The 144,179-nt window shown below is 43.4% G+C and overlaps 1 protein-coding gene across 1 annotated transcript; it reads right to left on the bottom strand.

Annotated features, from left to right (window-relative positions):
* Positions 1-40,177: 40,177 nt before the first annotated feature.
* On the bottom strand, positions 40,178-141,258 carry LOC138300262 (perilipin-2-like). Its single transcript, XM_069239426.1, has 9 exons — positions 141,135-141,258; positions 140,500-140,541; positions 140,220-140,415; positions 123,646-123,728; positions 122,986-123,271; positions 122,598-122,776; positions 100,946-101,080; positions 100,313-100,603; positions 40,178-40,788 (listed from the first exon to the last, which is right to left on the bottom strand). Exons 1-9 carry the CDS (start codon positions 141,246-141,248, stop codon positions 40,657-40,659), a joined length of 1,458 nt encoding a protein of 485 aa, XP_069095527.1. The 5' UTR covers positions 141,249-141,258; the 3' UTR covers positions 40,178-40,656.
* Positions 141,259-144,179: the final 2,921 nt, after the last annotated feature.

Raw genomic sequence — 144,179 nt, 5'->3', positions numbered from 1 at the left:
ATTAGAGGCCCCAAGGGCATTATTTTGGACTTACTTCGGAAAATTAGGATGTTTGTGGCATTATATGTACATAAAGCCAACTGCCACAAGATAACCCAGCACTCATATTGACTTCTATTTTTTTTTTAATGAAGTTCAGTGTACCTTGACATGATGGTAGTAGGTGCTGGCTTTAAAGTGTATGTGGTTGTAGGTCAACTTTTTGACTATAGCTTGATCTGAATGTGCTGTGTAGTGAACAGATGGTAAGCCAGCAGGGTGGCTTGGAGTCTTTTTCTGTGAATGATGGTGCCAGGATCAGTGTTAAAAGTGGACTGTTTCTTCACATATCCTGCCCAGGATGATCTGCAGGGTGTTTGGTTATACTGTGGAGGAATGCACAAGGAGAGAAACAATCTTTGTGGTCATACATGGCTCACATATCAGTCATTTGGTAAGGCTCAAAACTTTAGCATGTAAAACACAAAAGTGACAATGATTGTCCTCCTTTTGATTATCCTATATGCAAGCCAATGAAACCTAGCATATGGGATAACCTTGTTAGGAAGAGATGCTAACCAGCCCAGTCATCTGGAAGCACAGTTGGTCTGTAGCTCCTTACTCTGCCCATGTTCGAATCTGCGCTGGTAAACTTTCAGGAATGAGAAGGTCAACGTACAGTGTACACAAAGAGGTGTACCAGGGCCAGATGCCTGTTTTGTGGGTGTGTCGCCCTTAAGAGAGAACAAACAGGTCACTTCCTCTCTAGACAACAGACAACAGGAGAGGCAAAACGGGCATCAAGCAAGGTTCAGTTTTTTGGATACTTACTTTCCGTTTTTTGGATACTTACTTTCCGTTTTGAGGAAGCTATGAATGAACCTCATAAGGTAATGCTGCCACATACCTGAGAAGGAATACAATTTACAAACATTCTTTTAAAGGCCACCTAAAACCTTTAAATGAATGCCTACCTTGCTAGCTTCTGGGCTGCTTAAATTTCTGAACAGCTATGAAAGTCATATTATTGTGAAGTTAAGGCTAATCATAGGTCTCAGAAGAACAAGTTACTTACCTTCGGTAACAAGGTATCTGGTAGAGACTATCTAGCTGCAGATTCCTTACCTTAGAGTTCCCTGGCGTCAGCTTAAAATCCTGAGTTTTTTCTGAGCAGTACCCTACGCGGGCGTCGTCGTTTGGATCCGCGTGCGTCATCAGCGCCGTTGGAGCCGTCTATGACATCCCGGTTGTCTATATAGACGCCGTCTCGGCGCGCGCACGTCAGTTCTTTTCCACAACTTCCCACGCCAGGAGCGCAGTCATGGAAGAACCAACCATTATATATTTTACCTCTTTGACTGTTTAAAGTAAAAATTCTTTCATGCCTTTAAGAAAGGCAAAAATGCCAAGATCAAAAATATACATATATATACATATCCAAATAAGAAAAATATCCGCAGAGCAGGGAGGCTTGGGCAGGTGTAAGGTACCTGCAGCTAGATAGAGTCTCTACCAGATACCTCATTACTGAAGGTAAGTAACTTGTTCATCTGATAGAGACTTCTAGCTGCAGCTTCCTTACCTTAGATACCCAAGCTATAACCCATGGCGGTGGGTCTGAAGGAAATTTTTATACCAGGAAGTCCTGCAAGACAGAACGGGCAAAATGCCCCTCTCTTCTCACCTGGCTATCCAGGAAGTAGTGTTTTGCAAACGTGTGCAAAGAAGCCCACGTTGCAGCCTGACAGATGTCCACCACCGGTATGCCACGTGCTAATGCAGTGGTAGCAGCTTTCCCCCTAGTAGAATGAGCTCTCAAGCCCTTGGGAGGCTGCTTCTTTGCCAAAGCATAGCATATTTTTATACAGAGAACGACCCAGCGCGAAATGGATCGTTTCTGCACTGCCCGACCCTTCTTTGCACCAATGTACCCCACAAAGAGTTGGTCGTTCACCCGGAACTCTTTATTGCGGTCAAGATAGAACGATAACGCTCTTTTTGGGTCCAGTCGATGGAGACGCTCCTCTTCCTTAGCGGGATGTGGTGGTGCAAAGAAGGTGGGCAGGGTGATATTTTGACCCAGATGGAAAGGGGTCACCACCTTGGGGAGGAAAGAGGCACGAGTTCTGAGAACCACTTTTTCAGGAAAGATTGTGAGACGGCGGTTTTGATGACAAAGCCTGTAGCTCACTAACTCTTCTGGCAGATGTAATTGCCACCAAAAAGGCTTTCTTAATAGTGAGCAGCCGAAGAGGACAATTATGCAAGGGCTCAAAGGGAGCACACATAAGGAAGTTAAGAACCAAATTAAGATCCCACTGGGGCATAACGAAAGGCACAGGCGGGAATAGATGTACAAGCCCTTTCAAAAACCTCTGTACTATAGGTGATTTAAACAGAGATGGTTGATCGGGCAACTGAAGAAAAGCTGATAAGGCTGCAAGATAGCCCTTGAGAGTCCCCAAGGAGGAACCCTGCTGGGCGAGAGACAAAATAAACAAAAGGATGTTAGACAGAGAAGAAGAAAGGATCAATAGACCTCTCTGAACAATATGAAACAAAAAGTTTCCAACGGCAGGCGTAGATCGACTTAGTAGAGGGACATCTGGCTGCCAAAATGACATCACAGACCTCGGGAGGGAGGTCATAAACCATCAACTGTCACCGCTCAATCTCCACGCATGAAGGCGCAGAGTTGACAGGTTCGGGTGGAGAACATTCCCCTGCTGCTGCGACAGAAGATCCTCCCGAAGAGGCAGCCTGATTGGAGGACCGATGCTCATTTTGAGAAGCTCTGGATACCAAACTCTCTGTGCCCAATCCGCAGCCAGTAGGATTACTTGGGCCCGGTCGTTCTTGATTTTCTTGAGAACTCTGGGCAGAAGTGGTATAGGCGGAAAGGCGTACAGGAGGCCTGAACTCCACTCGCGACAAAAAGCGTTGCCTAGCGATAGCCCCCTTGGAAACTCCATTGCGCAAAACTGCTGACATTGCACGTTCTCTGCGGGGCGAACAGATCTAACCAAGGCTCTCCCCACTGCGGAAAGAGTCCATGCGCCACCTCCGGATGGAGACACCGTTTGTGATCCTCTAAGCTTTTCAGCTGAGTTTGTCTGCGCTGGCGTTCAGAGTACCTGCCAGGTGTTGAACCACCAGGGTCATGCCCTGCTGTTTCAGCCATGTCCAGAGACATAAAGCCTCTTGACAAAGGGTCCACGACCCCACACCACCCTGCTTGTTGCAGTACCACATTGCGGTAGTGTTGTCCGTGAACACCTGCCCCACCTACCCTTTCACAACAGGAAGAAATGCTTTTAATGCTAGCCAGATCGCCCAAAGCTCCAACAAGTTGATGTGGAGCCCGGATTCCGCCGGAGATCAGTGACCTCTGATCTCCACCTCCCCAAGATGGCCACCCCATCCAAGAAGTGATGCATCAGTCACTACCGTTAGATCTGGTTGGGGAAGGGAGAGAGGTCTGCCCTTGACCCACTCACAGTTCACTAACCACCACTGCAGATCTTGTGCAGTCCCCTCCGAGATCTGAACCACGTCAGTAAGATTTACCTGATGCTGTGCCCATTGGAACTCCAGGTCCCACTGCAGAACCCTCATGCGCCATCTGGCATGCTTGACCAACAGGATGCAGGAAGCCATGAGTCCCAGCAGCCTCAGAGTCTGTCTCACCGAGATCCAGCATAGAGGCCGAAACATTGGAATCATAACCTGAATATCCTGGACCTGCTGTTCGGGAGGATAAGCCCGATACAGCACTGTGTCCAGAACATCTCCGATGAAAGTGAGCTTCTGAGAGGGAGTCAGATGTGACTTCGGCACATTTATAGTGAACCCCAGTGAATGCAAGAGGTCTGCCGTCGTCTGGAGGTGGGTGACGAGAGCCTGAGGCGTAGGAGCCTTCAACAGCCAATCGTCTAGGTAGGGGGAAGACTTAAATCCCTGACCTGCGCAAATGAGCTGCCACCACCGCCATCACCTTTGTGAACACCCGAGGGGCACTGGTGAGACCAAAAGGAAGCACGGTAAACTGAAAGTGCTCCTGGCCCACCTTGAACCGCAGGTAACGCCTGTGGGCTGGCAGGATAGGAATATGGAAATATGCATCCTGCAAATCCAACGCTACCATCCAGTCTCCTTGGTCTAGGGCATACAAAACCTGAGCAAGAGTGAGCATTTTGAATTTCTCCTTCTTGAGGAAGAGATTGACGTCCCTTAAATCCAAGACAGGGCGAAGGCCTTTGTTCTTTTTGGGAATCAGAAAGTAGCGAGAATAACAACCACTGTCTACTTCTGATATCGAGACTCTTTCTATGGCTCACTTGGCCAAGAGAGCTGTGTCAGGATACTTCAATTCGATTTCCTCAGAAGCAGAAGATAACTCCTCAGTCCCGACCCGAGCTACTCACAACGAATATTATTCCTTCGTGCTGAGTACCCCGGAGGGGGAAAGGGGAATGGGATGGTAGAGAGACTGCCACAGAGATGATGAACGCCAGTACTCAGTCTGGCTCTTCACATCTAAGAATGGATACAGCACCTGCAAGAGTCACAGTCGCAATTACTAGGGACATACAACATCAGTTTTTCACTTTCTACTCTCAACACTTAATTCTCTTTAATTCTATTATTTCTTCACTCACCCTGAGTTCTCTGTAGCCTTGCTTCTCGCTATAAATGATAGCTCTTCTTAAAAAATGCTTATTACTGATTCTGGAAGAACTTCTCAACCTTTGTTAGAGATTGGTTTTATGTTGCTATATATATATATATATATATATATATATATATATATATAGTTGGTGATAATGCGTTCTTCAAATCAGCTGATGTTATTTAATTTCTCCTGTCTTATTGTGACTTCTGTCAATACTTGTATATGTAAATGCTTGTTTATTAAAGTTCGTTTCTCCTTTCTTACTTCGACATTTGTTGATAACTTGTATTTGTAAATGCTTGTTTATTACAGTTAGTTTCTCCTTCCTTACTTCGACATCTGTTGATAACTTGTAGTTGTAAATGCTTGTTTATTTAAGTTCGTTTCTCCTTTAAACTCTATTTTGGTTTATTACCATTGAATTTGTAAATGCTTATTTGTTAACAGTTCGTTTCTCCTTTAAACTTGGCCTTTGTTTATAACCTTGACATTTGTAGATACTTGCTCTTTTAAAGTTCGTTTTTTCTTTGACTTTAATATCTTAAACAAGAACCTTGTAAACATAAGGTTAATTCATACATTAACTCTGTAGCCTTGCCGACTTCCACAGGAACGGTCTACTATCAAACTCTTCGAATAAACCTTGACAATATTTATCTGTTTTCTGTAATCTAATCTTCAAATGTAATTTTACCTCACAGGAGTTTCTGTTCTGAAGCGCGCTCTCTCTCTCCACACAGCTGATTCCTGTCAGACCTCAGTTGAAGTGCAAGGCTTCCAGCTGGAGAGCTTGTAACCTAGCAACCAACCGATTGCAAGACTAGAACTGTAACTAACCTTCAGGACTCACAGCGACCATCTTGGATCTTCTCTTCTTGATTCTTCCTTTGAAATAAGCGCAAGATTACTCTGCAAACCTTCTTCCAGTTTGGGCTTTGCTGTCTCCACTGAGGATATCTCTTTGCTTTTCTCATGCACTTCTTTGATTTGACTTGGCAAGTTTGTGTGGTCATGACAGTACTCCCCCTCAAGGAACAGTTCTCCAATTTAGGTTTGCTTGGGTAGGTTCTATGAAAGTTTCTCACTAATCTTGAAGCATGTACATACTCGTGCGGCTCCCAGGATCGTTCCTCTGGACCATAACCTTTCCAATCAATTAGATAATAAAGCTGGCTATTACGGATTTTGGAATCTAAGATTTGATTGACCTCATACTCTTCTGCAGAGCTAATCTGGATAGGAATTGGAGGGGAGTTTTGACGTAAATTTGGAGGACTGTTCTTTAACAAGGAGACATGGAAAACAGGATGTATCTTTAGATGAGCTGGCAACTGCAATTTAACTGCCACTGGATTGATCATCTTGTCAACTTTGAATGGGCCTATAAATCGTGGCTGAAATTTGCAATTTCCTTTGAGACGTAAATGACGAGTGGATAACCAAACTTTGTCTCCTTTCGAATAAATGGGACTCTCTCGTCTTTTTCTATCAGCCTGAGTCTTATATGAGTCTTTTGCTTGAATTATGTTTTTTCTAGCCCTAACTAACGTGGTCTGCAAATCCCTCACCATCTCTTCTACTGCAGGCACTGAATCATCTTCTTTACCCAACATTACATTAGGATGTCTACCATGGTTCAGATAAAAGGGGGTGAACCCAGTGGTGGAATGAACAGCATTATTGTAAGCAAATTCAGCTGCCCACATCAACTCGGGCCATTCCTTCTCTTTATCGAATAAATTGAGTCTTAAATACTGTTCTAACTCTTGATTCACTCTCTCTGTTTGCCCATCGGTTTCAGGATGGTAACTGGTAGAGTAACGAGAATCAATTCCTAATCTTTTACTAAAGGCCTTCCAAAAGCGAGAAACAAATTGGGACCCCCTGTCTGAAACTAGAATTTTTGCGATACCACGGGCGTGTACTATGTGTTGTGTAAACAACTGTGCAACCTGTGGGGCTCGAGGGATTTCTTTCAAAGGAATGAAATGCGCCATTTTAGTGAAAGCATCTACAAAAACTAGGATAGTGTTAAAACCTTGGCTACTAGGGAGGGTCCACTATAAGATCCATAGTAACAGTATGCCAGGCATGGGGTGCAGTGGGCAAAGGTCTTAACAGACCTTGTGAAGCTGTTCTATTTGATTTCCCTCTTTGACATTTGTCACAAGTTGACACATAGGGGGTTATTCTAACTTTGGAGGAGTGTTAATCCGTCCCAAAAGTGACGGTAAAGTGACGGATATACCACCAGCCGTATTACGAGTTCCATAGGATATAATGGACTCGTAATACGGCTGGTGGTAAATCCGTCACTTTTCCGTCACTTTTGGGACGGATTAACACCTCCTCCAAAGTTAGAATAACCCCCATATTGTCTTATCTGAGTTTTCATTTTTGGCCACCAAAATTCTCGTTGTATTAGATTTTGAGTCTTTTGAATTCCTTTGTGTCCAGCCAATTGATCGTCATGATAAGCCTGAAGAATTTTTTCTTGCAGCTCCACAGTCGGAACATACAGTGCACCTTTAAAGTATGGCAAACCTTTTTTGATTTCTCTTCCTTGGCCTTCTTTGGACCACTTCAGCATTCCTTCAAATGGTAAGTTTTCTTGAATTTCTTTGGTTAAATTTTCATACAATATGGCAGATATGAACTTCTCTTGTGGAATAATCAATTCTTTTTCTGAAGGCTCTTTAACTGCACCGGTATCAATTCGAGATAGAGCATCTGCCTTCCCATTTACTTTTCCTGGTCTGAAAGTGATAACAAAATCAAAGTCTGCAAAATATAGGGACCAACGCAGTTGTCTAGCTGTTAGAGTTCGAGCGGATTTTAAAAACTGTAAATTTCGGTGGTCCGTGTAAACGGTCACTTTATGCTTAGCTCCCAAAATGTAATGCCTCCACTCACGAAAAGTTTATTTGACTGCCAAAAGCTCCTTATCTGCAATTGAATAATTTATCTCTGGTGGTGTTAATTTTCGAGAGAAATAGGCCACTGGATGTAATTGACCTGTATCTTTATGAAGATGGGAAAGGATACCTCCTATGGCAACATCTGAAGCATCTGCCTCCACATAATATGGCTCATCTGGATTGGGGTGGAGCAAGATTGGAACTGAGACAAAGGAATTCTTCAAAAAATTAAAAGCATTTTCAGCTTCTTTTGTCCACTCAAACTTCACTCCTTTCTTCAACAATCGAGTAATGGGTGTAACTGTTTGAGAAAAATTGGATATGAATCTTCGATAAAAATTAGCGAACCCCAAGAAACTCTGGATCTCTTTGACATTGCAAGGAGAAGGCCAATGTTGCACTGTCTTTATCTTGGCAGGATCCATACTAACTCCTTCTGGTGACAAAATGAATCCTAAGAACTCAACTCGTTCCACATGAAATGCACACTTCTCCAATTTTACATAGAGATGGTTTTCTTGCAACCTTGTGAGGATGGATCGAACATGGGAAATGTGCTCCTGTAGATTGTCGGAAAAGATTAAAATGTCATCTATATAAACCACGGCAATCCGGTCAAGGAATTCTCGTAATATATCATTAACGAAATGCTGGAAGGCAGCGGAGCATTGCATAACCCATAAGGCATCACTTGATATTCAAATAATCCGTATCGAGTCCGAAAAGTGGTTTTCCATTCATCCCCTGAAGCCACTCGAATCAAATGATATGCTCCTCGCAGGTCCAATTTGGTGTAGATTCTAGTATTCTTTACTTGATCTAATAAAACTGACACTAAAGGCAGTGGGTATCGATTCTTGATGGTAACCTGATTGAGGGCTCGATAATCAATGCAAGTTCGAAGACTCCCATCCTTCTTTGGTATGAAAAATAGTGGGGATGACACTGGAGATTCAGAAGGACGAATAAAACCATTAGCAAGATATTGATCCAAATACTCCTTTAAATGTTGATTCTCTGCTTCGGTCAATACGTATATTCTGCTACATGGCAATATCGCACCTGGCTCCAGTTCAATTTTGCAGTCGTAGGGTCGATGTGGTGGCAATTTCTCAGCCTCCTTTTCATCAAAAACGGCGACTAAATCCTCATATTCTTTTGGGATTTCTGCTGTCTTTAGTGCACAGGTCATTGAAGAGTGTGATGATAAACAGGCCGCTTGGGACTTGGTGGACACTTCCACTCCATCATGAAAGCAATTCTCTTTGCAGTAAGAGGAATTCATCTTGATCGTTCTTTTGCTCCAATCAATTTGTGGATTATGTTCTGTAAGCCAGGGCAGACCCAAAATGAGTTGAAATTGTGGAGCATCTATCAAATTAAAGATTATCTGCTCCTGATGTCCACCAAAACCTTGCATCTGAATTGGTTCGGTCTCATGGGAAATGGGTCCTGAAGAAAGATTGGTTCCATCCACAGCTCTTACTACTTCCAAAGTAGATTTCTTGATAAATCGAATACCCATTTTACGAGCGTATTTGATATCACAGAAGTTGCCCGTAGCTCCAGAGTCTATCATAACTGAGATCCCTTGAATTTCCTTCTCAAGGGTCTTAACTGATACTGTTTGTACCAAATGTGGCGCTGCGGTTTGTAAGGTATTCGCCACTCGTTGATCTAAAGGAGTTGTCTTGGATTCTGCTTTCATCAGGGCAACTCCCTCTACTGATGAAGCTGGCCTTTTCCCGACTGAAGAGCTTTGGGTTTCTTGGGACAGTTTTTAACAAAATGCCCAGATGCACCGCAATATAAACATAGGTGATTCACTCGTCTTTTCTCTTTTTCTTCCTTAGATAAAGGACCTCGGATGGAACCAATTTGCATTGGTTCTTCTATCTTTATCCCTTCTCCGGCTCTCGTATGATCATTTCTTACACGGTCAATTCTCAGGGGAAATGGTCGATACTCTCTTCTCTTTTCTGCTCTTCGTTCAGTTAACCGGTGGTCAATCTGTAACACAAGATCAATTAACTCAGAAATTTCGGTGGGTCTATTTGGAACTTGTGCTAAGGCATCTTTCAATTCATCTCTCAGTCCACGATAAAATATGGCGGCTCTTTTTGACTCCGGCCAGGCAGTCTCTACAATGAGTTTATTGAAATGAGCCAGATAGGCTACTAGATCTTTATTACCTTGCCTGATTTCCAGTAGTTCATTGTCTTTGGCTTGAGCTGCAGTTCACCGATCAAATATGCTTAAGAACTCTTCCTTGAAATTTTGGAAATTATATAAAACAGGATCATTTCTGGAAATTATTGGCATGGACCATGCGGCCACATCTCCTGTCAGATAAGACAATATAAATGCCACTTTGGACTGGTCTTCGGAAAAAATGACTGGTCTACATAAAAAATGCAATGAGCATTGGGTCAGAAAAATCTGCGCCTTATTTGGATCCCCGATCCCCACCGAAGCGCTCGGGTTGAGCCAAAGGAATAATAGGGGAAACCGCATGAATTACTTGAGTGGATATACCTGCAGACTGTGAAGGGCTAGGGATTTGTGAAAACACAGATTCATTTGATTTAGCGGTGTTCCCTAACTCATTTATTCGCTGTTTTATTTGGACTGTTTCTTCTATGGTGTTATTTAATTGTTTCTGTAACCCTTCCAAAACAGTGGCTAATGCTTTTATATCAATTCCTTCTGCCATTCTGCTCAGGAGGAAATCTGTTTTTTCCCTAAAATTAGGGTGATGGCACTTCAATCTGTCAGGATACTTCAATTCGATTTCCTCAGAAGCAGAAGATAACTCCTCAGTCCCGACCCGAGCTACTCACAACGAATAATAATCCTTCGTGCTGAGTACCCCGTAGGGGGAAAGGGGAATGGGATGGTAGAGAGACTGCCACAGAGATGATGAACGCCAGTACTCAGTCTGCCTCTTCACATCTAAGATTGGATACAGCACCTGCAAGAGTCACAGTCGCAATTACTAGGGACATACAACATCAGTTTTTCACTTTCTACTCTCAACACTTAATTCTCTTTAATTCTATTATTTCTTCACTAACCCCGAGTTCTCTGTAGCCTTGCTTCTCTCTATAAATGATAGCTCTTCTTAAAAAATGCTTATTACTGATTCTGGAAGAACTTCTCAACCTTTGTTAGAGATTGGTTTTATGTTGCTATATATATATATATAGTTGGTGATAATGCGTTCTTCAAATCAGCTGATGTTATTTAATTTCTCCTGTCTTATTGTGACTTCTGTCAATACTTGTATTTGTAAATGCTTGTTTATTACAGTTAGTTTCTCCTTCCTTACTTCGACATCTGTCGATAACTTGTAGTTGTAAATGCTTGTTTAAGTTTGTTTCTCCTTTAAACTCTATTTTGGTTTATTACCATTGAATTTGTAAATGCTTATTTGTTCGTTTCTCCTTTAAACTTGGCCTTTGTTTATAACCTTGACATTTGTAGATACTTGCTCTTTTAAAGTTCGTTTTTTCTTTGACTTTAATATCTTAAACAAGAACCTTGTAAACATAAGGTTAATTCATACATTAACTCTGTAGCCTTGCCGACTTCCACGGGAACGGTCTACTATCAAACTCTTCGAATAAACCTTGACAATATTTATCTGTTTTCTGTAATATAATCTTCAAATGTAATTTTACCTCACAGGAGTTTCTGTTCTGAAGCGCGCTCTCTCTCCACACAGCTGATTCCTGTCAGACCTCAGTTGAAGTGCAAGGCTTCCAGCTGGAGAGCTCGTAACCTAGCAACCAACCGATTGCAAGACTAGAACTAACTAACCTTCAGGACTCACAGCGGCCATCTTGGATCTTCTCGATTCTTCCTTTGAAATAAGCGCAAGATTACTCTGCAAACCTTCTTCCAGTTTGGGCTTTGCTGTCTCCACTGAGGATATCTCTTTGCTTTTCTCATGCACTTCTTTGATTTGACTTGGCAAGTTTGTGTGGTCATGACAAGCTGTAACTTCCTCGTGGAGCAAAGCTAGATGGTCCTCCATCAGCCATTCCTTTGTCGGAGGAATAGAAGGAGGGAAAGACTGGAAGGGAACGGAGTAGCCCTTCCGTATGATCTGCAGGACCCACTTGTCCGTGGTGATGGAAAGCCAGTGAGGGAGGTGAAAACGAATCCTCCCTCCAACTGGACGGACATGATCCCGCAGAACCACACTAGGAGGGCTTGGGCGCAGTGGAGGGGGGCTGTCTGGCGGCCGACCTCTGGCCAGACCCTCTGGGTCTGATGGTACCACGTCCTCTTCCAGGATGCTGTGAAGCCTGAAGACGGTGGCTGAACTGTGGCTGGCGTGGTACCACACCCCTTCCGAAGCCTCGAAAGGGGTGAAAGACAGACTGCTGTCGTGCTGGCGCTGAAAGGCCCAAGAATCTGGCTGTGGCTCGAGAATCCTTGAACCTCTCAAGCTTGGAGTCTGCCAAAAAGGCGTGAGCCATTAAAGGGCATGTCCATCAAGCTGGACTGGACATCCCCTGAAAAACCAGTGAAACGCAGCCAGGCGTGGCGACGTAGGGCCACTGACTCTGAAATTGCTCTGCCCAGCGAGTCGGTTGTGTCCAAACCACACCAGATCGTAAACTTGGCTGCATCTCTCCCATCCTTGACAACCTGGGTGAGAGTGTCCCATACGCCCTCCGGGACCTGGGGCAGCACCTGTGTCACCGTATCCCATAAAGTATTGGATTAACAGCCCAATAGGCAAGAGGTGTTTACGGACCTCAATGCCAGGTTGGTGGAAGAAAACATCTTTTTCCCAAGCCGATCCAGCCTCTTGGATTCCCTATCCGGGGGAGCGGAAGGGAAGGCACCACAGGAATTAGAGGCTAGGACAACCAAGCTCTCAGGAGTGGGGTGTTGTGTCAGGAAACTAGGGTTGCTGGGAGCGGGTCTATGGCGGCGGCCGACCATCCTATTCACAGGTGCCCCTGTGCTGGGGCTGGGTTTGGACCACGTACCCAGAAGGACGTCTGTAAGAGCCTCATTGAAGGGCAACAACGGCTCCGAATTTGACACCCCGGCTGAAGCACTTCTGTCAGGATATTTGTCCTGACTGGCACCGTAGGCAAATCTAGGTCCAAGACCTCAGCTGCCGTACGCACCACCATAACGAAAGAAGCATCCTCCTCAGTAGCCACATTAGGAGCAGAGAGCATACCAGTATCTGGAGACGTGTCCAGTCCACTGGCCTCCCCTAGATCCTCATACCAGTCCTTTTGTAATCTCGATTCTAAAGGGTCCTCTGACCCCTCCCATTCCTCTCCTGCGTCTGGCTGTCCTAAATAATGCTCAGACAATGATCTGGGCCGAATTGGCTCCGTCCAAGTCGACGTGGTACGACGTCGCTCCGGCTACGGATCATCCGGAATAAGGATGGGGCTGCCACCGGTGGGCGCCGGTGGCGGAATCGTCGACGTCGGACCCAGCGCCGAAGGAGGCCGACTGTGAGAGACCGGCGCAGGTCCGGATCCGGTATCGGATCCTGGGGTCCCCAACGACGCCAAGGCCGAAGCTGCTGGCGTCGAATCTGAAGGGCCCCTGCTGACCCCGCGGGGCCCAAAGACCCACCCGAGGGTGCAGCCCGCTCAAAAACGAGACGCATGGCCTCGTAAAATTATTTTATTTGAGTGTGGGTTGATCCGGTCCCCGGAAAAGGGGGAAGACGCGGAGTCGACCCTGGCGACGGCTCCGCATAACCGCACTCGGAACGTCGACGTTCCCTAGACGCCTCGTCGGCCGACGGGCGTGGCGAAGACAAAGTCCGCTTGGACTTCTTCTTGTGCCTCTTACCTTCGGATGACCTCGAATGCGAGGAAGAGGACTTGGGGCTCCGGGAGCGGTGCCTCGACCTCCTCCTACTGCGGGGCCGTGACCTCCGCGGAGTCGCGTCGACCAAAGACGAATGTCGGGCCGCAAGAAGCTTAAGGGATCTCTCCCTCAAGGCCTTCGGCGCCATGGCCCGACAGTCGGAGCATGAGGTGGAATCGTGGTCCTTCTCCAAGCACCAAAGACAAACTCGGTGCGGATCCGTCACGACATGGTGCGTTGACACGCACCACACGGCTTGAATCCTGTCTTTCTCGAAGACATGACTTCAAACAGTCAAAAAAGCGTCAACAAACAGTCGAAACAGGGTAGCTCTTTCCAAAACTGCGCTTAACCGGCTCAGAAGGAAAAGAACTGACGTACGTGCGCCGAGACGGCGTCTATATAGACAACCGTGAAGTCATAGACGGCTCCAATGACGCTGACGCACGCGGAGCTGGTCGACGTACGTGGATCTGAACGACGACGGCATGCGCGCAGGGTACTGCTCAGAAAAAACTCGAGATTCTAAGCTGACGCCAGGGAATTCTAAGGTAAGGAAGCTGCAGCTAGAAGTCTCTATCAGATTCACTCATTTATTTCATGTTGTTTATTCCCAATTGTCATTTTGGATAGGTCATAACATAATTTTCTCTGATCTGGTCAGAGTCAACTGATGTGGTCTTACTGCGAAGAAATCACTGATTCTGAGATCATGAAAGGTCATTGTGGGTGATGTAACAGTACGGTAATTGGATTTCTTTTAAAAGGCTAAAAGAGAGAATATACCTTATTTGTTCATTGAATTTTGGCAAGCATGGACATACCTAAACTTCTCTAACATATACCCAGGCCCACTGGAATTTTGCAGCAGGTGAACACATTATGTGGCACACTGAGTAAATTATGCAAAAAGAAAATGCTAATTATGTGCTGTAATGGAGCACATTTTGTGATATTACTACTTCATAATTTTGGCATGTTTGGGCAAAGGTTGCACCGCATTAACACCAATTTAACAAATACATTTAGGAATAAGCAACTGAAAAGTGACCAGTCAACCTTTGCATAGGGCCTTCCATTGTGTGTCAACAGGTATTACTACAATTTTACTAACTCCTAATTTGTTTGAGCTAATTTTTTTTAAATCAACAGATTATGCGGCAGATGATGGATTATGCAGTAAATCCATAATTACATGGCAGCATTGCACAATTTCAGTGGCCCTGCATATACTCTATATAGCACTGTACCCAAACCACATATTCATTATTTAATATCCTTCAACTCCACATGCACTGGCAACGGAGCAGTCATTTCATGGGAAGCTTTGATTCATTATTCATCAGCGCACAGCCTAAAGGGAAATAAACAATAAGTGTAGCTGGGACCATGCTGAGAAAAGGAGATGCTGAGTCAAAGCCAAGAATGCCCACCCTCCCCGCCTCCATGCAGCAGATTATAATTAATCCTATAGTAGACACAAAATGAGGGGATAAGAAGTGTCATAAGTAAGAACTAAGGACAGGGTCCTCAATCCAATCTAGGATATGCGGTTTGAAACCCACGCTTTTGCCCACACTTCAACAGGATAAACTATCCTACAGACCACTCCTCATTCCCCACACTGCAAACATGTAGGCAAGAAATGTATACATATGGGTCAGCTTTGCACCGAGTGCCCGGTAAGCACCATTAGGAACTTCTCTGCTTTGCTGTGTAGGCAAGAACAGAGGGAGCCCTTTCAAAAGGCAGAGGCAGGTTGGGCAAGAAAACTAACCACTAGCACTAGAAACAAGTCTATATATATTTTTTTTTTTACTTTTATATATCACTAAACAAACCCATTATTGGTACCTCATTATGGGTTTATTCCCACGCATGTGAACCCAAGTTATAAGCCTCTTTTCAATTAATGACTGAGGGAAAATCTTGAAAGATCCAATGCATGCCCTGCTTGCTATACACAGCAGTTTGCAAAGAATCCAATAATCAAGGGCATTTTATCGGGGCTGTAACTTGTGACATACAGTTTAGATCCTCGCAAACGTGTGAGTATAGATAGAAACCCTTTTCAAAAGGTGTGGCCTTTGTAATTAACTTGGTTTAAAGCATGTGATCAACAATCCTGTGCTTCACAAAGTGGGTCCCTTGATCAGTATTTTGGTGCCTATCTATTTTCTGTTATTGCATCCAGACAACCATCCCGACGCAAATCCGGATCTCTGCTTAAAACACACCAGACCTACTGGCTTTGCTCATATTTGTTAGATGTATGAAATACATGAGTGACAATGATTTTGTGTTGAATACTTAGATCCTGAGAACTGTTTCAAATCGGAAAATACGAGACTGAGTTAAACATTAATAGGGTCAGTAGAAGAGGTAGTGGTATTTGGAGTGCCTCTCTCTCCTTCACACCACTGCTCTGCAGTCTCTCGATCTGCTAGAAAGTAACAATATGTTTCTACCCACATCTTTCTGAAATGCTGCACCTGCTTAGCACACATTAGCTTTGCTTTCAGCACCAGCTTTTCGGTCTCTCCTTCTGCACGCATTTCCTTTGACCGTCTCTCCCCCCCCCCCACCCCCCACCACCAACCCAGTCACCTGTAACCAGTTTATTTTCCTTTCCTGGGGCACTAATAATTCGAAAGGTAGATCCCTTTTTCACACACTCCCACAAATCCAGTTGGGACATGTGTAAGCATACTCTCTTCAGAGGCCAGGGACTGGATGTGCTTGTAATATCAACACCTTTACAACTCACTGACAGGCACGGTGAACAAAAACAGCTTTCAGAAGCGGCTCCAGAGCTTTCAATGGTGCCATATTATAAACACCCACCTACATCCTGAACTCGCCAGACCCCTTGAGGCGACCCAGTACCCAGTATGCACTATAGGAGGAATATGTTGCATTAAAAAAATACAATTCAGAAATACATCTGGAATAGTAATTAATCTTAGGGAGTGCAAGATTAAGTAAAACTAGTGAAATGTTAACAGGAACTGCATTGCTGACGTATTACATTAAAGGTGTTTATAATCATTGTGGAGAAATAGATTTGTCTACAGTAAACGTAAGGTATGGACTAAAAGGACTGATGGGCAACTTTTCAAAGATGGTTTTACCTGCCCCACTTAAAGCGTTCAACAACCCACCTGCTAAAAGACCCTCAACGTTGTGATCAGAGGGTGGCTCTGACAAGACAGATTACTTTGAGGTGAGGGAGGTTTCACCCCATACACTCCTACTTAAACACAAAAGGGTATGGTAGCATTCAAGACACACCAATACTTCTTCCCCTACTTACAGATACAAGTCTAAGCCCTATTTGTACATCAAGGTAATCCTGTTGGGTTAGGTAAGAAGGACATTCCTTTTGGGAGAGGAAGCCGCACACACTATTGTGTAACTTATTATCCTCCACAACCTCTCCCCTCCCTGGTAGGATCAAGCCACCAGGGTGGACTGGGCCTCCTGGTGGGCTAAAAGGAAGGAGGGAGCTCTTACAGAAAGCTCGACTGGACAAGTAATGGGATCCAGATGAACTAAAAATACCTTGGGTTACCCAGGCTTGTGACCTTAAATACTGAGACCCCAGGTATATCTAAAAACCTTACTGGGATGGTCAGTGAGAGTAAAGACTCAAACCATCTCCCTCAGCATGTTTCTGTCCCTATGGTTAGCATAACCAGTCTTGGGCATTCGTCAGGGCCAAGGATCCCTAATGGGTTGGCCAATAGCAAATAACCCCAAAATGGCCTCATGACGAAGTAAGTCCTTGGGAGAGGGGCCCATCCTAAGTGGGTGCAAGCACAACCTTCAACACTTACCAGGCAGGCTGTGCTTTGTTACACACTGCTTGTCTGCATCAGCCAATGTATTCCAGTTGCGGTAACTATGTGGCTTTGTAATTACTTTCCATATGGACATGCACTTATATCTTGAATCATTGAATTTCGCAACCCTGCACACATGATCCAACTGTTTTGGGCTTAACTTACAACAGATTAACAATGGTAATATCTTTGTCACCTGGCAAAGCAAGTCGCCCTTTGACCTCTGCTGCTACCAATGATTTAAGGGCAGTAGGGGCAGCTCCCTGAGACCATACCACCATCGTTTTTGCAACAGCACATACATGTTACAAAATTTTGATTCCCTTACCACTCGATGTGACGTCATCATGTGTAATAATACCAGTAAGATTTAACTGGGTTCATCGTGATGATAAATTTGCTATCAAGACACTTATACCAATAAGCGATTTTCCATCGGATTTCCTTTCTGACATGCTTACAATAGTGTGAATTAGGAATTTACCTTCATCAGAAGCAGGAGCAGAGTGGAATATTGGCCTATTTTCGAATCGCATTTCGCAAATGATCAGTTATATGCCTTTTTGATTCTCATTTCTCATATAGTGTACGACCACAGAGGACATTGTCCCCCTCCGACCAGGGAGATGGTATGCCCTAATTAGTAGGGTAAGGAATACATCCCTAGGGCTAATGAGCAGTATTTAATATGCAAGTGTGCTCACCTTCTGCATACACTAGTGCTCACTTATATCTTTGTATATGTAGAGTGGTGTGATATGTAGTGTCACATGTGTTTTCACATGGAGACGTGTCGCATGTTTGCGCTAGGAGTGCTTTCCTCATTTTTTCAAATTTATATTATTTCTCTCCTATCTGTAATGTGCTCATGTTTTTATGTGCAACGCACTTGGATCCAGGTAGGACTCACCTGGGTGCTTGGTTTCACCAAGTTATTTTGCTATTGGGCATAGGGGCAAAAACATATAGGCCTAGGTAACTGATTTGAGTCATTACTCTCACTAAGCATCCCAGTAAGGTTTTCAGATATACCTGGGGTCCCAATATTAAAGGTAAAAGGCCTGGGTACCCCAAGGTATTTCTAGTTTATCTAAATCTAGTTACTTGTCCAGTCAAGCTTTATGTAAGAACTCCCTCCTTCCTTTTAACCCACAAGGAGGTCGAGTCCGCCCTGGTGACATGGTCCTAGCAGGGTGGGGAGAGGTTGCCTAGGATGAACCATGACACGAATAGTGTACGAGTCTTCCTCTCCAAAAAGGAATGGCCTTCTCATGTGACCCGACAGGATTCCTGTGATGTCCAAATAGGGCTCAGAATTATATCTCTAAGTAGGGGAAGCAGCCTTGATGTCTCATATGCTACTGCACCCTTTTGTGTTCAAGTATTTAATCTAGGGATGACGTACGGTGGTGCTTTACCTCAACCTCTTCAATGTGTGCTTTACAGTCGTTAGTACACCCCATTCACTTCCCATGACTATACACCCCTCGAGCTATTGACAGTTTATTTGCTCCAGAAGGCCCCACTGTCACTTATATTTATGGACTACGTCTTTTTTGTTCCTCCAGTGGTTCACAATTCCAATGAAATATTTCCTGGTAGGCCATCTGCAGGTCCAGTCTTCTCTATAAAAAACAGACATTTACTTGTGCTGGTTGCAACATAGGAGCTGGAAGTACGGCTGCTCAGCACCCCCAAGATAGCCACAATGGAGTTCAGAAGGTGAATGGGTAATAACAATGCCTTTTAATTCTATTTTTTAGCTTGCCGCATTTGCTGTGCATTCAAAGACAGAGGCCAAATATCAGGCACTGTATTCGGACTAATTGCTGCGTATCACATTCTTTTAACATGGGCACTGGTGTTTACTTTTCTTTCTCTGACTGCGAAGTGAAAGGTTTTTGTAAAGTGAACTATGTGACAATAATGCAGGGATACTGTAAGTGGAAGGAAAGGCTGTAAGATGTTTGTTTTTTCTAACACAACAACATTTTAAATATCTGTAAACGAACTGTACAACTATTTCAAAACAGACCAGCAGTTTGGAAAGCACAAAAGAAGCATTTTTTGAAATTCTAGTGAATGGAAACACATTTTAATATGATCTCAAATGCAGATACTTTACTTGCTATGCAAATGATAAAATATTTGCTTACATTCAAATCCACGTCTTATATTTTGTGCACTATATAGTTTTATCAGTAAAACTGTACATCATTGTGAATGCCATTTCAAAAGAAAAACTGTAAATGGTAGTGCACGACCACACCGTTCTTTAGTAATATATTTGCAGCAATGTACTCCAAAATGAACTACTGGCTACACACCATACCTTTACAACGCGCCTGCTGAATATACATGACTCATTTGCTTTGCTTGCTGTTTGTGGAACTCTTAGATTTTTCACAATTCCTATGACTTCAGTGATGTAACTTTGATGATAGCACCCCCACACCAACAATTGTTCCAGTGGGTAAGAATCGAGTGGTAACTTCACCACACACAGACTAGTTGTACTTACAGAATGAGCACGCGTCAGACACCCACCTCTTCATCCTTTCTTATTACAAGAAAGGGAACATCAATATTGGTACAACTAGGTGATCTTATTACAACAAAGGGAAAAATAATTTTGGTATAGTTATGCAATCTGTGTATCTCTACCATAGTAAACTGCAAATAAATGGAAAGCACTATACAGGTACAAATAAAGAGTATCAAGGCTATCGAAATATATTTGGGTTTTGGGCACTTGCATAAACTAGAAATTAGCGTACAGTCCCATAATTGCTCACCACCACAGCTCTCAAATCACTGTCATTGGGAATCAGAGGCATGTGCTAATTTTTATATATATATAAAAAATAAAAAAAACACAAAAAAAACCTGACGTTTCCTGTTGGAGTCCAACCAAAGTATGCTACCAGTCTCGTGTATTTCAAAGGAAAGTATAAATTGCACTGACGATTGGGTGTCCGGTCCATATTACGACTTTACCATTTGAAGAGATATTGCACATATGTTTGTGTGTGTAATCTGTCAGAGGAAGAAATGTATGTGCGCAAGCTCACATACACAATGCTATTGAGATTCGGAATCACTCCCGGAAAATTCACTTGCAGTTTAAAAAATAAAATCCTCTTTGAAGCCAGGCAAAAATGTTAACTTTTTATAAGGCATGCGAAACAACTAAAGCCAACTGCCTTGAAAGAAGGAGGTGTATGAGAAGGCATGGCAGGATCCATTGGAGCGCAGCAGTAACACTGGGTTCTGCTGGAGTCACAATGGAGACGTTCCATAGAGGATGTCAGGGGGCGAAGGGTGCCTAAGGGCCGCACTACAACCGGGGGCACTTGAAAGCATGGTACATCCAAGCACTGGGACGTCATGCAACAGAGGAAGAGAAGGTCACCATAATTAAAGTGTACTCATTGACGGCTGGGTAGTATTTGGGGGGCAAAAGAGGCCACTATCTGCTACAGTGCATGGAGACTTCAAACTAGCATGCATGAAAGAATAAGGGTACCAAAGGGAGATATAGAAACAGGGGGTGTTGTTGCACGGGGGTTTCAAAAGGATTTCAGATCTGAAGGGCACAGTAGGAGAACATGGGCATTGAATACCTTTTATCCAAGACTTCTGTCTTTCTTTTTACCTGGTCCCACACTAGTCTACTGTTTTTATACTCCGAGGGCATACCAAAAACATAAGAGCATCAGAGATTGGGCCTAAGTGGGGAATCATACTTTGATATCCCCCCCTAGAAGAGGGTTCCAGAGATCGGCACATGAGGAAGGGCATAAAAAGTTGGAATATTGTGGGTGGAGGCTAAAAGATCGCACCATATGGAGATGGTACCACATTTTGAGCCCTAGAAGACACTAACCAGCGTTGACCAAAGGAGAATAGATGTGTGAGTGAGTGTCTAAGTGCACATGTCCGTGTGTGTGTGTGGGGGGGGGGGGGGGGGGGGGGGGAGGGTGTTTTTTGGGGGGCAACCGTTATCATACCTTGACCACCATAAGAGAGCATACTGGCTTAGTAATGCATCAACTGTAGAGATCGGTGTTTGACCCAAAGGTCACAGTTCGAATCCTGGTGGGTCAACTCAACCTTTCAACATTATTATTGCGCAGTAAAGCTGATTAATGTTTTATTTGAAGATATCCCAGGATTTGTCCTTTTCCCAAACTGGACAATGGAAGAACTGGAATATTTCATGAGTGCTAGTTTGGAATCTGATTACTTAATACATTCATGCAAAATGTTTTAATGCTGCACTTGACCCATTTTTTTTTCAGCAGGACAATTCTTTATCCCCTTTGAGGAACAAGGGGCTCGCTTGCTGCAAAAGGAATTCGGACAATGCCCATGCGTGGTGCATCAGTGGGAGATGTGGGCAGTCCCTGCAGGGAAAAAGGGCGATGTAGTGTCACACAGTGCAGCAGATAAAACACACGGATACCTCTCCCACTCCGACCGGAACCCCAGGCACCGGGCTAGGCCTATTGATTTAACCAAACCACGTCACAAAGGACCATACACACTACACCCCCAAAAAAACTTCCCAATTAATAGCATCATCCAGTGCCGATCATGTGCAGAAACTGCATTCCTCCTGACATAGAGAACACAACCATACCTCATAACAGTTACCACCACCATATTTTTTGATTCTTTTACTGAATATAGTCTTGATAGTTCTTAGACAGGGCAGGATCAGCTCTGAAATTGTATAGAGGATGATATCCCCTTGGCACAGTGGATAAAGACCTCTCCACTGGGAGCAGGAGTAGCCTCCCCAGCCAGCTGGCTTGGGTACAGAGAGGTCAACCCCTCACTGGATTCTGTGAATGACCCTAGGGACAGGGAACCCACAACACTCAGGATTAACGCCGCTGGTCGGGACACCACACCTCATTCCAATTCCCCACATTCTACCAGCATGGGACACCAATTTAACATGCCCCCAAAAGTGTTTGAAAAAGGGTGCACTTGTGATATCTTCATCACAACTCTGGACGATCACCACAGTGCATTATATTCAGACCTTTCTGCAGGGTGAAGGTTTGAACATGAGTTGGATGTTGGTCTTTTACCAACACCAGGTCTCCCACCTGCAGATCACTTACTTTCTACCATCAACGCTGGCTGACTGACATTTTAGTCTTTTCTTCTCTGCAGTATGGACTCATCACTCGGGGTGGCCAGAACCCAACCGGGGTGTTGCGGAATGATATCGACCACTACTCGGCCTATTCAGAGCTCGTTTGGAGACTGACCAGTTTTCACATGGTGTGTCTGTTGGTACTCACTAATGAATAGATCACCCATTGTATGTTCGTTTTCCTGGGTTATCCCGATTAAACTGGACAGGGTCCACACAATTCTTTCCTCCTTACGGTTAGCCTCTGGTTAACAAGCATATTCCAGGGCTGGATATTTAGTGACTTGAGGTATTTTAACCGCCTCTTGTTCTTGAAATGGGACTCCATTTTGTTTGCCCTTATTTATCATACCATGCCAGGCATTGACATTTTTTTTTCTAATTTAGGGATTAACTCACTATCCAAAGTGGTAGGCACAATATCGACTTATGGACATTTTGAGTAGTTGCCTATCAGTATTAGCATGTACTGGCAGTCCAGAGTCTGCACTCATTCTAACAAGCGATTTAGGGATACCTTCTGGGTTGATGGGTGCAGGTGGATCAGGACTCCCTGCAGCTTGGCACATCTAAATGGTGGTGACCATGCACTCCACCATCTCACCCAACTGGGGAAACCATACTTTGTTTCTAATCCTGCTTAGTTTTCAATATTCCTAGGTATCCCATATGGGTAAGTTTGACTACCTGCATTGCTATGCCCCGTGGAATTACCAATATGACTCCCCTTCCCACCACCCCCTCAAAAAATAAATAAATAAATTCTGACATCCTTCTGTTAAGGCCGCCAACTCATGTTGAACGTGGAGGAGACATGCAAATCTTTGTTGAGCTTCTGGTGTTCATCTGGATGCATGAACTATCAAGGCATTCCATTTTCCCCTTTGTGCGGCTTCCAGATCCAGCTGTAGGGAGTCATTTGCCTCTGCAGTACTTTTGATCTCTTCCAATTATATGGGCAGAGCCTAAAGACTCTGCTAAGAGTCTGGAGATGTCGAGACATTTATGTAAATACCTTCTTTGTACTAAACAAAAACCTAGTATGAGTTGCACACTGCAGAATCATTTAGCAGAGTAGTTGTTGGCTTTTCAAGAAACTTCTTAAACTCTGCCAATCACTGGGCACTGACGGCTCTACCATGAATTGTACATATTCTTCTATTTCTCAAGCATTCACTTCTTCCCACGTGGCTGACCAAGGGATGAAGTGATAAGTAATGGGCAGGGTTTTGGGACCCTTGTTTGTATTCCACAGACTCAGAGCACTTATGAACTGCAGGATCCACTTCTCAATGTTGAATTGGGGCTTAGAGGCCAACACCGGAAAAAGAGGAATAAGCGGCTTGTGGCGAGTATGAACTGAGAAGGAGAGACCGTAGAAGTACAGAAAGTATCTACACCACCAATAGATGGCGAGCACCTATGTTTCCATCTACAAATGCCTTTGTTCAGTGGGGAAGAGACATGGACTGACATTCGCTGAGGACCACTCCCTGGAGGCTTGTTTTTGTGATAAGACCACCACAAACCACATGGGTCTGTCATCGACTTGCAGCACCGATTCTTTCATCATGGTTAAGTAGGCTAGGTGGCCTCGGCGGACAACACATCTTGGTGTTTTAATGATCATGCATGCTCTTCTTCTCATGCTTAGTGGTTGATACTTTTGTGAATTCCCAAAGAGAGGCAACAAGGGATGTCACATTCTTGATTTAAAACCCAGAGTAGTTATTGATGCCCAGGAAACTTCTTACAACAGTTGAAGACAAGGGGCCTGTGCCTATTATGTCTTTTACCTCGGCAGGGTCATGCACCAACCATCTGCAGAAAAACGGCGGCCAAAAAAACTGATGACGAGGGTCACCAAAAACCCATGTCTCCCGATGGAGTGTGAGGTTGCAGTCTTGGAGTACTTTCCATGGGGAACCATGGCTTTCCTTGAGAGACGGGGCATACGCCACACTGTTGTCACCCAAATTGAACCCCTCATCAGGACTTTGTTTGGTGTCCTAATAGACCTCTGTCTCTCTTGCTATCTAAAAGTTCAATCTCTTGTAATAGCGGAGATCTAAGTGACTGGAGAAAGTTGTAGTGTAAATGTACCTGGACCACGGGTCAAACAAGACAATGATAAACCAGAGCCTGCAGTACTCCGTCATCTTACTGATCTATGCATCTCTCTCATATGATAGCCAACTTTGTGTGGTGCATGCCTAACAGAGCTTCAATTTCCGTGGTTGCTTAGGCTCACGAGTCACAATGAATGGAGACATCCAAGGAGTGGGATGCGCACTGTTTCGATTTCTGCCTCTTCCAACTTCCGCAGCTTCTCTTCCACTTTGGCCAGAGATTCAACGCCACCTGGTGGTGTCGCAATAGCATGTGTTGTACTAACAGCTCGATGTGTAGCTTTACCATTTTCCTTTCATGTGTAATGTCTAACACCTGTCAACTTAAGGAGAAAAAAATCCTTTTGCTTTACAGAGCTCTCACCCACCAGGGGTACCCCTTGGTGGCATGCTTCAACAGAGTTTCTTCCTGTTCCGTTGTTAAACAGGGCATGCTACAACCTGGAAGAAGCACAGAAGCACTTTGTTGGGAAAAGAATAGGGTAGTGAGTTGGGGTAGGGTTACTCTTTTAAAAATACCTGCCTGGTAGCCCTAACATTTGAATCTGGATGCTACGCAGTATGACTGAAAATGGGAGAAGTGAGGAAGTCCAAGTGCTCTACTAGGAACACCTCATGCAGAAGCATTTATGAATACCTCAGCAATTACAGCCAGTTTACACAACTTTGGTGACTAATTTAAATCCTTGAATCAGGCCATTATTGTTATATTTTGCATTTTTTACCTAGATAGTGTTTTTCCCAATCTAAGATGGTCAAACCAATTACATGCATGCACTCTTAGGGTCAACATGTTTCTGCCACTTATGTTCCTAAATGGTTGCGACTTTCATCATGACCAATTAAACTGCCACATTCCGGATCTATTCCATAATGTGCATAACTGGTGAATTTACCATACACACATCAAGCACCCCCAAACCACCTACTCGGTGTCTGTAAATAGGTATAATTGAAGGCACTTAATAGTGCTCCATGGTTACAGGGAAGAGAAGCATGCCTGTTGTCACACAGAATCCAAGGCCCCCCCCTGCCCTGCTTTCAAAAAATACCTCCAGCTGGCACCCAGATTAAAATGTTTTAGCTACCAGGCAACTATTTTTAAAGAGTAACCGTACAAACACTCACTACCCTATTCCTTTTCCAGCCGGGTGTTCAAGTGCATCTAAAAGGTTGTAGCACACTCCATTCCGTAACTGAACAGGAAGGAACTCAATGAATAAGCATGCCACCAAGTGTTCTTTAAAGTAAAAGGATTCTTTTCACCTTAGGCCGCCCAGATGGTTTTTAGATTGATCTAACCGAGTTGGGCTCTACAGTTTGTTTAAAGTTAGGGTTAGCCCATGCTCCTCAGCACCTCTTCACCGACCCTAATTAGTTCATGGATAATGTCTGTATTGAACATTCCCGTCAGCAGGGGTTCAGAGTTCCAGCACAGCATTCCTGCATCTTCTGCCACACAACTGGATTCATGAGTTGCAAGAGGACTGCATCCTCGGCCAGGCCATCTTGCCCCACATAGCACGAGTGGGCTTGTAAGAGCCTATGTTAGGGATTATGGGATTCTCTCCTGCATGCTGGCTTACTAGCAACGCAACATGCAGGAGCATTTATGAATACCTCAGCAATTACAGCCAGTGTGAAAGTATAATTGTTTACACAACTTTGGTGAATAATTTAAATCCTTGAAGCAGGCCTTTATTGTTATATTTTGAATCTTTTTACCTGGATATTTATTTTCCCCAATCTAAGATGGTCAAACCAATTCCTAGATTGAGGCTTCCTGCTTAGCACTATATACAGGAAGAGCATTTTGAGTCCAGTTGCACCACAATTGTCTGATTGCTCACTCATTGTACTCCATGGATTCTCTACCATTTCCAGTTCCTGCTTGTGATTTGCTCTTCACCTAGCTGCTGGGCCTTGTCAGCGGAAAGGTTTTTTGGTTTCCAGTTTTTTCCCTTCCTGCTGAATGTTATTTTCTGTCACAATATTAGATTCCCACTCACAATCTAGCAGTTTCTGGAGATAGGGAGATAGTACGCAGTTCCTACACATGAAGATATATGACCCGCCACAAAGAAGCCCTGCTCTTCACACCCATGTGCCTAACATGCTCACTACAGTCTCATACATTTCTTGGACCATTGTGATGATGCTGGAGTCCTGGGCTGCTGTGCGTTGTAGGCATGTCATTTGAGGGGCCTTGTGGTTTTTGGCGTTCAATGGTTCACTGTGCTCACGCGGGCTAAAGGGTGGGGAGGCAGGTGAATCACACCCCCCAGGTTTGCAGCAAAATGGTTGCCATGGCTCGGCTTCTCATACGCCAACCAGCAGGTTGTAGTCATCTATGTGGTAACAGTAAGTGTTCAGTCCGAGCTGGAGGTACACTTAGAGCCAAGCCCTCGGTGGTGGTTCCTTCTGCTTTATATAAAGACAGGTATGTGGAACGACACTGTGCCCTGTGACCCGCATGTAACAGGTGGGTCAGAGGACACACACGCAGCTAAATTAAATTGACAGCATGCCCAGGGCCTAATGTTCTTCAGTTCATCTCCGGGGTGAGCAGACTGCTGATCTGCATGGCAGCTCACTGCAGCTGCGTTATCCATAAGGCAACATGTATGGTGTCAGAGGGTCTGTCAAGAAGCATAGGCAATCACCCATTCTTGTCACCATCATATGATGTTGCACCATGCACGGCTGATCAACCACAGACACCTCCCGTGGACTGTACACTCCGACTGAACCCCGGGCCAGCCTTATTTAAGTAAACCATGTCACACAGGATCATACCAGTTCCCTTCTCAATGGCAGGGGTGCCTGTTCAAATAAACACAACGTCCAATACTACACTACAGTTTGGGTGTTTTTTTTTGTTGCACATATTAAACACAGACATGGGAGCACAGTTGTGAAGTGGGATAATGAAGTGTGCACTAAGCATAGGTGGCAGATAATTGCAGTTAAAACATTGTTTCTGCTTTGTTATCTATATGCGTGGCATAGAATGAGAGAGTTTCAGAGTGGCAGTGCTCCTTGCACATAATGAGAAGGGATGTGTGTAGGTCCCAGTGCTTGAAGGCTCTTTCAGATTACCTGACTGATGCAAACAAGGTGACAAAAAGGTGTCAGAAGACATTGCAAATAAGTTGGCATACCACTGTGGGCAAAATGCCACTTCCAACTCTCTTCCGCCCACTCAACGAGCCGAAGCATAGGTTGTAAACAATCATGCAAAGCACAATGATGGCAGCCAACGAAGTGATGATTAAATCAAGCACCGTTTACTCTTGAATTATGCAAGCGAGGATGTAATGAACCTTTCATCATGCTGCCAAACACTCGGGTGGAGCACAGCTAACATCCAGCACTGAATATATTAAATGCACTCTTTGCCCATCTGAATGGTAGCTCTAATCTAGAGGACTAAATGCAAATTAAAATGCATCTGAGAAGTAGATGTTGTTGGCTCCAATTAAAAACTTGGCACTTCGGCAGTAGAATAGTTGTGTAGCCACATTAATGTAAACCTTGCCATATGAAATGATTAATTTGGTGTCGGTCTGGGTCCCATTTCATTGTTCATCGTTCCTGGGGTTGTTATAAACAGAACCACTCGAATTATGCCGCAGGGCAATTATGCAACAAAAGTCAAAATATGAGGCATAATGTGAAACATTTTGTGGCAGTATACACTATTTTGGCATTTTTACAATGTTAACCTCTCAGCAAAGGTTTCAACTCGCCATCAATGACACTTAAATAAAGCAATTGGCAACTAAAAGGTGGCCGGTCACAGTGTGACAAAGGGCCTGCCAGCACACAGTAACATGTATGGGCATGGGCATGGGCATTTTTAGTTTAGTAACTTTTGACCCATTTGAACTAGAAACCAAATTTCCCATGCAGGAATTTTTAACGGGCGAGGCAGTGGGGAATGAGATGGGGATATGGGAGTCGATGTTGGAGGGGGTGTGCTTTCCCCTCATGTTGTGTACTCATACAAAATTCAGGCCATATAAGATGCTGCTTGGGGGAGCTTCTTGCTGTAATGGTGAAAGATTTTAGTCATGTCCGGAACAACCCTAAGTAATTTTCATTGTAGTAGATTTCATATTCTGATGGCACCTTTGCAAGACTAATGGGCATTTTGATTACTTAATGTGGAAGGGTAAGCCATATGATTTAGGGTAAGCCATCTGATTTAGGAATCGAAGACCGGAAAATCCAAATCATTGTTGGATGTCTGCAATGTACAGGAAAGAGCAAAAGGACCAAATGAACAAGTTACTTACCTTCGGTATCGCTTTTTCTGGTGGATACACTAGCAACTTGTGGATTCCTCACCTTATGAACTCTCCCAATGCGCCAGCATTCAATGGAAAAGTTTCTTCCCAGCTCTTCACGTTGACTAGGACGTCACAATTTCACGGCTCCACAGGTGACTCAGTCTGACGTCACTGTGGCAATAAGAGGTCCTCGCCGGCATGCTGACGTCAGTTTCACCCTTTTTTCCATGCCTTTGAGGCGAAACAGGTGAAAAACAACCTCACGATAGCACATATATACATACATATAGCCATACTGAAGTAATAAGTACATTTATTTATATAAAAATTAATTAAAACATATATACATTTATAACAAATAAGTCTTGGTATGACCAGACAGGCAACGGGGAGGTGAGTGGGGCTATGAGGAATCCACAGATAGCTAGTGTATCCACCCCAAAAAAGCGTTAACGAAGGTAAGTAACTTGTTCTTCTGATGGATACAACTCCCTGTGGATTCCTCACCTTATGAATAGAGTCCCAAACAGTACCGCACTCGAAGGTGGGTGCCTCACTAGTCACACCAAGAAATCCCGCAACACAGAATGTGCAAAGTGGCCGCCCCTCCTGACTTCTGAATCCAAACAACAATGCTCAGTGAAAGTATGGAGGGAAGCCCAAATTGCTGCTTCGCAAATGTCTACCACAGGAACACCTCTAGCCAAACCTGAAGTGGCAGACTTAGCCCTGGTAGAATGAGCTCTAATACCCTCAGGAGGAACTTTCTTAACCCCTTCGCTGCCAGGCCTTTTCCCCCTCCTGTGCCAGGCCTTTTTTTGCCTATTTGGGGCAGTTCGCGCTTAGGCCCTCATAACTTTTTGTCCACATAAGCTAACACCAAGGCAAATTTGCGTCCTTTTTTCCCAACATCCTAGGGATTCTAGAGGTACCCAGACTTTGTGGGTTCCCCTGAAGGAGGCCAAGAAATTAGCCAAAATACTGTGAAAATTTCGTTTTGTTTTAAAAATGGGAAAAAGGGGCTGCAGAAGAAGGCTTGTGGTTTTTCCCCTGAAAATGGCATCAACAAAGGGTTTGCGGTGCTAAACTCAGCAGCTTCCCAGCTTTCAGGAACAGGCAGACTTGAATCAGAAAACCCAATTTTTCAACACAATTTTGGCTTTTTACTGGGACATACCCCATTTTTGCAATTTTTTGTGCTTTCAGCCTCCTTCCAGTCAGTGACAGAAATGGGCATGACACCAATGCTGGATCCCAGACACCTAAACATTTCTGAAAAGTAGACAAAATTCTGAATTCAGCAAGGGGTCATTTGTGTAGATCCTACAAGGGTTTCCTACAGAAAATAACAACTGAAAAAGAAAAATATTGAAATTGAGGTGAAAACAAAATACATTTTTTTCTACGTTTTACTCTGTAACTTTTCCCTGCAATGTCAGATTATCGAAAGCAATATACCGTTACGTCTACTGAACTCCTCTGGTTGCGGGGATATATAGGGCTTGTAGGTTCATCAAGAACCCGAGGTACCCAGAGCCAATATATGAGCTGCACCCTGCAGTGCGTTTTCATTCTATACCGGGTATACAGCAATTCATTTGCTGAAATATAAAGAGTAAAAAATAGCTATCAAGAAAACCTTTGTATTTCCAAAAAGGGCACAAGATAAGGTGTTGAGGAGCAGTGGTTATTTGCACATCTCTGAATTCCGGGGTGACCATACTAGCATGTGAATTACAGGGCATCTCTCAAATAGATGTCTTTTTTACACACTCTCCTATATTTGGAAGGAAAAAATGTAGAGAACGACAAGGGGCAATAACACTTGTTTTGCTAATCTATGTTCCCCCAAGTCTCCCGATAAAAATGATACCTCACTTGTGTGGGTAGGCCTAGAGCCCGCGACAGGAAACGCCCCAAAACGCAACGTGGACACATCCAATTTTTTTGAAAGAAAACAGAGGTGTTTTTTGCAAAGTGCCTACCTGTAGATTTTGGCCTCTAGCTCAGCTGGCACCTAGGGAAACCTACCATACCTGTGCATTTCTGAAAACTAGAGACCTAGGGGAATCCAAGATGGGGTGACTTGTGGGGCTCTGACCAGGTTCTGTTACCCAGAATCCTTTGCAAACCTCAAAATGTGGCTAAAAAAACACATGTTCCTCACATTTTGGTGACAGAAAGTTCTGGAATCTGAGAGGAGCCACAAATTTCCTTCCACCCAGCGTTCCCCTAAGTCTCTCGATAAAAATGGTACCTTGCCTACGGGGTCGCTCCGCCTGCGTGACATTGGCGCCAAAAAACAAATCCCCGGTGCTTAGTGGTTTCTGCCCCCTTGGGGGCAGAAATGGTCTAAATACAATTTGCCTCCCAGGGGAGCGATCCTTGCCTAATGGGTCGCTCCCCACCTCTAAAAAAACAAAAAAACACACAAAAAAAAAACACACAAAAAAAATTGCCCTGCCGCCTAAAGGTTTCTGCCCCCTCTGGGGGCAGATCGGCCTAATAATAGGCCGATCTGCCCCAGGGGGTGCAGAAATGGCCTAAAATAATCCCCCCCCCCCCCGGGAGCAACCCTTGCCCAAGGGGTCGCTCCCTTATGTAAATTTCTGGGGGAAAAAAAATCCCTGGTGTCTAGTGGGGTTTCAAAAGCCGGATTGCAAGCAATCTGGCTTTTGAAACCCTGGGAGGGATGCTTTGCATTTCTCTTTCAATCGCGCTGGAAGCAGAGCTTCCTGCGCGATGGGGGGAGGCCCCTGTGACAAATTAGCGCGCGCTGACGTCACGGGGGGGGTGCATTGGGGGGTGCTAGCGCTCCCACAAGTTCCCGTGTGCCTTGGACAAGGCACACGGGAACTGTAGCCTTGGACTAATGAATAACGGATCTTAATCCAAAGAATGACCCGCCTGGATATGGTTCTTTTATGGACAGCTCTGCCTTTCATCTTGCCCACATATCCAACGAAAAGTTGGTCATCCAAACAAAAGTCCTTTGTTCTATCAACATAGAAACTGAGAGCCCTTCTCCGGTCTATGCGATGGAGTCTTTCTTCCTCTTTTGAAGGGTGAGGAGGATAGAAGGATGAAAGAACGATAGACTGCCCCATATGGAAGGGAGTGATACCTTAGGAAGGAAAGCCACCCTGGTTCTCAGCACCACTCTGTCAGCATAGAATGACAAAGGGAGATTTGACACTAAGAGCCTGAAGCTCACTCACACGTCTAGCGGACGTAATAGCAACAAGGAAAACTGTCTTTAGGACCAGCAACCTTAAAGAACAAGAATGCATAGGTTCAAACAATGAACCCATTAAAAAAAAAAAAATCAAAACCAGATTTAAATCCCACTGAGGCATGAGAAACGGAGTGGGAGGAAATTTGTTAGATAGGCCGTTCAAGAACCTAACTAAAGGTGATTTGAACAAGGAAGGTTGATCCGGAAGGCAAACAAAGGCTGACAGCGCCAACAAATAGCCCTTGACAGTCGCAACTGCACAACCCTCCTGTGCTAAAGTAAAGGCAAACTACAGAACATCAGACAAATGGGCTTTCAAGGGATCAATTTGTTTCTCTCCACACCAAGCCACAAATTTTGCCCATCTGCCGGCATAAACAGTCTTAGTAGAGTGTCGCCTGGCCGATAAAATAACATCCACCACTTCTGGCAGGAGAGAAAACCCGCCAGATGGTTTGCTACTAAGCACATCTGATGGTCCTGTGCCCAGGAACAGAGCCGCAGAGCCTCTCTGCAGAGAAGGTACGACTTTACTCCTCCCTGCTTGTTGATGTACCACATCGCAGTAGTGTTGTCCGTCAAGACTTGAACTGACTGACCACAAAGGGACGGGAGGAAGGCCTTGACAGCCAGACGTATTGCCCACAATTCTAACAGATTACTGTAAAACCCAGACTGAACAACAACTGTGTTGTCATTTGGAGGTGCAGCATAAGCTCTGGAGACTTTGCTTTGATCAGCCAGTCGTCTAGGTAAGGGAATACCGATACTCCCTTCCTTCTGAGATCCACTGCAACCACCGCCATCATCTTCATAAAGACTCGATGCACGGAAGTAAGACCAAAAGGAAGGACCGCAAACTGGTAGTGTTGCGATCCCACCACAAACCTGAGATACTTCTTGTGTGACTTGAGAATGGGGATATGAAAGTAAGCATCCTGCAAGTCTACCAACACCATATAATCCTCTTTGTTCAATGCCAAAAGTACCTGCGCTAGAGTCAGCAACATGAATTTCTCCTGTTTGAGGAACCAATTCAAAACCCTCATATCTAGGATAGGTCTCAATCGACCATCCTTCTTGGGAATCAGGAAATAGCTTGAATAGCATCCCTGACCGCTTTCCTGCTATGGAACAAACTCCACTGCGCCTTTTGATAAAAGGACCTGAACCTCCTGCTGAAGCAACAGGAGATGATCCCCTGAACAAAACAAAGGACGGGGAGGGATGGAAGGGGGGAAACTCCTGAAAGGGAAGGGCATACCCTTTCCCCACAATATTTAGTACCCAGGAGTCTGATGTGACTAACTCCCACTCGTGGAGAAAATGAAACAACCTTCCTACTACGGGAGAAGCAGGACTTAAAATGGATGGAAAACAAGGGCTGCTTTCCTGGTTGTGCTCCCCCAGAGGAAGAGGCAGGGTGCTGCTGGGTGGCTCCTCACGTTCCAACCCTCTCTCGTCCTCTAAAGGACCTATATGAAAGGTTGGCAGACTGTTGAGTTGTGGATTGAGGCCTCCCACGATAAGCGGCTCCACAGCCAAACCCTCTAAACCTCCAAAAGGAACTGAAAGGAGTAGATGCAGAAGCCTGCAGTTCCAAAGATTTGCAGTGGCCCTACTAACTTTAAAGCACTCTAAGGCAGAGTTCTCTTTGGCCCCAAACAACATTTCTCCATCGAAAGCAAGATTTAATTAAGTTGCCGTGACATCTTTTGAAAACCCAGGATACCTCAGCTACGCATGTCTCCTGGTGGCAACTGAAGTACCCATTGCCCTGGCCACTGAGTCTGTAGTATCCAGGCCAGACTGGAGGATCTGTTTGGCCGCAGCTTGGGCATCCAACAGGAGTTCATGGAACTGTCCCTGCATATCCTGCGGCAAATTAGGTACTAAAGCTCTAGCCGTGTCCATCAGGGCGTGCACGTATTTACCCAACACACAGGTAGCATTAACTGACTTCAAAGCCATACTGCAGGATGAAAAAGTCTTCTTAGCTATCTGCTCCATCCTCTTGGACTCCCTGTCCGATGAAGTAACAGGAAAGGAGCCTGGTGCAGAACGAGCCGAACAAGAAGCCTGGACCACCAAGCTCTCCGGAGTCAGATGTTGTGACAAAAATCCCTGATCTCCCAGAGCAACCCTGTATCTTCTTGCAACAGTGCTGGACACAGCTGGTGATGTAACAGGCTATCTCCAAGATAGGTTCCGTAAGAGCATCATTGATTGGGAGTAAGGGTTCAGCTTAAGTAGAAGAAGGATGTAAGACTTCAGTCAAAATGTTAGTTTTAACCTCGGCAGCTGGCAATGGAAGGTCCAAAAATTCTGCAGCTTTCTTGATAACAGAGTGGAAGGAAGCCGCCTCTTCTGTAAACTCCCCTGGGGATGAAAGATACCACTCAGGGGAAGTGTCCAGCTCACTAGCTGAGTCTAGGCCCTGAAATTCTCCCAGGTCTCAGCAATCTCTCCTTCCTCCAACAACTGCCTCTGGTACTCTTGCTCTTCCAAGAGCCTCAACGCTCTCCTCCGCGACCTCAACCTGGCCTCCAACCTCGGCGTCGACATGGAGTTAGCCGACATCGACAACGCCGGCTTCAAAACCGATGGGAGCGGACTGGGAGAAGAAGGAGATGCACTTCGTCCTGACCGGGAACCATCTGGCGCCGGAGCGGACTCCATCGACGCTGTCGGCATATGAGGCCCTGTCATCGCCGTCGCATGTCTAAGCAGCAATGTCATCTGCGCCCGAGGCCTATGAGGCGATGTCATCGACGCCAGAGGCCTACAAGGCTAAGTCATCAGTGCCAAACCGGCATCCTCGGCCTGATAAAAAGGCACGAAAGGAGTAGACTTCTATGGAGCCAGAGAGCCCAAGGAGAATGCAAAAGGACTCGTGGGACCAGCCGGTGCACCAGCAGGGGCCATAGCCTTATTGAATATAGTGAACATGGCATTCAGAAATGCCAACGGATCCGCTCCGAGAGTCGGGAAGGCAGGAAACTCGGATCTTCATGCAGTGCCTGGCCGGATCCGGAACCTGTGGCACAGACTCGAGCCCCAGGTGAAAAGTGAGGACCCATTGGAGACTCAATCACTTTAATGAGCGATGACGACGAAGCCTGAGGACTTTGAGGCTGGGGAGTTACAGTGGGACTAACTTCCCATGTCGTATGACGCTGTCTGGATGGAGACAGAGATCGACCTCTAGAAGAACGACGTTGAGTCTAGTGTCAGCACCTCTACTTATGAGACTTGTGGGATGACGAGTCTCTAGTCTTAGACCTCCGATGACTTCTGTGTCCTTTCTTCGCCTTAGCTAAAAAGAGTTTAGCCTCCCTTTCCTTTAGCGCCTTCGGATTCATCCTTTGGCAGGACACGCACTCTCCTACATCGTTGTCCGAACTTAGACACCATAAGCAATCCTCATGAGTGTCTGTGACAGACATATGACCCCCCACACTCCTGACAAGATTTAAACCCTGACTTTTTAGGAGGAGACATTGTAACAGAGTATGTAGGAAAGTACCATCTTGCCTGGCATGTTACACCCCATATTTCACTGTATATATGTTGTTTTATTCTATGTGTCACTGGGACCCTGCCAGGCAGGGCCCCAGTGCTGATAAGTATGTGTTCCCTGTGTGATGCCTGTCTCACTGAGGCTCTGCTAACCAGAACCTCAGTGGTTATGCTCTCTCTGCTTTCCAAATTTGTCACTAACAGGCTAGTGACTAAATTTACCAATTCACATTGGCATACTGGTACACCCATATAACTCCCTTGTATATGGTACTGAGGTACCCAGGGTATTGGGGTTCCAGGAGATCCCTATGGGCTGCAGCATTTCTTTTGCCACCCATAGGGAGCTCTGACAATTCTTACACAGGCCTGCCACTGCAGCCTGAGTGAAATAACGTCTATGTTATTTCACAGCCATTTACCACTGCACATAAGTAACTTAGAAGTCACCTATATGTCTAACCTTCACCTGGTGAAGGTTGGGTGCAAAGTTACTCAGTGTGTGGGCACCTTGGCACTAACCAAGGTGCCCCCACATCGTTGAGGGCAAATTCCCCAGACTTTGTGAGTTCGGGGACACCATTACACGCGTGTACTATACATAGGTCACTACCTATGTACAGCGTCACAATGGTAACTCCGAACATGGCCATGTAACATGTCTAAGATCATGGAATTGTCACCCCAATACCATTCTGGTATTGGGGGGACAATTCCATGATCCCCCGGGTCTCTAGCACAGAACCCGGGTACTGCCAAACTGCCTTTCCGGGGTGTCCACTGCAGCTGCTGCCAACCCCTCAGACAGATTTCTGCCCTCCTGGGGTCCAGGCAGCCCTGGCTCAGGAAGGCGGAACAAAGGATTTCCTCAGAGAGGGTGTTACACCCTCTCCCCTTGGAAATAGGTGTGAAGGGCTGGGGAGGAGTAGCCTCCCCCAGCCTCTGGAAATGCTTTGATGGGCACACATGGTGCCCATCTCTGCATAAGCCAGTCTACACCGGTTCAGGGATCCCCCAGCCCTGCTCTGGCGCGAAACTGGACAAAGGAAAGGGGAGTGACCACTCCCCTGGCCAGTACCTCCCAGGGGTGGTGCCCAGAGCTCCTCCAGTGTGTCCCAGACCTCTGCCATCTTGGAAACAGATGTGTGCAGGGCACACTGGACTGCTCTGAGAACGATGGATTAAACCCAGATCTATGACTGGGGGTGAGTGTTGGCAATGTTCAGCATTCCGTCCATCACTTGTTGTTTTTGCTGAGTGGCCAGAGCCAGCAGGTGACGTCAGAGGCTCCTTCTGATAGGCGCTTACCTCTCTTGGTAGCCAATCCTCCTTCCTTGGTAGCCAAACCTTCTCTGTCTATTTAGCGTCTCTCCTTTGGGGAATTCTTTAGATAACGAATGCAAGAGCTCACCAGAGTTCCTCTGCATCTCTCTCTTCACCTTCTACCAAAGGATCGACCGCTGACTGCTCCAGGACGCCTGTAAAACCGAAACAAAGTAGCAAGACTACTACCAGCAACATTGTAGTGCCTAATCCTGCCGGCTTTCTCAACTGTTTCCAGGTGGTGCATGCTCTGGGGGTAGCCTCCCTTCACCCTGCACCAGAAGCTCTGAAGAAATCTCCTGTGGGTCGACGGAATCTTCCCCCAGCTAACGTAGGCACCAAAAGACTGCATCACTGGTCCTCTGGGTCCCCCCTCATTCTGATGAGCGTGGTCCCTGGAACACAGCAACTCTGTCCAAGTGACTCCCACAGTCCAGTGACTCTTCAGTCCAGGTTTGGTGGAGGTAAGTCCTTGCCTCCCCACGTTAGACTGCAAAGCGGTGTACCTCGTGATTTGCAGCTGCTCCGGCTCCTGTGCACTCTTCCAGGATTTCCTTCATGCACAGCCAAGCTAGGGTCCCCAGCACTCCGTCCTGCTGTGCACAACCTTCTGAGTTGTCCTCCGGTGTCGTGGGACTCCCTTTTGTGACTTTGCGTGGACACCGGTTCACTTTACTTCCAAGTGCCTGTTGGGGTACTTCTGCGGGTGCTGCCTGCTTCTGTGAGGGCTCTCTGAGTTGCTGAGCACCCCCTCTGTCACCTCCTCCAAGTGGCAACATCCTGGTCCCTCCTGGGCCCCTGCAGCACCCAAAAACCTCTACCGCGGATAGCAAGGCTTGTTTGCGGTCTTTCTGCGTGGGAACACCTCTGCAAGCTTCATCGCGACGTGGGACATCCGTCTTCCAAAGGAGAAGTTCCTAGTCCTCTTCTTTCTTGCAGAACTCCAAGCTTCTTCCAACCTGTGACAACTTCCTTGCACCTTCAGCTGGCATTTCCTGGGCTCCTGCCCCCTCTCAAAACTGTCGCGACTATTGGACTTGGTCCCTTTGTCTTACAGGTACTCAGGTCAGGAAATCCGTTGTCAGTGCACTGCTGGTGTGTGTTCTTCCTGCAGAATCCCCCTATCACGACTTATGTGATCTCTGGGGGTAGTACGTGCACTTTACTCCTACTTTTCAGGGTCTTGGGGTGGGGTATTTTTCTAACCCTCACTGTTTTCTTACAGTCCCAGCAACCCTCTACAGGCTCACATAGGTCTGGGGTCCATTTGTGGTTCGCATTCCACTTTTGGAGTATATGGTTTGTGTTGCCCCTATACCTATGTGTTCCTATTGCAACCTATTGTGATTCTACACTGTTTGCATTACTTTTCTTGCTATTACTTAGCAAATTTTGGTTTGTGTACATTTAACTTGTGTATGTATATTACCTTCTTACTGAGGATACTCGCTGAGATACTTTTGGCATATTGTCATAAAAATAAAGTACCTTTATTTTTAGTAACTCTGTGTATTGTGTTTTCTTATGATATTGTGCATATGATATAAGTGGTATAGTAGGAGCTTTACATGTCTCCTAGTTCAGTCTAAGCTGCTTTGCCATAGCTACCTTCTATCAGCCTAAGCTGCTAGAAACACCTCTTCTACACTAATAAGGGATAACTGGACCTGGCACAAGGTGTAAGTACCTCTGGTACCCACTACAAGCCAGGCCAGCCTCCTACAGAGTACAATAAGACCATTGAAACAGTAGCTTCTCGAAAGCAAAGAGAAAACCGTTCGCTTTGAAGTCATGGAAAAAAAGGAACTGACGTCATCATGGCGGCGAGGACCTCTTATTGCCAGGGTGACGTCTGACAGAGTCGCGTGTGGAGCAGTGCAATTGTGACGTCGATGTGGAGAGCTGGGAAGAAAATTTTCCATTGAATGCTGGTGCATTGGAAGAATTCATAAGGTAAGGAATCCACAGGCAGTTGTATCAATCAGAAACAACCTTGATTAAAGGCTGTCCTTGTGTTTATTTGGAACTTAAGCCTTGTCCTTTCTCCGTTTGAAATTTATTCTATATGTATGTATGCAATTTCTTTAACATCCGTAGCAGGTTTTTTGAGACCCCTGATATTTGAGTTTCAGCCACTGCCTAAATTGCAAGCAGAAATTGACACGAGATTTGACAATTGCAATTTGCACAATTACTTATTTTTCAATTTGCACAATTATTTTCAATTAGATGCTGGAGTGATAAGCAATTATCTATTGTGGAGTGGTCCTCTAGCCCGGTATGGCCTCGAGGGATCTTAACAGTCTTCTCTGCCAAGGCTTGGGCTCTCCTAGCAAGTTTTTTGAAGAAAAAAAAAATCCAGTGGTGTTTGTTGGTTATTAGCATACATTTTATGGGTGTGGCCTTAGCCCCTCGTGTATATTTGAAGGCACCATAATCCTCCCCTTTCTAGGAATCAGATATTGTGCTGCTTTCGAAACAGACTTCATAATTATATGCATGCACTTTGGCTCACAATACAGTGCACGCAATTTGAGATACTATCAGCACATTTAGCGCAAGTCTTTAGTAGTCCTTTGATTTAAGCAGGTGGGGGAAAACCAATCAACCAGTACTGTGCTATAAATTGCCCCTGTTGCATTAAACTCATCATACAGAGAACATACATTTTATGATCAATCTATAGATTTGGTTTATTATTCAATCCACCTTCTCACTGCAACAGGTGGTGCCGAAACCCGTCACCCTCTAACACGCACACTGGCAACATATTTCCAAAGATTTTACTGCTGCCCAGCACAAAACCTTTCACAGAAGAGATGGTCTTGCCCGTCTCATTTTTTTAATGAGCGCCTTACTCCCATGCCAACAACTCCATCTAACTGCACCCTGTGTCTGGTTGATGTCCCAAATATATTAGTCATGCTACCCATTGGATCAGGCAACACATTTTTCATACGAGGTGTTAAGCCCACTTTTATGTGAAGAGTTGGGGAGAGGTAGAGCTTTTTGAGCACCAGTTTAAAAATGTTAAATTAATGTTTCATATTTGATCAACAGACATTAGCGGAGCTAAAACTCCCTTTGTCTATGAAGACGGGCGAGGGTAACAAAAAATAGTAATAAAGCTTACTCCGGATACTGACTACCCCAAGCAGAAGAGTCCAGTACCTATAGGATGTACCAAACAATTAAAATGTACAAATACTGATCCACACTATACACTACAATACGAAACAGCAAAAGAATGCATATTGTAAATTTTAAACTTTATTGAGAGGTTTCACATGAGAGAATTTAAGCACAGTGAAGACTTATGCCACTGTAAGGAAAATAATTTGTAATTTAATGAAACTGGAAGTATCAAAGGAGAAAATTAAAGTATAAATGACTGTTGTCGTCCCATTGACAAGCAAAACAATTAAGACCTCCTTAACGTTTTGAAAAGCCCAAGCAATGTCAATTATACTTACAAATAAATCACTGTAAATGACAAAGTACACACGAGATAAGAACAGGATAATATTGCATTTAAGTTATCCTCAAAAGTAATTAGATGAAAGGTGCAATCTAGCTTTCTTAGAAAATAGCACTTTCATATCAATGGCCTAGGCATTTTCTTTTGCTCCAAATTTATACATCAAATTACCTTCCAGGAAAGCAAAAAATGCAATTCAACATGGCAAACTGCTGGCAACTCCTTATAAAAGATTTGCTTGAAAAATATTTATTCAGCCCTCAGTAATGTGTTTACGTGACCATTAGTGTGAAGAAAGCCTTGCTGGTACTCTTCATCAAAGTCCCAAATATCCTGGCTGTCGGATTCTGAAGCCAGATCTGTGATGGTGAAGTCTGGCACCTGTAGATGCAGAATAGAACATTTTATCTAATTGCATGCCTAAAAATCTAGAGACAGAAATACATTAAATATTTCAAACCCTCTAAAAACATCCCAAACCAAGTACTACTTCTTACGTTCACAGTAAAAACTAGAATGTCTGAGCTTAACGCCAGAAGGAGGTACTGGGCAAGATAAAATCCTGAAATATTTTTTGTTTATTGTTACCCACAAATACCCAATTATCAAATGACAATAGGAAAGGTTAACAGAGCACACAAGCACCAATAATCTGCACAGAATATTTAACATTGGAAATGTAACAGCTGTACACTACCAAAAAAGTTCTGCACTGGTTCCTAGCTTGTCGTGATATATAAAGATGATTCAAAGCCAATACCGGATAAAAGCCCTTTTACAGTTTCAACCACATATAACTACACCATCTTCCTGTGACCATGACGGAGTTCTAATGGAGAATTAGAATGTTCACCTCGCTCCTAGAAGGTGAATGCACTGAAGACATGTTTGGGAAAAGACAGCTTTAGAATCATTCAGTTGCATCTGAAAAAAAGGCTGAATATGTACATGGAAAGTTTGCCAGTCTGTCCTGCTACAAGCTGTGCTATACACAAATTCCCCAAAACATTCTTTGCCATTTGTTTGCTACAATGCATTACAATGGGACAAAAATGTCAGAGCTTTACCATCAAAATGTCCAAAAAGTATGCTTCTTACACCCTTGCACCTAAATAGTCTCGTGTAAAATAATACAGCTAACCAGTTATTCTGTGAGTATCACTCCAAACTTTAAGCGTGTAATTTACAAAATAATTATTATCCAAGGTAGAAGGCACTCACACGGAGTTATTTACCTGGATGGAGCAGGGCTGTTGGCTTCACGTCAGGCTCCGAAGCCACCCCAGACAAGAACTACTGAGTGTGCATCACCTCCTCCTTCAATTACCTCCCACTAGCCCCAGATAAGTACTCCAAATTGTAGCACAATATTTACCAGCCTAGAATGGAGTTTGCCTGGGTAGGTTGTAACAAACTTATTATTCAGTCTGGTGTCTCCAAGATCCGTAATTCCATGGACCATTAAGCACAAATGAAAGGCGACTAGACTAGGCTGAAACTGGAGGTTGGCGAAAAACTAGTCCCAGCTATGAGACAACATATTAATTTTTACTGCGGGCCTTAAAAATTTATATTTTTATAACCACATTTTATTATTTTTAAGAAGGTAAGCAACATCCACTGGAGGCAAGATGTTGGTACATAATAATGATAGCTCCGCAGTATAATCCCAAAATTGAACAGGCATATCAAACAAATTTACTTCAATTGGGTAACCCATAATGAGTCCACCATTTTCCCCATATGTTATCATATTTGTGGGGGCAGACCCGTGCTTCATAAATTGTATTCTCCTGATGGGCACACCAGTCTACTTCTCTGCGCCAGATTGACAATGAAGGGAGCGTAGGTTGCTACCAGTGATGGGCAATGTCTCTTTTAGCCACTAGACAAAACATTTCTTTAAAAATCCTTTCAGCTTGTGGCTCTCCCAGCTTCTCCAGAAGGCCCAGTAAGGTCACCCATGAACTCAGATCAACCAGATGACCTAGTATTGTTGAGCTTTCACTACCCACTCTCTCCCAAAATGACTGCAACTCTGGGCACTCCCAGGCAATATGGAAGAAGTCTGCATCTAGGCAACATCATGCACACATGGTTTGGGCAGCATGGTCTGTCAAATCTGGTATGGGGAAATGTGCATGGCATAGATATAGTTGATTTGGATAAGTCTCAACCGTGATGAAATTGCCAATTCTCTCGGGGCTAAACACGCTTCCCTCCAAACTTCATCGTCCAGTCCACACACCCATTTTAGCCATATTTGTTGGAGGAGTGCAAACCCATCTGATGAATTAATCATCAATGATCAACAGACATGGCTCCCTTGTCCAAGCACCCAAGGAGAAGCTTAGCTTCCAACAGACTATACTCATGGATTTCGGCTGCTACCGGGAGATGTTCTCACAGGGCATGGCGTAACTGGAGGAAAAAAAAAAAAAAAAAAAAAAAAAAAAAAAAGAAGGTTTAAGGGATACAGCATATTGGTCACGCACGAATTACTTAATTCCTATGCGATCCCAGTGGGGGAATCCTTGGAGGCTCAACACCTGCAAGAGCCGGATGCCCTGCCAGAGAGGGGTCATGTCTGTCAAACGCTGCTCCCATCCGATCAAACGTAAAGCTGCCCTTCAGCAGCACATAGCCACTAGAGTGCAGGAGGGCGCTGCCAACAGCAGCCGATCTCCATATAGCATGTACAAAAGCCTTTCAAACCCTAGATGTAGTTCTAATCAATAAGCAGGGTCGCCCCATCCTCCTGCAAACCACTCTTTAAAGGGGACCAGATGTGTGGCAAGGTAGTAGCCATAGATGTCAGTCATACCAAGCCCTCCATCAAATGGTAATTTCGGTGCGGTTGGGAAACCCACACAAGGGTGCTCTCCCGATCAAACAAAGGCTGTTATTTTTGAGGTCAATGAACAGAACCCTGCCCGGGGAATCAGATATTGGAAGTTTGCTAAAATATATAGATAACAGGGGGAGGAACAGCATTTTAAAGACTGCAATTCATCCTAGTGGACTTAAGGGCAGACAACTCCACCTGCGGAAGTCCCTGTCCAGAGCTTCGGCGAGAGACTGGAAGTTAAGGGACCAAGCCACTTCCAGAAGGTACAAAATATGGATCCCCAGGCATGTGAAGAAGGTCCGACAAACGGGTATATCAGGCCACCAGTGATGCAACGCGGCCTCCCCTTCCACCACCACCAGGAGAGACTTACGGGCATGAACTTGCAGGCCAGATGGCATCTCTTAAAGGTAAAGGAGTTCACGGCATCCAGGGCCCGAGGTCTGTGGGTCACTGAGGAGAAGTAGCACATCTGAGAAGAGGACACAGAGTCTGGAAAGGACCACAAGACCAAGTCAAACACTTTTTGGAAGTCGATCAGTAAGAGGCAGATCGTAGTTCAGGCAATGTGATAGGGAGAGTGAGACTTGTACCCTATGGATGCAGTGTTGAGTGCTTCTACCAGGCATAAAGCCACAATGGTGGCCAGACAACACATCTCCAAAGACGGCCAATAAGTAGAGCACGAGGAAGGTGTGATACCATTTAAAGTATTCGACAGGGAAGCCGTCGAGGCTTGGGGTCTTGCCAGTTGGAGACCACTTCATCGATCGTTGAAGGCAGATCTAACTCGTGTACCACAAAGGGCGGAAGGTAGGGTAAGGGTAATCTTGAAGGAGCAGATTATCGACCTCGCTTCGCCTCTTCCAGGGAAACTTGTAGCAGTTTGGACTGCGTAGCCATCAGCAGGCGATCTAGTTCTCTTGAGTCGGAATCATCTATTCAGCTCTAAAAGGCATGTACTTGAGTTTCCAAGTCTGCTATTTGCAACTACTGTGTTAGTTCCTTCTGGCGTACACAGCCCTTGAGGAGACCCGATAGGGTAGGCTTACTTGGCGCCCAGTGTTGCAGCTGAGGGCACCAAGTTTCTGCTGATATAGAAGGTGGTTTGTATTTGCTCTTCCACAAATTTGGCGCATTCTGGGTCCAGTAGATGCCACACACTAAACCTCCACATTGGACGAAGGGTGCCCAGTTAGGTACCCCACTCGAAAAGGAGGGGAGCGAGACCCACTATGCCTCCGTGCAGGATTTGGACAGACTTGAGCAAGAGAAGGTCGCTAGCTGGGAGCCAAAGAAGTTTGATTCTAGCTTTGGTGCGATGAGCAGCAGATTGATGGGTGTAGGCCTGCATGGAGAGATTCCAGATGGGTCAAGCACACAAAGGCCCATGGAATCTGCCCAGGAGATCAAGTATGAGTAACACATTTGTCTGCCTGGTTGTGGAGAGTCAGATGTGTCTGGCATGGGGTCAGGGACAGTGTTAAAATCACCACCTATCAGTTATTCCAGTCGGGAGGGCCAGTACTATAGACTCTATCGCTCGTAGAGTGGTTTGCATGAGTTGTTGTGGGATGTAGCAGGAGTTGAAGTATTATTGTTTTACTGCCATACTTCCCACAAATCTCCTAAGGGTCTTCGTGTACTTTGGAACAGTCATGAAAAGGGTTTTGTGTATCTACCAGATATTTTGTTGCAAAAGGTAAGTAACTTGTACATCAGATTGAGACTTCTAGTTGCAGATTCCTTACCTTAGAATAGATACCCAAGCAATGCCATCCTTGGTGGTGAGCTGCGAACCAAGATCATGCTAGGAAGACCTGCAGGACTGAACGACCAAAATAGGCGTCCAGACGGACCTGACTGTCCAGGCAGTGGGTAGCAGCCTGGCAGATATCCAGGACAGGAACTCTGCGTGCTAACGCAGTGGAAGCAGCAGTTGCTTTGGTAGAATGAGCACGCAAGCCCTCAGGGCGTTGCTTCTTGGCCAAGGCGTAACACGTTTTGATACAAAGAAGCACCCATCGAGAGATGGTACGCTTTTGCACCGCCTTCCCTTTTTACACACCCACATATCCAACAAAGAGTTGATCGTCCATCCGGAAATCATTAGTACGATTGAGGTAGAACGCCAACGCTCTTTTTGGGTCCAGACAGAGGAGTCTCTCCTCTTCATGGGAATGGTGGACTGGCCTACATGAAAGGATGTAACCAACTCAGGAAGGAAGCCCTAGTATGCAACACTACTTTGTCAGGGTGCACAGGTAAGTATGGAGGTTTTGAGGAAAGGGCCTGAAGCAGAGGTGATAGAAAGACAATTTGGAAGGTGAGGAGCCACAAGGGACAATTATGCATTGGCTCAAAGAGGGTACACATCAAATAAGTAAGTACAAGATTAAGGTTCCACTGAGGCACGATAAATGGAGTGGGAGGAAATAAATGGGTGAGCCCTTTCAGGAATCTACTCACAATGGGAGATTTAAAGAGTGAGGGCTGATCAGGTAGCCGAAGAAAGGCCGAAATGGCAGATTAATACTCTTTAAGGGTGTCCAAAGCAGAGCCCTGCTCGGCCAAAGAAAGAATGAACAGAACAACCTCGGATAGAGAGACAGAAAGGGGATCAACAGATTTGTTAGTACACAATGCCACAAATTTATTCCAACAACAGGCGTATACAGTTTTGGTTGATGGACGCCTGGCTGTCAAGATAACATTGCAGACTTCGGGTGGAAGGACAAAAGCCGTCAACTGGCGCCACTCAATCTCCACACATGAAGGCGAAAGTTGGACAGGTTCGGGTGAAGGACCGTCCCCTGTTGCTGCGACAGAAGATCGAGTGGAGTAGAGGATCGATGGACATGCTCAATAGCTCTGGATACCATACTCTCTGTGCCCAGTCCGGAGCCACCAAGATTACTTGGACCCGGTCGTTCCTGATTTTCTTGGGAACTCTGGGCAGAAGAGGTATAGGCAGAAAGGGGGACAGGAGGCTGGAGTTCCACTCGAGACAAAAAGCGTCTCCGAGCGAGTCCCGCCTTGGAAACTCCAACGTGCAAAACAGCTGACATTGCACGTTCTCTGCGGAGGCGAACAGATCTAACCAAGGCTCTCCCCACTGCTGAAAGAGACCTTGTGCCACCTCCGGATGGAGATGTCATACGTGATCGGCTGCGCATCGACAGCCGAGTTAGTCTGCTCTGGCATTGAGGGAGCCTGCCAGATGTTGAACCATCAGGGTAATGCCCTGATGTTCCAGCCATGTCCAGAGGCGTAGAGCCACCTGACAATGGGTCCAGGACCCTACTCCACCCTGTTTGTTGGAGTACCACATGGCGGTAGTGTTGTCCGTGAACACCTGCACCACTTTCCCTTTGAGAAAGGAAAGGAATGCTTTCAATGCAAGCCTGATTGCCCGGAGCTCCAGCAGGTTGATATGGAGCCCAGACTCCGCTGTAGACCAGAGTCCTCTTATCTCCGCCTCTCCCATGTGGCCACCCCAACCCAGAAGTGACGCATCTGTCACTATAGATAGATCTGGTTGAGGAAGGGAGAGGGATCTGCCGTGGCCCCAATGCGGATTCGAAAGCCACCACTGCAGGTCTATCACAGTCTCCTCCGAGATCTGAAACAGGTCGGAGAGATTCCCCTGATGCTGCACCCTCTGGAACTTCAGGTCCCACTGCAGAGCCCGCATATACTATCTAGCATGTGTCACTAGCAGGATGCAGGAGGCCATGAGGCCCAGCAGCCTCAGAGTCAGCCTGACCGAAACCCAAGACCGAGGCCGAAAGATCGGAATCATAGCCTGAATGTCTTGGACTCGCTTTTCAGGAGGATAAGCCCAAAACTGCACTGTGTCCAGAACCGCTCCGATGAAAGGGAGCGACTGAGAGGGAGGCAGGTGTGACTTCGCCATGTTTATAGTCAACCCCAGCATGTGCAGGAGGTTCGCCGTAGTTTGAAAGTGGGAGACGACTTTCTGGGGCGAGTCCGCCTTCAACAGCCGGTCGTGGTGGTAGGGGAAGACTGAGACCCCTAACCAGCGCAAATGAGCTGCAACCACCGCCATCACTTTCGTGGACACCCGAGGGGCGCTGGTAAGGCTGAAGGGGAGCAGGGTAAACTGAAAGAGCTCTTGACTTACCACGAATCGTAGGTAACATCTGTGGGCAGGCAGGAAGAGGATGGGGAAATAAGTGTCCTGGAAGCACAATGCTACCATCCAGTCTCCTGGGTCCAAGGCAGAGAGAACCTGAGCCAGAGTAAGCATTCTGAATTTCACCTTCTTGAGGAAGTAGTTTAGGTCCCGAAGGTCTAGGATAGGACGTAAGCCCTTGTCCTTTTTAGGTATCAGAAAGTAACAGGAATAACAACCACAACCTACTTCTGGTGCAGGGACCTTTTCTATAGCTCCCTTGGCCAAGAGAGCTGAGACTTCCTGGCGGAGAAGCACCAAATGATCCTCTGGAAGGTGATTGAAGGATGGTGGCATGGGTGGTGGAGCAGATTCAAAAGGGAGGGAGTAGCCCTTTCGAACTATCTGCAAAACCCACCTGTCCGTGGTGATGTTTTCCCAATGGGGCAGGTGATAGCGAATCCTGCCACCAACTGGACGGGAGTGTGGGGACGAACTAGGAGGGTTTGGAGGCTGCAGCAAGGGGGAGAGGTGGACTGGGCAGACCTCTGCTTCCCTGTACCATGGCCACATGGGATTCCGTGGCCAGTGAAAGTGTGCGCGACAGGAGCCCCTTCTGTGGCCACAAAAGGGGCAAAAAGCAGACTGTGGTGGGCAAGGGGCAGAGGAAAAGACTGAAGGACCGAGCTGTAGCCCAGGAATCCTTGAATCTCTCCAAGGGCGAGCCCGCTTTGTCTCTGAAGAGACGGGAGCCATCAAAGGGCATGTCCATGAGTGACTGTTGGACATCCCCAGAAAAAACAGAAGTACGTAACCAGGTGTGGCGTGGTAAGGCTGTCGTAGAAACCGATCTGCCCAGAGAGTGGGTCGTGTCCAGCCCACAATGGATTGTTAACTTTGCCGCATCTCTCCCATCGTTCACAGCTTGGGAGACGATAGCACGGGCCTCCTCTGGTATCTGGGGCAGGACTTGCACAACCATATCCCACAAAGAGTGGGGATAGCAGCCCAAGAGGCATGCAGTGTTCACAGACCGCAGCGCGTGAATGGAGGAAGAAAACAACTTCTTGCTAAACTGTTCTAGTCTTTTGAATTACCTATCAGGGGGTGCGGAAGGGAATGCGCCTGAAGAAGAGGAAGCCTAGATAAGACTCAATCGTGGGGTGTTTGGACAGGAATTTAGGGTTGCACAGAGCAGGCCAATGGCGGCGTGCGATAGTCCGATTCACATGAGCTCCTGTGTTGGGTTTGGACCAGGTGCCCAAAAGGACATTGGTGAGGGCTTCATTAAACGGCAAAAGGGGCTCTGAAGTAGAAGCCCCAGGCTGAAGCACCTCCGTCAAGAGATTAGAACTGACCTCAACAGTGGGAAGCTTGAGACCAAGAACCTCAGCTGCCCTACTGACCACGAGACCGTAAGTTACTCCCTCCGCCATAGCCACAGTAGGAGGAAACAGCATGCCAGCGTCAGGAGAAGTATCTATACCACTGGCTTTGCCCAATTCCTGAGCCCAGTCCATAGAAGGATCATCCTGGTATTCATAAGGGTCCAGGGACCCCCCCTCTAACCCTTCTCCATATTCGTACCCATAAGAAAAGGGCCGAATCCGACCTGGGGTGAAAAGGCCCCATCGAAGTTGAAGTCGGCTGATGCCGCTCTGACTCCGAGTCGTTGGGGATCAGAATTGGGTTGCCGTCGATAGTGGGCACTACCGACATCGGGAGCGTCAATGATCGACCGGGGAAGGTCTCAGGGGTGCGACTGGCGCCGGTGCGGATCCACGCACAGATCCAGAGGTGATCTCGGTGGCCAAAGCCGAAGCCGCCAGTGCTGAACCCGAAGGCCCCTCAGCTGAACCCCTTGAGCCCAAAGGCGACGTATTAAGGTTGGACCGCCCAAATATAAGGTGCGTGGCCTCATAAAACTAAGTTGGGTGGAGGTCGCTCTGGCTCTGGGAAACTCAGGGAAGCGCTTAGCCGACCCAGACGCAGGCTCCGAAGACGGAGACCTTGTGCATGGACGTTCTTCCCGCATCGCGTTGGCCGATCGACGGGGTGAAGTCAGACAGCGATGGGACTTCGACTTCTTCTTCTTAACTTGACCCGAAGATTTGGAAGAAGACGAGTGGTGATGACTCCGTGACCGATCTTGAGACCTTCCTCTCGAGCGAGATCGGGACCTACGGAGTCGAGTGCCGGGCCGTCATAAGCTTTATGGACCGCTCCCTCAAAGCCTTCAGGTGCATGGCCCGGCACTCGGAGCACAACTTTGGGTTGTGGTCGCACTTGAGACACCAAAGAAAGCCGATGAGTATCAGTCGCCGACATCGTACAATGACAGTCCTCACATGGCTTGAACCCGGTCTTCTGCGACATCCTTGATGCACCAAAGTTTCACAGAAAAACTGAACAAAATGGTCGAATATGCCCAAAAAAATTGCCAGGGTAGCACTTCGGATCAGCGTGTGGCGCGAAAAAAAAAAAAGAACTCATGTCACTGCGCGTGGGCGGCGTCTATATACTGCTCCCGACGCCATCACGGTGATCACGACGCCAACAACACCCACTGAGTCGACCGACGCCACCTGGCGACGCGCAAAGGTATTGCTCGAAGAAAAATCTCCAGAAATTCTAAGGTAAGGAATCTGCAACTAGATGTCCCTATCAGATTACACAATTTATATGGTCCCCCTGAATTGTTCTGGGGAGGCAAGGCAAATGACTGGTGCACCACCACCAGCTGGGAAGTACGTCAACAGCAGACCCTTCCTGCAAATGAAGAAACATGTGAAGTTCTCTAGTTAAGCATCCGAAGTTAAAGATTACATTTATAATATGAGTGCCATTTTTATCTGACAGGTGCATTAAAGGGCTTGGAATATATTACCTCAAACCATCTCAAATTTGTTGAATTTATGCCCTACCCAACGCTGCGAGGCAGGGATATAATCATGACCTCCGGGTCCCCAAAGGAAATAGCTAATCAGGACTAGGAGTTCAGGGATACATTTTCTGATTGGAGTAATGATGTTTCATACGAGCCGCCCCTCCTGCTTTCCTACCCTTTTGTCTCTTAGCTCCATAAATCCCATTTCTACTCACAGAGGCATTCTTAGAAGTATGGTTGGCTCAGAGTAGCCAAGAAGCGACTACGAACAACTACAAGTTACCAGCGTTCTCTCAAATGGTCCCCACTGCCAAATTGTCACCTTGCCTTTCACTCCACACGTTGGGGGTTTAGGACCCAGACAACATGGGAGTGTTTCTATGCATGAAATTCGTATCTACATTTTAGGCCGTGAAAATCTCATTTTAATGTTGGGCGAAATGCGAAGTAGGTTTCATGTACATTGATCCATCGGTTGCTCCCATGACAGCTACTGACCACACACTATCTAAAGCGGACACATCCCCCAAACAGCACAAACCTCCTTCTGTTGATAAAGATGTTTGGAAATGACCTGGGAGATCCACCCACAATGTGGGGTGTGCTCCTGAATTAGTTGCCAACCTGTGTGATAGAATCTTCTCCTATGGGGTCCCCAACCCATTACATCTCAAAGCATAGAAGCTGACGGTTCTTTTTGGAAAGTTGCAAGACTTGGGGCCAAAAGTGATGATAATTTCTGGGTCAGTTTAGTTGATACTTTCACAGTTGTCTGACAGCAAGAAACCTGGGCAGTAAAGCTTGTATATTTACATGGTTTTAAGACTTCACCTTGCTGCAAATCCATCCTCATCGGGCAGACTAATGGGAGGTCTGGCAATCCACCTCTCCGTTACGGCAGACACCAGGTTATTTTTATATTAAGCACATACAGCATTTTATCAATTACTCTGCCTCGAATTAAAGGATGGAATCATCGTGATGGATGCATCATTGCTCGGATGGGGAGCCCACATGGATCACCTCCAGATTCAAGGCTCATGGTCTCAGAAAGAAAGGACTTAATATATCAATCTCCTGCAGCTCAGTGCAGTTCATCTGGGGCTCAAGGCCATCACCCATTATTCACCACTGTCAACTTGCTTGTTCAGACTGTCCATATGACCACCACGTACTACCTGAACAAGCAAGGGGGCACCAGGTCCAGAGCTTTGTCACTAGAAGCCCAGACAATTTGGAAATGGCTTCTGGCCAGAAATCTGAGGGTAACAGCAAACCCCTTCCCAGGTCTCCGGAATGAGACAGTTCAAGCAGACACTCTCAGCAGAGCTCTCAACGAAAATCACGAGTGGGTATTGAACAAAGAAGTTTTTCCAAGGTATCTTTTAGTTGTGGGGCACACCTCTCGACCTCTTCGCCACAGCCGGAAAAAAAAAAAAAATGCCACAACTGCGCCGCCAGGTATTACCATCCAGAGACACTGGCAAATGCCCTATGGAGCAACTGGTCAAGCAAATGTCTTTACTCCTTTCCACCGATTTCTCTGATTCGGTCAGTCCTGATCAAGCTATCCCACTCCAAAGCAAAGATGATTCCAATTGCTCAAGAGTGGCCTCAGCAATGGTGGTTCCCGGACCTTCTTCACCGATCACAGCGTCCACATCTCGAGCTGCCATGCATGCCAGACCTACAAATGAAATTCAGAGGGCAGATGGTACACCCCAATCTCTCCTTGAATTTGGCGGCATGGCTCCTCGACACTCGAACTTGCCACAAGACTGCATGGAGATCCTCAAGGAGGCTAAGCGGCCTTCCACCAGCTTCAAATGGAAGAGATTTTGTACCTGGTGTTCCTCTAAGAACCTAGACCAGACTACTTGCCAAGAAGATGTGATTCTACCTATATTCTATACAGCCTGCAATTCTCTTCCATAAAGGTTAATCTGGCAGTTCTTAATGTCTACAGGAAACATCTGTCACAAACCTATTTTTTACAAATCCCTTGAAAAAAAAAAATCCCAGTCATACAGGATTTATAGAGTGGTTAAATAAAGTTTTCCCTCCCATTATGCGTCCCTCGCCTCCCTGGGAACTTAAAGTAGTGCTTTCTCGCCTTATGCAGGTTCCCTTTGAACCCATCCACAAAGCTTCCCTACAAAATCTTACAAGGAAAACTGCTTTCCTGGTAGCCGTAACTTCAGCTCGACGGATTAGTGAGATACAAGTAATATGTTCTCATGAATCATGCACTGGCTTTCATTTTAGCACAGTGGTTATGAGAATTCACCCAAAATTTCTTCCTAAGGTAGTGTTGGATTTCCACATAAAACAAACTATTTCATTGCCTACATTCTTACAGAATCCTTCTACTCCAGCAGAAAGATATCTGTATTCTTTGGATGTTAGGAGTGTTCTGAAGTTTTATCTTGGTAAAACAATAGCTATCAGCCAAATTAACCAGTTGTTTATTAACTAAGGTCCAGTACGCACTGGTCTGGCTTCCTCCAAACAATCCACCTCTAGATGGATAGTGTCTTGCATTTGACTATGCCATCAAAAAGTTAAGGCATTAATAGTAAAACCTAAAGCACATTCTAATAGAGGTAAAGCAGCCACTGCTGCCCTGCTCCGTAATGTCCCAATTCCAGAAATATGCACTACTGCCTAGATTCTGACTTCTGACATAGTGCAAGCCTCCCTCAGAAATCTGTTTTCGTAAACTATTTACACATTCCTCTGTCTTCTCAACCGATATACGTGGGGATGGACTTGCTACTCTATTCAGTGCTTATGGCTATATCTGGAAATCCCCTACAAAAGAAGGAATTGTTTCTTACCTGTAACTCCTGTTCTTTCAGAGGTGCATTTTCATGATAAGTCTTAAGTAACCCTCCCTCCTCCATGGTGAAATGGTCAGAGGTATCCTGGAGCTTTTTTTATGTCCCATATCGCCTTCAAAAAAGAACTGCAGCGACTACAACCAGCTGAGCAGGATACGATTCTAGTTGTCTCTGGGTTCTTAAAAGGTACAGTTTCTATTTTAGCCATATAATGGCAGCCTAAGAGGCTACTCTGCCCTGCTCTCCCTCATATCTATCATTAAAAGGGGTTGGTGAAGGAGATTTATACTACTTCAAAACATCTTAAATTTACATTTTTTATGTATTGGCCCTTTTTGACTTCATGCTGAAGAATAGGGCTAGTGTAGTCTACTTAGATATTCTGCATTATGTGTTTCTTTCTTAAGTATCTATACAGGCCTTTTCTGAAGAAAGGAGAAAATCTACACGTAAGATAAATTAAAGAACTGTTCCGGGGTCCCCGCACGTGGCTTATGACTATGCATGGAAATCCCCTACGAGAGCACTTAAGTCACTTTGGAGCATTGCGAACCAGCCTTCTCTAAGGGAGGTTTAAGAGCCCCCTATTAAAATTCCTATTCCAGGGCTGGAGTGGGCATCGGTTTTTTGGGCTGTTTATGCAGCTGGCCTATGGGAGGAAGGGACAAGTTAACAAAAGGTCTATCCCTGTGAAGGTTCAAAGGGCAATACTCAGTCAAAATTTCTTCTGAGTCTTGTCAAAGTGCTAGAGGCTAATAAACCCATCTTTGCTGTAAAGCCCCTGGGCCTGACTAGGCCCTTCTCAACATTTTAAAGAACCAGACAGACAGACAGACAGGGCCCCACTGGTGGTAAATGCCCCATGTGCAGCAAGGCACTCAAGCTAACTACCCATTTGGTCACAATAGATTATTGGGACCGAGGGAATGTGAGTTGTTACTGCCCGATTTCTCTCCTGGACTCAATGGTATAAGTTCTAGGCCATGTCGTTTTGCCACATCTCAAGGCATGGGCAGAGGAGGCTGGAATACTTTCAGATGTACAATGTGTGTCCAGGACGGGGCTCAGGAAAGGACCAATGTCCTAACCTCTACCTTCTGCTGGGCAAGTATACATCCCATGGCTAAACAGGACTCACTATTCTTGGGGGTTATGGACCTGTCCAGCACCTTTGATTTTATCTCTCATAGTAAATTGTGGCATAATATAAAAGATCTGTGTGGACAGGTCTATAACTAACCCCATTAGGGAGCTATATTCTGACTCCAGTGCCTCAGTTAGGGTTGATCGGGTAGGGGGTTGTAATGTTCAGAGTCCTTTGGTGTTTGCAGGGGAGTAAGACAAGGCTGTGTACTTGCACCCTTCCTCTTCACTCTTAATACCAATCAGTTGGAGATAGAGTTGGTCTTTACATGCAGGGACATGCCACAGATTAGACATTGCCCTATTCCAGCCCTTCTGTATGCAGATGATGCTGTTCTCATGGGCTGTACTACCCTGGTGATCAACACCAATTAGATCGCTTCTCAACCTTCAAGGAAGGGCTGGACCTGAAATTTAACATAAGCAAAACTTTGATCATGTCCTGTAGTCCCAAATGCCTTGATAAACCAAAATGTATTTTGCATGTCAAACCCAGTCAAGTTACGAACAACTTTTCTTGGGGTGATCGTTAACGACGAGTCTTGGCACCCATAGCAGGAAGCCATAAATAGTTAGTATGCTAGGAGCATCAATGCACTCTTTTGCTTTGCTGCTAAACTGGGCAAGAGATCTGTCCACCACATGATAGCAATTTATCAGGCAAAATGCTTAAGTGTGGCAACTTCTGGGGCTTAGGTCTGGGGTATCACTATAGCAACCAGTTTACAGATCATCGAAAAATCATCATTTAGCTGCAGTTTGCTCCCCCACCCCAATGCATTGCCAACTTCATCTGTGTTAAGGAGCTAGGGTTACTTCTTCTGAAGGATAAAACACCCCCCACCCCCGGCAATTTACATTGCATTGAGTCTGGACCAATGAGGCACTGGTACTAAATAGAGCAATAATTGAAGACTGCCTGTAACTAGACCATGGCTTAGAAATTACTTGGTTGAGGTAAGTTAATGACATGGTCCTGGCTCTGTTCAGACCAGATCTGTTTGACGACCAAACATCCCCCCCTTCTCTCCCTTTGGGGGGAGGGGGGTGGGAAAGATATACTGAGGGATATGTTTTATACAATGTATGAGGCGGCAAGGTAGGATAACGTCAGAACTATGCCACTGGTCATCTCCTATATCTCGTTGGCCTCTTTCGATGGTTCCCAGACATTTTTGTTACTTAATGCTCAGCATCACCAGATACTTCTTACTTACTTCATAGGATAGCTGCTTTCCCTTACTGCAACAGTTAGGAGCATAAACTTGACCAGTGTCCCTCTGACTTGGTCTTTCCACAAAGCACTTTACAAGTAATATTTTTTGCAACTTTTATGCTAAACTCCGATCATGTACCGTCAATGTTCTCCTGAACAAATCTTTTTCAGAGGTTGCACAGACACTTTACTTCCTCCAACGCCTAGCAACTGATTAAGTAATAGCAACAGTTTATACTTACCTCAGATTTGTAACAATGATCAGGCAGACTCATGCGCTCTATTAAAGAAGACATTCCTGGGCCTCTTTGCGAGTTATGGCAGCCTGATGTGGCAACCCTGTGTAGGAGCATATCGTGGATCACGTTACTGCTGGTCATGTTCTTTACTTACCGAACTTAAGATTAGGTGTCCTATGTCCAAGGGTTTTTTGACTCGGATTCTGAATTTGTACTCTTGAGTATGTTTACTTTTAATATTTGAAGACTGATGAAATTAAAGCTTTACCCTTATTCCTTTTTGTATAACACTACCAGCACTTCATCTACTTGAAGTCTCTATCTTAGCTTACGTCATAGGATAGTTCGACTCAAATTTCCTCTTGTTTGCGATCACATCTAAGTAGATATAAAACACATTAGACTATGTCTTCAACTCGTGGTGCTACGCTGCGGTGCCTCTCCTGACCATTGCACCTGTAGGAGCACACATTGGACCCTTGTTTGAGATTTGTTCTCCTTTTTTCAGCTCTGTTTGTTTGATTAATCTCTATGTTGGTGAAGGGGCTTTGAACTTGAATTGCATTTTCAATTGTCACAGAAATATTCATTTATTTCGATGCCCGTCAGAATAAGGAAATGTTAAAACATTAAGGTGTTTTTATTTGAACTTTTTTTTTACTATGTGTACTGTTTTAAACTTTCCTGGATATTACTGTATTGTAATGCACTTTATTGTAGCTTTATGGGATACTTTTATTTGGGCAGAATAAAGTTTTTGCCTTGATCATATTACAGACTAAAGAAGGAATAAAACGCAAATATTTTGCTTATCTTGAAACATTGACCACTCCATTCAAATTTTGGAAGTCTCTTGCTTGAATATTCAGGAATCTAATTTCTATTACCTCAAAAGTGGATGAAAAGTTACTTAGGAACGACATAGTTGGGTGTTGGCACACTGCATAAGAAGACCATAAAGAGATGGGCAAGATTTTTCTGGTTGTCTAAGTATCAAAATATGTTAATTATTTCACGTATGGAGTATGTTGGGCTGAATCTCAGAACTTTCTTCTATGTAGTGCCAACTATTTTTAAAATAAATATATCGTTTTAATACCATGTGTATGCTGGTCTAGTGGTGATCTTGTACTGTTACTGTTTAGAGCACGTGGTTATGTGTACATAGTGAAAAAAAAGTGATACACATATGGGATTATAAAACCGAGCCATAACTGCTGAGCTTGCCGTCTTGGATTGTGATTCACCTTGCAAAATAGAAGATCCTTGAATCTACATACAGGACATTCAAGTAAATAAATCTTGCATGCCAGTAAATTATGGATTTCAACTAATATCAAGATTAACTTTAGTTTGATTTTCTTCAGATTAGCCAACGTTTTGCAGACATAACACCATATTTAGGTGATTAAAGCACAAAAATAGTGCATAGCCTCTTTATAGCCTTTTCTAATCCACATTCTATCCAGTCAAGGAAATCTAAACATGAACTACCTAACAGCAATGGAGACCCATATCTTTCTGAACTTTGCGAAGAGTAACTTCAAAATCCTGTACGTCTACACACTATTGTGCTTCCTAATACTTCACATTCATGTACCAATGTACAGATACTTTCAGGAGTGACAAGCAGCGCCCTACAAACTCACATATTACATTAGAAATAACCCTCATTATGAATATCATAATTAAAAATGTATTATTAGAGACAAAGTATAGCAGGGTACATAATAAAATGAAGGTACTTAGCCCAAAGCACAATGCAAAGGGCTACATTTGTGCAGTATAATCAAATTACATTTAAGAGACTTCCTGACTTGTAGTAGTACTTTGTACGTGTCCACCTGTGGAAAGTAATTATTGCATGCAATCTGTGAAGCTGTAGAAGGTATATTCTCATATCAATTTTACTTTATCTGTAGTACTAAACTACAGGAAAATTGACATTATGAACACACTTTCTACATCCTCAGAGTGCATGTAACAATTACTTTAAACCGGGGAATAATCCTCGTAATAGTCACACGGTCTAACCAAATGTACCCCTTACATACTAGTTTTGGGTAAATACCTTAAACACATGAAACAGTGCCATGGCATAAACAGTATATATTGATACGGAGCGAGAAAAGGAACTTCATGACACACTCAAGGCTTCGCCTCTCGTGAGTCATGGTCCCTCTCCATACTCCTCAATGGAAACAGACAGCACATTACACCCTGCAAGGAACCTATCAAGAGACCCACATTTTTCTGTTTTAATTAGATCTGAGAGAACAGCTTTGCACCAGCGTTTTCTTCTTTTTAACACAAGCTTGTGAACTTTCAGGTCCGTTCCAGAATCTACAATGGCAGTGAAGGAAGATGACAGTATGAAAGAGATGCTTTAAAGGGAATGATTTCACTAACTTTCAGTGGTATATTTATTTTTATTTCAATTTCTTTAGCAACAGAGAGGTAAAAGAAGGGTCAGGCAGCCATCACTACTGTATGAATTGGGGAAAAAGTGCATTGAAGACTCAAGGTTGACCCTCTGCTTTCCCACAGCTTCAATAGCTCTTGGGTACTTATTTTTGGAGCACATATAAAATGTCTAAATCACAATTTAAGATGGTCCATAAAGCCATTATCTCTCAGCTTCTGAGGAAGGTTGGTTGTCTGAGCATTCAACAAAGACTACCATAATGGAGAACGAAGGTTACAAGTAAACTTTCCTTCTCACGAAATTCATGAATACTGCACAGAATAGCAAACTCACAACGTAAACAATATACTAGAATACAGGGGGAGGGAACAAAGTCAGAGCACTGATACCAAATTTCAGCTAAAAATACTAAAGGGGTGCCTTCCTATAAGCTGAGCGTGAGGTTTTTCCTCTGGATGCACGGTTCTTAAATCTGCAAGTTAAGATGCTTTTCAATAACGCCTCATGGATGAGACTAGCCAGTGAAATCAATGCTGCTTGGATGTCGCAATTACGGTACCAATGAAATAGTAATGGGCATTTGCCAATACAGTATTTCGATGTTCATATAATGCGAAGACATTTTGGGGTATAAAATGATGTAGTAAAACCTACAGTTCAATTGGCATGCAATGTACAGCTGAACTTGCTTTTGTAAGTATTACATTTCATTCAGTTTATTAGGTCGAGCATAGCAGTGCGCAAGCGCTGCTTTTCCGATGTGTTGGTATCTATGTGGGCTTTTAACCACGCACACTGCACGCCCATCACGATCACTTGTTCATGGACTTGCCTTTCAAAAATCCTTTGATGACATTCGTAAATACTTTACGTTTGTCCCTCCTTGGGGCGGGTTGGTTAACGCCTTGGGAACTGTCCCTGTTACGTGGATAATTGCACTTTTGCAGATATGTTTGACTGCGAGTGAACCTTTTTTTCTTTCCTTCAAGCTCATGGGGATCTTGGCACTTTGAACTGGCTTGCTTAAGTCAAGTGTTTTCGTTTTAAGTCGCAGGAAAAGACCAGTTAGGAATTTACAACACTAATGGCTCTAACTCGAGCAAACGAGAGACCCCTTGCCTTGCAAATGCTTGTTAAGTGTGTAGGCACCAATAAAGACACCTTGGTGCTAATGAGAAGCCCTGGAGTGGCACAGTCAAGATTGGAGCTCAAACAAAATTGTTTTAGGTGATTTATTTAACACAGCTTGGTAGCCAAGAAGATGGAAGGGGAGAGCTCCATAGCTTGGCTATCACATAAGAAAAGGAATGACTTCCCAGACGAGACAAGTGAGCTTTAGGCAGAGAGAAGAAGGCAGCAGGCCAGAAGAACAGCAGTTGGAGAATCAGATTTTCAAATAAAAGGGGCCCGATTGTGAAAGCACAGCAAATGAGGCAGAGAAAAGCATAAATAAATAAAAGGCATTTAGAAACTGATGTAGGTAAGGTATACAGGCAGAGAAGGGAGCAAGCCAAGGAAGTTGAAAGATCAGCCGAACAGTGGCATGCCAAACCCTGATCAGTTCAGTAAGTTTAAATGAACAGTCTGTGCCAGCCTGACACTTCCAGACAAGTTTCTGACCACCTGAGATGAGCCTTTGTGCTCGCTGTGGCCAGAAACAAAGCCTGCACTGGGTGGAGGTGCTTCACACCTCCCCCCTGCACAAACTAATACCTGGTGGTGAGCCTCAAAGGCTCAGACCTCGTTACAGTGCCCCAGGGCACTCCAGCTGGTGGAGATGACCCCCCCTCGACAAAGCCCCCCCTTTTGGCAGCAATACTGGCTGGAAAATTAGGGAAAACATGGAGGAGTGACAAATTCAGCTTGGCGAACCCCTAAGGTGTCCAGAGATGAAGTGACCCCACCTTCCTTGAAAAATCCTCCACCTTGGTTTGGAGGACAGGGACCAAAAGGGCTAGGTCTGTCCCCCCCCCCCCTTTTCCTCTCCCCCAAACACCCCCCCTACCTCTACCCTCTCTCCCCCTTCTTCCCCATCCCACGCCCCCCTTCCCCTACTGAGCTGAATTGATGATGAATCGTGTGGCAAATAAGAAAATCAAGATTCTGGACAGATGTGGCTGCGATAGACAACTAGTATAGGTGAGTGGGCCACCAGCACAGAGAGAGTAGCTTTTGCCAACAATCAGGATATTAGTCTTTTCAGCGCAGATTTTTAAAAAATTCAAGAAACCACTGAAAAACGACAATTCTGAAAGTTGGTGCCATCGTAGATACTTGTATTGTCTGGCTGGAGGAGGATTTCAGTATTGTCTGCATAGTTAACGAGGGAGATGCCAGAAGTCCTAGATGAGTTAAAAGAGCCAATATATATATATATATTAGACTAAGTGAAAAGTATAAAGGTGAATATCTGAGGAATGGTCCTTAAACTAAACTGCAATCCGGGTAAAATTATTCCCTTGTATGTCGTACATAGTATGGGTAGACAAACATAATGCTGTTATAAACCACAAGAGGATGCTTGGAAACTAGTAAACACTGTCTGCGAGCAGTCGTAGGTCACTCAGCATTTATACCAGGTTTGAGTTGGTACTGTGCTGTGCAGTGGACTGACCTTGCATTGTGAGGTATTAAGAATCTGGTTAGATTCCAGAAATGAGTATGTGCAGGTGTCAAATTCCTTTTCAAGGATTTTGGAGGAGAGAGGAACTAGGGAAATTGGATTGAAGTTATTCAGAACATTAAGTTTTACTGCAAGTTTTTCCATGCTTGTTTCCAAGTAATTGTTTAGTAAAGGGTTGCAACGATTGGAGAGGGCTGGCACTAGTACATGGACAAGGTAATGAAAGATACGAGAAGGGCATGGGTCTAATGAAGAGCCTTAATTTGACATATCAGACGTTTAGCCATGCTCCTGTGAGATTAAGGACAACGGGAGAAGCCGTACAATAAAGATGAAAACTTGAAGATTTCCTTACGGTGGTTGGCAGCCGTTATGATTTTGTCCACAAAGAATTCAATACATGCAGGCCAAGCAGCGTTCCTTTAAGTGCAGGGTGCTACATGTTAATTGGAGAGTACACCGACAGAACAACTTTACACCAGTTTTTTCTTCTTTTTAACACAAGTTCATGAACATTTCGGTCTGGTCCGGAATCTACAATGGCAGTGAAGGAAGAGGACAGTTTAAAATAGATGCTTTAAAGGGAATGATCTTGTCCAGGGCTGCATTAATCCAAGAGTAACTGTGGCTCACTGTGCCAAAATGTGCATTTTTATGTGCGTATCTAAGCAGATGTCAGTGAAGAATCTGTACCAGGCACATATGTGAGATGGTTGCAATGTCAGGGACTTTTGGTACATGATCAGAGGAGCAAATAATACACAAGAGCGCATCCAGCTTGGAGATAGGGCTCAGATGTGGATTGAGTAATGCCTAGAGCAGCACAAGAGACCATGAGGGGTTGTCACAAGAAGTAGTGTGTTCACCCCAAATACTGAAATACCCCAAATACTGAAATACCCCAAGATACAACTAGAAGAACCGAGGAGGAAAAGGGGAAGGCAAAGCCAAATAATAGCCAAAGTTGTAGGCAGGCGATACACAAGAAAGCAGGAGATGAGCAGCATGTGAAAAATGATCTGAGGAAAACATAGCAATAGTCCAAGACTCTAAATAGGACAAAGAGGCCACCACTGTTTAGTTATATATTTTATTTTAAATCGCGTTGGAGTAATTTTAAGGCTTTATAGCCCGGTAGAGGATATAGTAAGGCCAGGTGCAGAGGCATCATGTGAATGGCTATGTCTAAATCAGCACCCTGCATAAGATCAGAGAGTATAGATTGTGTTTGTTGAGGGAAAGGGCATTGATGCAAGTACAGGTAAAGTTGTGGTGAGGAGTGATGATTGAATGGCCGGGTAAGTTCTTAAGAGAACCTTATTCCATCCACAGTTCGTTGACAGCTACCTAAAAAGCTTCCTGCAATGACTGATATTTTGTGAATAGATTTGACCAGTATGCATTACCAAACTACAGCTTGCTCTCAAAAGGACATGCGTGGTTATTAGTACTGTACAAACATCTTTATTTTTCAGAGAGTTTTGTAAGGGTAACCAGTTATTTAGACTGAACTAGACAAACCTTTTCCTGAGATGCGATGCCACAACCACCATGCATTTGAAAAAAACACTTCTGCTGGCTATTTTCAGTAAAATGAACAAACATCGATCACAAAGTGCTCATGGTCTACTGGAATCCCTGGAAAATTTAGTATTTTGGAGCAATTAGGAGGAAATACATATTCTGCAAGACTGTTACACACATGCAAACTTCATGATACAACTACAAAATGTTTTGTTCCTGGCCACAGAGTGACAAAGGCACTCTACCCATGTGGCCAGCAACTCGTCTGGTTGTGGCAGGCTGGCAGAAACTGGTCAGCACCACACTAGAAGTCGGATTGGTATTCAGGGGGCATCTCTAAGATGCCCTCTGGGTGCATGTTACAATAAGTTGCACACTGGCATCAGTGTGCATTTATTGTGCTGAGAAGTTTGATACCAAACTTCCCAGATTTCAGTGTAGCCATTATGGAACTGTGGAGTTTGTGTTTGACAAACTTCCAGACCATATACTCTTATGTCTACCCTGCACTTACAATGTCTAAGGTTTTGCTTAGACACTGTAGGGGCCTAGTGCTCATGCACATATGCCCTCACCTGTGGTATAGTGCACCCTGCCTTAGGGCTGTAAGGCCTGCTAGAGGTGTGACTTACCTATGCCACGGGCAGTGTGCGGTTGGCATGGCACTCTGAGGGGAGTGCCATGTCGACTTAGTCATTTTCTCTCCACCAGCACACACAAGCTGTGAGGCAGTGGCATGTGCTGCATGAGGGGTCCCCAGGGTGGCATAAGACATGCTGCAGCCCTTAGAGACCTTTCCTGGCAGCAGGGCCCTTGGTACCAGGGGTACCAGTTACAAGGGACTTATCTGAGTGCCAGGGCTGTGCCAATTGTGGGAGCAAAGGTACAGTTTAAGGAAAACACTGGTGCTGGGGCCTGGTTAACAGGGTCCCAGCACACTTTCAATCAAAACTTAGCATCAGCAAAGGCAAAAAGTTAGGGGGTAACCATGCCAAGGAGGCATTTCCTTACACTTGGTACCCGTTCGGTTGCTTCATTTCGAGTCAAAGACTGAATTTCCTGTAAAAAGTCCTCAATATTGTATAATTTCGCCTAGTAAGAGGGAGAGAGCACCATTGTTGGCCATAAACAAGCACAAATTGTTTCACTTTTTGCCAGTATGTTGACATGGCACCAGAAATGGTGTGGCTAGTTTGTTTCTTGGGAGATGATGGCAAACGTTCTGCAGTTAATGTAGGCTGATGCCCTCCTCTGTCTCTTAAAAGACTGTAGTGATGGTTCTTGGCCTTTGATATTACTATGGCTTCAGCAGTAATGTTTGTTGGCGAAGCCACTGCTGGTAAATATATTTACACCTACAGTGCTTATTGTATTCTTTATAAACCTGTTGCCTTCAGAGAGTCTGCAGTAAATAAAATTTCTCCATTTAGTACATTTCTTCATCAGCAGGAGTACTGAATTATGATGTGCTGGAGGAAGATGGCTTTTAACACTTACATTTTAACTAAGACGACCTTCACAAAACCAACTGCAATATCCATACAGGGTCAAATCTGCAATGTAAGCAGATGTTCGTTATTTGCTTTGAAAATAAGCATGCCCTCTGTGATGTTTCCGCTTCGAGAGAACAGCGCGTGCTATCTCCGTGGTGATCAGAGAGAGCGCGGTGTTCTCGAGACGCGAAAGCGGAGAAAACGTATTGACGGTTGAGAGAGCGGATGGCTGGGGCGACAGAGAATAAAGAAGATAAGAAAATCAGCATTGCTTTGCCCCTTTATTTGAGGAGGGAACGGATCTTCACATTGGCGACGAAGGTGGCTGTCGCCTCAACATCGTTTTGGCTCTCATACTAACATTTGAAATGTCTGCTGCTTAAGGCTCACTTATTCAACATCGTTTTGGCTCTCATACTAACATTTGAAATGTCTGCTGCTAAAGGCTCACTTACTTGGCAGTGAAACTTCTCCTCATCTCGAAACTTGATATCAGGTGGTTCCGGTTCCAAGTAAGGCTGTTTGAAATCGGTATGGAAACTGTTTGATTCACAGAAGGCGTGGCTTCCTGTATTTTCCTTAAAGGGATTGTCAGAAAGAGTTTTACTTAAAGGGATTGCCACCAACGAAAGTGCCTTTCAGCTTAAAGGGATATTTGAGCCACAGTCTTAAAGGGGAGGAATTTTCTAGTTTTTTATTTTTTATTTTTTTTATGAGGTGAACTTGTTTAAAAAAAAAAAAAGGTAAACTCAAGGATTAAAACAGGAACTCAGGATTCTTACAGTACTAAACTTGTGTATAAATTGACATTGTGATTGGACTGCCTGCTGGAACGGTGACAGGCACACCTGAGCTAAGTTAATTCGCCTGTCATACAAAGTGTGCGGTGACAGGCACACCGGAAGTAAGATCTTGCGCACCAAGGAGAAGGGACTTCAGGACCACCGGAAGAACGTCACTTTCAGGAGTACATTTCTAGATTGTGACTGTAGTACAAATAGGAATTATAATGCAGAATGTAACACCCCCTCTGTTTTTTTTAAGTAGTCCAGGAGATCCCACATATCCTTGGACTAAGTGGAAGAAAATGTTTGTTCATTATGCGAGAGTGTGTGGACCGACTGAGTGCAGAGAGGAAGCATGCATTATTAATGCATTGTTTAGGAGGTGAGGGACAGGAGGTACTTGAACATTTACCAGAGTTAAGTGCTGAAGAGTCAAGAAATTTGAATGAATATGAGGTGTGTGTTAAAAAAATGGACAAACATTATGTACCTAGAGTAAGTACAATAATGGAGAGATATTTTGGGAAAGGAGAGCAAGGAAAGGACGAGTCTGTAGAGGAATACATAACCAATTTAAGGAAGCTGGCAGCGTCGTGTAAGTTTGGTACATTGGTGGACGAAAGAATTAGAGATCAATTTGTATTGAAGTGTTGTAGCAACAAAATCAGGGAGGAGCTGTGGTTAAAAGATGAACCACCATTAGAGGAGGTGGTTATAGTAGCAAAGAGGGTGGAACACATGTTAAAGTGTGTTAAGGAGCTAAGTGGAAATAAAGTTGTGAGTGGAGAGTGTACAAAGGTTGAAGAGGTGGTTTGCGAGGTGAAAGTCAAAGAATTTGGGGCAGAAAAAAAAAAAAGAGGAGTTTTCAAAATTTAAAGGGGAGTGTTTTCGGGGTGGGAAAGTCAGACATAAGGCGAACGCGAGCAATTGCCCAGCATTAAATGTAATATGCAATGTGTGTGGGAAAAAGGGACACTATTTTAAATGTTGCAGTAACAAAAAGAAGAAATGTAGCAATAGTAACATGTTAAAAGAAGTCAAGGAGGTATCCCAGGAGGCGATTTTTCAAGTGAAAACTCAGATAGAGTGTGGTGAGCATCCCAGTGAGATAGTGAGAGTGGAAGATGTTGATTTATTGACGATTTGATTCCTGTTCACATTTGACAATAATTTCTAAGAAGAGTTATGATCTCATATCAAGGAGGAAGAGTGTGTTACGGAAAATGGATGTGTGTCCTGGTGGTTATGGGGGACAACCGATAAAAATGTTAGGGTATTTTGAGGGGCATCTTGAGTTGAAAGGGAGACATTTGGTTGGGAAGATTTATGTGTCTAGTCAGGGTGATAATCTCTTAAATTGGACACATCAAAGATTGTTGGGAGTGGTGTTAAATCCCAATGCACAACCACAAGTACAAGTACAGTGGGTGGAGAGTGAAGAAAATAACTTGGTCGCTAAATTTCCTGAGGTTTTCTCAGAGGATTTAGGATGTTTAAGAGGTTACAAACATAAAATTAAGCTCAAGACTGGTGCCATTCCGATAATAGCGAAGGTGAGGAGAATTCCACTAGCTGTACAAAAACCAGTTATGAATGAGCTTAAGAAGTTACAGGATTTGGACATAATTGAGGAGGTGGAAGCAACGGAGTGGTTGGCGCCCATTGTAGTGGCAAGAAAGAGTAATGGAGAGATTAGGTTATGTGTGGACCTTAGAGCCTTGAACAAAGAGGTGGTAGTCGACAAATTTCCTCTTCCAAATATTGAGGAAATTGTGTCCACGCTTGGGGGAGCTAAGTATTTTTCCACGCTGGATTTAACCTCAGCGTACCACCAGGTAGAATTAGAAGAGTGTTCTCAAGAGTTGACTGCGTTCATTACACCTTTTGGTGCTTTTAAATTCAAAAGGATGCCGTTTGGGCTGGTTTCCGCAGCTTCTGTGTTTCAGCGTATCATGCACAAAATTTTAAAAGGAGTGTGTGGTGTAAAATGTTATCAAGATGATGTGTTGATTTATGCAGAGTCAGCAGAAGAGCATTGGAGACAGGTGAAATTAGTGTTGGGATGTTTAAGCCAAGCTGGTCTCACTCTTAAGAGGAAGAAATATCATTTTGGTCTAACTGAAGTTGAGTATCTGGGACACTTGATTACGGGTGATGGTGTAAAGCCTAAACCTGAGTTGGTCAAGACAATAAAACAGTTGATGACTCCTCAAAGCAAGGAGGAAGTGAGTTCATTTTTAGGAATGGTAGATTATGGGAGATACACAGTAAACTTATCAGAGAAAACAGTAAATTTGAGAGACTTTTTTTTTTTTTTTTTTTTTTTTTTTAACAAAAGAGAGTTTCGGTGGAACAACGAATGTGAAAAGGAATTTTTCCTGATCAAGGAAGAATTGGATAATGCCCCTTGTTTACAGGCATTTAAGCCAAACAGACCGACTGTCAGTCACTGATGCCAGTGCGAAAGGGCTAGGTGCTATTTTGATGCAGGAGAATAAAGGAAAGAAAATTATGATTGCCTGTGCATCTAAGGAATTGAATGATGCTGAGAAAAATTATTCTGTGGTAGAAAGGGAGTCATTGGATATCTTCTGGGCTCTTAGGAAGTTTAGACAGTTTGTGTGGGGCACAGAATTTCTGGTGTTATCAGACCACAAACCTTTGGTGGAAGTTTTTGGCAGTAAAGGTTTAAATTGCATTTCTGCAAGGATTAGGAGGTGGGTTATCGGTCTATAAGACTTCAAATTTAGGGTGGAGTATTTACCAGGCTCATTGAATGTGAGTGCAGATTGTCTGTCCAGATTAGTGAGGGAGGACGCTAAGGAGGGTGAGAAAGATGGTTTATCGTTGCAGGAGGGTGATGTTTGTGAAGTTTTCTGTAACGTGAGTGAGATTATGTATGGTGCAATAACTGAGCAGGAGTGGAAAGAGGCGTTGAAGGAAGATGTTGAACTGAGTGAGATCTGTGTGGCGTTAGAAGATGGGAAATTTAGTACCCTTGGTAAAGTGTGGGGTTTGATAAAAGATGAATTAGCGGTGGAAAGTGGTATGTTATTGAGGGGTACTAGGCTGATCCCGCCAAGTGTTTTGAGGAAGAGGGTTATGGATCAAGCTCATGAAGGCCATTTAGGTATGGTCAAAACTAAGGAGAATTTAAGAGCAAACTTTTGGTGGCCTGGCATGGATTTGGAAGCAGAGCGAGTGGTCAGAGATTGCATACAATGTTCACGGAGTGACAAGATTTTGAAAACTCGTAATGCACCGATGCATTGTAGGAATCTACTGAGTAAACCCTGGGATGAAGTTGCGATAGATATTGCCGGTCCCTTATCGGGCGAACATTCTACCCCATACTTGATTGTATTGATTGACTTATATTCCAGGTGGGTGGAGGTTAAAAATGTACGAGATGTCTCTTCTTATAGTATGATAAGCTTTCTGGAAGAGATTTTCAGAAGAGAGGGTTTCCCTAAGTCATTGTTATCAGATAACGGTCCGCAATTTTGTTCAACGATGTTTGTAGAATTTATTAAGGAATGTGGCATTACACACAAAAGGTCAGCTGTATATCATCCTGAAACGAATGGTGCAGTAGAACGTTTCAACAAATATATCAAAGAGAGCATTCAGCTAGCAAAAGTGAACACTTTGAATTGGCGAACAGAACTATTGAAAAGGATTACTGCTTATCGGTTTTCACCACATTCTACCACGGGAAAATCTCCGTTTGAATTGTTCAAGAGAAGATTACCCAACACCAAATTATCCCCAGCTTGGATGGGATGGAGGAAAAATGAGTTTAATTTGACCGATACAACATGGCGTAATAGAGAACTAAGACTCATGGAGAAAAGGAAGCAAGAGTTCGATACTAGGAAGAAGGTGTCCAAAGTGAATATAGCTGTGGGTGATGTGGGTGTATGGACGGATCAAAATTTACGAGACCCTTAACAGTGGTCAAGGTATTTAAGAATGCCATAAAAACCTCCGATGGCAGGATTTGGAATCTGAACCGAGTTGTGCGGATGAAGGCGGTAACAGAACCGCGTATCGAAAGAGAAATGATGAACCAAAGTAAAGTATTGTCAAGATCTCCAAGTCACAACCGAGGTGGAAATGATAGGTGTGAAGGAACAAGGAGAAGTAGTAGGAGAAAAGTCAGTCCTAAACGTCTTAAAGACTATGTACTTGGTTGAAGGTTGTATGAGTTTAAGTTTGTCAGTCAATTTCTCACTGTGTAATGGGGAATTTATTTCATTACGTTTAGAACAAATTTTTGTCTAAGGTCAAACATATTTTTTCTGCTTATGTTTGTTAAATATAAAAAGGGAGATGTGTGCTGTTTCCGCTTCGAGAGAACAACGCGTGCTATCTCCGTGGTGATCAGAGAGAGCGCGGTGTTCTCGAGACGCGAAAGCGGAGAAGACGGATTGACGGTTGAGAGAGCGGATGGCTGGGGCGACAGAGAATAAAGAAGATAAGATAAAATCAGCATTGCTTTGCCCCTTTATTTGAGGAGGGAACGGATCTTCACACCCTCATCTTTTTATTTGTAAACAATAATCTGCACATTTCCTGATTAACACAATGAGTATCCACAAACCATGCAGATTTGCTGCTTTCAATGCCAGGTCCGATGTGCCACAAACATTTATGTCTTACGAGTTTGTTCCTATGGCTTACTAAGTCAGTTCAAAGGAACACACTATAAGAGTGCTGGAAGATTTTTTTTTTTTTTTAGAAAGCAACTGTAAAAACACAGTAGCCGAATCAAACAGCTGTTTTGTTAATGGGTTCAAAGTCTTAGTTGGATCTCTGGACTTCAAACAACATAAAAGAAACTCATTCTGTAGCACTTGCGGTAAAATGTTGAGCTTATTGATGCCCTTTGCAAAAAACCTTCAGAAAATCTGGTTTAAGGTTGGGCTGTACACACAACCAACAAATAATCCAAAATTCTACTATTCCTCAGATTAACATTTCATCTGCTAGAGGGGACTTTCTAATATTGGTTAAATAGTATCAAATGTGACCTAGGCCCTCCTCCTGTAATGGTGATGCAACCACAGATTCAATATTAGAAGGCTCAGGAGGCAGGGCCTTTTTTTCCCTGTTAATAGAAATTTTCTGAAGCGAGAGGCCCAAAAGATGTGAGTAGCTGGGAGCCTCTCACAAGGTACAACAAAAAGAAATGCCTTGTTTAGTGACCAAAAAAAGGAATGAGAGATCCAGCTCAGTGTTCAAGTAGTTGATGCTGTGTCCCTTGACACAGATTACCTCTATCACAAGCATATTGATGTTTGTTTCAATGACAATACTCTCCATGTTGAACATCTTGATGTGGAATGCGCCTCACCTCTGACATCATTTCACATGGAGAGTTTAAACATCACATTTCCTGCCTGTGACTGAAGTGCCAAAATGGCAATATTGTTTTTTTTTTTTTTCGTTCCACAGCTCAAGAATAGGAACAAAGTTGTCTCTGACAGTGGCAAGTGGAAACAAAAGCTTTCATAGGCTTGCACCTGGATTCCAAAGAACAAGTTCCACTTATCCTTAAGAAATCTTCTGCACATCTCTCGAAGGAACGTGCATTCTTTGTATGTGGAATCTCAAAAGAACAAGGAGCATGGGCCTTATAAAAGTGATTTTACTGGTATTTTAATTGCCATACGAAGGACATTTTGTAAAACTGAGCAAGTGATGCCTTTGGACAACAGCAATCGTCAATACAGTGCACAACTGTTAAAGAATGACAGAAAACAAAAAAAAGCCCTAACGTAAAATTAATTGTAATCTAGTCCAACGCTGAACAGAAAAAATGTGGGTAACACGTAGAGAGCAATATGCAGGATCCAGTCTCCGAAGCAGAAAAACTATAATTAACTGCCTCAAGCCGGTGCCTCTTAGATAGCAGGGGGTCTTAAATCCAATGTTTCCCCGATGAATAAAGCCAGATGTATATCTGTCCATTGTCTTTCCATTTTGCTTTCTTTATTTAAGAAAATGAAGTAAAACAACCACTTTGTCACAATTGACTATACATAAACCTAAACATATATAAATTTAACATAAGTATAAGATACATTATTTAAAACAGCTCAAACACACTTCAAGATAAAATTATACCAGTTTGTACAAATAGATATATCTAGATATACATATAATAACGAAATGATAAATGTTTACTTATATAGGGATATGCAGTCCATTGTTGTTTGAGTATAGTGTTTATGTAGGAAAGAGCCAACTCTTGAGTAGTCTTCAGAAGATAAGATAGTTATCCGTGGATCATATATTTGGGGGTAATGTATTCCATAGTTTGGTCGCTTGAACAGAGAAAGATGTACCACCTAATGTCTTTTTCTTTTATGGTGGTGTTTTGAGGCGGGATGCCAATCTTGAGCTGAGGTTTCTTTTTTAATGTATTTTGTGATTTTATTCCTGATGAAAAGCGGTCCTGTTCCATGTATTGCTTTGTGGGTGATACAAAGCAGCTTGAAGGTGGATCTTCTGGCAACCGGTAACCAATGCAAGGCCCTCAAGGCAGGGGAGATGTGGGCTTGTGGCTTTAGATGTAGGAGTAGTCTGGCAGATGCGTTCTGAATGGATTGTAGTTTTTTTCATAGTAGATAGAGATGATCCATGGCAGATTTGGTGTAATCCAACGAAGGCAGTACAATAGAGATAGTAGCCTGTACCTTTTGTGGAAATCTGAGGTGGGGGGAAGATGCGTTACATAGTTTTCATGGTGATGAAGCCTGATCTTGCTAATTTGTCCAACTAAGAATTCATTGAGCACTATGCCTCTCCACTCTACAACACTCTATGCCATTCCACTCTCCTACACTACTCCACTCTACACAGCACCTTTGACACCATTCCACAGCACGCTAACTCCGACACTATACCCCACAACTCTTCTCTACCCTAAATCCTTCCACTTTGACACTTTATTCCCTCTACTCCCTCCTCCACACTCTACACCATTCCACTCTACACCACTGCACGCCACTCTGTCACTCCGCTCTACTACACAGACACTCTCCTTTACCCTTCACCCAAATAACATTTAGCCTTACTGAACAGCAGCCACACTGGTGTAGAACATGGCTAATATATGCTGGCAAAGCTAATAGCTCTTGCATAGGTGATACCTATTGGCTTTTGGAATGCCTGTTTAGTTCTGGCCTTGAGACAGCTTAAGCTGGCTTTACAGTCTTGTGTATTTGAAAACATACACAAATCAAAAATACTTAGAGGGTTAGAGTTTACACTTCACCCATTCATCTTTTCAGGCGTCATTCGTATTTACATTTTGCTTCTCTCTACCACATCATACAGCATGGAGCAACTGGTCAGCTGACTTCGGTCACTGACTCTTCCACTGTGAGCGGCATTTTTTCTGGGATGTGCATTAAACCAAAAATGGTCTATATCCATTTTAAGTACACCTGCCTGCAGGTAACTGATACTGTTCTTGTAAAGCAATTTACCACAGTTACATTTTTTTTTTTTTAGTGCAAGCGTATGACTACCATGTTTAGGTGTCCGCTTGTGTTTGCTATTCTGTTTATGATTTTGTAGCTTACACTTATAATTTAAAAAAAATTATATGACTTTTGCCCAAGCTTGCCAATACAGTTCCTGTTTAGGTAGCTCAACGGACTTTGGTTTGAACCCAAACAGATTCGATCTTTCATTATGTTGTGGTTGTTGATACGTGGACCCTAGATGTAGGTAATAAAGTCTGCATATACTCAAATGAAATGTGGTGTGCACCTGAAAAATGTGCAATGCTTTCTGTATTTTTTGGTCTCCTGCCTTTTCTCCATATTTTCTCTCGTACCTAGCTCCCCCCTTTACCCATTTTCTCTCTTCTTTCTGCACTAATCCCCATTTGAGTCCTGCACTTTTCTACTTATTTCTTTCCTAATAACTTGCACATTTGTGCACCTTAACATTGTCTCCCGTTTTTGTTTTTAGTTTTTTCTCATCCATGTCCCGCTTGGAGTGCTCTATTTTTCCTGATTTCTGGTATACGCGAGATCAGCATCTCACACCCTTTTTTCTCACCATTTCATGCTTTCCTGTAATTTCTGACCCATTTGTGCAACCTCTGTTTCTTACTCAGCTTCTGGTCTGACCCAAGTGGGCATCCTCCCAGCCCTCAGTCCTCTCTCCTTTTTCGTAATCTCATGTGTGTGTGCATCCCTTTAAGTGGCCAGGTCTCTCGCTCATTTTTAAGTGGTCCGCCGAGCAGCGTTCAGAGCCTTTTGAAGGTTTGTTTTCCTTGGAGGGGAGGTGGGGCTCGAATGAGAGGAGCTCTTAACTGTTCAAACTTTTCCCTCTGCTTCATCCTGCCCCTCCTTGAATATATATCCCTTTGTCGCTTCAAATTGACCCCTTCTGTCTCTTTGATGCTAAAATGCTACAAATTAGTCCATATGTGAAAAGCAACTGGTTATATGTAACCCCCACTGCAACAAAGCAGTAAAAAGGTACATAAAACATTTTGAGATTTTCATAATTAGAAAGCACTCTTGAAACAAACTAACAATGATTCTCAGAATACTCATTAATAACCGTTTCATTATTACTTACCACTAAAAGCATTAGTACCAGTATACAATTCAATTTCAGATTTCGGTGAGGAGTTTCCGAATGACTAAAGGCTAATCAGGATACTATAAAATTGTTATAAAAAACTACAGAAAATATTTTCAAAGCTAAACAGCTTTTTTAAATTTCTGCCATGCCTCCTTTCAACAAAAATCTAATAAAAACAATCAAAAACAAAAATCTAAACTTCTAGTCTAAATATGAATATGTGAAAGAAATCCCTTTAAATTCTTCAAAACATATGTACCACGAATAAGAGATTCCTTTCAGACAATGTTCATATAAAAGCTACCATCTTTTATTGGATACATAAAGCACTGCAAAAAACTAATCTCCGAACAAGAAATTAGCCTCTGCAAAAATAAATTTAAAAAAAAAAAAAAAAAAAAAAAAAAAAAAAAAAAGAATTGTTTAACACTCCACCATCACTATTCAATGTTGAGTCTCAAATTCCATTTCGCAGCTTATTCAGCAAATTCACAGTAGTAATTAAAAAATTAACCAATGCTGCTTTGCTCTGGCTGGATTTTCACCAGACCCGTCCACTCTGGTGCTGCATACGTCTTGTACTGGTGGGCAGATGGTGGCGATCAATTGTCCTGTTCATAGGAGCCCCTGTGCTGGGTCTGGACTGAGTACCCAGAAGGGCATAAGTGAGGGCTTCACTGAAGGGGAGGAGAGGTTCCTAAGTGGAAGCCCCAGGCTGGAGTACCTGTCAGGAGATTAGTTCCGACTGATGCAGTGGGCAGCTCGAGGCCAAGGACCTCAACCGCCCTACTGACAACCACAGAGTAGGAGGCTTCCTCCGCCGTAGCTATGGAAGGAGAAGAAAGCATGCCAGGGTCTGGAGAAGTATCCAGGCCACTGACCTCAAACAATTCCTGTGCCCAGCCCATGTTAGGGTCGTCCAGCTGGCATTCATAAGGATCCAGCGACCCCCCTAATATTTCCTCGTATTCTTACCTAAAGGAAAAAGGGACAGAATCCGACCTGGGGTGTGTAGGTCCCATTGAAGTCTGAAGCAGCGTCACCTGATGCCATTCCAGCTCCAGGTAGTCGGGTATCAGGATTTGGTAGACATCGATCATGGACACAACCGAAGTCTGGAACATCGATGACCAAGCCGGCGCCAGGGAAGGTCACGATGGTACGACGGCTTCGGCACGGATAAGGTAGCAGATCCAGAGGGGGCCCTTGGAGGCTGAAACCACCAGCGCAGAACCCAAAGGGCCACCATCTGAACCCCCAGGCACTGAAGGCACAGCAGAGGGGTTGGACTGCCTAAATATGAGGAGCATGGCCTCAAAATTCTTTTAATTGGGCAGGGGTCGCTCCGGCTCCCGGAAACTCAGGAAGGGGCAGAGCGGATCCAGAAATAGGCTCTGCGGACAGAGGCCTGGAGCATCAATGCTCCTCCTGCGTTGCATCAGCCGAGCAACTCAGTGAAGTCGAAGAACACCTAGCCTTCTTCGACGACTTCTTACCCGAGTGACCCGAAGACTCTGAGGACAACAAGTGGTGGTGACTCCGCAAACTATCTTGAGATCTTCCACTCGAGCGAGACTGAGATCAATGCGGAGTTGAACGCCAGGCCGCTATGAACTTTAGGGATCACTATTTCAAAGCCTTCGGGTGCACGGCCTGACACTCGGAGCACGACTTTGGGTCATGGTCGCGCTCCAAACACCATAAACGGACCAGACGCTGATTAGTCACTGACATGTGGTGACAGACCTCGCAAGGTCTGGGACTGGTCTTCGGGGAAATCCTCGACACACCAAAAGTCACCAAAAAAGTTGACAAAAGTGTTGAATTCGGTCAAAAAACTACCAAGGTAGCTCTCTCCAGATCAGCTAGTGGCACAGAAAGAAAAGAAACTGACGTAACTATGCCTAGGTGGCACCTATCTATAACCCCAATGTCCTCACGGCGCCAACAACAGACACGGAGTCGACCGACGCCACCTGACAGCTTGCAAGGGTACTGCTCGAAGAAAAATCTTTAGATCTAGCCTGACGCCTGGGGAAATTCTTAGGTAAGGAATCTGCAACTAGAAGTCTCTAACAGATAAGTAGATCTATTTTCAGAGTGGTGTACAAAATTCTCCTCAAATTATTCATTTAAAGAGTCATTTTATCTGATTTTAAAGAAGGCAAACTGAATGTGGAGATCAATTTACTTAACAATAGCTTATCTATGGGCAAGCTTTCATCTAGTTATAAAGGCAGATGCCTATCTTGAGAACAAAACAGACAGCTACCAAAATGTAATATAAACCAATACACTTTGTTAAAATACCTAAGTCAAAAGGGGTCATGCGACTGACCAACAGGACTTAAATGTCACTAGAACCTTTATGCCAAAAGTTAACAGCTAAAAGGTAACACTGTCAAAATTCTTCACATGCAGCTCTGAAATAATGTTTGAGCCATCACCTTCTGGAAATGTGCAACATGGCATTGTAGAGAACATGTGTAAGTAGAACATTTATCAGGTGACTTTTGGATACCACTTTAGTTCACAGAACAACCTGATGCAATCCATATTTTTTTTCATCATTGGGTACATTAATGTGTAATATTCTCAGGAGTTCTATCAATTGAACTGTTTTTGACAACAATTTACACTCTTTTTGGAGCTACAATCTTAAGGTGGTTCCAATGTACTGGACATATGTGCACAGTATTTTGCAACGTCAGTGGATCAGGTGACAAGAGTTACTATGTCATTGCCACTCTTATGCAATGCATATTTTACAACAGCAACTCCCTTAGCTAACTACAGCGCACAAAGCAAATCCAAAATTCTTAGTCCATTTCTAATGGGGCTACACTACCAAACGACATGAAGAAGCCATTTTGAAACAAAAGCTGCCCAGAGTCATACACAACTCCAAAACCATTTTATATGCATAGATCATTACCCTCATTGACCTAGCTATACAGCATACCCTTGTAAGGGCAATCAGTTCTGCAACTTGTGCAAAGATTAAATTACACACGTAAGATGCTTCAACAATGTAAGCAATAGTGCAAACTGCATATTTTTCACCAATTGTATTAGCTTTAGCATGGTTATACAGATGCGTATCAGGTACAAATAGCAATATGACTAACTGTTCCCAAAATAAGAGGTTCTGAACATGCTGAGACAGACATTACACAACAGAAGGCAAGGGTTTTAAACATCACTTAGATGTATAATGCAATAAAACAACTAACTGCAGGGGCATAACAGACTTGTCGAAGAGACTATTTATGACACAGTAAGCAGGAGTGTTGGCCTGTATGGGGAGACCATTTTTTTCTTGGTGTGAAAATTGGGCAATATGCATGCACTACACAATTACCAGTATACTCTTTTGAAGGCAGATACGTTGACAAAGATAAAAAGGGGGCACGTTAGAGATGCGGTCATAAATGCATGTGAGCACAGCAGCTGTCAAATGTTGACCGAGGGTTAGGGCTCATCCAAGAGCACTTGCAACTTATTTAAGACGGTGTCACACTCCAGTTCTATAGGCACCCTGCAAAAGCCTCAGGCTTATTCCTGCCAGAGAGCCACTGATTCAGCCCTGTCCCACTTCTGTAGCTGCGCGCCACTGAGTAAGCCCTGTGAGTTTACTAGCCTTCCAATGCATTGCAAATGTCCTGTGAACCTTCAATGTCAGGCCCACAAAGTGGTCGGTAGCCCTCAGATTTCTTGCGCATGAATATTTCCAGAATACCAATTTCCATGGAGCACAATCCTTCCTGCACTGTGATATTGGTCAGTGTGTGTAATTTTCCGCATAACGTCATAGCTACTGGGCAGCTCCAAAACGTATGGGCCATATCAGCATTAAGATTACCACATCGAGTACAGTTCTAGGAAGTACCATATATCTTTCATAAATGAACTGGTGTGAGGTATGTTCTATGATCCGCCTGTAATTACGCAAATGGAATAAGGACAGTGTTCTAGAACAGGGCACCAAATGTGTCCACCCCTGCCTTCACCCATTTCTCCACACCCACTCTCCCAAATAGGTCCCTAAAGGGGCGGATAAAGTGAAAGTGTACCTCAGGTGGATACAGAGTGAGGGCTGGGGACAGCCACAGACTTGTTAGGTAGCTGGGAGGAATGCCTTATGAACTAATCGTATGTCTCAATATGATGGGAGCAGCCCCAGCTCTTCCAGGTGACAAAATGCTAAATACTGAGATGGCCATTGTAACGGTCACCAGTTAGCAATGTTTAAAAATTGGGGCCTTCCAGCCACCACTTTTCTACTGGTAGCTGGAGCTTCTCGAGTGCAATTCAATGTCTGCCCTTCTTCAAAATGAAGCTCTCCAACATGGCACAGAGAATGAGAAATGTGGAATGAGGGATACGTACTGGGAGATTGTCCAAGTAATAAAGAAAGCAAGAAACCATCCTTAACTTTGACAGTGATACCCGTCCATTAACTGTGAGTAGGAGCATGCTCTAGAATGACAGTTGTGGTTGTAGGGAGGCGATGGCTCTCGTGAGGTTGCCATCAATCAGGTCCTGCACATTGTGGTAGAAATGGATGCCAAGATACCTAAATGAGTGCTGCTCCCAGCATATGAGGTGATGGTCCATCGTCAAATGGTGTGGTGGGCAGTGCAGACTGAGGGGGAGGGGGGCGGGCACAGGCTAGATTTAGCCCAGGTCACTTCTAATACTGAAGGAGCAAGGAATTATTTCAGGGCCACCCCTTTCTCCCCAATGAACTGTTGGATGTCACGGATTTATATGAGCAAATCGTCCTCATAAAAAGAAAATATGCAGTTCATCCCCCATGAGGATGCCCCATGCTTGTCCATCTCGACGCAGTTTTTGGGCAAGAGGCTCCACTGCTAGTGCAAAGAGGAGTGGAGATAAGGTTATCAGGTCCGAGATGTGTTGTCCTATCTTAACTCCGACCATAGGGTTCATGTAAGAGTTGTAGGAGAAGTGAGAGGCGACCAGTGATGCCTATCGAAAGGAGTGTGGCAAAAAAACTCCCAGTGCAGCATATCAAATGCTTTCTCTAGGTCTAGTATTAGAAAAGCCGCACAGGGCTAGTGGGCCGGCGCATATTTAATCACACTATGGAATCTACGGATGTTTATAGTGGTTGAGCGGTAAGGGATAAAGACATTTTGGTCCCCAGGGACCAACTGGGGCAAGTGCTCCAGGAGGCGCCCGCAATGACTTTGATGAGTATTTTGTAATCTGTCCATAATATGAATAATGGGCAATAGAATGCCTCCTCAGGGAGGTCCTAGTCTGGCTTCAGCAGTGAAAGAATCAAGGATTCTCAGAGTGTCAGAAGTAGACGGCCCTCAGCTGGTGCTCACTGATACAACTCCAGAAGTTTGGGAATAATTGTTCATTATATGTTTTAGAGAACTCGACTGGAAGGCCATCCAGTCCAGAGGTTTTACATGTAGGTGATCGCTGGATGGCACCCCATAGCTTCTGATCTGTGATGGGTGACTGGAGGTCCTCATGAGCCATGGGATCCAGTACGGGCAGCGTAATTCCCTGAAGGAAGGCACATCTAAGAGGTTACTGGTCCAGGAATGGGGGAATTGTACAGCCGTTTATGTTCTGAGAATGTGGCATAAATATAGGACTGGCTAATGACCGAGCCAGTCAGGGATTGACAAATTCTGACTATAGGGGTAACTGGCATCGTGCTACGCAGTAGCCAAGCCAGAAGCCTGCCAGGCTTATTGCCCTCTGCATGCATTTTGACAGGCTCTGAAGTCAAGACACCCGAGTTGTTCTTTCAGGCAGCCACGTCATTCTCTCGCCTCATTAAGGCCAGATCTGTGGCAGGGGTTTTGCAAGCTTCTATCTCCAATGTATGCAGGTACTTCTCCAGGCAAGGTAAATCTTTATGGAGATCTCTTCTTGCCCCCAACACTGCGTTTATGCAATGACGGCACAAGACTAATTTTAGGGCTTCCCATACTATGGGTCTCGTAGTGATAGTACCCCAATTCTTCTCCATGTGGCGAGATATTGCTTCCTCGGTTGAGTCTCGAAACGCAACATCCTCCTGCATAGCAGGACTAAGATGCCACGTGGGGAAGAGAAAATAGGGCACTTCCCACTCAAAACGTAGCTGGAGTGGGTTATAATCAGAGGAGGTTCTCCCGAGATATTCCGCTCTGATTATCTGAGTGAACAGCTGAGTGACATAGGTTGATATAGACCAGGCATGCGTACAAATGTGGAGGGGGAGAATAATAACAGTAGTTGTTTCTGGTAGGGTGTAGAGTGCACCAATTGTCTAAGAGGGACCAGTGTGTAAGTTATTGGGATAGGCCAGCTGCTACAGTGGGAAAATTTCACAATGGAGGATGTGAGCAATCCTGGGCAGTGTTGAGAACACAGATAAAGTCTCTACCCACCACCCAGGGGATGAGATTCCATTTTGTGAAAATGTCTGAGAGGCGGTGGTCATCTATCTGCCCCTCCACGAATACATGTCATCCCTTGGGGTCGATCTGTGGCAAGGCAGTGGAAGGGAACTGTGGGACGAATCTATATTAGAGCGCCACAGGAAAAAACCCTGAATGTCTGGTGTAGTAACACTGAATGCCCCATTGCTTCTGCAGCTGACGTCTTCCCCAACTGCAATTTGTGTCTCCTGAAGAAATGCAGTCTGCCAGTACGCCGCTTAAGGTATTGCTTGACAAGGTGCTGCCTACGCGCTGTCACCATGCCCCTAACATTCCAGGTGAGTATCTGTAGCCTATTCATGTCGCCATAGTGGTAAGGGAGGCCCAGTTGAGGGCTAGCGCAAAATATGCTGTATGACCCGTTTAATTTTCAAACCAAAACCATCAACTCCTTTCCCAAGGCAGTTGTAAGAACAGCAACTTCCCAAACATTGAACTAAAAGACCCATGATGTGGAAGCGTATTTGGCTGAACCTCAAGGACTACAGGGAAGTAGTGTTGAGGGGGTGGGGGTTGGTGGGGTATGAGGCGACTTGAAATCCTGATCTAGTGTTAGGTCAATGGGAAGTGTGTGTGTGTTGGGGGCCCGCAGAACACGCACAGTGAACCGTTGTGACTGTGAAATGTAGGATCAAGATAAGGGAAGCATCAGACATTGCACCAGTGGCCCACAAGGGAGGTGGGCTAGAAACTATTTGCGGGGCAGTCATGTTGTGGTGGCATATTGTCTTCAAGCAAACATGTCTGCTGTTTGTGGAGTAACAGGCAGGGCCACTGAAGAGGTGGGGATCAATGAGGTGATGGAGCCAGTTTCTGTGGCGGTGGGGAAAGAAACAATGCTCCAAGGGCAGAGTATTCATCCTTGACAGAACCTGAATTTGTTCCCCTCGTGCCAGAGTTGGAGAATGAGCTCCACCGACGCATGCCCTTGCACCCTCACGGTTTTTCTGCCATCTCAGTCGTCCTCCGGTATCAGAGCATTGCGTTTGCAAATTGGGGGAAAGGACACTATTCCACCCAGTCCCAGGTGTCTGAGGGTTCTGTGGAAATAAATGCTGGTCTGATACACCAAGACTTTGAGCTTGGCAGGGAATAACAGGGAGTAGATCAGGCCCTCCTGGCGCAAATGTTTGATTCCCAGGTAGGAGGCTCTACGATGCTGCACCATTAGTGTATAATCTGGGAATAAGTAAATCCGTGCATTGTCATAATGTAGTGGCGCAGCAATGTGTGCTGCTTTCAGGATGGCTTCCTTATCTATTGAATTTCATAAGGCAGACCACAACTAGCCGGGGTGGATATCCCGGTGGCGGCCTTTGTGATGGGACTCTATGGGCAGACAGCTTTGCAGGGGCTATCACTTGCTCCAGCCATTTCTCAAAAAAGGTTATTAGTTCACAGCCCTCTATCCCCTCAGGAAAACCAACAAATCTCCCTCAGCGTCTTCCACCCTGCTTTCCTGTACATAGATTTTGTTGACCAGAGAGTCAAGACCAGAGACAGTGGTACGTGTTTGGTCTAAAGTGCGTTCCATTTGGGTGAGACAACCCAAAAGCTTTTTGTGGTCAGCATCGCATAACCCCACCTCCACTGTGCATCCACCCTATGAAGTCAATCTTGCCGGGATTCGGCTATGGCTCCCAGGGTCTTATCTAGTTTCTCATCTGCGGAGGCCGCAGCAGCGTCTTTCCCCTCCAATCTCCAATTCTGCTGGTCTGAAGATAGAGTCTTCAACTTTCCTATTGATTGAATCATGCCTCCACCTCAACACCCCATGTCTCATAGGCAAGCTGCTTATGGTACACGATGTAGCACACCACTCCCACAGGAGCCCCTGTGCCAAAGGGCGGTGTTTGGCACGGGGAGCACACTGTCGTGGTGACTGCTGATGAGCACTGCGGACCCGCCAGACCTCAAGCCCCTTCAAAAGAGCCTGTGGCAGTGGCATGAGCAGTCCCAGCAGCGCAGGTTCAAGGTGGCGATTCAAGACCAGATCAGCTAGGGAGAGTGGGGCCCCTATACACAATGGGGCAAAAGGGTATGATGGAGTCAGTATTTGTGAGTGACTCAGGGAGGGGCTCTGGAGCCAGAGTTCCTCTTGTTGCATGGACCTGCCTTTCACAGACATGGGTCAAGCTTGGTAATGAGGGGCACGAGTAGTCCAGTCTTCCATCCCTGTGCAGCGGGGTATAGGAGAGTAAGATATTGTGTTAAATAGGGGAGGCCACCGGTCACAACACGTGGTGCCCTGAGTGGAGCCTTTCCCTGTGTGAGTACCAAGCATACACTCCTCATTTTGAGGATCATCACATCTTGTCTATCACTTCTGGACAGTATCCCCTCACCCTTCTCCCAAATTAGAGTGGGGTGAGGAAGTAAATCACAGGGCCCAGCACACCAAGAGGCAAAATGAAGGGAGGGGGTGCAGGTCACGCTGTACACAGTCACTTTCTGTACCAATCTATATTAAACACGAGTGCATGCAGCAAGGAGTCGCCGCTGTGTTGGAAAAGTAGAGCCCACCCCCCCCGCAGTCTTTATTCACCAATGGCCTTCAGTCTAGGCCTTCAACTAATCGGTGGGTCTTCACCAAGGCCCGCACGGCCAAGGAAATACAGAGTGTACATCACCCCTCTGTGCATTAAACAGAATCTTGGTATCTCAGGGTGTTAATGAAGGGGAAGGGAGCACCTTAGGCAGGACATAGTTCAGGCCCACTCCCCTGACATGTCCGCGGGTAAACTAACTGTGACCAGCCTGTTGCCTTGATCACCAGAACTGTGTGGGCAAAAGGCCCTTCGCCGCTCACACCAGGCTGCTGTGGCTCAATTGGCAGACCACAGTGAGTCCTGCACAGCCCTCGTCGCGAAGGAAGAAATCCCTATAGTGCCGCCGTCTATCAAGGTACGTAAGGGGAAGGGGATCCTAGCAGGGGCAGCACGCCCCAGTCCTATGAGGCTCCTCAAAGCTGTTCGGTGCACCGGCCACAGTCAGGACATCGTTGTTCAGCCCGGGTCCCATGGCCCGCCACGTGGCTCTCCGACAATCTGGAGCATAAGAACACATGCAAGGCACCAGAGCCAGGAAATGGCTCATCAGGGTCTCCATAAATGCTGCTCCCCACAGGCTATCATCGTGCAGGCGAATACCAGCTCAGGAATTGCCTTCAGAGAATCAGTCATAATGGAATCAAAGTGAATTGTAACACCAAATGACCTTTTAGGTTCAAGTGTCATTTTGAACTCTTTTGAAACTTTGGTTTAGCCTTTTTTGGTGAATGCAAGTTCAATGCTCTTGGGAATGTGAACACAATGCTTTCAAGGTGTTTCTTTTAGTGCAAGCTGTTCTGCCGATGATCTACTTGAAGAAATTAAGGGTGATTAGATGGGGCCTTTTAGACCCTACTGTAATGACAGTCATGATAAAAGGTAAGGGATTATCACAACCTAAGCGACCCAGAAAAATTGCTGTAGTCACTGAAAGAAGAGAGTATGGACACTGCTGCAAGCCCAGGACAAAACGTCGGACATCCTCACAGTGAAGTTAGGAATATGTGCACCAGAAAACACCGGTGAACTAGAAAGAAGGCTACCAATTGAACAGGCTCAAGAGTGGTGCTGCACAGAAACAACCCGGATCCTTCCTTAGGAAAAGGGATAAATTAGACCCCACCTGAAAAATAAACAAAAATAAACATATTGGTCCCTAATTGTCTTGCAAGCAACAACCCCATTCTTAGTGAGACCTCTCTATCTTGGAGAACTAAGTGAAGTTTAATTCTAATGATGACACATTCTTTCCTCTTATTATAAGGTTATTTAAGAAACAACCTAATAATTATACATGAATAACGAGTCTGGCAAGGCTGACTCAGAGCAAGGAGCGCACCAATCACATTTTTTACAGTATAAATGCTTCCAAATAATACAATTGCCTATTATTACACCTTCTTTCCTATTATTCTTATTCTGTAAAGGGCTGATTTAAGAAATCTTATCGTTTTAGACAAGACTTCTTGCCAACCCGATTGTCACTATTTGTTCTATCATTCACTTGTATCTTGCTATTTACTAAGTCTGCATACTAATACAGTAGCATAGTGTGGGGTAGTAAACTTTATCGTAAGAAGTGTAATCCCCTCCTCTCCAATTATACTTCATGAATGACAAACAATCTGAACATGGCCACTTCACTGCAACAAACATGCAATAAAAGACTTAATATACCCCCCATGACCGTCAAAGGACTCGATATCTATATTAAAATGGAAAAATAGCTACCATACCTAGCTTCAAAGAAATCAGAGATAGCTTTAGTTGGAGATCTACTATAGGGCAGCCCACCCTGTGTTTGCACACACGTGGATTCACGGCCCTCCTGGCCTACTGATTACATAAAGAGTGTGACACGTCAGACATGTCACAGCACCTTATCCCTTGCCTTATCAAATGTTTTTGTCCCCGAAGCGACGACAGTGTTTGACTCTTTGAACAGCACCACACATGCGTGGCATAATGTTATGACCAAACAGGCTCTCCCTTTTCTCTACTGACCCCAAATAAAACTTGAACGGTGCACTTGATTTCCTTTGAGTGGGGACAAGGGAGTGATCTCAGCATTGAGGAAAATGCGGCTTCGAGGGAGGGGCGGGCTGCCACACTTGGAATCCATCACAGAGCAAGAAGAGGGACACATGCCCCTTTTACATTACCAATACTACAATACTATAGAATAAGGCACGCACTTCATGACTGCCTAGGGGAGGAGTTGCAAGAGCCGCCAAACATGCAGGCGCTCACTATGGCTATGAAGGAGACCTTGCATAGCAAAATGGTATCCAGGCTGTTTACCAGCACTCAGGAAGCACGTAGGCCAGGATTAACAAATGTCAGGTTGGATTAGCAAGGGGACCTTAATATTAGATTTCACAGATACACAGTGGCAATATTGCAGCTCTGCGATTCGCTCCATTTCTCTAAAATGAAATCTGTGCCTCCCATTAAACTACATAAATCAGATATATTACACACCTAGCAGACTATATGAATATGGGCTGCACTTTAAGGCCGACTGTCCTAATTGTGGCAATGTTCCTACATATGGCATGGAACTGTCGTATAATACAACGATTTTGTTTAAGTGTGCTTGGGGAAATTGAACAACATCACAGGGGTTAGGCTGGTTGCTACACCTCTCCTGGAGCTAATTGCTTATGATAGGACGTGGACAGGGAGGTTAGCAGATTGGTGGGAAGGGCCTTCTCCGTGCTAAGCGCGGAGTGGCTATAAGATGGGGTCGTGGCCTGTTGCCCACCTTAAAAGAATGGCATGCCGATATGACATATTGCAATACTCAAACGGACACCTAGAGTGACAACTCCACCACAGAACTACTGGGGTACATATCAAACATCTGATTGGCAAGGAAATAGGTGAGCCTGAAGGTAACAGCTAGCATAGCTGTGTGTGGTAGTAGGGCGTAGGCGATGTCCCCTTGGTGCTTGGATAAAATTGGTATCAGTTTAAATGATTGTGTTGTACAGCCTGGGAGACTGGATGAGCGCTAGCTGATGACTATGATAACAGTTAATACAGACGTGATGCCTTAAGTGTACTCTGGATCAAGAAATGCTGTAATGCGTGGACTGTTGCACGTTGTTATTGTTGTATGCTGTGGAAAAATGTAAAGAAAAAAAGAAATAGCTTTAGTCTAAGAAACACATTTATCAAGAACTGACTCACTGAATCTACAGAAGACTGGGTTTGAAAAGTGCTATTTGCAACAGAACTTTCGCACAGGAGAGGTGGCACTGAAATACACGATCTAAAACTGATGGCTCACATATGTAAAATATGTTATGATAGTAACAGAAAGTTTGCCAAATCTTCTGACATTCATAGGATCAATATATGTGTCTAACAACAATTAGTGAAATGCTGATGTAGACAGACTACACCATGGTCATAATATAAGAGGATTGGAACATTAACTTTGAAGTTGCAAGATTGGAGGATACTGGATAACACACTATTAGACCTTTCAGCACAGGAGCTAAAAATTTAGCTTTGTGTTGTTTCCCCTGGTGTTAGTTCTGGGGAATGCCAGTGTGGAATCTCAGAGACCCTGAAGAGAAAAAGAAATTACAAACACATTTGCAAGTGTACGTTGTCCATAATAAGCATTGAGTCACATTGACTCAAAATACAATGGGCAGCATGAAAGGTGTATACATGAGGTCAACTAATAAAATAATCAGCACTTAGACGAAAAAAAGCAAAGAAACACTAACAATAACTGGAAAAGCAAATCCAGGTACTGCACAAACAATACTAAGTTTCATCCTTGGCAGATACTGTACAACACCTTACTTGGGCATAATGATCTGAACTCGCTGTTCACTTCAGCAGCAGAAAAAGCTCTGAGCAAGGAGAAGAGGCCAGCAGGCATCTAGCGTTGCAACTAAAACAGAAAGAAGCTTCATACCTGCTTTTTGAACCAGAGAAGGTACACTAATAATTGTACACTAATAACTCCAATGCAGACAAGAAGAATTTGAAATATTCCACTTTTGTGACTGGCAATAACGAAGCCCATACAGTAGAAGACGCCTTCTTTGAGGATTTGCATTTTTCAACAGCCACGCAAAGTAACTGAAGACCTAGAGAATGAAGTTACTGGAGAGGAAACAGCAGAAGCTATTATAGCTATGTCGTTGGGAAATTTCCCAGGGGAAGACTGTTTTGGTCTGAATTCTCCAAATAAATGATCAAATGTTTACCCCGCTGCTATACAAAAATCTTTAAGGAAGCAGGAAAAAACAGGCTCTCCCAGAATTTAATCGAGCAACAATTTATCTTCTACTGAAGCCAAATAGGGAGCCAATTCACATCGGCAGCTATTGGCTCATATTCTTTAACACAGATTCTTGCAAAGGTTCTGGCTCAACAAACAAAACCGCTCATATGACTATTTTTTCACAGGAACCAAGTATGCTTTGCCCTAGGTAGTCCATTGAGTAATTATGAGATTGCGCTCCCATCTGATTTGGCAAGCTAGAATAGAATGACCAATGTCGTGAGATGCAGAAAAAGCTTTCAACAGAGTAGAGTCAAATAGCCTTATTTATGCCACATCTTACTGAGAGCAGGTTGTAAAGAAAAAGCTAATAAAATAAAAAAAATCAATGCTCTAGAAATCCCCTACAGTGTCAGATGTGCATAATGGATTTAAATCAAAATACATTAAGATCAGTGAAGGCATGTGTATGGTGTCCTTTATCACCTCTACTTTTGCTAGCACTTGAGCCTAGAGCTACCAAAACAGATCTTCCTCACTATCAGGTTTACAAACAGCAGGAGGCAAGCTGAAACTACTCTTATGCAGATGACATATTACTCCTACTTACAAAGTCCGACAACATTGCTGCCAAGTGTGCTGGGAATTCTGTCACAATGTGACAGTTTTACCCTGACAAAGATACTTTATAGTGCAACTCCACATACGGATTGGGACTTACCATTGTCCCACAAACAGTATCTCTATCCGACTACGGACATTTTTTTTTTTTTTTTAACTTATCTGCCGCTTTGACTTCTTTGAAAAATAAAATTGTTTATGAATTCCTTCGGGCTTACTCTTCTCGAACGTTGAATGGCAGGCACAGTTTGCCTATGAACTGATGATTTATATCACACGATGGGTCGTGCAATATGATGCTTTTTCTTGACTTGAAAAAGTCACAGTAGTGACAAAACACGTGTTGGCTGTTTAGGAGCAAATTGTCAACAAAAGACTGTTTTGGCTGGCAATAAACAAATTGTCAAGGAAGGACTGTTTTATATGAGTGAAATTGTTGGCATTGCCAGTGTTCAATAAAGAAGAACTTATCTTCTATGAAGGACTGGTCTGGAACTTCTGCGACTTTGAATACATATAAAGAATACTTGTTGGGTCTAAGTTTGAGTGCTGTGTCTAGTCTTTGGTATGTGTATGCCATGTATCCTGTTGAATACCTGTTCATGTCTTAGGGTAGTAAGGCATATAGCCATTCAGCAACATCATTTGATCACCATCTATAGTGATCATACCAAAAAAACAAAAAAAAAAAAAAAAAAAAAAACTTTACTTATATTACTGTTGGACACACATAGGAAGTGCAGTTAATTTACCATTGCTGCCCTTATTGCTGTTTACGTTTTTCAGGATACGTAGTAAACTGGGACAAAAGTGAAGCCCTGCAGGTTCCTCGGTAGCAAGCCTACACTTTAGATGGTCTCCATCCTTGTTTAAGTATATAGGGCCATAGAGTGGTAAAGATATAAAAGCAGATGTCCTCAAGAATGCAATTCTCCTCATTATTAAGACAAAACTGGATTTTACAAGATGGTCTTGTCTACACCTATCCCTTTGGATAAGACTGCAGACAGTGAAAATAGTGAGAGCATCCAGATTTAACTATATTTTTGGGATGCTCACCTTCTCCTTCACCCAGATCTCCATTACAAAATAATCAAAAATTCTGTCTGTGGATCAGAGAGCACAGTTAAAGATTTTTAAATTGCTAACACAACATGGAGGTGCGAGATTATCTCATATGGACTTGTACTATAAGGAACACCACTTGGCACATCTAGCCTATTTTGTTCTTTGACGAAGAAAAAACTTGGTTACGTTTTAAGCAACACATAATAAGGACACAGCTAGACCTTGGTTTGCTATATGAAAGTGTAGCTACCTCAAGTGATCCTCTGACCCCACTCTTAAAGGAAACAGAATGATATACAAACTTGAACTCACGAACAACTTAAGATCCAATGCTTCCTGCACATGCATGCCCCAATCTGGAATAATGAAGCGTTGAGAATTGTAACAGTAAAATAAATTGGACAGAATGGTCAAATAATGTAATCCAGAGCTAAATCATTTGAAACACTCCAGAAAGAAATTGCTTTTAGAGTACAAACAAAAATGGAGGTATATTGTGATTCCCTGCTTAAATTTAAACTACATTTGTACCTAATGAAATGGAGCAATTTTAAGAGGGTTCTATCTAGATCATACAACATGCTAACTGAAGAGCGCCACTCCAAACCACTGCCAAATGTCAAACAAAGCTTACAAAAGATTACTCCTAGGAAGACTGCACATGATGATGGACTCTGAACAAATGGTAAATATCAACAATTTTAAACTGCAACACTACTGGCACTGGGATCCTCAAACATTGACTTGCCAATATAACCACAAACTCTAATTGTTGGCAGCGTGGTGATCCAGATGGATATATAATGCATTTAATATGGTCTTCTAGCCAATCTATGCAAAGCCTTTGGCAGAAAGTAGCAAATACTATTAACTCTTCAAATACCATAGTTTCAGACTTTTCCCCTGCATTGCCTTTCCTACAAGACACATTGTTTTAACAGGGAATGACCAACACAAGAAAAGATGGACAGTGCTGATTGTGCCAAAATGTGCATTTTAAGCAGATGGAAACAGTGCCCACTACCCACCGATGAATGGCTAAACACATAGCAATAACAGCAAACCATGAGAAGAATTCATCAACGCAAAGCATATATTTTAGAAACCATATGAAACCTGTTTCAACTGCTCTTTCTAGGAACTATGACTGTTGGAGGTTCACCAAAACATCCCTCATTGCTAAAAGATTCAATGCCTTACAATACTGAAATGGCTTAAATGCAAGAACCTACTGGTCTTTTTTTCTAAACATGAAGGGGGATCTCCCTTGCCCTCTCCTTTCTTCAATTAAGTTGAAAAAAGAATTGGTGCTTTGCCTTTATTTTTTCATTTATGCTCAAATGCAGAATTATGGTTGATGACAGGATCATAGGAAAGCAAAATAGAACAAACAGCAAATGCTCTAGAAGGTAAGAAAATAATAAAGGCAGTTTAGGTAAATTCCATCCCTACTGTGAGTCTCTCTCTCAGGAAACCTTTTTGCTTAAATGACGGAAGCTCTTGTTCACCTATAAGGCCCCTCCTAACATAGGTCAGAGGCAGTGCCTGTGTTGACTACTAACCTTCAAGAGGAGGTTTTTCTGACCTTACGCATGTGTACGTTATGGTGGTGTTGAACCCTAAAGAAAACAGAGGATGGAAGCTAGATTAGAACTAACATATTGAATTTATGGAATCAGTGGGATACATCATTCTCCTTCCCTTTGTTCTCCCCTCCTTTCCCCTCTTCAAAGGTTTGTCCCTTTGAAAGGTAAATTAGAATGTTGGTGACGGGTGACAGAAATAAATCATGTTTCTGCCTTCTTTCCATATCATGTCTTGGAACTTCAAAGTAACACTGGTGGCAAATTTGAGACCACTATTTGGGGAAGGGGTGGGCAGGCAAAGCCCCCACTACCGTTTTTGCTGGCTCCAGCTTTAGTAGCAGAGGCAACCATCTTCTATTTGCCTCACGCGGACCTAAGGGAAGATTCACCTTTCCATTTGTAAAGCAGTTGAATCTGCTGAAGGGACCGTTTTTTAAATCAACATTTGGTATTCGGAGCCTCTTATTACTCTGGTTTTGCTAACTTCGAGCACCTCAAACTTTAGGTAGCAGCAGGGTGCACTCCGACATATTACCTTCTTTATTTACTGCAGTGTGAGGAACTATTATTATTCTTGTGAGGGGGCTGCTGTCTCCATTTGTACGAGCCTCCTGTCAGCACAGACTAGCTTTCCACAGCATAAATGTCTTAAAACACAATGAACTGTTGGTCTTTGTGGTCTTATCCTTCTGCTTGATCTTTTCTCACAGGACAACCCACTAACAAATCACATGACAGGTACCATTTTCTAAAGCACCAGAGAAACAGGACTCTAGTTAAGCTGCATAGAAGTAAGACTCATGCTTGGCTATCGTTATTTTTGGTCCTTCTTACAATTTTTATACTTCAGTATTGCTTCCTGGGACTAATCTTTAGCTTTTTAGTTCTTCCTGAAGATGTTCTCCTCTCACATAGTGTATATTTTCTCTCTTCTATTTTTTTTCATTTTTTCATCATGGCTGCAGCCAGCATGTCACAACTTTTTTTTTTTTTTTTTTTTTAATGACTCAGGTGACACTATTGTTCTGGAAGGTTTGGGTAAAAATGTTGACCCTTACCAATAGCCACGGGGGTTAGGAAGCGTTCTTCTCTGCATAAGCAGCACATAGGCACACATGGTAGGAAGGGTTTTGAGAATTTAGCAGGTGCTGATACGAACGAGAATGATTATTAAGAAGAAGAATATTTATCTGTATATCAAATTACTTTCAAGTACTCAGACAGGTTATTTTCACAGCTGAAAAGCTCTCCTTACTTAATATTTAGATTGGGGATATTTCCCCCTAAAGTGCATCTTGTCCGGTTTGGAGGAAATCCAAAAGGTGAGCATTTATTGCGAATGTTTAGTAGGTGGAAAAGATGCTGTGATGCACCTTATGCTGTCCTGCACAAAATGTATTGAGGACCGTAGACCCACTCTTTATTTAGGACAAAGAGTACTTCGTTAGCAGTGGAAGCAATGATTGTTTCAGGACAGATGACCTTCTTACTGTTGCTTACCCATGGTAAGTGTGAAGTTTTTGATTTCAATGTTAGCTGGGGTTTAGTATTTTTCATGTGTTAATGTTGTTACGATTTGATCCTGTAGTAATAATGAGGTTTAAAAAAAAAAAAAAAATAAGGGATTCCATCTGTTACTGGTTTACGAACAGGCCCCAATACAGCAGGGTCTTAAAGTGTTTGTTGTACTATAGTTTAATATTATAATACCTGGATGTTTATGGTGCTTTTAATGGTCGTATCTTGTAATGAATTCCTTTTATATTGTAAGGAAAATTCGGATGACAACTGAGTAAAGATTATAATTCATTTAAAGAAATGATAACATGTTGGGGAAATAACAGTCCTAAGAAAGAAAGAAAACTTTTTTTTTTTTTTTTTTTTTTTTTTTTTAAACAGAAGACAGGAGAAACCTGGAATCCAAGGAGGTCGGGCTTGAAGGGAGGAGCTTTTAAGCGTGGTGTGCTCCCTCAGACGCAGAACGCATTGGGACCTTGTCACAAACTCCTACCTGCCATTACTGCTGCAATATGGGGAGAGGGGGCAACAACTCCGGAGAGACCCCTGGAGTCTAAGGAGGTCGGGCTTGAAGGAAGGAGCTTTTAAGCGCGGTGTGCTGAAGCAGGACACATGAAGCATTGGGACCTTGCTGCACTCGCCTACCTGCCGTCACTGCTGCCATAAAGGGGGAGGGGGTTTAGGAGACAACAACCCCCAGGAGACACCTGGAGCCCAGGGAGGCTGGCTTGAAGGAAGGCGCTTGCAAGTGTGGTGTGCTCCTGCAATGACTGTAACCACCCAGGCACATGCCCGGGCCAGGTCCAAACCAGGCCCATCTTCGCCAGACAGGGGCCGGACTGATTGCGTTTGAACCCACCATCTTTGGCTGGCTCTGCTGTGCCCTCCGAGCAGCATGAATCCGAGGGCATTCTGTCACCAAATCATTCTCCTTCCCACCCAAGCGCCTGTATTTTGGCTATTCGAGCCTTATTACTACTTGACTTAACATCCGATGATGTGCCGTCATCTTAGCAGCCTCCTAGCTCCAGCCCGGTATGCAAACGCAGGAGGAAGACCCATACACTCAGAGATAAACCCACACTACTGAATTCTACAACTCAAACTGAGGACTTACCTTATTGGAGGACTAGCTCTGCGGGGGACATGTTGAACTTACTTAGGGCTGAGTTTGAAGCCGCTTTCAGTGACATGTTAGATCCAGTTATCTCCAGGCTGGCAGCCATTGAGTCCTTATTGCCTAGACCAATGGAGTCCAAGGTTGTCTGGTTTGGCGACAGTGATGATCCTGAGATGGTGGAACAAGGAAATACTGTTTATTCTCACCCAGTAGAGGGACACCGGACTACTATACAAACAGCTAGTGGCCAAAGCTCTGCTGCTGGTCCCTCACTCCACTGCGTCTGCTGAGGACAATACTTGTGGAACTGCTGCTTTGCGGGGAGGTAGCCAGCCAGTCGGAAACCTGACAAGGGCAAAGCCGCACAGGGAGGAGTGCAGATCAGAGTCCTCTACATTACATCTACCGCTTCCTCGAGCCCACAGGTGACTATGTAGGCCAATGTCCCCAGCTTACCCCTGGGGTCTGTTGAAACCATTAGGGAACTAAAAATAAGTTTACCCACTGGTTAATTAAAAAAACTAACCTACCTGTTTGTTTTGCCAATAATATATTAATAGTACAGACAATTGGGGAGGTGGGCTCGCGCCCAACGAGTTTTGATGGGGATTGTACTGTAATGAACTTTAGGTAGCCTAGGACTGTGGAAGATCTAGTATCTCGATCCAATAAGGGTTTGGTTAAATCTAATTTGATTCAGCTTTTACCTCTTTCATACTTCTACAGCAATCTGGATTTAGTGCCACGGCATCTGGCCACCAACAGTAAGGATATCAAACCTCTAAGGTTAACTACCTCCAATCGCTTTGAGCCCATGTCCAGCTTGGCTGAGGTGGACTGCCTGATGAAGGGACTTGTATTCACAACTACCGGTTCCTCTGCCCCAATACCCCCCATCCAGCGTATAATGGAGACATCGACGGTGGAACTCAGTGACACTCCAGCGTCTATCTTAGTGTATAGTTGAGAAAGGGTCACATAGTCCGTGTGCTCAGTTGGAATGTTGCTGGGGTTAAAACTAAGCTGGGGTTGCAGGTTTGGCTGGACTTGGTCCAGCAATTTGATATTGTTCTGATGCAGGAAACGTGGGCCACAGAGGATGTTTTTTGAATAACTAAGTTCTGCCCAAAATGCTGTACAATCTTCGGGGTGGCCAGCACAAATTTGATAGCTTGATTTAAGGTTACCCACGGATGTACAATGATCAGCATTGATACAGGTAGTACACTCATCCTGGCATTTTATTTAAAATTGGCCCTCCGGGGAGTAATGTTTGTGTGAACTTTTACAATTTCTGATAAGGGTAACATGAATTTTCCAGCCCTATCCTCCTGCATCGATTTGCTGTGCTCCAACCGCCTATGCCTATGTGGGGGTTTCAGTCTGTTGGTTGAGTGGGATTTTAATGCTGAAATAGGTGGTATATTAGATCTTATTGAGTCACAACCTTCTGAATTCTTCTGCCATCTGCCCTGTCGCAAGTGAGATGCAAGAGGTACTCTACTTTTTTTTTCCATCCTTGCAAGTCAAAATTTGTGTAATGCCTTTGATTTTCTTGACCATGACATCTCCTCAGCTGCCACGTTCCTGGTAGAGGTTCGTGCTGGGTCACGGACTATATTTTTGTTACAAGGGAAACGTCCACCAGCATTAGCAAGGGTTGGGTTATTCCCAGTTTTATTAGCGGTCATACCGCCTATACTTTTCTTTAAACCATAGGGGCACTTCGGTGAATAACAGTCTCATACAGTTCAAGGATAATCTGACTAGATTAGTATGGAGACATCTAGATCCCGCCTCAGTTTAAACTAAACTTGTGGAAAGAAACCAGATTATAATATACAATTGGCCCTCGCTACAAATTGATAGGTCCCTGGAAGTCAAGTCTTTTGTGGTGCTGGGTGAGGCCATAAGAGCAATTTTAACAAACGGAGTTAAGGTAAATGATCAGGGTACTGCCCCTTGGTTTGATAAAGCATGTAGGCAGCTATGTAGGCAACTGCACCTTGCCCTGAAAAAAATAATCCAGGGACAGGGTGGAAACTTCCAACTGCAGAAAAAAGTATTCAAGAGCTCCAAAGATCAGGAAAGCTGAAGTTAGAAATTCCCATTGGGAAAGGCAGGTTGTGACCTGTAAATCCAAATACTCACGGCTTTTTGGAATCCGGTTAATAACTATTTCTTGGAAGACACCCAGGCGAGCCCTGCACTGTACCATCGCCCTGGAGGAGTGGGTGAGCCATTTTGAATGTATTTACGCTTTGAAGGGAAATGCCCATGATGAGTTACCTCCTGTTACATCTAATCTCTCTTTGGAAATTTCCTTTTAATTAGAGTGAGTAACGACAGCTATCCAGCATAGCCCAGCTAATAAAGCCTCAGGCCCAGATGGGGTCCCTATGGACCTATACAAGGGTAATATTGCCTTTTAGGCACACTCGCTTAAGAATCTTTTCAATTCTTCCTCTGTGGGTGGGGTTCCTGAGTCTTGGAGGTCTGCTACGATAGTCCCTGCATTTAAAAAAAGGAATCACCCTATTTCTCTCCTGGACTCTTCTGTTAAGATTGTGAGGCGTATTTAATAGACAGGTTGGAAAGCTGAAACAGGGAGACTATTGCTCTCTCGGAGATGCAGTTTGGCTTTCTCTCTGGCCTGGACACTATTGAACAGTGTATTAGTCTCCACCTCAAAATCAGCAAGCATAAAGTACTTAAGAGTAGCTCCATTAACCTTGCTTTTACAGATCTGTCTAGCATGTTAGACAGCGCTAGTAGATCCAAGTTGTGGGACCTGCTAGCCTATATGGGTGTTGAGAACAGACTTGTACAGTTCCCGAGAGAGCTGCATCGTGATCTAAAGGCCAGAGTAAGGTTTGGGTCTGGGAGGGAATGCTCGGATTCTGTAAGTTTCCACCGTGGGGTCCGACAGGGTCTGTGCTGGCCCCAATCCCCTTCCTATTCTGCATTAACAAGTTAGAGACTGCGTTAGTAGGTTAAGGGGCTGATGTCAGACTCAAGTGCAAGAGTCAAGAGCAAGAACGTACTGGCGCTTCTTTACCTTGACAATGCTGTATTGGTGGCTAGAACTGCCAAAGGTCTTAGGACCCCTATTGATGGTTTTGGGGATTACATGGAGGACCTTAATCTGGAGACTAAACGATCAAAAACCTTCACAATGGTTTGCTGCCTTAAAATGTGAAGACGCACACTGTTTTTAATAAGGCTAATCGTATTGAGAGGGTGAGACTTTCCGTATTTAGGCCTCACATTTGATGAAAGTTTGAGCTGGGCCACCTTCATGTCTAATAGGTGCTCTAGTTTTAAGCAATACAGTGTCAATTTTTTGTGTGTCAGCGTGCACTGGGAATAAACCTATTTACCCGCTTATTTAGATATATAAACGCAGATGTGTGCTTGTTTTGACCTATGGTGCTGGGATCTGGGGCTGTTCAAATACGGACACCTTGCATAAGGAGGAAAATAGGGCGCTGCATAAGGTGCTAGGGGTCCCTCCCAGTAGCAGTAATTTTGAAGTGTATGAGGAGCTCGGTCTAGACTATATTAAAGTATATATTAGATTAGCTCCTCTGTTACTCTGGTGTACTATCTGGAGTAATGAAGAACCCTTCCTTACTAGAGACGTAATTGAGGACTGTTTGACATGTGCCTTGGGGCCCCTTGCTGCTCTGGCTGCAATATATACAGAATACTCTTTCCAGTCTTGGAAGACTGCTCCTTTTTCACGACCCTACATCTATTAAGAAGGAGGATAAGACATGGGGTAGGGAAACTTTCTGTTGATGCATATTAGGGCAAGGGAGTTGGCCCTATCCGCCACATAATCTTATGGTAGGTTTGTTTCAATCCAGATGTGTTCTGGAACTGAACCATACCTTGAGTGGGTCACCAAACCTTGGGATCAGTCTCTTCTCACTAGATTCAGCCTGGGTTCTATCAGGTGGAAACTATGTTTTTCCCCTTTGCCAGTACGATGTTTATACTATCTGTTGCTGCTCCTGCAATGAATCATCTGAACAACCTTTATGACACCTTTTGTTCTTCTGCAGCTTTTTATTGAGAACTGACCAAGGACTTGCTTATCCCAGTACTACGGAAAGCAAGGATTAGAAAGTGTAGACCTACACTACTTTATCTCCTGTCATTGCCATCTCAGGACGTCTGTTTTAGAATAGGCCTATTCCTAAGCCAGCTGTAAAACTGCTTTGTTCTCGGATGTTTTAATTATGTTTAATGTGATTAGTTTTATTTTTTTAATATTACATGTACACTATGAATGAATGTGGTTTTAACGCCTGAATTATAATGTGATTGTAGGCTATTGTTATACTAGTGCTTTAATGGTCATTGTTTGGCCGAAATAAAGATTTCCTGAACCTGGGTAGATGCGTACAATTTCCACTAGGCAACATAACACATTAGATAACACATCCCTCAAGATTACTAAGGTGTTGGAGAAAGTGGGGCATGTGCTGCCATGACATTCTTCAAGACTGCCCATGAATCCAGCAATAAAGGGTGGACCTATTAGACAATACAATATACCAGTGTGCAACTGAAAGGAGACCCAGAATAATTCCTCCTAAAATAAATCACAAGTCTGGTTGTCAACAGCAATTGTACAGTGAAAAACTACAGCGGATCTGTGGGAAAAATATGTTTCAGCAGCACCAATTTAGGACACCAGGTGCTGGAAGAGAAAACCTATGAAAAAGGTTACGCACTTTAGTAACCCTTCAAAAGTAATCCTTTGAGGATTTGTGTGATTAAGCTTCATTCGGAAGACAAAGTTCCTTACAGCGAATGCTCATTTCAGATTAGGCCAAGAGGACTTCGCTTGCTGACGTAAAGACACAAAGGCAGATAGGACCATTCAACCACAGGAAACAAGAGAACTAGTAAAAGTGAGAAAAACAAACCACTGATGGCCGTCAATGCAAGAGCAGAGCTTTTAAGGTAAGAATGGGAAGGTAAGAAAGAGGTAGGTGGTTTACCAAAGCAGCAAGAAGTTTAAAAAAATTAACAACAAACAAAATATACATATCAATTTTACTGATGTACCTTTTACTTTGCTACTTGAAAAAATGCACACACAAAAATTGTAAAAAAAAAAAAACTTTAGTGTCCGGGAACCCAAAAAGGAAGCTGGCTTATCAATGAAGAGCATCTGGACCCTCAACTACCCCAAAATGGCTACTGAACCAATTTTACAAGGGAGCGAAATCTTGATGGTTAGGACTCCCATTACCTGATGTTCCTATATAATCATTCTGCGATCATTAAGCACACTCCGAAATCCATTACATCCACAGAGGCAGTTACACGCTGCCTACAAGAACACTAACGAGAAAAAAGCCGCAGGATAAGGATTTAACCTGCAACCTGACTAGCTCCTCCGTGTAGACGTGAGATGTGACAAAACTAAGCCATACTGCAACTAGAAAAGGGCTGAGCAAAAGGCCTTTCGTCACTTGCAGACAGATATCATTACATAATCCCTCTATCGACAAGTACAAACTGGTTTAATACCAGTTATGAAATAACCAGTTGATATCAAAGTACATATAGGGGTTGTGGCAAAGAGGTGCCTTGGCACTATTAAAAAAAAATAATAATAAAAAAAAAAAACTTAAATTAATAGAAAATAAACAACTCCAAAGGCGGCATGTGGGTTCAAGTGTTTACTGCGGGTTAATTACTCAGATACTCGGAGATTAACGTAGCAGTATTCTTTTCGAGTCCCAATGGTTTCGTTCTAGACATCAGATCGGAAAAATTCATCTCGTCTTCATCCGAGGTTTGCCTGAAGATGTCAGTGTTGTGCAATCTATTAACAAGACTATTTTTAAAGACTAGACCATTTTAGATCTTGCCTAAAACAGCACTTGCAAAAACGTTTGTGTTTTATGTGGTAAGAGGAGACCCACTGCCTACCACTGATTGGCTTCATTGTCACTTATATTTGCTTGACTCTTATGGCCAGGTGCCTTAGGCTTCCTTCATGTTCATGTGTTTGTCCCTCCCCTGGAGCATGGACTCATTGCTTGTGTCCTACCACTGCTCATTTTTTCTACTTGCTGTTTGTTTTCGCTTAAGCACTCTAAGGGAGTGCATGTATTTCAGCCGTCTCCCTCGTGTACTATTTCCCTTCCCATGCTCCTCTCGCCCGCCGACTTTCCGCTGACAATTCCTTTGCCTCCAGTTCCTCCCTCGCAGCGTCCTTTGTCCATCTGCTTGATCCCAGTCCCTCCCATCAACCATTCATTGTCCATCTGCTTGCCCCGGACCCTCCAGACTATCTTCCGCTGTCCGTGCTAACCCCAACTCGCCCTCATGTTTTGCCACCGCCCTCCTCCTGCTGTTCGAGTTGTCCCCAACTCACTCTCCCTCAGCTGTCAGTGCTGAGCCTCCGGTGCTGCCCACCACCAGCAGCACTGTCAGCGCTACTGCCTCCACCTGTCGCGCTCCTTTCTGTTGCTCCACCGTAGTCTATGTAGCCCCCACCACCGGCCATAACAGACAAAAAAAACTCGGACACTCCCACAAACATCCCCTGCCTCTTGAAATACCTCCTACTTACCTTTCTCTTACCAGCAACTATGTAATTACTTTGTGCCGCCCACGTTTTTCTCCCCAATATTTGTTATTTCGGATTGTCCGAAGACTGTTGTATTCCAAGGTAACAGAGCCGAAAATGCACAAGACCGCATCAAGATGCTGGTGACATAAAATGTGAAAGGTCCCAATTTTGCAGAAGTGAAAGGCTTCACGAACATTAGTTAAGCTACAAGGACTCAAAACATTTGATAAAAGCCAGGGATATATATTTGATCAACATAGGACACAAAAGCTTTATAAAACCGGATTCTGGTAGTCCAGAAGAAAGGGCTCGAGGCAAATGGATGAAGCTCTACAGTATTAACCGCTATTTTACAAAGGAAGGTCTGGAGAGTGGATTAACCCATCAACAAGGTCATGCTTGTTGGGATCCTTTGCTTGCCAAACCCCCCCTCACCGCCCCCCCCCCCCAGCCAAAGCAATTAAGGATTTTTTTTTTTTTTGTTTCTCGAATGGATTCTGCTCAAATAAGGTTAATTCCAACCACCATTACATTCACTTGGCTTATGCCTGAAAGGCAGAGTTATCTAGTGAAACTGCAATAGCAAGAAGCCATACACCACCTTAGACTCCCAACGAAGGATAAAAATGATCAGAAAATGCTCTGTCAGCAAAACTGGAACCGGAGGAAAATATATGGCACTCATATGCATTACTTGTGCATGACTTCATATGGCATAAACCCCCACCTGTTTTAAAGGCTCACCAATGCAAAGTAGCCCTTACATTTCTATTATGGGCTCATGAGTAAGCACAAGGCATCAAGATAATTCTATCTAAAATCAACTACTAGTTACTATGCTTCACATATGGAGGCAAAGCGTTTCACGAGGAATATACAAAGCAACAAAAATACCACAATTACACAAGTTCTGGACATCTTAAAAGGGGGATTACAGAGGTCTTAATTAACAGAGACGACTATCCCAAACACTAAAGCCATAAAAGGATTTGGAGATATTATTCACACTGCACTTTCAATTCACTCATTGGTTTGATGGTATTTTTTATGGCACATTATTGGAAACCCATCATACACAAATGTGTGGCACTAAAGCAAGCTTAACAAGGTGGGCATTGAAACTGCCTGAAAGTATCACATCCCAACAGCATTAAGCACCATTACAAAAAGTTAGTGAAACGCATTTCTACTTTGACTGGCAAGCATAACGAGCAAATTGTTTAACAGCTTGAGATAACCCCGTGCAATATGCAATTGTGCTGTTTAGTTAGTGATGTGCCCTTTTAGCCGGAACTGTCCTCCAAGTCCCATTTGAGCTCAACATGCAGAGACCCATCAAACTCGGGCTAAAAGGGACCTACCAGCCAGTTGAGTGGTGTATTGTTGACGACAAAGTCCATCACATCATCCAGAGAAACCTTCATTTTGTCCAGTTGTCCTTTGGTGGTTGCAATGAGACTGTCTGAGATCTCTCTGACAGAGGAGGCTAAGCGGAAGTTCTGGTATAGATCGCCAGCCATTGTGCTCATGTGGTGAGCCTGTTCCTGGATGTTGTGGGGCAGGCCGTGTATACTGGACACTAATGTAATACAGGTGGTCTGAATATGCTTCGTCAGATTACGGGCGATTGCTAGAGTGCGAGACTCAACATCCTAAAAAGAAAACGAGGCAGTTATCAGTAGCATATGCCAAGATGACCAATCTTTTTGTGCTTTAATTAGGTGTTGGTTCATGTTCACAAAACATTGTACGAAACACAGGCCACAAACCACTGCTTTCTAACTTCCACCGAAAATTATACCTGCATATAATTTTGTGTCATATCGTACATGAGACAACGAACAATTGCTGCCACAGGCAAGCTCACTTACACAAAAAATATTTTATGTGTACACTGCTTCTATCTTATATACTAAGTGACTCAACACGGACTCAGAGTTGTTGCGCGATAGAGAACTGTTTAATAAAATTAGCACCAGATGTAAAGAACCTACCTCTGTGCCATTACACACTTCCACATCCCCTTGATCCATGGTTTTGTCCCACTCGAACCAAGACCGATAGAGTTTTTCCTGGGCATCTTGCAGTTTCTGGTTGGCACTGTTTATATTTCTTCTGGCATACTCAATCTATTAATAATCACATTTAAGACACGATAAATTCCTGTCCGAGTAAAAACTGAAATATTAAAGAGTTAAATTACTGGATTAAAGAGCACCATCTCAAACTAAATTTACACATTTGCAGTCACAGACACTTCAAACTAATCTGGTAAAAATTCACAGAGCTTTTGCTATACATAGCCCTGAAGCCAATTTAGTCCTGAGCACAACTAGGCGCTCATATCACTATTTGAGATTTTGGCGATAAGAGACTAAAGAATCTAAGAATTCAAGAGTTCCCAGAGTTTAATCCAATGTTTTGGTTTTCTACTCTTAAAGAGGGAGACAGATTATGAATTGGAAATAAAGAGGTGAAAGGAAAAACATCCATACTTTAGAAATAGGTTCTAAGAAACTATTCTTCTTTAGAACGGTCTCTTTCCTGAATAAATGTGCTGATAGTTCTGACGCTGGTGTTGGTATGGCCCATACCAGAAGCTGAATTTGAAGGCCGCCCGGTAGTGATTCAATGAAGGGATGCAACGAAATAATGTTATATAAAATGTAGAAGTAGTAAAGGGAGAGTAGTAGCTGTATCCAGTGTGGCAAGAAGTATTATGTTCACTACTGTTTTAAAAGGTTAGAACTCGTTAGAACCCAGTGCTACGTTGTAGACACCTTACTCATCTGTGAGAGAAGACACAGGTGGGGAACTTTACAGGAATTACAAGAATAGGGTTAGGACACTTTCTAAGGCTTCACAAGAGAAAATACAATACCCAAGATTTGATTGCTGCAGAAGCAGTTTAAGTATAATAGCACAAACCAAGGTCTCACTAAAGTAAAGTGGAATATGGGAGCCAATACCTTGTTCGTTCAACTGCTGACAGCAGACAAAAGAGGCAATGGAGGTGATGAAGAACCACAAATTGCTCTCACTGGACTGGTACGCTGAAGGTAAAAAATTAGTGCAAGATTGGTTTTGGGGGGGGGGGGGGGTTGGGGAGTGGATGCAGATCAGAGTTTTGTGCGGTTAAGCAGAAGGCCATACATAAATATCAAGTGGAGAAAGCGTCACAGCAATTGTCACAGCTAAAGTGGTGTGGAGGAATAGAGAAAGGGGCGATTATGCATTATCTGAGAAGAATATGATAGAAAAGAGAAGATTAAGTCAGGAAGGGAGTTGTGTAGCAGGCAGAGCAAAGAGTTGGGGGATAGACACCAGTTGAATGGGGGGCAGCTATTTTGCTATTGACCAGACCGCGTTAGAGCAGTATGATGAGTAGGCAGCAAACTAGGGAAGAGCTTTGCTTCTGAAACCTAAGGCTGGACATTGTAGAGGCCAGCATTACTGAAGGTAGAGTAAAGGTCTTGCTTTTGCAAAGGTTATGAAGTTCGAGACAAGGCAAAAGCAGCTTTGGAGGTTTATATATTATAGAAGCCCAGTTTAGCAGTTAATGGAGCTATAGACTAGTGCAGCCTCTTGAAGAACAGAGGTAATTCACAAGATCATGATCACTTGGTTTCAAGTGTCTCTTCTACCGATGACCTAGGTTTTGAATTGTTTCTCATCACTTAGGGGGTCTCAAGTCAGCTCCCGAAGTGGAATCGGTGTATGGAGTGCCACCAAGCTTCCACCCAGCACCCTTGTCAATGAATACTTGAAGCCTCTACAAGATCTGCTGGCTGCTCAGGGAATAGGAGTTCACATCCATTGATAAAACCCATTTAGTGCCCTCTGTGATCCGTAAAGCTGATGCATAAGGTCAATTTTCCAGGTTCGCCCAAAGATAACTGGCTCGCCCTTTACTCTCATAAAACAAAGCTGGTTGTGTGACTAAAATGCCATTAATCTGAAGTGTACTGTTTTCTCAAGTCATGAACCACAAGGATAAGGGGAGGGGGGTGCTTCTGGTCTCTCCTTCAATTGAGAGACTAGAAGCATTCCTTCAGTTTGGAGTGATTCCACAGGATTAAAATGTAAACATCTGGTTTTTAAGGAAATCATTAAACAGTAAGAACTGCATTTCAGCGCAAGTAAAACGTGCAATGTGTAAATTTTAGGATCATCATGACAAGGTGCAGATTTTCACATGCCACTCGATGGAAGAGATAAACTTTCAGGCCTGCATGTCTTGTATGCCTAGAACACTCACTTAGGAACCGCACACGAATCACTGACAAAAAATGTAGACAGTAATAATTCATTTGTTAAAACAAAAAGTTGTTTAACAGGACAAAATGAAATTATGTTGGGGAAAAAAACGTAATTACCAGTTGGAAAAAAAAAATATCTTGGACACAGGAGACCGTAATCCTCAAACTAAAAATGATGAGACTAGCAAGATTCTCAAAACAGTCCTTGCCCCCTTGATACGCCTCTGTAAAAGATTGTCCAGAGATTTAAATTTTTGATTTGTGTTTTTTGATCACTAGAGAAGCAATTTAGCATGGGTAGACATTGCTAACCCGGGCCGATTATTTCTGAATGACATTTTTGAAAATGGTGGATGTGTTGCAGTGATGTAATATTTCAGGAACCATGGGACCCATATACTTCATTTTGGTGTCCAAACATAGGTTTTGAGGGTCAAGCAGTCTTATAGAGATAGAAAATAGCTTGTCCGAGCAACCCTTCAGCCATTTTCCAGAATGTTTAAGCCATCATATTGGTAATTTATTTTAATATTGTATTTGTTTCAGGTTTTCCATTGATTCAAATTCATAAACATGAGTGAAGCAGGTGTAGGCAGAAGATCGTGACCTCCTGACAAAGTGTTGCTAACTACAAAATCTGAGGACTCCAAGAAAAAAAAAAAAAAAAGAAAAAATTGTCATGCCAATCTAAGCCAAAAGAAAAGTGAACATCAACTGCGTTTGGACAAAAGAGTTTTCGATGCTGCAGAAATACATCAAGATGAAGTTCACAAAAGATTGAAACTGATGGGTGAAGAGGATCAAATATTTATTCTTTGTAACAAAAAGTGCAACAAGTCATATAATGGAAAAAAGCCTGGAAAAAAATTGTCCAAAAATAGCAGAAACCAGTGAATCAAAACAGGAACCAAAGTCTTCTGAGAAAGCGATGACAACCAAATCCAATAGCCATCCACTTAGATTGATCCCTGCCCCTCGTCCACCTCCCACAACTGATCAGAAAGCAGAGGATATTCAATGTGTTATCAGTGGTTTAGCCAGAACAAGGGCCAAAGGGACTGACGAAAGAACAAAGTACTGAGTATGAGAGTCTTAAAGGGTAAATATGTATTTGTCTGCAGCTAGTTTCTTCCAAGATGAAGTTTTCATCCAGCAGCTGATCTAAACAGCAAGGTAAAGGTACTTGCAGCATATTTGCATGTCCACTCAAACTGCATGCATGCATACAATTGAAAATATGAATGTACAATGAGCTCCCAGCAGCAACAAAATCACCAGGTTTCAGTTAAGTTTGCACTCCTTAAAAAAGCAAATGAAGTTTTAAAGCCACTCTGGAGTGGTGGCTCCAGATTCACACTCAGGAAGATCAGAGAAATAATTGTCAACATTAATGAAACTGTATTGATCCATAATAATGAAATTAAGATCTTTATGGTGAGAATGTAAGATGACATAATTCATTTTTGTCAGTCTAACAAAAAGAATGAGCCACTTTTGGTGTCCTCAGCCGATTTTAATTCTGAAGTTTGTGCTGCCAAAATGGAATCACAAGATGGAGTAAAACCAGCAAGAACCATTTTAAGAAACATCCTAAAAGATTTAGATTTTGGAATTAATGACAAATTTAGTGATGCCCCAGAGCTACACAAGTCATGCAAGTCAATAATAATGCCTGATTTTGTCGTAACATTTTTTACATCATTTTTCCATATCAGCAAAGCAAAACTGTTACAAACTCAAGTTTTTGAGTTTGGAACATAAGCAGACAACATTGATGATGGCTTTGAAGATATAAACAAAGAAGTGGAAGACAATTCAATGAACTGACCAAATCATGTTTTATGAACATCATCAGGGCAAAAAGAAAACTCCACTACACATGACTGCCCATGAAATCTATGACAAGTGCAAACATAGGGAGCTAATCACTTCAATTAATAGGATTGTTTTATCAACAAGTTAAAATGACTTAGTATGAAACTGGAACTTAGTAAGCAGCTCACGCTGTAAAATATTGGGAATCCGACGGCACACCACTTCCAAGTCACTTTATCAAGAATGGATTTACCATTGCTACTCTTGATATTTTTGATTTTGAAGACAGTACTTCTTTGTCTGGAACATCCATCACATAATGAAGTAGATGCTGGAAAACAAGCTGTGTCAGCTGTAGGTATAAACAAACAAAGCTGCAAATTCATAATCTACCTGGCCAACATGTCCCAGTCTACCAGAAAGTTTCAAAGTGGCGGAGGACATGGATCTTCTTCTACCTAATGCTGCGGTCTGCAAAGCTGATTGAACTGAATTTATCATATCACTTATTCCATGCAGACTGAAGGATGAAGAAAAGCCAGTTCCTCCATGGGCTGGTACTCAAGTTCTGATCTCCCACAACATTGTCTCACTGAAGAAGGTTGGGGTTTTTCCAGTAATACCATCTCCGGTCACAAACAGCGCAACAGTATACACAGCTCTAAAGAATTCTAAAATGCACATGCTCAACTTAAAGTCCAGCCTATACTGCCAACTTTCTGTAATTTAGGTGTTTTCCGTATTGTAGCTGACATTTTAATGCACAATCCAGTAGAATTTTATGGTCTTTATCAAATAATGGGCGTTTTCCACATGACCAAAGTTGTGTTGTGCAGGAAGTTATATCAGTGGATGTGGCATCGATGATGCACTTATTGGGGCTGAAATCTTTGGAAGCAAAATTGTTCAGTCAGTAGTGAGCGGAACTCATGATGTTAGTTCATTACATGGTATGCTCATCATATCTAAGGCTACATGAACATGGTGTTGGAAAGCTTTCTGGAACAAGAAAGTTAAATTAGGTTTTGCGTAGATTAACTCAGAAGTGAACAAAGCAAAGGGTGCACTTTATTCAAAAGACATAATGCAAAGCCAGGCAATGTTCAATACACTCAGTTCAAAATCAGAAAATCAAGTTCATGAAGTTTGTCAAAGAATGTGAATAAAAATCAGAACTTTTCAAGTACTGGGGGTGGAATTTTTACACATCCTAGCTCCTGTGTAAAACCTGGTTACACGCTGATTAGGAACGTGATTGGGAGCTGCATGTGAAAACTGTGGAGTCACTGACGACTGTTTTACAAATTCAATTTCATAAACCACCTGAGACATGGGTCCTGGTATTTGGAAAGAATAAAAAAGCTAGAGGTGGAAACCCCATACCTCTACAGAAAATTAATCCAAAGACATTTTGTGGTGAAAGACAGATGTAAGGTTCAATGCTGTTGGGCTTCAGATATGAAACAAGAACAGACGGTCCAGGGATCACAGAAAAGCTCCAAATAAATTGTTGGTCATACATGTAGAAGTAAATGTGTTGCTCAATTGCAGGTAGTTTACCATGAAGTCCTTTCTAATTGTAATGTTTTCAGACAGATGACAAATTCAAAATTAGAGGACCATTCTGAAACTGTTCCTGGTCAACAAATTGTGGAAGAAGAGGGGAATATTTTAATAAATATGTTGACAGCCTCCTTCATTTAATGCAGAAACAAGAAATCCCCTTTGAAATGAATGAGCCTGTGTGACTACACTACTTTGTGACAAAACAATATGTGGATAATGATAGACACGCCTACTAAAAGTCCTGGAACATGGATCAAAACTATACGCTGAACTAAAAAAGGAGGGATTATTATTGAAAGAGAAAAAGCTGTTTGACAAACACTAAAGCTAAATTTCCACTCTTTAATTGCCATTATAAGTGTTTCGTCCAACCAGCCACTGCAAAACAGGTTACAAAAAAACAACTTCCACAGGCACATAGAGAGATGGATGTAGTAAAATAAAGTGGTGAATTTATCAATGACGTTCTGAAGCATGATTTTCTTCCAACAAACGCATTATTAGATGGAAATTTTGCAACCAAAGCAGTGAAGCACAAACTCACACAAGAGCTTGGGGGGGGGGGGGTACTTTCACCTGAAAAATTTCAATTCAAAAAGGTGTCCTCATTGAAAACTGCTGTTGTTGTGGAGTAGATGTCACAATTGCAAATGGTCAAGATTTCATTCATGAAAAACTTCGGAGAGTTCATTTAGAATGTTCTACAGATATCAAAGTCAGTGTGCACCTTGCAAGAACTGCACATTATCTTTGACCGATATCTTGAATTATCTGTCAAAGAATGTGAGAGAATCAGACAAATGTCTAAAAGTGGAACGACTGACCTTGCCTGCATCAAGAATTTGACAGCTATACCTGTGCAACTTGATAAATTCTGGTCATCAACATCGAACAAGATGAACTTGGAGATGTTAACTAGCCAAAACACTGCAGATGTTTCAGTGAACACTGAATTTCCAATTACTGCAAGTGGAATGATTGACAACCAGGAGTTGGTGCCCGCAGAGATATATTCAAAAAGGTACAGGCCATATTATCGTGGTGCTTAGATTTAATGTAATGTTCATAAGTCAAGGCTGTCAAAAGGTATGGGTATGTTATGAACAAGGGAGAAAACAAAACAAAAACGTAATCCTGCTTCATATTCTGTACAAGAAACCTGACCCAGAGTTGCCCAGTGTTCTTATCAAGGTACATATTCTTATGGGTGGTGGATGACACTATGAGCAAAACTGGGACAAAGCTTGAAGCTTTAAATTCTGAGCCTGTGAAGTTTCTAAAAGGATTTGCTGAGACAGAAGAATGAGACTTTAAAGTCGTAGAAAAATACGTTCTGCCTGTGTGGAAAATGAGTTTTGACTGTCACACATTTGACAATCTTCAGTACAGTGAGTTCAAGATATCAGTCCTGCTAAGTGACCTTCCACTGACGACATTCTGTGTGGACACATTAAAAGAATGTTCTACTTGATCGGAAGATGTGTAAATGTTTTGGATCGTGATTATGTAGAGAAAGATGTGTGAAATTGGTTGTGAAGATATAGATGGGTGCTAAAACGTATGAAATTTCTAAAGCCTCTACCCACAGAACTTACATTTACTTGCACAACCTGTGCTACAAAAAAAAATTCCTGTCGATATGCTCTTCTCAAAATGTTCAACATGCTGTAAATGTGCCACGAGCGATTGCCAAAACAAAGTCAACTGTGAAAATGTGTCTAAAGCAGGTGTGATAAACATGGCTTTTTTCATTTTCAGATCATAAACATTGTTTGGTTATACATAAAAGGATTAAAAACCTTTATTTGTTTCAGTTCTATATATGTCTCTTCTTCCTCTACTAGAGCTGCCATTTTAGAAAATGGCAGGAGGGTTGCTCTGAGGAGAAATTTTCTGTATCTCTTAAGACTACTTGACCCCCCCAAACCTATGTTTTGACACTAAAATGAAGGATGTAGGTCTCATTGTTCCTGAAATATTACATCATAACTGCAACACCTCCACTATTTTAAAAAATGTCTTTAAGAAAAATGTAGTCCAGCTTAGCAATGTCTACCAAAGCTAAAATAGTTCTCTAATGATCCAAAAACACAAATCAAAAATGAAAATCTCTGGCAATAATTTTTTTTTATGAAGGTATATCAGGGATTAAAAGATCCAAGGAACCATCTTAACTGAAGCAGCTGCCCAAAAGCAGGGCATTCACATAGCCCTTCCACATACTTCTTCCCTACAGAAAATCTAAATTAAAGACTGCACTTATTTCCCTTTGGCAGAACTATGTCAAAAATATTTCAATAAATCAATAGACTGTGCAGCATGCCCAGATTAGAATACATGTGGCTTGCATTCTGAATATATGCATTAAGCCCTTCTGTGCCGCGGACGTAATGGTTACGTCCTGCGGCACAGTGCTCGTGTGCCCAGGACGTAACCATTACGTCCTGGGCACAGAGCCCAGAGGGAGTGCTAGCGCTCCCTCTGTGGGGTTCCCCCCACCCATCCAAGACAGGCACCCCCGACCTCCCCACCCCCCCTGTGATGTCAGCGCGCGATCGCAAGCTATCACAGAGGCCTCCTCCCATCGCGCTAGAAGCTCAGCAGAAAGCCCACCAGAGGCCAGGGAAGATTTTGTTTTTCAAAAATAAGAGGATGGGGGTCTGGCCATACCCCCACTTCAAATAAATGGGGCCAAAGTTGTTCAGCTCACCAGTGGGCAGATGGGGCAATTACCCCTGATCCACACACTCTGGGGGGGTGTGGGGGCAGAACTTCTACTAGATGCCAGGGAATTAAAAAAAAAAAAAAAAAATGGGGTGGTGGCTACCAACCAGTATGGGCCTGTTTACGCCCCCACCTCAACTGAAGGGGGTAACAGTCTTTCAGCCCTCCCCCGCACTCTAAAACATCTTAACCCACAGCAATCAAGAAGACATTTGATTATTTTGGGTTTTAGTTTTACATTTGGGCCATGAGAGCTTGGCTTACTCTCAAAATCGTCCCACTTGGAATGGTGAGGGCTGCACTTTATGGACTTTGGGACGCTGCCATGTAGAAAAATCCACAAGACCTAGACACATCTGAAAACTAAGCATCTGGGTGATTCCAGGGTGGTGTGTTTCACATGCACCCCACACCATGTTTGTACCCACAATCCCGTGCAAACCTCCAACTTTGCTGGAAATCACACATTTATCCCACGTTTTTGTGATGGAACCTTCCGGAATCTGCAGGAATCCACAAAATTCCTACCACCCAGCATTGTCTCATCTATACCGATAATAATTCTGCTGCACTTTCCAGCCTAAATTTTTTTTTTTTTCAAAAACTGCCCTTTTGGATCCCCTTTGTTCCCCCTCAATAGACATGTTTTGGGCTCTTCCCTTTCACAAGCCCACCTACACAAATGAGGTATAATTTTTGCCAGGAGACTGAGGGGAACATTGGGTGGTATGAAATGTGTCCCAGTGCGGTGATCCCGCACAGAAATGTGGGAAAAATGTGATTTCTTTTAGCTAAATTTGAGGTTTGCTGAGGATTCTGGGTAAGAAAACATTGGGGGATCCATGCAAGTCACACCTCACTGGACTCCCTGGGGTGTCTAGTTTTCAGAAATGTCTGGGTTTGGTAGGTTTCCCTAGAAGGCTGCTGAGCCCAGGACCCAAAATGCAGGTGCCCCCCTGCAAAAACAGGTAGTTTTGTATTTGATAATTTTGAGGTGTCCAGATAGTGTTTTGGGGCATTTCCTTTCGCGGGCAGTAGACCACCCACAAAAGTGAGGTACCATTTTTATCGGGAGACTTGGGGGAACGCTGGGTGGTAATTTGTGGCTCCTGTCAGATTCCAGAACTTTGTCACCGAAATGAGAGGAAAAAGTGTTTTTTGGGCCAAATTGTGAGGTTTGCAAAGGATTCTCGGTAACAGAACCTGGTCAGAGCGCCACAAGTCACCCCATCTTGGATTCCCCTAGGTGTCTTGTTTTCAAAACCGCACTGGTTTGCTAGGTTTATCTAGGTGCTGGCTGAGCTAGAGGCCAAAATCCACAGCTAGGCACTTTGCAAACAACAGCTCTGTTTTCTTTGTGAAAATGTGATGTGCCCGCGTTGTGTTTTGGGGCATTGCCTGTCGCGGTGCTAGGCCTATCCACCCAAGTGAGGTACCATTTTTATCGGGAGACGTGGGGGAAACACAGAATAGAACAACAAGTGTTATTGCCCCTTGTCTTTCGCTACATTTTTTCCTTCCAAATGTAAGACATTGTGTAAAAAAGACGTCTATTTGAGAAATGCCCTGTAATTCACATGCTAGTATGGGCACCCCGGAATTCAGAGATGTGCAAATAACCACTGCTTCTCAACACCTTATCATGGGGACATTTTGGAAATACAAAGGTTTCCTTGATACCTATTTTCCACTTTTTATATTTCAGCAAATGAATTGCTGTATACCCGGTGTAGAATAAAAACCCATTGCAAGGTGCAGCTCATTATTTGGCTCTGGGTACCTAGGGTTCTTGATGAACCTACAAGCCCTATATATCCCCGCAACCAGAAGAGTCCAGCGGACGTAACGGTATATTGCTTTAAAAAAATCTGACATTGCAGGAAAAAGTGGAGAAAAATGGCTGTTTTTTTCACCTCAATTTCAATATTTTTTTATTTCAGCTGTTATTTTCTGAAGGAAAAACTTGTAGGATCTACACAAATGACCCCTTGCTGCATTCAGATTTGTGTCTACTTTTCAGAAATGTTTAGCTTTCTGGGATCCAGCATTGGTTTCTAGCCCATTTCGGTCAGTAACGAAGGGGGCTGAAAGCACAAAAAAATAGCAAAAATGGGGTATGTCCCAGTAAAATGTCAAAATTGTATTGAAAAATGGGGTTTTCTAATTCAAGTCTGCCTGTTCCTGAAAGCTGGGAAGATGGTGATCTTGCCACCGCAAACCCTTTGTTGATGCCGTTTTCAGGGGAAAAAAAAAAAAAAACACGAGCCGCCTTCTGCAGCTCTTTTTCCCCATTTGTTTTTTTAAAAAAAAGCAAAATGTTCACTATATTTTGGCTAATTTCTTGGTCTCCTTCAGGGGAACCTCTAGAATCGCTACGATTTTGGAAAAAAAAGGACGCACATTTGGCGTGGGTAGCTTATGTGAACAAAAAGTTATGAGGGCCTAAGCGCGAACTGCCCCAAATATCCAAAAAAAGGCTCGGCACAGGAGAGGAAAATGCCTGGCAGCGAAGAGGTTAATACACACAGTAGACAGAAAGATGACATACTTAGGCAGTATATGTTAAACTGTAGGCACTACTTTATGTAATGAAAAAGCCATAATATGTCAATTGTACAGTCTAAGCATAAAACTGTCCAGAATAAGCCAGCGCTCTGTAGGGTTAATGGATGGCATAAGCGCTACATAACAATGCAAATCCTCTTCTTTCTAAGTCACACAAGGTCCAGATGTGAATGTAAATAGAAGTTTTTTTCTTAATTATGTTTATCAGCAACCTGCATTTCCACTTCCTCACAGTCTCTTTCCTCTGTCCCCATTCAGTTCCACAACCTTTCTACCTCATCTAAATTCCCACCCATTAAGCAAGATACAATGCATCCCCTTTACTACCAAAGAGAACAAAATAAATAAGTTATAGCTTACATATGCATAATACACATCGTACATTTAAGATGAATATAACCATGGTATGACAATTGTATAGTTCAACACCCTAAGAAGAATAACACAAAGTTTTCCATAACTAAGGGGAAAAAACAGTCATATCCGTTATTAGGAGAGATAATTACAATAATATGCATGACATTAAATAAAATCCTTCAACCATCCTGTTTATTTGATCTGTCTCTTAATTCTGGCTACTCCAGAGATTAGTTGGAGGATTCTTAACAGCAGATGGAAGAAACCCAAACCTCTTGGGATTCCCATTGGATTATTTGTCAATATAAATGTGTTTTAGACACACTTTCAATCATTTCTACTATTTTTGACATATCCATACTTCTCGTAATACTACATTCCTCTTAACCTCCTTCATTTTGTAAGGACCCATATAACAGGATTCCCCTTTCTTCACAAACCTGAGCTTCTTAACATTCACCTAGTAACCCACACAATACCTTTGCTTCTTTGTACCAAGCAACCCTTAGTAATTTTTCTTAGATTTCATTTAATCTTCTGTTAGCACTCCATCTTCATACACCTTTGCACTTCCAATGTTAAGAGGGTTTGGTCTTAGCAAGTTACCTCTTAGTTTCCCAAAAGTAAAAATTCCAGTTATCTTATTTGGGGTAGTTCTATGAGCCCACAATGTTTCTCTGCGAGTGTTTGTCAAGGACATACCAATTTGCAATATAATTTGTACACACCCCTTTCCCATTTTATTCATGACTTCAGTTAAACCATTTGCTTGAAAATGATAAAGTGCACTACATTGATGCTCCACACCTATTGCAACCAAAAATTCTCCAAACTCATGTCACAAACCGAGCCCCATCATCGCTCACCATACACCTGGGTATCCCTTCTCGGGCAAATTTGTCTCTCAAAAATTCAATAACCTTCTTTGAATAAGTGATACAAAGCATTTAGCAACAACCCATTTAGTGATCTAATCAACCAAAACAAACCTTTCAGAAGCTCTTGAACAATACAATGGTGTAGGAAGTTGTCTCTGTATATACTATCTCAAAGTAAGATATAGTGTGCACAGAGTCCAAGGGTTCCCCTTAGAGGTAAGATAGTGGCAAAATTAGATAATTCTAATGCTCTATTTTGTGGTAGTGTGGTCGAGCAGTAGGCTTATCAGAGGGTAGTGTTAAGCATTTGTTGTACACACACAGGCAATAAATGAGAAACACACACTCAAAGACTTACTCCAGGCCAACAGGTTTTTATATAGAAAATATATTTTCTTAGTTTATTTTAAGAACCACAGGTTCAAGAATTGCAGTAAATACTTTAAATGCAAGGTACTTCATTTAGATACTTTAGGAACTTTGAATAAAAGCAATATCATATACAGTCTTTGTTAAAATGGCAATAAGCTATTTTCAAAATGGGGACAGTGCAAAAATCAACAGTTCCTGGGGGAGTTAAGTAAAGGTTAGCTTGTGAGGTAAGAAAAACACTTACAAGTCTCAGTTCCTGGGCATAGGCAGCCAACCGTTGGGGGTTCAGTGCAACCCCAAAGTTACCACACCAGCAGCTCAGGGCCGGTCAGGTGCAGAGGTCAAAGAGGTGCCCAATACACATAGGCACCTATGGAGAACAGGGGTGCTCCGGTTCCAGTCTGCCAGCAGGTAAGTGCTTGCGTCATCAGAGGGCAGACCAGGGGGATTTTGTAGAGCACTGGGGGGGGACAAAAGTAGGCACACAAAACACACCCTCAGCAGCACAGGGGTGGCCGGGTGCAGTGTGAAAAGCAGGTGTCGGGTTTTGTAGTGGATTCAATGGAGGGACGCAGGGTCACTCTAGCGGTGCAGGCAGGTCACAGGGGGGCTTCTTGGGCCAGCCACCAACTGGGCTAGGCAGAGGGTCGCATGGGGGTCATTCCGGCACTGAGGTTCGGTTCCTTCTGGTCCTGGGGGCTGCAGGTGCCGTGCTTGGTCCAGGCGTCTAGTTCTTTGTTACAGGCAGTCAGGGTCAGGGAAAGCCTCTGGATTCTCTCTGCATGCGTCGCTGTTGGGTTCCAGGGGGGGTCGTCTCGGGCTACTCACAAGGTCGCAGTCACCTGGGAGTCCTCCCTGTGGTGTTGGTTCTCTGGAGCTCGAGCCGGGGACGTTGGGTGAAGTCTCAAGCTTCCGGCGGGAAGAGTGAAAGTTGCAGAAAAGTTGCAATATTGTTGCCGTTTGTTGAGCAGAGAAGCTGCTCACAGGACTTTCTTGGTCCTTAGGTTCAGGGCAGTCCTCTGAGGCTTCAGAGGTCGCTGGTCACTGTCAAATGCGTCGCTGTTGCAGTTTTTCGAGTCAGGAGACAGGCCGGTAGGGCTGGGGCCCAAAGCAGTTGTCCTCTTCTGTCGTCTCTGCAAGGCTTTCAGGTCAGTAGTCCTCCTTCTTGTTTCAGGTTGTAGGAATCTGATTTCCTGGGTTCAGGGTCGCCTCGAAATACTAGATTTAGGGGTGTGTTTAGGCCAGGAGGGCAGTAGCCAATGGCTACTGTCCTGGAGGGTGGCTACACCCTCTTTGTGCCTCCTCCCTGAGGTGAGGGGGGCACATCCCTAATGCTATTGGGGGAATCCTCCAATCTCAAGATGGAGGATTTCTAAAGGCAGGGGTCACCTCAGGACACCTTAGGGACTGTTGTAACTGGTGGGTGACTCCTCCTTGGTTTTTCTCATTATCCTCTCCTGCCTTGCCGCCAAAAGTGGGGGCAGTGGCCGGAGGGGCGGGCATCTCCACTACCTGGGATGCCCTGGGGTGCTGTAACAAAAGGCATGAGCCTTTGAGGCTCACTGCCAGGTGTTACAGTTCCTGCAGGGGGAGGTGAGAGGCACCTCCACCCAGTGCAGGCTTTGTTTCTGTCCTCAGAGAGCACAAAGGCTTGTACGCCAGTGGGGCAGAAACTCGTCTCAGTGGCGGGCTGGCAAAGACCAGTCAGTCCTGCACTGAAGGATTGGGTAAAAAAACAGGAGGCATCTTCTAAGATGCCCACTGTGTGCATTTTGTAATAAATCCAACACTGGCATCAGTGTGGGTTTATTATTCTGAGAAGTTTGATACCAAACTTCCCAGTATTCAGTATAGCCATTATGGAGCTGTGGAGTTCGTTTTGACAAACTCCCAGACCATATACTTAATATGGCCACACTGTACTTACAATGTCTAAGAATAGACTCACACTGTAGGGCCATATTGCTCATGCAGCTATGCCCTCACCTGGCTAATGTTAAATTCCTACGTAAGTGACCTTCATGAGCTAGACACACCAATTGACACTTTAGCCCCTCAGGTTTAATTTTTCTGTTGAACAGACATAATACATAGTCCTCTCAACAGAACTCTTCCTGGACTACCAGAAAACTTCTTTCATCTTCCCTTAAACTCTTAGTATCTGGCCAGCCAGAGATCACAAACTCACTGATCTAGTTATGGAACTCGCAATCCATCCTTGCAATCTCCCGCTCATCTTTTTTCACAGCATTTTGACCAACCCAAGGCACTAGTCCCTGCCCTTCAAACGTATCCTCATCTTCACTCTCAATTGGAAGCCTCAAGAGGCAATAAGCCACTTCGTCCTTGATTCATGTAACATATTTCACTTCAGAGTTAAACATTGCCACCCCTTTCATCCTCCAGTTTATCCTGGGAGTAACATGTTCACTATCCTTATGTGAAAAAACAGACCATAAGTTTGTGGTCACTCCTTATTACAAATGGTAGCCCTCATAGGTAAAACTTAAAATGCTGAATTTCCCATGGCAATGCCAGAGTCTTTTTGTCCATCACAGAATGGCTATCAGGATCCCTAACTTCTGGAGGCAAACACCACTACTTTTTCTTCACCTTCACCAACACTGCACGTAATCCATATAAGCTAGCATCCACTGTAAAAACTGTCTTTCTTCCTACATCAAAATGTCCTAATGTAGAAATCTTATCAGTTGCTGTTTAACCACCTTGAAAGCTTTCATACAATGTTCATTCCAATTGCGTTTCCCCTTTACTGAGGAGTCCCCTCAAAGGATGCGCCAGTGAAGCAAAGTCCTTTATAAATTTTAAAAAGGATTACACAAGACCAAGGAACGATCTCAACTGTTCATTGTTCTCTGGTACCAGTGATTTGACCACAGACGTTACTATATACAGTTTGGAACTTATACCTTCACCCGAGATAGTAGGGCTAAGATATGCAAGCATACCACCCCGAACTGACACTTCTCTCTCTCCATTACAAATCCAGCCACTTGCAATTTCGACAACACTTACTCTAACAATTTGTAATGATCCATCCTATGTACCATAAATCAAAATGCCACCCTGAAAAAATGTATTGCCCTACTCCCACCTGTACTTTACTCTTTGAAAACAAGCGGCAGTTGATGACAGCCCAAAAGGTATCCATACAAAATGGAAAGCCCCTAAGGGATTAACAGAAGACGTCAGATGTCTCGATTCTTCATGCATCAGTACCTGATGATCAGCCAAGGATATGTCTAACGCATGCAATATTTGTGCATCTTTAGGCAATGACAATTCCTCAGATATGTTAGGGAGGGGTTGTCTGTGTACCAAATATTTCTATTCAGGTCATGAAGATACACACACATTCAAATATTCCTCCCTCCATTCTTAGGAGCCAAGACCACCGGTGCTAGCCATTCCGAGGATTCAATTTCCTCACTCACCCCTAACTCCTTCAGTCTGTCCAGTTCTTCCTTGAACAGTTTCGTCATCATATGAGGACCTCTGTGTGCTTTGTGAACAACTGCTAGCGCACCCTCCTTCAAAATGATTTCGTGTTTGAATCCCTTTAGCAGTCTCAATTTACTAGTGAACACATCAGAATAAAAGGTCAACAATAGTGGCATCCTTAATCACAAGCGCCAACATCATTACCTGCTCTGGAGAATTTAGATTAATACCCAGATTACACTGATGCGTCTAACTCAAAAAGTTGTCATCCCTTTTCGACATGTAAACCTTGCCCAGTTTCTCTACCTTTCAATACAATGTTCATTGATACGTACCCGAACAAATCCACATTCTCACCCCATAACTCACTGGATTAATGTCAGGTTCAAGCAGTGTGATATCATTTCCAAAAATGGTGTTTCAATTCTTATCCCCCATCAATGTATATGGGGATCCAGAATCGGCTAACACCATCACCACTTTCGCTCCAATCATAACTTGACACTCAGGCACCCTTATTACACCCTCATCACACACTGCTCCCAACACTGAGATATCTGTTTTCGAAAAAATAATTTAAGTCCTCCTTGTAACTCCTGTACTTGCTGAATAGTACCTGTACTGCCAGTTTCTACTCTCACCTGACTTACATGCACACAGGTGTAATGGGCTTTTTACCCACTTTTTTTTTTTTAACAAGTGGCCATCTTCGTCCAACAGTTAACACTGTTACAATTATGAAACAGGCTACCACATTGATAACACTAAAATTTTCCAGTCATTTGTTTCTGCTCATCTGCCTGCGTCTTATTCCCTTTCAATAAGTCCGAATCACCCATTCTGGCTATCTCTGCCACTTTCAGGTCTTCAGTTTTTCAAACTATCCCGAGTTATGTTGAATACTGTCAATGATGAATATTGCTTCCTTCAAAATAGGATTCTTGGCCAATTGTTTTTCTTGTACTTTCAGATTATCTGTGCCGCATAAAAGTTGGTCTCTAATCAGTGAGTTCGCCAAATTCACATGTTCTGGTGAGATTCTTCAGTGTTGCCACAAAGGATATTTTTTCCACCTTCCCTTGATTTCTCAAATACAATGTATGCCTTTCCATTAGTACACTAATTTGTGTACTAAAATGTTGCTCGAATATCATTAAACATCTAATCTTCTCCTTGATCTACAGGAATTTCATAAAAACTCACAGAAATATTCCTCCCTTCAATACCTAAATTATGGAGAAGGATGTATTGTTTTCTCGCAGGGGAGAACATTTCCTCCCCATCTGCAATTAAGTAAAAGTCAAATAGTTTGTCCCCCCATCTTTGCCAGGTCAAGAAAGGTTCCTCTGCTTCAGATAAAGATGGGGGGTGCAAAACGCCCGACGCGGTTATTATTATCATTAATTAGTGACCTCAACACTTCACAGTACTTTCCACTTCCCTCTTATACTTGGTCCATTAGTTCTTGTCCAAAAATAAGTCTTAAATAATTAACTAATAAAACAAATTAACAATTTCCTAAAATAATAAACTAATTAATATAATATAAAAACATACTGCTCCTCCAAGATTCATGTGGGTTACACCACTTTGGTTCCAAGACTTCTGGACTCCGGGAGATTACAATTACTTAACTGTCTAAATTTAATAAAACTTTCTTTTTTTAATTAAAGATGTACTATCCAGGCTACTCCAACAAGTATGCCCAATATTAATACAGTTAATCCCACCTGGTATGCGGTTGCATATAATTAAATGTAATGGTTATTATTACCATTAACTTCTGCATCAATCATGCTTCTCACAGTGAACTGCCATGAAATTGTGTGCAATTAAGATGGTGGCATGTTAGTACTGCGTTAGAAATCTCTAGCTGTAAACAATGCACGCACTAGCAGTTCTGTGCGTCTGTCAGTCAGGCTGAAACAGCATTGAAAATCTCTGATCGAAAGCAGTGTGCACACTAGCAGTCCAATGTGTTCAGGGTCAGAAGGCAACGCTCGTACGTCATTTACCATCCGAAAACATGCGCATAATATTCTCATAAAAGACTCCTGTATCGCAACCACAAACTACTGTAACCGTAGTACATATAACAGTTACGCTAAATTAGATTAACCTTTGCCGCTTTCAAATTAATCACTTGCCTGTCGACACATCTCATTCATAGATGAAGGGTTCTACTGCCACCACTCTCCTCAGTACAACACGTGGATTAGATTCTGTCCTGTGTTCGGAATAGTTCCTCTGGGGTGATGGACAACCAGCCCCAGTACAGATCACCTCGTCGCCACATAATGCAACCCCACTTCTTCCCAAATCACGCAAGGTCCAGGCGTTAATATAAATAGGAGTTTACTGGTTAATTATGTACACCATCAGCAGCCTGCAATTGCACGTCCTTACAGCCTTGATCTCTTTCCTGTCATTGTCCCGACTCCATTCAAGATCCCTTCTACTGCATCCAATTTCCCACCAAACAAGCAAGATCTAACACACAACCCAGCTAAAGGGGTCTGTAGCCAGCCACTACAAATGAAGGTGGAGCTGGGCAAGGCAGTCACAGACATAGAGGGAAGGAGACTAGCTTATAATGCAATCAAGAGGTAGTTCACCCAATTTACTATGATGAAAAACAGAATATGATAGCAATTAAGACCACAGTACAAAGCATAGCCCGATATGCGTTTTTAATCTGAATATATTTTGGGGTTTCTAGGTCCGGTGAAAAAAAGTGGCAGCACTTAAATATAATAAAATGTTGGGATTCACCCAGGGAATGCTTATAAGAACGCACAACAAATCTAGCATACTACAGTTTTAGGAGCATGGGTCATTCCACTTCAGTTCATGCTAGGGTGAATGCCAGAAAGGAACCAAGAAATAACTACAACTTTCTGCATTAGTCATCTTGGAGTCATTGGTGCTTTATTCTTGTACTGTTCATTCAAGCAGAATGGCAGTGTACTATCACTTCCGAAATGCTAACAAGCAGACACCACTTTAATCAAGTTTGCAATGTTGGTCCAGAGGGAGTAATCCTTACAACAGTGTCATTCATGATAAAACCGCAAGTAAATAAAACCCACTGTTTTCATACAAATTCAATGGAGATAAACTGAAAGCCTATACCGTTCTAGACATCACAATTTTTAAAAAAATAAATCAAAAGACTATCTGATGGCATGGTTTACCACTTTTTGGGGTACGTTTTCGCCAGGTCATTAACCTTCAACACAAATCACAATTCAAAAAGCCATGGAATTTCTACGTATTATATATCCGCACTCAGGACTTGGAAACAAGTCAACACAATTCCTTTAAATTTCCACTGAAGGTTACTCAAGATCAAACTCCTTTTCAACACTACCAGCCACATAAGCCTTTCGCACAACTGCATACATACAGGTTATTAAACAGATTAAATGAAGTAAAAGCTTTACCATTTTGATGACGAAAAGGGGAAAATAATAGAAAAGGCAAGGTAAAACAATGCTTCAACAAGAAACGACAGGAAGGTGATGAGATACACTTCTCATTTAGTATTGATTCAGTTATTTGAGTAAGGCTGCAGAAGAATTGAGGAAGAGCCAGGCATTTGAAATACAATGAGTTCCAACAGGAGGACTTTCTATCCAAATCTGTACTTCTCTATTAAGTACTCTTGCAAATTTCCCATACAAAAGCAGCTAAAGATGCAAGCATTTGTCATCTGGACCCACCAAGGGTTCTTCAAGTCCTGACACCATAATGTATTTTGGCCAAATTTCTTACACAAGCATGCAAGAGCATTATTTCACAGGACCTCCCAGGGTGTTTTTTTAAAAAGAGTTTTGGAACTTGGGCGATTACAATATTCAGTTGGTTGTTAATTTGGGTCATGAGTATTTGATCCAGTGTTTTTTTTCCTGGGGGGGGGGATAGAGGGGTGGAGGGGGTCAAGGATGATATTAATACTTGTCTAACTGCTGAATCTAATTGTTTCGATTTTTATTTTGGGATGGATTTCAGACCTGCCATCGATCTCTCTTATGGCCTGGGTATATTTGCTGCACCTCTATCTAACCAAGCTGTCAGTCAAGCTTAGGGCTGGGATTAATATATTCACCTTTTCCCCTTCATCTACCCTTTCAATTTCAGGTATCCTCCTTCTCTTTCAAGGATTACCAGAATGGCAATCAGGCACTCTAGCAGCCTTTCGGCTCCATTATGATCTATACTTGAAGGAACAGGGGCATGGATGGTGTCTGCTTCCCTAGTTGAGCGATGAGCACACTTCCAGTATTGTGTGCTATTCCACGGTACAAACAGGATATCTCAAGTTGTTTTATCAGACGTGGTCATGGGTGCAACCTACATTATGTCTAGAGAACGACTATGTTGTGGGCTAGTGTTTTAAAAAGCCCCTTCACATTATTCCAGCATTCTTTTCAATGCTTATCAAATCTCCGTTCCAAGTGCCTTTTCTGGCTGCTTCTGGCTATGTCCACTCCCACCAGTTCTAGCGTTACCCATGTATGAATCCCTATAGCAGACACACCATGGCCCTGCTATTAGCAGGCATTTAATAGGCTGATTCTTCTCTGACAGTCAGATCATATGCTCTCTTCCAGTGATCTCTTGGTATTTTCTCCTTTGACAGGATCTCATTGCAACTACCTTATGCATAAACATGTACCAAAACACTACTAGGTCTAAAGCATAAAAAGAAAGCCTACAAAAGGCTTTTTCAGGTACATACGTTAAAGTGTAAAATATAAATAACCTTACCCGGAAGGACAGTCTTGCTGCATTCAAGCAGCAGTGTTTTGCAAAACTAAACTGAGCAAATAATCTGTCAGAGCTAAGCAGCATACCCAGCAGGTTCTTCAACCTGTCTCCTGAGCTGCCAGCTTCAACTCTTAGCTTCCGTTTGAGTCTCCAATTAATGTTCCTTCATGCAGCCACATACGAAGTGGCCAGGGAACATCAGGGACGGCAGGACAACAGGAATCCGAACAAATCGGAAGACATAAAAATAAACAGGGAAAAAAGGGAAATGCAGGTCAATGCCAACAACTGCAAAGTACACACATCCGCCAAAGCGTGCGTACTCTAAAACACAGCTGTCTCCATCGGGGCGGCGAGCAGTGTATGAAATGGCTCTTCCAAAGTTTATTCAAAATAATAATTTTTCCACACATTAATATGGAGATGGGAATCTATGTTTGGTCAATGTACAGCAGTCACACCACTATAAGCCAATCACACTTATCCTGAAGGTCTGGCAGAGATCTAACCATGCGGATCAATGCTGGGCACACCCTGCAAAAGTTCCTTATGGAGTCGGACCTGGATGAGCTCACCTCTGACACACCTATGAAACATCTTAAGGTCAGAGTATTGTTATAGGACTATGGAGCTCAGGTTGCGATGACTAGCACACCAAGTCATCCATGATGCATAAAACATGCAACTTGATAGAACTTTAATTGGGGAGGGGGGTGGAGTTAAGATTGCATTAAAGGAAAGGCAAGAGTGCTGCTAAAATGAAAATGCAAACACCACCACGTATAGCGGTGCAAGGGCAGATGAACCAGTGGAAAAATACATTTGCATCATCTGATGCGCTCATCCAGATTGTAAGTATCCATTACAGAGGTACTCACCAGATCAATTGTATGGTGGAGTTGAGATATGGCTTCCTGACTCTTGGATTTTGCATCTCTAACCCGGTTTAAGGCTTGCTGATATGCACGCTTGCGAACTTTAGCTGACAAGGAACCCAGCCTAACATAGCAATTTGGCTTCTGCGTCTCCACATGAAATTCTTCATTATTTTCATATTCTGTTAAACAAAAACATGTCCAGATGTTAAGAAAGCACCCACTCATATCACTACCACCCCCTTTGCCTCTAATTTTGCACTGCCATAAAAACGTGAGTTAGCTTTGCCACCAACAGAAGTTCTTAAAACTCAAAGACCATTAGTAGAGGAAAGGTAAGAATAAAATATATAATTTATATGAAGTTAGTAGCAGCATCAGGTGCACTTACCCAACTCTTCCTCTGTTAATGGAAGATACTGGTCTATTAGAGTCTCAGATTTGGTTAGAGCTGTATCTACACCACTGTTCATTATTTGAACAACATGACTCCCCAGCACAGTGTTAATGCTGCCATTTACAGCAGCCTTCGTTATTTCCACACTCCCATGCACTGCTTCTTTGGTCCTGCCAACCACTCCAGTGATTGTATGAGCCACGGTATCTTTGGCACCAGTTACTGTGCTGGAGAAGACATCTTTGGCACCAACCACAATGTCAGAGGCTTTGGAAACTATCTGTTGAAAAGTGGAAGATGTAATTTCTGTAATGAATAGTTTGCCAATGGCATTCAACGCTAAAAGTATTTTTTTGTAAATTACAGAATAAGGCTAAAGCAATTGTTTACATAGGTATCAGAAACATATAACAAAATAAATAGAAAACCAAGGCTCACTTGGCAAAATTACTGAACTATGCATAAACATTATAAACCAAAGGAAGACATTCATGAAATGTTGCTACAGATTTTATTGCGGATTTCAATCCATGTCTCATTCACACAATTAACCCAGTCTTGCTTCTAACCGTCGGGTTATTTAAAACACACTGCAATAGTCCCCTATAGAACAGTCTTCATCAATCATCACCGCTACCTCTGTGAATACATTACCTTGTCAGATGGCTGATAAAGAATCGGCAGTTTCTCTTCAATTTTGTCCAGACCAATACATGCATAGATATTTGCAGCTGCAACTAAAAATAAGAACATTGCTTGAGTGACTCGAGGTGTGTTAATGCCTATGCTAGTCCTATTTACAAGGGCGAAGTCTACTTGAATGATGTCAACTAAACACACAAAACATTACATCCTGTTTTGCTATTAGTTGCCGGAAAGGCAAAAAAGATAATTACTGTACAGCAAGTGCTAACTTAAAAGCACAAGGGAAATGGCATATAAAAGATAAACCAAATTAGAAAACCGAAGGATAGTACGCAACAGTACAGTCAGTAAGTTTGAACTTGTCCGCAGAGGTTCGGCAAAAAGCAATGAAGAAAATGTCTGCTGCAGTGCAAACAATTAAACAAGCAGGGGGCAAAGCATATGGGGTCAGGTGCTGGTCCCAAGTGTTTTAGCACGGTCAACGGTTGCTTTGTTATTGTAAAACATTGTTGAGGGAGCTGCTAAGCCCTCGTACAATTATAGATAGATGGATAGAACTAAAAACACAAAAATTTTTGTCTCAAAAAAGCATGCATTGTCATAGTAGCCCAGTCAATGAGGACAACTGTGTGTGTAGATGAAAACCTCGTGAAAGAGCAGAATGCGGTCACTCACAGTGAAGTTTTCCAATGGCTTGAACTGGGCTAATCCATTGGCCAATGATGTATGCTGTAATCAGCAGAAGAAAAATGTGATTGGCACAACTACAGACCAATGGATAAAGATGACTGGCTGAAAATAAATAAATATATAAATGAAAGAAAATATAAATTTAAAGATAAAACCTTACTGGTGGTCGCCAGTAGGTAGTTATAATAAGGACCTAAGCTTTTGACTTAGGTATTTCTTTGGCGAATCTTCATGAAGTTCTGAAATTTTCCCCCAAAAAAGTGTGCCAAAGGGTCTAGTTGTGCATGGTAAGTTTCGGGGTGATCTTTTAAAAGAGGGGGGTAGGGGGATATAAGAAAAAGGAAGGGAGTTTAAAAAGAAGTGTGTTTCCCATGTAAATTCTAATAGACTATTTAGACACGCTTGCAGCCTTAACTACTAGATGGAATTACATCAAATTTGGCAGAAAGATAGCTTTTTTCCCCGCAGATCAGGCTTTTTGTTATTTAGTATAAATCCGCTCAGCAGTTTTGGAAAAATTAAAGGAAAACCAAATTTGTATATCTAGGGTCACGACGACTTCGCAAAGACAGCCGATCTTGTGCTGAGATTTGACTGCCTGTAAACACTTCAACCAGGAAGTGTCGGCAGCCATTTTAGGGCTCTGCCTCAGTCCCCAAAAATGTTTTTTTTTTTAAATAATAAAAAAAATGAAAGGGGGTGGGTGGTCGGCAGGGTACGGACCCTAACCCCGTAGCCTTCGTCCAGGAGTCCCCCCTAGGAACCTGCCAGGGCAAAAGAACATTTTTAATTCAGGACGAATAAAAAAATATATATAATAATAAAAATAAAGTATGGGCTCCCACGCTTGTTCTCACTGAAGCCCCCAGGTGAAACAGGTCCCGAGGGCATGCAGGATTATGTTAAAAATAATGATGTGGATGCACAGGGCCACACCCTCCAAGAGCTTAATAGTGCCCTGCAGACCACCACCTCCCTGGGGCTACAAATACAAGATAAATCAGGGGCCGTACCGACCCCCCCCTCCCTCAGGTACCACCATCTCACCACGGGGACAATTAAAATAAGATGCAAACACCCCCGACAGCTCCTGCCAAGCAAAAGCAAACACTCCGCTTTCATCAAGCGGGAGCTTTAAAAATGCTCCCACTTGCTGAAAGCGGAGATTTAATGTCTTTACAAGATGAACACATTGCTCCCCCATGCAGGGAGCTGCATTTACAGAACAAGAAAAACCAGAAGCACTTGCTTCTGTAAAGTACAAATCATCCAAGTGTATTTTCCGTGCAGTTCCACCCCTGTAAAGTTATGTGATTAAGTCGCTTGAGGAACAATCATAATGGCAGATCAAACACACAACCTCACTGATGACATTACCATGGCTTCCTTTATCGAGCTGTAGTGTAGGAGATGAACTATACATTTACCCAATGAGGTAGTACTTACTAATTAGCCAGTAGAAAGTGCTCCAGTTAGGTAGGCATTCTGCATAAAATGCTGGCTTCTTCTTGGATAAATACGCAGGGCAGGATTTGTTCTGGCACAATGGTCATTTCATAGACATAAAACCTCAACAGGAAGCATTTTCAGATAAAAACCAAGCAGGTGCTCAAGTTGAAGCTCCACTTCTGTAAAGTAATAATCATTCAAATTTCTTGCGCATGGTGAAGGAAAAGCAGGTGTTTTTTTCTCAGCATTTCTACCTTGAAAAGTTACCAGTAAAACTTTATGAAGGTATTTGCATCCTTGATTTTTTTTAGAGCAGTATCTCACGTAGTGACTGACGAGTGGGTTCTTTCTTGTCAACTGCTGCTGAGACCAGATATCTTGTTACCCCTTTCTAAAAATACAAGTATGTGAAATGGTCTGGAAGCCCCACCCGTTTGGCACTGCCAAATATGCATTAGTGATATCCAACATGTGCCCCCCCATTTTCCAGGGAAGAAAGGACGTGTGTTGTATGGGGTTGGGTGATTATAGGATGTTGGCCACAGACCAGGCCCTACGGACAACACCCGCCATCCACGGCCAAAAGCTTCGCGTGGAGCGAGGTTGGGTGGCTATAGGGGGTTGGCAGCAAGTGCGACCAAACCCCAGAGAACATGACTGAAGGCCATGCCCACCAGTGATTGGATTAAAAGTATAGTAATTAGCAGTACTTTACATTAAAAAAAAAAAAAACACATACAAAACCACTGGAAAGTAAAAGAAGGTTACAGGGATGTTATAGTTAGGCTATAGAATTTAAAAACCCAAAGAAATTCACTTTAAAAACTAAAGGTTACATGGAGTTTATAGTTAGGGTCACTTTTAAACTTACAAAACCACAGAAATTCAGCTGTTATAGGTAAAGTTATTTCAAGTAACTAACTCATACCCAAAGGTAATTATAACTCGCCCCCTCGCCATGCACTGCTAACTAAACCACATATTACAGCACTCGACATCTTTGATATCATCACTGATGATATCAAACTAATACTTGCAGTACATTTTGGAGAGGAAAAACTGTGCATGGTAAGTGTGTGAGTTATAGTTACCTTAGGACACGAGTTATAGGAAATTGAAATAACCAACTATAACAGTTGAATTTCTTTGGTTTTGTACGTTTACGATCTGAGCCCAACTAAAACATCCCTGTAACCTTTGGTTTTGTGTGACTAATAATATCTCAAGTAACTAGCAGAAGATTTCTGATCAAAAGCACTAATGGCTCAATAAAAGCTAATTAGTGTTCATGCAAAATGTCAGTATGTGCATCATAAATCGTGCAAGGGCCACTGTATGTCAAACCTCAAAAGATACTGGTAGTTGAAATGTAAAAAGCTATTAAAGTACTAATCAGATAAGATTTGTTGTGATCACTGTACTAACTGATTACAATAAATTCTGAGGACAACAATTTTAAATACTACGCAAGGCACATAGAAGCACCTAAAAAACCCTCAAGTACTACCAGATGGTACCAATTTCAAAGCTGGGAAAGAGATGAGGGGTATTTATCAGCAACAGATTTCAAAAAGCAACCCTGCAATAAGTGAGAGCAATGGTGAAATGTGGAAGGTAAGACTCAAACAGACAGAATTAAAAGAGTTAGAGGGACGTGACAACAGCTACTGAAAGGGCATGAAAGATGACCATAGTCAGAGACACAATTTACGGAGCTTTGAGATTTCCTAGAGAAGGACGCTCTTAGTAGATGGGTCAACTATTGCTGTAACTTGGAACAATAAAAAGGTATCCCTCATTATAAACACTACAAAAGGATGAAATGACACTCTAAACCGGTTTCTAAAATAGCACCTTTTTTAATTAAACGTGCATTAGTTATCCACAGAATTTCAAAAATACATCATGCAATAAGTGGGCTGCAAGGTGGTTGCCTAGAGAGATGTCCATTCAAGCTACGCCAGAAAACATGATTTTGCCAAGAGTTTTCACCTGTTTGAAATTAGTACATGGGCTGCAAGTACATTGTGTGAAATGAGTGCAGAGTACAGCAAAGATCATAGTTTTCAGTAGGATAGGGTACAGAATGGAACAAACTTGTGGTGGTTAAAAGGAGTTCTCAAGAGTCCAAGCATCAGTGTGTGCAGAGCAGGGAATCGCCATATCATGTCCCGTATTAATCTGAAATTATCAAGTGCTACCAGTAGTGTTTTTCGTAGATCCGCAACTGCATGACCTCTCTCAAGGATCACAGATATACCATCAGAGTGGTAAAGGTTTCTTTGCTTGAGAAGCTACAAGCTGCACTCCCACATGGTCAAAGCTAAGAGATCCCTCTGCTGGAAAATTAAATCCAGTCAAGGTCTGTCTCACAATCATTCGTTTTGACTAACAAGCTCACAAAACCTAGACTGTTTCTCGCTTGGCGTACAGGATAAGAGGTAGTCAACACATAAGTTCAAGTCCCTGGATTTTTTTCTCTTAACCACATACCGTGGCTAATTGATCACATAATCCTGCAAGATTCCAGATTTTGGTTTACACACCAGCTGAGAGTGGGTAACTGTCAATGAGTGGGAGACTAGAGGTCACAAGAGGGGGCATTTCTGTCTACTCTTTAGCATAGAGGTTCTTGACTTGTGGCCCACAAACTGCTGCGGGTCCATGAAGCCTACTCATAGGGTCTACATCTGCATAGAAAATTACATATTAATAAAGTAAATATACATAAATAGTAAAAATGAAGTTTCCCCGATTGCTTTTGCCTTGAAACTGGAAGGTAAAACTTAAGTTGGTATTCTTATGTTGATTAGTGAGAGCAGTATAAATACAGTCAAATGAATCTAGTATGTACTACTAGCAGCCTCAATTAGAGCACATGCTGACAAAATAAAAGCATGCATTAAGAGCAAAAATGACAGTGATATGCTTAAATTTAGCGTTTTGGTTGACTTTCAGAAAAAAATAATTAAAAACCTCCAACTTCCTCATTACAATTTATATCTTTCACATTTTTGTTTATGAATTAAATAAAATATTACATAATTTATATATCTGTTGGATGTGTGGTGGTTTTTGTATTTTGTGTATTCAAATAGAACTTTCTTGGGTGGGGAACCCCTGCTTCTAGTAATGATACAGTGTGAGTCCAGAGATGCAAAAGGTTAATAACTACTGCTTCAGAAGACTGACACTGAGAATGTGTACAATCCACCTACCTTTAGGACATCTTGGCAGGTATGGCCATGGTGGGAGGACAAAGAGCAACAGCTAGCTTGGCAAATAGTGGTGTATGACTCACAATAACTTGGTGGAACTAATGGTAACCTGCATGTCTTACTCACTTGCAGTTCTACTACATTCTGGTCATTACATTGTCTGCAGATCTCTCTCTAAAACGTAGGTTGGGGCCAACACATCATAAAGGATCACACCCAAGTGGTTGAGATTTCGCCTAGTACACACTTGTTCAGCCTTTGGGATTCTTCTTGGGTCCTGTGCTATACTGGGTATGAGGTGGAACCATTCCAGGAAGCATATCCCTGAGGGGTGCCGCTGACACTAGATGTCCCCACAGTGACTAAATTTTTCATTCTCTCAAACACATTCTCTGAAACATGAGGTCTCTGCATGAGGTCCCAAAGTTGTAAGAGGTTTTTTGCCTCAATTTTAACTAGGGTTATTTATCACTAGTGTCCTGGGACCTCTATTTGGTTGTTATTCAACTGGATGACCAAATATACTTCAATTTGGCACATTGCTTTTACAGGGTGCTGGGGTCCAGCATATAAGGATTACTCAAGGAAATAGTGTAGGGGTAGGTACTTAAAATACAAAAACAGTTAAAAATTACAACAATTATCCTCTAAAACCATCTAAACATGAAACTATTATATACAGTGAAAATCAGAACTGTCTAGAACTTTCTGGACCTCAAATTCAATCCAACACTCTTTAAAACTTTTTAAGCACTAAAGTTCAAGTTATCAGGTCCTGGTTAATCAACTAGAGAAGATTTGTGGGAGGGATCTTCAGATACACTCAGAAGCAGCATCAAAAGACAGTTGTAGTTTCTATGACAGCTAAAGAGCCTATTCAAAGAAGCAAAGATACACTTACAGTGCTAAAACAAATGCCCTGATTTAGCTTTGGTATGCTCTGTGGAATGCCAGTGCATTTGCTACAATGACCATAAATTGTGTGGCATTTTTCTCCTTATAACATCCTTGAAAAGAGTGAAAAGACAAAGCAAATGAAGTAAGTTATTTCTTTTTTCATTTTTATTTTCCACAAAGACGATACAGCATCACATACCACATTTACACTCGTATAAGTGCCTGAGGAAACGAACAGACCAACATATTAGGTCGCAGGACAAGTGTATTACAACAAGGTCTCTATCCTCCCATACACACTCTGAACTCAATCCTGGGCTTGCCCTTGCATTCAATTGTCTCGGTGACGTTACCTATTGTTTTGACTATAAAAACCTCAATACCTTAAAACTGAATACAAAAATGCAAGTTCTTTCAGCATTCTACTTCGGATTATTGACTTAGGTCTGCAAGACTGTTGGGAATTTTAGGTATGGATAGATATATATATATATATATATATATACACACACACACACACACACATACATACTCATACACCGTTAGACAACATTAAATTTGGTTAATCAGTTTGGGGAGTTGTTGTTAATAGCTGAATAGACATAATGTAGCTCCTTTGCCCATAGCCATTGGTTTTCAATTCTCCCACTTCATAAACCCCTATTTCCGCACAGGGGAAAAAAAAAAAGAGGGCAGGAGATAAACGTGTCTCTGAGGACTGGAGTCAAAAACCAAAGGCAACCCTCACTGCGTGTCCTACTAAAGCTGCTCACGAATCCAGCTCTAGCGAGAACACAGCCAAAGCTGATCCTGATCGAAGACTGAACACATCACTTGAGTCTCAAGTTTGCAAAATTACTAGTTTCTCCATTTTTCAGGCTAGGTCACCTCTACAGCCTCATCCATCACATGGTGGCCTCCATTCTCTCTTACAAACTTCTGTGGGATCTCTTTACAAAAAGAAACATTTTGCCTTTGATCCCTGATACCAATTTCAACAGATGGCCGACAAAATACTGGATGTCCAAGCAAACCACTTCCTTTCCTATTTCTAAATAGGTATTACCTTTTCTGTTAGGTTTCGTACACAGATCTCAGGAAAAAATGCTCTATGCTCAATGAATAGCATCTATTTATTGGTTGCAGCGGCACTCTGAATATTTTCTATTTTTGGGAGTTGGTCATGAGTGGTTCCTCTTTTGTTCTTGCTACTGCTAACAGGAAGCCTGTAAATGTGGAAGTGACCTAGTCCCCATGACATGTGAACCCAAGTACCTTTGCAGGAAAAGCAATTTAAGTTTTTCGTTGTTCATTTCAGGAGATATTTTAAATATGCTGTAGATTTTCATTATCTGCTTTATTATCGAGAATTAACCCACATTCGTTGGGTGATATAGTGGTCACCAATCAGTCCTGTAATTTTCTCAACAATTAACAGGAAGATGCAATTTCTGTCACTGCTCTTTCAAAGGGCCTATTCTACCATACAATAATGCCATCCACCTTTCTGCTTTACCGCCAGTTTTAGTGACTGTTAGTTTAAGCATCTGATTTTTTTGTGCAGTGCTTACAAAAAGAATGCAATGTTTTGTCCTGACGTTTTAGTTTTAAATCAAGCTTCAAGTCACTTTATTTTTTGCTCATGGAATTCTGGTGAAAGAACAAAGGCACTTAATACTAGGCTCCCCTCTGTTTTTTACCCCCCCACAGGATGACCTGGTCACATTTCCTATGAATCATCCCTCCCAAAATGGGTTGTCTCAATTTTCTCGATGGCTATTGCTACACTTCTCTCATTCGTTACAATGCTGCCTTGCCAGATTCAAACACAAAGTGTAAATATGCCTGCAGACACTCCCTCCAAAGGCCCCATCACTGCTCAACTATCCAGCTGCTCTCCAGCACCACTGCTCTAACTCTAGACCAGTCCCTGTGTGTTTCCCTGCTTTTACAGCTGTTCAGAATCCTCAATCACATTGTATTTAACCCTCACTGCCAAGAGCATGCATGTATTAGCAAATACCTTTCTTTTTTTTTTCCCCTCCCAATTTTTACCTTAGTCCAACTCCTTAACTTACAAGATAGATCCCAGGGTTCACCATGGATGCAACTCTTGTAAAATGAATACTGCAGCAACCTAATTTTAGCCTGGGCATGTGTCTTTGCCCAAAAACAGAAACTGCTCAGTAACTTCATAAAAGCCTTGTAACATAGGTTGAAATTGCCTTATCACACTCAACATAATAAATTAGGCAGATCCATTTGCCACATAGTGCAAAAACACTAAGGCTGACAATACTGAGAGGTTACCGTATAGCAGCAGAAATTGGGCTCCAGTTACATTTGGGTCAGCTCAGATTCAGTGTACTAAGAAAATACACCAAAATGGTAAGGAACTCGAGTTATGTGTCCTCCCGATAAGCCAAGAACCTGGAGTGTCAAAGAAAAGCAAGCGATGTAGACTGTTCCATCTATAAGAGAACAGACTCTGATGCAAGTGATGTCAAATTAACCAGTTCTCAGGGGTCTTCAAAAACAATATATTGTACAGAACATTCGTATGAGAGAATGTTATGATGAAACGGCCAAAAAATAAAAAATGTTACTGTTAAGTTCTCGAGGGAATGTATAGCACTTTAAGAATGTCTGAACGTTTAGAGGTGCAGCGACATAGTAAAAGTCAGAAACTATCATGGACAGCATTTACACAATATAAAGATAACAAAAAAACATTTAATTAAATATATGATTGTGGAATTTTTGAACGGTATATTGGTATCAAAGATGTACTGTACAATATACGGCAAAAGATTTTGTATGGAAAATTGGGAGACAACAGATTTGCTTTACAAACTTGTTTAGAGCCAAAACATTTTTTTAAATGACTCCTACAGTGTGGGATACTTGGCCTGTTGACCCAAACTAATCACGAGCCCGTTGTCCCGACTCTTGAGGTATAACCTAGTACTATGAAGTTCGAGGTAGAGGCTGGTAGAGGCTTAAAACAACCCGTAGAAGCAGACATTAAAAAAAGCGAGTGGATAATATCGATTGCTTCTGGAGCCCAAGAAGTACATATACGAAAACCTTGGCTACAGCTCCGTTGATCCTAATCATCATAAAAACCACACAACAAACAGTTAGAAAAATATTAGTAGAGGGCCCTGGTAGAAAGAGAAAAGATTGTCTCTTCTGGATTTAAGTACAACACAACCGATATGCTGCAAGGCAGATGTCTGTGCCAACTCAAACAGTGCACTGGTGCCAAACCCAAATACCTCATGATGAGTAAACTAGAGAAAAAGGAAGAAGGGACGCAGCTCAAAAGTGGGTGAAAGGTTACAAATGGTATACTACGCAAGACTTGACCTCACAGTTTGACTGCTACTTTGAATAGGTATGTAAGCCCAGATTTAACATTTTTTTCACACAACATAGCAAAGCAACTTGCTGTGCTGCGTGAAAGGAGAGGGCAGGAATACGCCATATCAAAATATGGCACATTGCTGTTCTCCATCAGTGCTAGTGCAAACACTTCAGCCGAGAGTCATTGCAGGTACCCTTGTGCCGTGGTGAAAGGGTGCCTGTGTTACAAGCAGGATTGTTTTGGTGCAGGACAGGACACCTTCCTGCATAAAAAGAATCCTTAGAGGCATTTTCCTCTTTCTGAGTGTGCTGCAGGATGCCCCAATCCTAAACAATCTGCCCCACTGCATTCCAAAACAATCTGCCCCACTGCATTCCAAAACAATCTGCCCCACTGCATTCCAAAACAATCTGCCCCACTGCATTCCAAAACAATCTGCCCCACTGCATTCCAAAACAATCTGCCCCACTGCATTCCAAAACACCCTGCCCCACTGCATTCCAAAACACCCTGCCCCACTGCATTCCAAAACACCCTGCCCCACTGCATTCCAAAACACCCTGCCCCACTGCATTCCAAAACACCCTGCCCCACTGCATTCCAAAACACCCTGCCCCACTGCATTCCAAAACACCCTGCCCCACTGCATTCCAAAACACCCTGCCCCACTGCATTCCAAAACACCCTGCCCCACTGCATTCCAAGACACCCTGCCCCACGACACCCTGCCCCACGACACCCTGCCCCACGACACCCTGCCCCACGACACCCTGCCCCACGACACCCTGCCCCACGACACCCTGCCCCACGACACCCTGCCCCACGACACCCTGCCCCACGACACCCTGCCCCACGACACCCTGCCCCACGACACCCTGCCCCACTCCAGTCCAAAACTATCTGCCCATTCCAATTCACCTCACTCTAATCAAATCCACCTCGCCCCAATCAAATCCAATCTACCCCACCCCAATCCAATCTCCACTCCAATCCAATCCTCCCCACTCCAGCCCAGTTCAATCTACCCCACTCCAATCCACTTTACCCCAATCCAATCCTCCCAATCCAATCCACACCACGTCCCCCAATTAAGTCCACCGCTGCCCAGAGCACCTCACTCTAATCCACCCACACTACCGCAAATCCATCCTACTCTAATACTATCAACTTTAATCCAGTCCACATTAACCCACCCTATACCAGTTAATCCACCCCAATCTGATCCACCTCACTCCAATCCCCTCACCTCAATGCAATCCAGCCTAATCCCTCCAGTTGATCCCACCCCATTTCAATCCACTCCACTGTGCTCCAATCAGCATACTCTACTCCAATCCACCCCAATCCAATCCACCACACACAATTCACCCCACCCCACCTCAATGCAATCCACCCTATTCCAATCCATCCCACTGCAGCCCACCACACCCCAATCAACCCCACACACTCCAACCCACCCCATTCTACTCCACCTCAGTTCAGTCCACCCCTCCCCAATCCACTCCATTCCATTCCACCCCAGCCCTATCACTCCAATCCAAACCACCAACCCCGATCAAATTCAAGCCATCCAACCAAATCCACACCAATCCAATCCACTCTACCCCACTCAAACCACCCTATACTACCCTAACCCAATCCACCCCACTACCTCAATCCACAACACTATCACTGAGCCACTGAACTCCACTCCCCTCCCCTCTACTCCATGACACTCCCAACAAATCCACTATACAACACTCTACTGCCCCACTCCGACACTCCACGCCACTAACTTTTAGCCATGCTGAACAGCAGCCACACTGGTGTACAATATGGCAAAAGACATGGACAATGCCAATAACTCTTGTATAGGCAAGACTTGTTGGTTTTGCTAATGCTTGTTCTTTTTTAATTGAGTCAGTTTATCCTGTGATCTGTATTTTACATAGTGCGCTATTAATTTTACAGAATTGTACTAAAACAGTCTTCTAGTTTTGAAGGCGATTGACAGAAAGAAATGTATCTAGTCAGTGGCTTAAGTGCACTATGAGAGACCCGGAAGCCTGGGTTGACATCACAGATTCCCTGCATGGCTAAATAGTGGGATCCAAGTCAAATCAATTAACTTTGTGTCTAATGTGTCTTATTTACTGGACAGGGATATCTGAGAGCACTTTCAAGAAATTCAGTGTAAGATGGACTGTGTACAAAAACTCACTTGTATGTTTTACTAGCCTGTAATGTTCCACTATCCATAACAATAATTAGCCATGATGTAAAGGAAACCAGATAATTGGTTCTCTTTGCTCACTCCTGGTGTTGTCCAGGTAGAGGGTTTTTATAAGTTTATGTATAGAAATGTTCACTTCAAATGTTAATGCAATGTTGTGATCTAATATACTAAACTGAAACACTATACATATTTTTTAAAGATTGTATTGTTGTATGCCAAAATGAGGTTACATCGCATGATAGTAATCAGGTATGTAGCAAACGATTCCATCATACATTTACAGAAGAACGGTGCTGGGCTACACACATTTATGAAGAGTTAGCAAACAATTAAACATTTTCTGTGTAACAAATTGACCCATAATAAAAACTGTCCCTCCCCATCCTCCTGCCCAGTCACCGCTGCCTTAACTATCAGTGTCTGGAAGCAGAGCAATGATCCCTGTGGTGCTTAAAAGAAAGTGTTCTAGTAAGGTAATTCAACAGCGTATTGGCGATAGGTGTCCTTAGACCAATGCCTTGTGTAGTTGGCAAGAACAAGCAGCACAAAGAGACCAAGAGTACATGTGTGGGGTGGATTACAGGGGAAGTGTATCATTCTTGGTGCAGTCTTTGAAGCCCTTCACCAACATATCCCACTTCTATGCAATAAAATATTTCTCAGACCACAAATTCCTCCCTGTGTAACAGCGTGCCCTCAGATGGAAACCAAGAGAGCAAGCTCTTGGTCCAACTTACAATAGTCAGAAGAAGTGGCTCCTTCCAGTGCAATACTGCGGTTATACTAGCCAGGTCAAGGATATGGTGGAGGGTTTCTCAAACAAAGGGTTAGGGAGGACTATTTCTGTAGAATTTGTTAGTACACGGTCCATCACGTTTAACAGCACCTCAAGAACTCTCTGGCTGTATGAAAGTGTGACGCAAGACCAAAGCATATGAAGCAAATTGACATCTAATTGCAAACAGCAAGGAACAATGCATCAGTGTCTCCGTGTTATATTTTGGTAATTCTGGCAATTGTAAGGTATGCTTAATTCTCAATATTAAATTGAATATACTTAAAAGCAGGAGCAGCAAGACAGTTTATGGAGATGGTTTTATATATATATATATATATATATATATATATATATAAAAGCTTTATTCGGTCGTAAATAATCAAAGCTAAAGAAAAAAAGAAAAAAAACATTCATATAATTACATATACAATAAAATTCAATATAAAAAGAAACAAGCAATAAAATAATTCATTATTAACAATAAAACCAATAAAGTCTATCAGTGCATATCCCAAAGCATGCCTAATTATAAATTACAGCAGTTTTAAAAAAATGAATTTGTATATACCATGCAGCCTCGAGAAACTTACTAACTGTATGGATCAGAGTAACAGAAGTATCGCTTTTTAAAATCCTAAGGGCTATAGCAAATTGCCTAAAGCCCAACATCTAACAAACTGGACGAATCCACTTACGACGGGGAAGGGTGTACGCTTCACAGAAGAACATTAAGTGTTCACTGTTTCCAAAGCAGTTTTACAGCATGGACATAGTTTAAATGTCGGCGATGGCCTCCGACTTAACAAAAGACAGTAGTGGTAAACACCCATAACGAAAGTGAACATACAAATTCTTCCCCAAAATATTAGGGATGAGATCTAAAAAGCGCTCAAACTCAGGATACCATTTAAGACCAAGGAAAGTATTGGTCAATAGTCCATGTGATGAGCCAAGGAGGCAATTGTTCCTGACATAGTGTCACAATGTCCTTTCCTCTGGATCTGCCCGTTGCTGAACAAAAGGCCCACTTCCGGCATCACCAACTCAGAAAGCTATTATAGCACAGAGTTATGATGAAGCCAGTCAAGGGAAGGGAATTAGGGTTGGGAACAGCAGGGAGAGAGACCTGAAAAGAAAAAGGTTAGAACAAATATGCATTTACTTATTCATAGAAATATAACTCATCAATAGACTCTTGACTCAAATGCGTCTCCGATATCTGATGTAGACCCCTTTTGAAATGAGGGCAAGGCCCCTTCTTTGAATCATGGAACAAGAATAAACTACGACCTCAGAACCAAAAGATGGCAAGAGCTTTGGACTATGATTATACTCCAAATATCAATCCTGTAACATCTATGCATTCATAACATAAACCTTTGATCATGACCTAGAAAATCTCAAAGAATTAAATATGCTTTTCACATATTATGCTTTCCAAAAAACAATGAAAACGATGATTTGCTTATCTCCAGAAATACTTTCACATTTACAACTATAAAGGCCGAAAAGTTTTTACTCATTGAAACTTAAAACACTTTACTTATAGCACCAGAAAGCGCTTTTACTTGTCTTGCTCAAAGCGCTACACTCGTTATGCTAAGGGGGCCCTTTACTCATGTGGCCTGAATCACTTTGATTGTTGTACCAAGAGCCTTTTCCTCCTGTGGATTGAAGCGCTTTGATTGCCATGCCAAGATCTCTTTTTCATCTGTGAACTGATGCGTTTGAATTGCCGTGCCAAGAGCGCTTTACATCTGTGGACTGAAGCGCCTGAGCTGCTGTGCCAAGAGCGCTTTACATCTCTGGACTGAAGAGCTTTACACCTGTGGATGCCTTTGATCATCGCGCCTAGGCCGCCGTAACCTGGAAACTGAAAACGCTTTGCTCGTTGTGCTAAGGGGCGATTTACTTCTGGAAGTAATTACTTCCTCCAAAATTGAAGTCATCAAGGCCTTACCGCTATGAGTACGACCTACTTGTTTTTGAATTCACAATGGAAACAAGGATACTTCGATCGGATGCCTCTCTGCCATGCAGGAAACTCTCCTCTTCTTCAGAGAATCCCCCACGAGGTCTGACTGCATCGAAGTCTTCAAAATAGTGAGCAACATGCTTGGGTGTGGCTGGGCTTTATAGGCCTGCCACACCTCAAGATGGCTGCTGTCTCTAAAAACATGGGAATTGTAGTCCCTTCATGGAATAGCACTGATAAGTGCATCTTGTCCACCAATGTCCTAAACCTGCAGCTCTATGAGCTTTGCCACAGGGCAGACGACGCTGGCGGCCACCTTTGGAACAAGAGGGGATGACAAGTGGTGCACAGAAAGCACCGCAGAGCAGCAGAGTTTCGGGAGGGACCTGGAATGCGCATTACCTTATTCCTGACACATTGGACCAATATACTTTTTTCAAAAACAATTTATGGGCCTTCTCTAAATCCTGTGGTTTCTCCCAATAGTTCCTGAGCCCCAGGATACGAAACTACTTAAAAACATGCCTAAACCACGGAATTGATGTTACATTGGATCTTTTTAAAAGATAAAAAAAGAGAGTCCCTGTAAACAACAGGCTGGGGGATCGTCCAAATTCTTACCCAAAACAATAATGGTTTTAAAGCTATCATATCAGAGATACGATTAAAACCAAGATTTAAAAAAATAGGGATCGGAGGGTGCTACCTGGGCATGCTAGTAATGCTCTAGCAAAATTATTCTCACCCACCGCTAATTCAAAAGTCTTAAAGGAGCCCCACACTTCAGCGCCATGAATAGCAGCATTCTGTGCTTTAGCTAAATAAATCTTTATAGCCTGGGAAACCACTTTTGTAGTTACGCTCTTATAAAAGCACAGAATAGCCGTGGATCTATGTGGAAGAAGGGTCACACTTATTAATCTGTTCTTCCCGGAGTAAATTTATTAGAAATCCTCACACTCAGGTAATCTATTGAGCTTACTTCCCCCAGAGGAGCCCCAGCTAAAGTAATAGTACATCGCTTGACTGATTGAGGGCTAAGAACCATTAATTTGGTTTTACTGGCATTTAGTTCCAACCCATGGTCAGTGCAGAAGGTCGTGAACTTATCCACAAGGATCTGAAGACCCATTGGGGTCTTGGAGATAAGGAGAGTATCATCTGCAAAAAGCAGTATAGGGATCTTTTGCTCATTCTAAGAAGGGGCCTCGTGTTGGCAGAGAGACACAGCTTGTACCATCTCATTTATATATAGAGTAAATAAGGTTGGTGCCAAAACACAACCTTGACGAACCCCCGTTGAATAGCAATATGATCTGTCAATTCGCCCCAATTACCCCACCTGAGCGTGTAGTACAATATTTTAGCCCAGTCTGCAAAGTGAAGATATTTGCCCATGTCAATCTCCCAGTTAGTAATATTTCTCAAACTGTATGCCATGGGTTTTAAAATATTTAGAAGCATAATCAAAATGTTGCTGTTACTTTCTTTCTAAGAAAGACTGGCTACTGGCTAAGTTTGGATAGGGTGGACTCACTTGACACTGTGCTCAAGGACATTCATTTACTATTGAACAAGGACTTCATGTGACACTTGAATGTAGCATTCCTAGAGGCAATCACATAAAGAATACAGTGAATAAACAATAGTAAATAAATGCACTGATAAAGCAGGCTTGTGTGGCCTGTCCACGGATGTGTCGGTACAATTAACTTTTGTCCTTAATTTTGACCTTTAGTCCTGAATTTTTTTTGCAGTCCTGTCCAGAATTTGCCTCCATTCCATTTGCTGATATCGTAACGTATTACATGGTTCATATAATGTTTCATCCCGGAATGAGGGGCACCAAAACGCTTATACGGCAGAAAGGGTGTTCTAGAGGGTAAAAGAAACACATTTACAACGACTTAACTGTAGGGCTTCAGGAGGACATTGGCTACTTGGAACAAGGGTTACAAGAGGCACTAAAATATTAGTTTTACTACTGGACTTACTCTGGGGCTCCATCTTTTGGAGGACCGGCCTGGCCGTGGTGATTGCTACAGCAGTGATGGCCAGGACTCCCTTCTCTGCCACCTCACAGACAGATCTCAAGTAGGGGTGGTTCTCCTTGGTGTTGGCATAGGCAGAAGAAACCATGCCGTAGGTGGAGCTGACCAGGGGCAGGCTGACCACCCGGGACACCACATTCTGCGAAAAAGAAACACTTCAAGTCACAGGAGAAGCAACAAATCCGCAGATCAGATTAATAAATAATCATGTAAGTGGTCTCACCTGCTGTGGCTCAACTACTACCGAAGACATGGCTGTATCTCCCTACAATACAAAGAACAAACATTTGTCCAGCTTTAGCCATGCACAAGAAGGCGCTGTCCCGAATTACACGGTGTACGCTGAGCGTCCCAATGCTACCATACTTCAAAAACTTTTAAGTGTCTGGGGGGCGGGGGATTGAAATACATGGAACAGGACAGTTAATAGTTTTGGGCCGTGATTACATAGGAAATGAATAAATATTTTGTAGGGTGAGAGGCTTTCTCGTGACTGAAATATATGAGAGACATGTGGCTTGTTGGGTGGTTGATATTGAGTTAATAGTGGCAAACTCCAAATGAGGGCGGGTTGACAGGTATACACCACACTGCAAAGTACTGTGTCGTTTAGTTAAAAAAAAATACAACCCAACAGTGTAACATAAAAATACATCAGCGACCACGCGATAAAACAAAAACGCAAAACCCACCAAGTTCCTCGAAGACCAAGCGAACAAGCGGCGCTGTGGGTTACTGTCGTTTGCGCTCGTTATTGTACACGACTACGAGGTGCAAGGAATGGTCTGGTACATCACCTCACCACAACCAACGGAAAAAAATGAAAAAGCCCGAGCAGGTGTACGATGCGCTACTTACCTTACCACAACTACTACAACAGTTCACACTGGCTACAGCCGAGACGGAGTTCAGCGACCAGTAACTGAGAGAGAGCCACAGCGTCTCGCGAGACTTCCGTCGCTCACGCAACATACACGGCCGAGACCCGTGTGCATCTGCGCTCGGGAGCCTTTAGGTGGCGCTGACACTCCTTCAAGAACTTACTATATACACTTTCTGTCTTTGTAATACATATATATTGTTTTAATGTTTGTTGCTGCTGTCTTTTTAATACCTGAAAATGTAATCAAGAATTAATATTAAAAACATAATTCAGGGACATTCAAGATAGGAGAAGGGTGAAACATCTATTTTCCAACATAGAAGTTTCGGGGTCGATTATTTCTCTGCTCACCTTTTAGTATACCTGACCTCCTTCGCTAGACTATGTGCTATAGAGCAGTGGTTCCCAACATGTGGTCCCTGGAGCCTCTACAGGTCAGTGAAGCCTCCCCAGGGGGTCAGAGACTGCTTAGAAAATTAAATAATATTACCAGATTAATAAAGTGGCTAATTGTACAATTGGAATTTTTTAAAAATGCTGTAAATAACAAGGAATTTGAAATTGGAGGCTACAGATTAAATTAGTATCCCGATAGATTTGTGGGAGCAGTGTAGGTACACTGAACGAAATATAGCATGACAGTGTGGAAAATGTGTGGCTTCGGGTTGAATTTAGAAAAGCTCCAACCTTCCTATTAAAATTCAATATAATTTATTTATTTATATGTGTTTGCAAATTAGACAAAATGTGTTACAATTTGTGTATGTGTTCAAATCATCGACAATGTTTAGGCCAGGGTCTTCGTTGGTAACACTCCGCAGATCAGTGGCTGACCGCCCAGCCCTTCCAACCTGTTACTCTAATGGGGCACAAACACTCCTTGCTGACCACCCAATGTGGCCTACCTTTGAGGCCTCCACCATGTTTTAGCCCATGTTTTCACAGGGGGGCCTCCACGCTCCTCATATTTCAAACCTATTAAGACAGGCGTGGGCTTTATAAATGTGTCCCTCCGCTCTCATGCACCAGTCCGTGTTACATTCCCAGTCCTCTACATCCGGTGTCGAGTCACTATTAAATTTTTGGATCACATCTCGTCCAGCCACCATTAAGGCCAAAACACAGAAAAGGTATGTATATTCTTATAATGATTGTTCACCTTAAATTCCCAACATGATTAGTTTTAGTGCGAGGTCTAATGGATAACTTCTTAGCCACCCTGCTGTGAAGGGCCTTAGCCTAGGACACTCCCATATGATCTGAATTAATGAGCCCCGTAGTGAGCAGCCCCTCGTACACCTATCAGAAGCGCATCTATTCAAGGCAAAGAGTTGTGACTTTGTAAAATATTCCCTGTGTAGGATTTTGAGTTGGACCAGCTTAACGTTCGCCAGAAATGCCGCATGTGACATGCCTGCCCCAACTCATCAACCTCAAGCCTGCTGAAATCTTCTCCCACCAGTCTCTGAGGGTCAGGAGTGCCGGGAGCTGTTGGCCAACAGGGTGACGTATACTGCAGATATGGCGTGTCTGTGTAGAGAGGTGCAAAGTACCCCAAGCTCCAGGGGACTTGTCACAGGAGAATAGAGAAACTAGAGTGCCAGGTAACTGTTGAAAACTAGTTTTTAATAAGATGTGAGCAGTCTATGTATGTATGTATAAACGTGAGGGTGTTGTTTGATTGCTTTGTAATCCCTCCTCCTAAGAGCACGAGTTCCTGGACCTCTTGGGGTGGGGGTGGGGTGGGGGGGTTGGATTTAGAGAGTACCTCGGAAAAACAAGAGGTATAGAGGCATTTAAATTCTCAGGTCCTGTAACTATGTATTTCTGTTCCATCACCACACCTTTTGTGTCACTCGTTGTGCTCCTGTTTCTTGAGTGTCAGATATGTGTGCATAAAGCTAGGCAAAACAAGAGGGGAAAAAGTACACAACAAAATGGGGTTTGGTTTCATCTTACCCAACACCGTAGTCAGTGCAGTGCAGTCCTGGGCTTCAGAATCAACTATGGGTACGCAATAAGGCTTACTGAGGTGAAGAGACAGAGAGAACCAGCATGCCTGACAGATTTTGTCAAAAGCCCACAAGTGCCTCCCGGACCAGTAGCCACCCACCAAACACCCTTGACAAGGTGTTCAGTACTTGCCTGAGGACACGGCTCGGGATGCGAGCCATGGTGGCCTCACCCTACCGGCTTGTCTCCAAACTCTCCTCACTCCTCCCCTCTGCAATCATCTCTTCCTGGTTTTACGTTGGTTCTTCCCAGAGCCCCTTAATGTGTCCTGACGTGCTGCTCCTGACCTTGTCTTCTCCCTCCAAAGCCAGACGTACTCGCTCGCTGGAGTCCGTTTCCCTTGCTTTCTACCCATTCTTGGTGTTCTGGGTCTCGTCTCTCTCCTCGCATCTCCTTTCCGGATGTACGCCACCATTCTCCAAGGTGCCACCTCTTTGTACCTGAAAACAGTCAGCACTATCACACACTATAACAGTGAGCGCACACTTGACAGTACCCCCTGGGGTCCCATTTCACTATGTCTCTGCTAACGCTTCCCTCTATGATTAATTTTTATACATTGGGACTCGTTTTAGGCCAATGAATCTTTTGACCCTGTTGAGAGACACCTTAGGACGAGATAGCTGATCAACATGTCAATCAATACGTCAATAATATCATCAATATTTATCACAATAATGCATTTAACTTTAGTCAAAGACATTAATCAAACACCACCATGACCTTGCAGTCATGAGTAACCACACCAGTTTAGTATGAATTTTAGTGATATTTATTCCCTATTGGTTACAATACTACTAGCAAATTTATTAGTCTCAAAACCAAGAAACATAATAACATGGTCACAATATGGCAACTCTGATAAGATTTCAACAAGGCAAGAATCACAAACATTAGAATATAGCACGGCGTGAACATAAGCTATCCTTACTAGAGTACATCAGCGCATTGTTCGACAAAGCATAGATTCAGTCATTTGTTCGTTTGTGTCAGTTTTAGTGAACCCC

This window comes from Pleurodeles waltl, chromosome 1_2 (genome assembly GCF_031143425.1).
Source record: "Pleurodeles waltl isolate 20211129_DDA chromosome 1_2, aPleWal1.hap1.20221129, whole genome shotgun sequence".
Lineage (NCBI taxonomy): Eukaryota > Metazoa > Chordata > Amphibia > Caudata > Salamandridae > Pleurodeles > Pleurodeles waltl.
Note: the sequence above shows the minus strand (reverse complement) of the source record. Positions and strands in the feature narration are given on the sequence as shown.

What these genes read in the sequence shown, in the direction of transcription:
- LOC138300262 (XM_069239426.1), bottom strand. Translation starts at nt 141,248, where the DNA reads ATGTTGCGTGAGCGACGGAAGTCTCGCGAGACGCTGTGGCTCTCTCTC. An exon ending in ATTAACAGAGGAAGAGTTGG is followed by an intron (nt 122,777 to 122,985) that starts GTAAGTGCACCT and finishes TTTGTTTAACAG; the next exon opens with AATATGAAAATAATGAAGAA. An exon ending in TCCACCATACAATTGATCTG is followed by an intron (nt 101,081 to 122,597) that starts GTGAGTACCTCT and finishes GATTATTAATAG; the next exon opens with ATTGAGTATGCCAGAAGAAA.